Source organism: Engystomops pustulosus, chromosome 10 (genome assembly GCF_040894005.1).
Source record: "Engystomops pustulosus chromosome 10, aEngPut4.maternal, whole genome shotgun sequence".
Lineage (NCBI taxonomy): Eukaryota > Metazoa > Chordata > Amphibia > Anura > Leptodactylidae > Engystomops > Engystomops pustulosus.
Window position 1 is genome coordinate 1095448 of NC_092420.1, and position 144179 is coordinate 1239626.

Here is a 144179-nt window from a genome sequence, read left to right on the forward strand (position 1 = left end):
TACCTGCACCTCCCCGTCACCCCACCTCAGCAGCAGGAGCACCCGTCTACTGACTATTACCCGCACCTCCCCGTCACCTCACCCCAGCAGCAGGAGCACCCGTCTACTGACTATTACCTGCACCTCCCCGTCACCTCACACCAGCAGCAGGAGCACCCGTCTACTGACTATTACCTGCACCTCCCCGTCACCTCACCCCAGCAGCAGGAGCACCCGTCTACTGACTATTACCTGCACCTCCCCGTCACCCCACCCCAGCAGCAGGAGCACCCGTCTACTGACTATTACCTGCACCTCCCCGTCACCACACACCAGCAGCAGGAGCACCCGTCTACTGACTATTACCTGCACCTCCCAGTCACCTCACACCAGCAGCAGGAGCACCCGTCTACTGACTATTACCTGCACCTCCCCGTCACCCCACCTCAGCAGCAGGAGCACCCGTCTACTGACTATTACCTGCACCTCCCCGTCACCTCACACCAGCAGCAGGAGCACCCGTCTACTGACTATTACCTGCACCTCCCCGTCACCCCACACCAGCAGCAGGAGCACCCGTCTACTGACTATTACCTGCACCTCCCCGTCACCTCACCCCAGCAGCAGGAGCACCCGTCTACTGACTATTACCTGCACCTCCCCGTCACCCCACACCAGCAGCAGGAGCACCCGTCTACTGACTATTACCTGCACCTCCCCGTCACCCCACCCCAGCAGCAGGAGCACCCGTCTACTGACTATTACCTGCACCTCCCCGTCACCTCACACCAGCAGCAGGAGCACCCGTCTACTGACTATTACCTGCACCTCCCCGTCACCTCACCCCAGCAGCAGGAGCACCCGTCTACTGACTATTACCTGCACCTCCCCGTCACCTCACACCAGCAGCAGGAGCACCCGTCTACTGACTATTACCTGCACCTCCCCGTCACCCCACCTCAGCAGCAGGAGCACCCGTCTACTGACTATTACCCGCACCTCCCCGTCACCCCACACCAGCAGCAGGAGCACCCGTCTACTGACTATTACCTGCACCTCCCCGTCACCTCACACCAGCAGCAGGAGCACCCGTCTACTGACTATTACCTGCACCTCCCCGTCACTCCACCCCAGCAGCAGGAGCACCCGTCTACTGACTATTACCTGCACCTCCCCGTCACCCCACCTCAGCAGCAGGAGCACCCGTCTACTGACTATTACCTGCACCTCCCCGTCACCCCACCTCAGCAGCAGGAGCACCCGTCTACTGACTATTACCTGCACCTCCCCGTCACCCCACCTCAGCAGCAGGAGTACCCGTCTACTGACTATTAGCTGCGCCGTCATTTCCCTCAGTCCTACAACTAGGAGCCGAGGCGCCTCACATGGAAACACGTATTGGGACAGCGCTATAGTCTGTTCCCCAGACCTGAATCCTTCAGGCTCATCTGGAACATCATGTCTCGTTCCATCCATCACCACCGCTACAGGAGAGGACTGATGTTTCATCAAGGTCTGGGAGGAGATTCCCCATGAAAACATCCACAGCCTCATCAGGATTATGCCGAGGTGTTGTAGGGAGGTCATACAGGCACATGGAGGCCACACATACAACTGAGTTTCATCAGGAGCATGCCCAGGTGTTGTAGGGAGGTCATACAGGCACGTGGAGGCCACACACAATACTGAGCCTCATCAGGAGCATGCCCAGGTGTTGTAGGGAGGTCATACAGGCACATGGAGGCCACACATACAACTGAGTTTCATCAGGAGCATGCCCAGGTGTTGTAGGGAAGTCATACAGGCACGTGGAGGACACACACAGTACTGACCTCATCAGGAGCATGCCCAGGTGTTGTAGGGATGACATACAGGCACGTGGAGGCCACACACAATACTGAGCCTCATCAGGAGCATGCCCAGGTGTTGTAGGGAGGTCATACAGGCACATGGAGGCCACACATACAACTGAGTTTCATCAGGAGCATGCCCAGGTGTTGTAGGGAAGTCATACAGGCACGTGGAGGCCACACACAATACTGAGCCTCATCAGGAGCATGTCCGAGTGTTGTAGTGAGGACATACAGGCACGTGGAGGCCACACACAATACTGAGCCTCATCAGGAGCATGCCCAGGTGTTGTAGGGAAGTCATACAGGCACATGGAGGCCACACAATACTGAGCCTCATCAGGAGCATGCCCAGGTGTTGTAGGGAGGTCATACAGGCACGTGGAGGCCACACACAATACTGAGCCTCATCAGGAGCATGCCCAGGTGTTGTAGGAAGGTCATACAGGCACATGGAGGGCACACACACTACTGAGCCTCATCAGGAGCATGCCCAGGTGTTGTAGGGAGGACATACAGGCACGTGGAGGCCACACACAATACTGAGCCTCATCAGGAGCATGCCCAGGTGTTGTAGGGAGGTCATACAGGCACGTGGAGGCCACACACAATACTGAGCCTCATCAGGAGCATGCCCAGGTGTTGTAGGGAGGTCATACAGGCACATGGAGGCCACACACACTACTAACCTCATCAGGAGCATGCCCAGGTGTTGTAGGGAGGTCATACAGGCACGTGGAGGCCACACACACTACTGAGTCTCATCAGGAGCATGCCCAGGTGTTGTAGGGAGGTCATACAGGCACGTGGAGGCTACACACAATACTGACCTCATCAGGAGCATGCCCAGGTGTTGTAGGGAGGTCATACAGGCACGTGGAGGTCACACACAATACTGAGCCTCATCAGGAGCATGCCCAGGTGTTGTAGGGAGGTCATGCAGGCACGTGGAGGACACACACACTACTGACCTCATCAGGAGCATGCCCAGGTGTTGTAGGGAGGTCATGCAGGCACGTGGAGGACACACACAGTACTGAGCGTCATCAGGAGCATGCCCAGGTGTTGTAGGGAGGTCATACAGGCACGTGGAGGCCACACACAATACTGACCTCATCAGGAGCATGCCCAGGTGTTGTAGGGAGGTCATACAGGCACGTGGAGGCCACACACAATACTGACCTCATCAGGAGCATGCCCAGGTGTTGTAGGGAGGTCATACAGGCACGTGGAGGCCACACACAATACTGACCTCATCAGGAGCATGCCCAGGTGTTGTAGGGAGGTCATACAGGCACGTGGAGGCCACACACAATACTGACCTCATCAGGAGCATGCCCAGGTGTTGTAGGGAGGTCAAATAATATTATCTTCGGGGCCTCAGGTCTTATGCAGCACAGACATCAAGATGTGATCTTCTTCCAGTAGTAGCACACCCGTCCACCATGACTGCAGCATGTGGTGGTGTGAGAGTCCGCGGCACCAGCCACCAGGTAGTGATGGGTTAACCCCATTTATAGCTTTAATAACCTTTTGTGTAGTGTCATATCTGTGTGCAGCGCAGCCTGAGTGCTGATACTACATCTCCATGGCTCCCAGATATTTATAACTCTGTATACACACCACAGACACAGGGGCCCCGAATCCCTAGATCCTGAGATTAACCCCTCGCAGGTCAGCCATGTTTATCACGCAGTGACTCTGCAGGGTGTCTCATGTGGTTCTCGAGGTCATTGCTGCAGCTTGTGACGAACTAAACGCTTTATGAGTTGCAGTACTCCTACCTCTGCTGCTGTATATGCTTCATGTGTATATAGCACTGACCTGCAGTACCTCCTGTAGCCTGCAGTATGGGGGGCGCTGCTGTATATGCTTCATGTGTATATAGCACTGACCTGCAGTACCTCCTGTAGCCTGCAGTATGAGGGGCGCTGCTGTATATGCTTCATGTGTATATAGCACTGACCTGCAGTACCTCCTGTAGCCTGCAGTATGAGGGGCGCTGCTGTATATGCTTCATGTGTATATAGCACTGACCTGCAGTACCTCCTGTAGCCTGCAGTATGGGGGGCGCTGCTGTATATGCTTCATGTGTATATAGCACTGACCTGCAGTACCTCCTGTAGCCTGCAGTATGGGGGGGCTGCTGTATATGCTTCATGTGTATATAGCACTGACCTGCAGTACCTCCTGTAGCCTGCAGTATGGGGGGCGCTGCTGTATATGCTTCATGTGTATATAGCACTGACCTGCAGTACCTCCTGTAGCCTGCAGTATGAGGGGCGCTGCTGTATATGCTTCATGTGTATATAGCACTGACCTGCAGTACCTCCTGTAGCCTGCAGTATGAGGGGCGCTGCTGTATATGCTTCATGTGTATATAGCACTGACCTGCAGTACCTCCTGTAGCCTGCAGTATGGGGGGCGCTGCTGTATATGCTTCATGTGTATATAGCACTGACCTGCAGTACCTCCTGTAGCCTGCAGTATGAGGGGCGCTGCTGTATATGCTTCATGTGTATATAGCACTGACCTGCAGTACCTCCTGTAGCCTGCAGTATGGGGGGCGCTGCTGTATATGCTTCATGTGTATATAGCACTGACCTGCAGTACCTCCTGTAGCCTGCAGTATGGGGGGCGCTGCTGTATATGCTTCATGTGTATATAGCACTGACCTGCAGTACCTCCTGTAGCCTGCAGTATGGGGGGCGCTGCTGTATATGCTTCATGTGTATATAGCACTGACCTGCAGTACCTCCTGTAGCCTGCAGTATGAGGGGCGCTGCTGTATATGCTTCATGTGTATATAGCACTGACCTGCAGTACCTCCTGTAGCCTGCAGTATGGGGGGCGCTGCTGTATATGCTTCATGTGTATATAGCACTGACCTGCAGTACCTCCTGTAGCCTGCAGTATGAGGGGCGCTGCTGTATATGCTTCATGTGTATATAGCACTGACCTGCAGTACCTCCTGTAGCCTGCAGTATGGGGGGCGCTGCTGTATATGCTTCATGTGTATATAGCACTGACCTGCAGTACCTCCTGTAGCCTGCAGTATGGGGGCGCTGCTGTATATGCTTCATGTGTATATAGCACTGACCTGCAGTACCTCCTGTAGCCTGCAGTATGGGGGGCGCTGCTGTATATGCTTCATGTGTATATAGCACTGACCTGCAGTACCTCCTGTAGCCTGCAGTATGGGGGGCGCTGCTGTATATACTTCATGTGTATATAGCACTGACCTGCAGTACCTCCTGTGGCCTGCAGTATGGGGGGCGCTGCTGTATATGCTTCATGTGTATATAACACTGACCTGCAGTACCTCCTGTAGCCTGCAGTATGGGGGGTGCTGCTGTATATACTTCATGTGTATATAGCACTGACCTGCAGTACCTCCTGTAGCCTGCAGTATGGGGGGGCGCTGCTGTATATACTTCATGTGTATATAGCACTGACCTGCAGTACCTCCTGTAGCCTGCAGTATGGGGGGCGCTGCAGTATATGCTTCATGTGTATATAGCACTGACCTGCAGTACCTCCTGTAGCCTGCAGTATGGGGGGGGCGCTGCAGTAAATGCTTCATGTGTATGTAGCTCTGACCTGCAGTACCTCCTGTAGCCTGCAGTATGGGGGGCGCTGCTGTATATGCTTCATGTGTATATAGCACTGACCTGCAGTACCTCCTGTAGCCTGCAGTATGGGGGGGCGTTGCTGTATATGCTTCATGTGTATATAGCACTGACCTGCAGTATCTCCTGTAGCCTGCAGTATGGGCGGGCGCTGCTGTATATACTTCATGTGTATATAGCACTGACCTGCAGTACCTCCTGTAGCCTGCAGTATGGGGGGCGCTGCTGTATATGCTTCATGTGTATATAGCACTGACCTGCAGTAGCTCCTGTAGCCTGCAGTATGGGGGGGCGCTGCTGTATATGCTTCATGTGTATATAGCACTGACCTGCAGTACCTCCTGTAGCCTGCAGTATGGGGGGGGGGGCTGCTGTATATGCTTCATGTGTATATAGCACTGACCTGCAGTACCTCCTGTAGCCTGCAGTATGGGGGGCGCTGCTGTATATGCTTCATGTGTATATAGCACTGACCTGCAGTACCTCCAGTAGCCTGCAGTGTGGGGGGCGCTGCTGTATATACTTCATGTGTATATAGCACTGACCTGCAGTACCTCCTGTAGCCTGCAGTATGGGGGGCGCTGCTGTATATACTTCATGTGTATACAGCACTGACCTGCAGTACCTCCTGTAGCCTGCAGTATGGGGGGCGCTGCTGTATATGCTTCATGTGTATATAGCACTGACCTGCAGTACCTCCTGTGGCCTGCAGTATGGGGGGGAGCGCTGCTGTATATGCTTCATGTGTATATAGCACTGACCTGCAGTACCTCCTGTAGCCTGCAGTATGGGGGGGCTGCTGTATATGCTTCATGTGTATATAGCACTGACCTGCAGTACCTCCTGTAGCCTGCAGTATGGGGGGCGCTGCTGTATATGCTTCATGTGTATATAGCACTGACCTGCAGTACCTCCTGTAGCCTGCAGTATGGGGGGCACTGCAGTATATGCTTCATGTGTTGTATAGCACTGACCTGCAGTACCTCCTGTAGCCTGCAGTATGGGGGGCGCTGCTGTATATGCTTCATGTGTATATAGCACTGACCTGCAGTACCTCCTGTAGCCTGCAGTATGGGGGGCGCTGCAGTATATGCTTCATGTGTATATAGCACTGACCTGCAGTACCTCCTGTGGCCTGCAGTATGGGGGGTGCTGCTGTATATGCTTCATGTGTATATAGCACTGACCTGCAGTACCTCCTGTAGCCTGCAGTATGGGGGGGCGCTGCTGTATATGCTTCATGTGTATATAGCACTGACCTGCAGTACCTCCTGTAGCCTGCAGTATGGGGGGCGTTGCTGTATATGCTTCATGTGTATATAGCACTGACCTGCAGTACCTCTTGTAGCCTGCAGTATGGAGGGCGCTGCTGTATATGCTTCATGTGTATATAGCACTGGCCTGCAGTACCTCCTGTAGCCTGCAGTATGGGGGGGGCGCTGCTGTATATGCTTCATGTGTATATAGCACTGACCTGCAGTACCTCCTGTAGCCTGCAGTATGGGGGGCGCTGCTGTATATGCTTCATGTGTATATAGCACTGACCTGCAGTACCTCCTGTAGCCTGCAGTATGGGGGGCGCTGCTGTATATGCTTCATGTGTATATAGCACTGACCTGCAGTACCTCCTGTAGCCTGCAGTATGGGGGGCGCTGCAGTATATGCTTCATGTGTATATAGCACTGACCTGCAGTACCTCCTGTAGCCTGCAGTATGGGGGGGGGCGCTGTTGTATTGTCCAGGCCCCTCCCTGTTCCGTCTCCCGCAGTGCATTGCAGCAGGACGGTGTGCGACGCTCTGCAGCTAGAAGGAAACAGTCAGCGATGCGACGTGTCATCCTGGCACCAGACTTTATTAGTGCAATGTCACAGCTACACCATATACAGCGGAGCAGGAGGCCTGGGGCTCAGCGGCTCCCCCTGTGGCTCCGGCTCGTCCCATCCTGCCGCACTCGCTCTTGCGCTCACTCACATGCGCTCTGCGGGGGCTCCCGGCTCTCCCGCTCTCAGTCGCCAGTCACACCGCGGACCAGTCGTGCAGTATTCACGCGCTCCGTTCCTTCAGAGGGGCGGCCGCTGCCTCAGCCGGGGGTACGTGACGCCAGCGCCTCCTGCATCTGCTGCCGACAGTGGGCGTAGCGCTGTACAATCTGCCGCATGTGCTCCTCCTCCTCCCGCTGCAGAATCCGCAGGAAGTTCTGCAGCTCCGGCATACTGAAGGCATCCCACTGCACGGAAGAGACAGCCGAGTCAGGGAGAGAGAGAGCCGGCTCAGGGGGGGAGGGAGAGAGAGAGCCGGCTCAGGGGGGGAGGGAGAGAGAGAGCCGGCTCAGGGGGGGAGGGAGAGAGAGAGAGCCGGCTCAGGGGGGGAGGGAGAGAGAGAGAGAGCCGGCTCAGGGGGGGAGGGAGAGAGAAAGAGAGAGCCGGCTCAGGGGGGGGGGGTGAGAGCGCCGGCTCAGGGGGGGGGGGTGAGAGTGCCGGCTCGGTGGGGGGGGGGTGAGTGAGAGAGCCGGCTCAGGGGGGGAGGGAGAGAGAGAGAGAGCCGGCTCAGGGAGAGAGAGAGAGAGCGCCGGCTCAGGGGGGGGGGGGGGTGAGAGCGCCGGCTCAGGGGGGGGGGTGAGAGCGCCGGCTCAGGGGGGGGGGGGTGAGAGCGCCGGCTCAGGGGGGGGTGAGAGCGCCGGCTCGGTGGGGGGGGGGTGAGTGAGAGAGCCGGCTCAGGGTGGGGTGCCGGCTCGGGTGGGGGGGGGAGTGAGAGAGAGCGCCGGCTCAGGGAGGGACTGCACGAATGATGAAGCAGAAATGTAGACACAACTTACATTCACTTCCCCGGTTTCATTCTCCTTCAGGATGAAGCTCAGAGTCTTCTCACACGGTCCACACTCCAGACGCAGCTTCAGCGGCTCCTCATCATCCGAGACTCTCCTCATACACACTGCAAGAGCCAACAGCAAGACATGGCTGATACCAGAGAGTAATAGATTGTATCCCCCCTGTACAGTCTCCTCTCCCCGGGGTGTAATGGCTGATAACAGAGAGTAATAGATTGTATCCCCCCTGTACAGTCTCCTCTCCCCGGGGTGTAATGGCTGATAACAGAGAGTAATAGATTGTATCCCCCCTGTACAGTCTCCTCTCCCCGGGATGTAATGGCTGATAACAGAGAGTAATAGATTGTATCCCCCTGTACAGTCTCCTCTCCCCGGGGTGTAATGGCTGATAACAGAGAGTAATAGATTGTATCCCCCCTGTACAGTCCCCTCTCCCCGGGATGTAATGGCTGATAACAGAGAGTAATAGATTGTATCCCCCCTGTACAGTCCCCTCTCCCCGGGGTGTAATGGCTGATAACAGAGAGTAATGGATTGTATCCCCCCCACCTGTACAGTCTCCTCTCCCCGGGGTGTAATGGCTGATAACAGAGAGTAATAGATTGTATCCCCCCCTGTACAGTCTCCTCTCCCCGGGGTGTAATGGCTGATAACAGAGAGTAATAGATTGTATCCCCCCCTGTACAGTCTCCTCTCCCCGGGATGTAATGGCTGATAACAGAGAGTAATAGATTGTATCCCCCTGTACAGTCTCCTCTCCCCGGGGTGTAATGGCTGATAACAGAGAGTAATAGATTGTATCCCCCCCTGTACAGTCTCCTCCCCCCGGGGTGTAATGGCTGATACCAGAGAGTAATAGATTGTATCCCCCCCTGTACAGTCTCCTCTCCCCGGGATGTAATGGCTGATAACAGAGAGTAATAGTTGGATCCCCCCTGTACAGTCTCCTCTCCCCGGGATGTAATGGCTGATAACAGAGAGTAATAGATTGTATCCCCCCTGTACAGTCTCCTCTCCCCGGGGTGTAATGGCTGATAACAGAGAGTAATAGATTGTATCCCCCCCTGTACAGTCTCCTCTCCCCGGGATGTAATGGCTGATAACAGAGAGTAATAGATTGTATCCCCCCTGTACAGTCTCCTCTCCCCGGGATGTAATGGCTGATAACAGAGAGTAATAGATTGTATCCCCCTGTATAGTCTCCTCTCCCCGGGGTGTAATGGCTGATAACAGAGAGTAATAGATTGTATCCCCCCTGTACAGTCTCCTCTCCCCGGGGTGTAATGGCTGATAACAGAGAGTAATAGATTGTTCTCCCCGGGGTGTAATGGCTGATAACAGAGAGTAATAGATTGTATCCCCTCCTGTACAGTCTCCTCTCCCCGGGATGTAATGGCTGATAACAGAGAGTAATAGATTGTATCCCCCTGTACAGTCTCCTCTCCCCGGGATGAAATGGCTGATAACAGAGAGTAATAGATTGTATCCCCCCCGTACAGTCTCCTCTCCCCGGGGTGTAATGGCTGATAACAGAGAGTAATAGATTGTTCTATCCCCCCCTGTACAGTCTCCTCCCTCTCCCCGGGGTGTAATGGCTGATAACAGAGAGTAATAGATTGTATCCCCCCTGTACAGTCTCCTCTCCCTGGGATGTAATGGCTGATAACAGAGAGTAATAGATTGTATCCCCCCCTGTACAGTCTCCTCTCCCCGGGGTGTAATGGCTGATAACAGAGAGTAATAGATTGTATCCCCCCCTGTACAGTCTCCTCTCCCCGGGGTGTAATGGCTGATAACAGAGAGTAATAGATTGTATCCCCCCTCTGTACAGTCTCCTCTCCCCGGGGATGTAATGGCTGATAACAGAGAGTAATAGATTGTATCCCCCCCTGTACAGTCTCCTCTCCCTGGGATGTAATGGCTGATAACAGAGAGTAATAGATTGTATCCCCCTGTACAGTCTCCTCTCCCCGGGGTGTAATGGCTGATACCAGAGAGTAATAGATTGTACCCCCCCCCCTGTACAGTCTCCTCTCCCCGGGATGTAATGGCTGATAACAGAGAGTAATAGATTGTATCCCCCCTGTACAGTCTCCTCTCCCCGGGGTGTAATGGCTGATAACAGAGAGTAATAGATTGTATCCCCCCCCTGTACAGTCTCCTCTCCCCTGGGTGTAATGGCTGATAACAGAGAGTAATAGATTGTATCCCCCCTGTACAGTCTCCTCTCCCCGGGGTGTAATGGCTGATAACAGAGAGTAATAGATTGTATCCCTCCTGTACAGTCTCCTCTCCCCGGGGTGTAATGGCTGATAACAGAGAGTAATAGATTGTATCCCCCTGTACAGTCTCCTCTCCCCGGGATGTAATGGCTGATAACAGAGAGTAATAGATTGTATCCCCCCTGTACAGTCTCCTCTCCCCGGGATGTAATGGCTGATAACAGAGAGTAATAGATTGTATCCCCCCTGTACAGTCTCCTCTCCCCGGGGTGTAATGGCTGATAACAGAGAGTAATAGATTGTATCCCCCTGTACAGTCTCCTCTCCCCGGGATGTAATGGCTGATAACAGAGAGTAATAGATTGTATCCCCCCTGTACAGTCTCCTCTCCCCGGGATGTAATGGCTGATTACAGAGAGTAATAGATTGTATCCCCCCTGTACAGTCTCCTCTCCCCGGGGTGTAATGGCTGATAACAGAGAGTAATAGATTGTATCCCCCCCTGTACAGTCTCCTCCCCCCGGGATGTAATGGCTGATAACAGAGAGTAATAGATTGTATCCCCCCTGTACAGTTTCCTCTCCCCGGGGTGTAATGGCTGATAACAGAGAGTAATAGATTGTATCCCCCCTGTACAGTCTCCTCTCCCCGGGGTGTAATGGCTGATAACAGAGAGTAATAGATTGTATCCCCCCCTGTACAGTCTCCTCTCCCCGGGATGTAATGGCTGATAACAGAGAGTAATAGATTGTATCCCCCCCTGTACAGTCTCCTCTCCCCGGGATGTAATGGCTGATACCAGAGAGTAATAGATTGTATCCCCCTGTACAGTCTCCTCTCCCCGGGGTGTAATGGCTGATAAAAAAGAAGGTAATAGATTGTATCCCCCCTGTACAGTCTCCTCTCCCCGGGGTGTAATGGCTGATAACAGAGAGTAATAGCCTGTATCCCCCCCCTGTACAGTCTCCTCTCCCCGGGGTGTAATGGCTGATAACAGAGAGTAATAGATTGTATCCCCCCCCTGTACAGTCTCCTCTCCCCGGGATGTAATGGCTGATAACAGAGAGTAATAGATTGTATCCCCCCTGTACAGTCTCCTCTCCCCAGGGTGTAATGGCTGATAACAGAGAGTAATAGATTGTATATCCCCCCTGTACAGTCTCCTCTCCCCGGGGTGTAATGGCTGATAACAGAGAGTAATAGATTGTATCCCCCCCTGTACAGTCTCCTCTCCCCGGGGTGTAATGGCTGATAACAGAGAGTCATAGATTGTATCCCCCCCCTGTACAGTCTCCTCTCCCCGGGGTGTAATGGCTGATAACAGAGAGTAATAGATTGTATCCCCCCCTGTACAGTCTCCTCTCCCCGGCATGTAATGGCTGATAACAGAGAGTAATAGATTGTATCCTCCCTGTACAGTCTCCTCTCCCCGGGGTGTAATGGCTGATAACAGAGAGTAATAGATTGTATCCCCCTGTACAGTCTCCTCTCCCCGGGATGTAATGGCTGATAACAGAGAGTAATAGATTGTATCCCCCTGTACAGTCTCCTCTCCCCGGGGTGTAATGGCTGATAACAGAGAGTAATAGATTGTATCCCCCCTGTACAGTCTCCTCTCCCCGGGGTGTAATGGCTGATAACAGAGAGTAATAGATTGTATCCCCCCCTGTACAGTCTCCTCTCCCCGGGGTGTAATGGCTGATAACAGAGAGTAATAGATTGTATCCCCCCCTGTACAGTCTCCTCTCCCCAGGATGTAATGGCTGATAACAGAGAGTAATAGATTGTATCCCCCCTGTACAGTCTCCTCTCCCCGGGGTGTAATGGCTGATAACAGAGAGTAATAGATTGTATCCCCCCTGTACAGTCTCCTCTCCCCGGGGTGTAATGGCTGATAACAGAGAGTAATAGATTGTATCCCCCCCTGTACAGTCTCCTCTCCCCGGGATGTAATGGCTGATAACAGAGAGTAATAGATTGTATCCCCCCTGTACAGTCTCCTCTCCCCGGGGTGTAATGGCTGATAACAGAGAGTAATAGATTGTATCCTCCCCCTGTACAGTCTCCTCTCCCCGGGATGTGATGGCTGATAACAGAGAGTAATAGATTGTATCCCCCTGTACAGTCTCCTCTCCCCGGGATGTAATGGCTGATAACAGAGAGTAATAGATTGTATCCCCCCTGTACAGTCTCCTCTCCCCGGGGTGTAATGGCTGATAACAGAGAGTAATAGATTGTATCCCCCCCTGTACAGTCTCCTCCCCCCGGGATGTAATGGCTGATAACAGAGAGTAATAGATTGTATCCCCCCCTGTACAGTCTCCTCCCCCCGGGATGTAATGGCTGATAACAGAGAGTAATAGATTGTATCCCCCCCCTGTACAGTCTCCTCCCCCGGGATGTAATGGCTGATAACAGAGAGTAATAGATTGTATCCCCCCCTGTACAGTCTCCTCTCCCCCGGGGTGTAATGGCTGATAACAGAGAGTAATAGATTGTATCCCCCTGTATAGTCTCCTCTCCCCGGGGTGTAATGGCTGATAACAGAGAGTAATAGATTGTATCCCCCTGTATAGTCTCCTCTCCCCGGGGTGTAATGGCTGATAACAGAGAGTAATAGATTGTATCCCCCTGTATAGTCTCCTCCCCCCGGGGTGTAATGGCTGATAACAGAGAGTAATAGATTGTATCCCCCCTGTACAGTCTCCTCTCCCCGGGATGTAATGGCTGATAACAGAGAGTAATAGATTGTATCCCCCCCCCCCCCTGTACAGTCTCCTCTCCCCGGGGTGTAATGGCTGATAACAGAGAGTAATAGATTGTATCCCCCCCTGTACAGTCTCCTCTCCCCGGGGTGTAATGGCTGATAACAGAGAGTAATAGATTGTATCCCCCCTGTACAGTCTCCTCTCCCCGGGGTGTAATGGCTGATAACAGAGAGTAATAGATTGTATCCCCCCCTGTACAGTCTCCTCTCCCCGGGATGTAATGGCTGATAACAGAGAGTAATAGAGTGCACTGCAGCTTTGGCTGTGAGTGGAGGAGATGCTGCGGCTCTCACCTTGTCCGTCTTTCTCCGTCTTCTGGAATAAGGCGAATTTCCGGGGATTGTCCAGCACGGTGAATTTTCGGAGCAGGGCCTGGATGACCTCGCTGGCGGGGGTGCGGGAGCTGAGGTGCAGGTGTTTGGACGCCTCCTTGGGGAGGTAGAAGGATGTTCTGCGCTTCACCGGCTGCGATCTTGCGGCTCCTCTGCGCTCGTGGTTGCAGGTCGTCTTCTTGGCTGCGGGCACGGACACCGGGCGCACGAGCTTCAGCTGCACCTTGATGAATCCGGTGAAGGAGCCGTCCTTATTCTGAAGGAGAGAAAGAACAAAGCGATCACCACCTGACGGCGCGGTGTGTACTGTGTGCGGGGGCGCCGGAATGCCGAATACTGGGGCCCGGTGTGTACTGTGTGCGGGGGCGCCGGAATGCCGAATACTGGGGCGCGGTGTGTACTGTGTGCGGGCGCCGGAGTGCCGAATACTGGGGCGCGGTGTGTACTGTGTGCGGGGGCGCCGGAGTGCCGAATACTAGGGCGCGGTGTGTACTGTGTGCGGGGGCGCCGGAGTGCCGAATACTGGGGCGCGGTGTGTACTGTGTGCGGGGGCGCCGGAGTGCCGAATACTAGGGCGCGGTGTGTACTGTGTGCGGGGGCGCCGGAATGCCGAATACTGGGGCGCGGTGTGTACTGTGTGCGGGCGCCGGAGTGCCGAATACTGGGGCGCGGTGTGTACTGTGTGCGGGGGCGCCGGAGTGCCGAATACTGGGGCCCGGTGTGTACTGTGTGCGGGGGCGCCGGAGTGCCGAATACTGGGGCCCGGTGTGTACTGTGTGCAGGGGCGCCGGAGTGCCGAATACTGGGGCGCGGTGTGTACTGTGTGCAGGGGCGCCGGAGTGCCGAATACTGGGGCGCGGTGTGTACTGTGTGCAGGGGCGCCGGAGTGCCGAATACTGGGGCGCGGTGTGTACTGTGTGCGGGGGCGCCGGAGTGCCGAATACTGGGGCGCGGTGTGTACTGTGTGCGGGGGCGCCGGAGTGCCGAATACTGGGGCGCGGTGTGTACTGTGTGCGGGGGCGCCGGAGTGCCGAATACTGGGGCGCGGTGTGTACTGTGTGCAGGGGCGCCGGAGTGCCGAATACTGGGGCGCGGTGTGTACTGTGTGCGGGGGCGCCGGAGTGCCGAATACTGGGGCGCGGTGTGTACTGTGTGCGGGGGCGCCGGAGTGCCGAATACTGGGGCGCGGTGTGTACTGTGTGCGGGGGCGCCGGAGTGCCGAATACTGGGGCGCGGTGTGTACTGTGTGCAGGGGCGCCGGAGTGCCGAATACTGGGGCGCGGTGTGTACTGTGTGCGGGGGCGCCGGAGTGCCGAATACTGGGGCGCGGTGTGTACTGTGTGCGGGGGCGCCGGAGTGCCGAATACTGGGGCGCGGTGTGTACTGTGTGCGGGGGCGCCGGAGTGCCGAATACTGGGGCGCGGTGTGTACTGTGTGCAGGGGCGCCGGAGTGCCGAATACTGGGGCGCGGTGTGTACTGTGTGCGGGGGCGCCGGAGTGCCGAATACTGGGGCGCGGTGTGTACTGTGTGCGGGGGCGCCGGAGTGCCGAATACTGGGGCGCGGTGTGTACTGTGTGCGGGGGCGCCGGAGTGCCGAATACTGGGGCGCGGTGTGTACTGTGTGCGGGCGCCGGAGTGCCGAATACTGGGGCGCGGTGTGTACTGTGTGCGGGCGCCGGAGTGCCGAATACTGGGGCGCGGTGTGTACTGTGTGCGGGGGCGCTGGAGTGCCGAATACTGGGGCGCGGTGTGTACTGTGTGCGGGGGCGCTGGAGTGCCGAATACTGGGCCGCGGTGTGTACTGTGTGCCGAATACTGGGGCTCGGTGTGTACTGTGTGCGCCGTCTCCATGAATCTGCCGCCCCCTGCACTGCTCCGGATCGGTCACCATTGTTTTTTGCTGCAGAATTGTGGCGCAGTCAGTAATAAATGTGGTGCAGGCTCCGGCTCTGCAGTTACTGCCTCTCTTAGCTGCATGTTTCTCTGTCTTGTCGGACACATCGCAGCCAAAAAACAAAAATGGCGCAGACAGCGTAATAAGTGTGACCCGTTAGTCTGGCGTCTCCCCTTACTGATCAGCTGTGATGTGAGGCTCAGCAGTTGTTGTGGTCTCGCAGGTGTTACGCTTATCGCAGGTGTCGCAGTCTTGCAGGTATTGCGGTCTTGGGGGTGTTGCAGTGTTGTGGTCTCCCGAGTGTCGTGGTCGTCACGGGTGGCGCTCTCGCCGGTGTGAGGGTCTCTCAGCTGTCGCGCTCTCGCCGGTGTGAGGGTCTCTCAGCTGTCGCGCTCTCGCCGGTGTGAGGGTCTCTCCGCTGTCGCGCTCTCGCCGGTGTGAGGGTCTCTCCGCTGTCGCGCTCTCGCAGGAGTCTGGACGCACCATGCTCATGAAGAGGTTGCTCTTGATCTTGGAGTTGTATTCCCGGACCATCTGCTCGATCTCCTTGGGGCTCGGTACCTGCTTCTTCTCGGGCTTCTCATCCTGGAGGGACACAGATTATATGATGTCAGTCAGGGGTGCGGGCGAGCTGGGTGTCATACGTTATAACGCCCAGGGCCCCGGGCGTGTGACTGGTTTCGCCGGTTTTTGTTCTGGACTCATTATGTGAGTGATGTTTCCCGGCAGGTTGGGAGCGTCCTGGGTGCAGCCACGTCCCTGCCCGGGCTCCTGTGCCCCGGCTCCTCTGCCCCTGTGCCCCGTCTCCTCTGCCCCTGTCCCCGCGCTCCGCTGCCCCTGCGCTCCAGCACCACCGCTCCTGTGCCTGCTCTCCGCCGCCCCTGTGCCTACGCTCTTCCGCCCATGTTTCCCTGCCCCTGCGCCCCAGCACCCCCGTTCCTGTTCCTGCGCTCCGCCGCCCCAGCACCACCGCCCCTGTGCCCCAGCAGCACCGCCCCTGTGCCACGGCTCCTGTTCCTGCGCTCCGACGCCCCTGTGCCTGCGCTCTGCCGCCCCTGCGCCCCAGCACCACCGCCCCTGCGCCCCAGCACCACCGCCCCTGCGCCCGCGTGCTGCCATCCGCTATCCTGCTGAATCCCCCTATATACGAGGCCCGGACACCGCTGCTCCCTGCCCCAGGGTAAGGCGTTGGAGATAAATCCACTGGACCCACAGGAAGACCCCGGGGTCCGCGCTTCCCTCCTCCTCCTCTTGCTCTCAGTTGCATCAGTCAGTGCCGGGGACTGTGGGGGCAGGGAGCCATTAGAGCCGCCGGCTCTGGAAACCCCCTCCCACCCTTTACTCTCCGGCTGGAAGTTTATACAAGTCCTGGGAACCACAAACTCCGGAAACCTGAGAGGAAGCGAAACTCAGAACAAATCCACGCAGTATACAGAGGCGTATGAGGCCCCCGTATACAGAGGCGTATGAGGCCCCCGTATACAGAGGCGTATGAGGCCCCCGTATACAGAGGCGTATGAGGCCCCCGTATACAGAGGCGTATGAGGCCCCCGTATACAGAGGCGTATGAGGCCCCCGTATACAGAGGCGTATGAGGCCCCCGTATACAGAGGCGTATGAGGCCCCCGTATACAGAGGCGTATGAGGCCCCCGTATACAGAGGCGTATGAGGCCCCCCTATACAGAGGCGTATGAGGCCCCCGTATACAGAGGCGTATGAGGCCCCCCTATACAGAGGCGTATGAGGCCCCCGTATACAGAGGCGTATGAGGCCCCCGTATACAGAGGCGTATGAGGCCCCCGTATACAGAGGCGTATGAGGCCCCCGTATACAGAGGCGTATGAGGCCCCCGTATACAGAGGCGTATGAGGCCCCCGTATACAGAGGCGTATGAGGCCCCCGTATACAGAGGCGTATGAGGCCCCCGTATACAGAGGCGTATGAGGCCCCCGTATACAGAGGCGTATGAGGCCCCCGTATACAGAGGCGTATGAGGCCCCCGTATACAGAGGCGTATGAGGCCCCCGTATACAGAGGCGTATGAGGCCCCCCTATACAGAGGCGTATGAGGCCCCCGTATACAGAGGCGTATGAGGCCCCCCGTATACAGAGGCGTATGAGGCCCCCGTATACATGTGTCCGGTATATTGAGGTCTATGGACATTTTGGGGTACAGATGATTCGGGGGGGGGGGGCTGTTGATATTTCGGGGCGTGTGATTCTCCCGATGTATTAGTCACAGATGAATAACGTCCTGTACATCCGCTCCGATCATCCCTGCCCCATTATTACCCCCCTGCCCCATTATCACCCCCCTGCCCCATTATTACCCCCTGCTCTCTACTACCCCCCTGCCCCATTATCACCCCCCTGCCCCATTATTACCCCCCTGCCCCATTATCACCCCCCTGCCCCATTATTACCCCCTGCTCTCTACTACCCCCCTGCCCCATTATCACCCCCCTGCCCCATTATTACCCCCTGCTCTCTACTACCCCCCTGCCCCATTATCACCCCCCTGCCCCATTATCACCCCCCTGCCCCATTATCACCCCCCTGCCCCATTATTACCCCCCTGCCCCATTATCACCCCCCTGCCCCATTATCACCCCCCTGCCCCATTATCACCCCCCTGCCCCATTATTACCCCCCTGCCCCATTATCACCCCCCTGCCCCATTATTACCCCCCTGCCCCATTATTACCCCCCTGCCCCATTATTACCCCCCTGCCCCATTATACACCCTGCCCCATTATACACCCTGCCCCATTATCTAAACTCTCCTACCCCCACTTATACCCATCATACCCCCTCCCAACCTGCTCTTGCGCCCCTCCTGCCCCCCTTGTGTCCTTCCTGCCCCCCTTGCGCCCTCCTGCCCCCCTTGTGTCCCACCTGCTCCCCTTGTGTCCTTCCTGCCCCCCTTATACCCCTCCTGCCCCAGGCTGCAGGGTATGTGGGTGCCATGTGTCTGACCTGGGTCCTGGCGGGGGGTCTCCGGGGCACTATGGAGGTCCTGGCGGTGTAGTAGAGCTCGAGCTCTGGGTCGGACTCCTCCTGGCTGCAGTACCCGCTGCTGGTGGTACTGCTCCAGGTCCGCTCCAGGCTGCTGCTGTCTTTATCGCCTTTCCCATTGCTGACACACTGTAACGCAACCTTCTCTCTCCAGCTCTGCAGTTGAATGTATACAGACTAGGCAGAGGCGCTGTGATTGGGACAGGGCAGGGCGGCCATGGGGAGGGGGACGATGACTTCATCCCCCCCATCCTCCACACCCACATCCGCTCCCAGGATTTCATCACAATGTCAGCTCTGCTATTCTGTGCTCCCAGCTCGGCTCTGCTATTCTGTGCTGCCGGCTTGGCTCTGCTATTCTGTGCTGCCGGCCCGGCTCTGCTATTCTGTGCTCCCAGCTCGGCTCTGCTATTCTGTGCTGCCGGCTCGGCTCTGCTATTCTGTGCTGCCGGCTCGGCTCTGCTATTCTGTGCTGCCGGCTCGGCTCTGCTATTCTGTGCTCCCAGCTCGGCTCTGCTATTCTGTGCTCCCAGCTCGGCCCTGCTATTCTGTGCTGCCGGCTCGGCTCTGCTATTCTGTGCTGCCGGCTCGGCTCTGCTATTCTGTGCTGCCGGCTCGGCTCTGCTATTCTGTGCTGCCGGCTCGGCTCTGCTATTCTGTGCTGCCGGCTCGGCTATTCTGTGCTGCCGGCTCGGCTCTGCTATTCTGTGCTGCCGGCTCTGCTATTCTGTGCTGCCCGCTCTGCTATTCTGTGCTGCCGGCTCGGCTATTCTGTGCTGCCGGCTCGGCTCTGCTATTCTGTGCTGCCGGCTCGGCTCTGCTATTCTGTACCATGTGGTGCCGGCTCTGCTATTCTGTGCTGCCGGCTCGGCTCTGCTATTCTGTACCATGTGGTGCCGGCTCTGCTATTCTGTGCTGCCGGCTCGGCTCTGCTATTCTGTGCTGCCGGCTCGGCTCTGCTATTCTGTGCTCCCAGCTCGGCTCTGCTATTCTGTGCTCCCAGCTCGGCCCTGCTATTCTGTGCTGCCGGCTCGGCTCTGCTATTCTGTGCTGCCGGCTCGGCTCTGCTATTCTGTGCTGCCGGCTCGGCTCTGCTATTCTGTGCTGCCGGCTCGGCTCTGCTATTCTGTGCTGCCGGCTCGGCTATTCTGTGCTGCCGGCTCGGCTCTGCTATTCTGTGCTGCCGGCTCTGCTATTCTGTGCTGCCCGCTCTGCTATTCTGTGCTGCCGGCTCGGCTATTCTGTGCTGCCGGCTCGGCTCTGCTATTCTGTGCTGCCGGCTCGGCTCTGCTATTCTGTACCATGTGGTGCCGGCTCTGCTATTCTGTGCTGCCGGCTCGGCTCTGCTATTCTGTACCATGTGGTGCCGGCTCTGCTATTCTGTGCTGCCGGCTCGGCTCTGCTATTCTGTACCCTGCGCTCCCGGCTCTGCTATTCTGTACCCTGTGCTCCCGACTCTCTGTCCTCCCCCCTCCCTCCAGTCTCTGTCCTCCTCCCTCCCTCCAGTCTCTGTCCTCCTCCCCCCTCCCTCCAGTCTCTGTCCTCCTCCCCCCTCCCTCCAGTCTCTGTCCTCCTCTCCCCCCTCCCTCCAGTCTCCCCCCTCCTCCCTCCTCCCTCCGGTCTCCCCCCTCCTCCCCCCTCCCTCCGGTCTCCCCCCTCCTCCCCCCTCCCTCCGGTCTCCCCCCTCCTCCCTCCTCCCTCCGGTCTCCCCCCTCCTCCCCCCCTCCCTCCAGTCTCTGTCCTCCTCCCCCCTCCCTCCGGTCTCCCCCTCCTCCCCTCTGCTCCTCTCTGGTCACTTTGTGTCTATTAGATTTTGGCAGGGAGTCACATGACTGTACTTCCTGATTGGGGGGGGGGGGGTTCCTTCCAGATGTGGGAACTTCCTGCTTTTAATAGATCTCATTGCGCTCTGGGGTCACCACCCGCCGTGCTGTATGGGGGGCACATGACACATGGCTGCGCGTGACTCCCATCTTACACATCGTCATGTGACCACAGAGACCCCTGGAGGCAGCGCGCAAATCTCATACATGAGCCACGAGTATAATCCCAGGGGTTGGGCTCTATTCTCAGGGGTCGGGCTCTATTCTCGGGGTCGGGTTGTCAGGGGTCGGGCTCTATTCTCAGGGTCAGGTTGTCAGGGGTCGGGCTCTATTCTCAGGGGTCAGGTTGTCAGGGGTCGGCCTCTTCTCAGGGTCGGGTTGTCAGGGGTCGGGCTCTATTCTCAGGGGTCGGGCTCTATTCTCAGGGGTCGGGCTCTATTCTCAGGGGTCGGGCTCTATTCTCAGGGGTCGGGCTCTATTCTCAGGGGTCGGGCTCTATTCTCAGGGTCGGGTTGTCAGGGGTCGGGCTCTATTCTCAGGGGTCGGGCTCTATTCTCAGGGTCGGGTTGTCAGGGGTCGGCCTCTATTCTCAGGGTCGGGTTGTCAGGGGTCGGCCTCTATTCTCAGGGTCGGGTTGTCAGGGGTCGGCCTCTATTCTCAGGGGTCGGCCTCTATTCTCAGGGTCGGGTTGTCAGGGGTCGGGCTCTATTCTCAGGGGTCGGGCTCTATTCTCAGGGGTCGGGCTCTATTCTCAGGGGTCGGGCTCTATTCTCAGGGGTCGGGCTCTATTCTCAGGGTCGGGTTGTCAGGGGTCGGGCTCTATTCTCAGGGTCGGGTTGTCAGGGGTCGGGCTCTATTCTCAGGGGTCGGGTTGTCAGGGGTCGGGCTCTATTCTCAGGGGTCAGGTTGTCAGGGGTCGGGCTCTATTCTCAGGGGTCAGGTTGTCAGGGGTCGGGCTCTATTCTCAGGGGTCGGGTTGTCAGGGGTCGGGCTCTATTCTCAGGGGTCGGGTTGTCAGGGGTCGGGCTCTATTCTCAGGGGTCAGGTTGTCAGGGATCGGGCTCTATTCTCAGGGTCGGGTTGTCAGGGGTCGGCCTCTATTATCAGGGTCAGGTTGTCAGGGGTCGGGCTCTATTCTCAGGGGTCGGGTTGTCAGGGGTCGGCCTCTATTCTCAGGGTCGGGTTGTCAGGGGTCGGGCTCTATTCTCAGGGGTCAGGTTGTCAGGGGTCGGCCTCTATTCTCAGGGTCGGGTTGTCAGGGGTCGGGCTCTATTCTCAGGGGTCAGGTTGTCAGGGGTCGGCCTCTATTCTCAGGGTAGGGTTGTCAGGGGTCGGCCTCTATTCTCAGGGTCGGGTTGTCAGGGGTCGGCCTCTATTCTCAGGGGTCGGGCTCTATTCTCAGGGTCGGGTTGTCAGGGGTCGGGCTCTATTCTCAGGGGTCGGGTTGTCAGGGGTCGGGCTCTATTCTCAGGGGTCAGGCTGTCAGGGGTCGGGCTCTATTCTCAGGGGTCAGGTTGTCAGGGGTCAGCCTCTATTCTCAGGGGTCGGGTTGTCAGGGGTCGGGCTCTATTCTCAGGGGTCGGGTTGTCAGGGGTCGGGCTCTATTCTCAGGGGTCAGGTTGTCAGGGGTCGGCCTCTATTCTCAGGGTCGGGTTGTCAGGGGTCGGCCTCTATTCTCAGGGTCGGGTTGTCAGGGGTCGGCCTCTATTCTCAGGGTCGGGTTGTCAGGGGTCGGCCTCTATTCTCAGGGGTCGGGTTGTCAGGGGTCGGGCTCTATTCTCAGGGGTCAGGTTGTCAGGGGTCGGGCTCTATTCTCAGGGGTCAGGTTGTCAGGGGTCGGGCTCTATTCTCAGGGGTCGGGCTCTATTCTCAGGGTCGGGTTGTCGGGGGTCGGCCTCTATTCTCAGGGACGGGTTGTCAGGGGTCGGGCTCTATTCTCAGGGTCGGGTTGTCAGGGGTCGGCCTCTATTCTCAGGGTCGGGTTGTCAGGGGTCGGGCTCTATTCTCAGGGGTCGGGTTGTCAGGGGTCGGGCTCTATTCTCAGGGGTCGGGTTGTCAGGGGTCGGGCTCTATTCTCAGGGGTCGGGCTCTATTCTCAGGGGTCGGGCTCTATTCTCAGGGGTCGGGCTCTATTCTCAGGGGTCGGCCTCTATTCTCAGGGGTCGGCCTCTATTCTCAGGGTCGGGTTGTCAGGGGTCGGCCTCTATTCTCAGGGTCGGGTTGTCAGGGGTCGGCCTCTATTCTCAGGGTCGGGTTGTCAGGGGTCGGCCTCTATTCTCAGGGTCGGGTTGTCAGGGGTCGGCCTCTATTCTCAGGGTCGGGTTGTCAGGGGTCGGCCTCTGTTCTCAGGGTCGGGTTGTCAGGGGTCGGCCTCTATTCTCAGGGGTCGGGTTGTCAGGGGTCGGGCTCTATTCTCAGGGGTCGGGTTGTCAGGGGTCGGGCTCTATTCTCAGGGGTCAGGTTGTCAGGGGTCGGGCTCTATTCTCAGGGTCGGGTTGTCAGGGGTCGGCCTCTATTCTCAGGGTCGGGTTGTCAGGGGTCGGCCTCTATTCTCAGGGGTCGGGTTGTCAGGGGTCGGGCTCTATTCTCAGGGGTCGGGTTGTCAGGGGTCGGGCTCTATTCTCAGGGGTCGGGCTCTATTCTCAGGGGTCGGGTTGTCAGGGGTCGGGCTCTATTCTCAGGGGTCAGGTTGTCAGGGGTCGGGCTCTATTCTCAGGGGTCAGGTTGTCAGGGGTCGGGCTCTATTCTCAGGGGTCAGGTTGTCAGGGGTCGGGCTCTATTCTCAGGGGTCGGGCTCTATTCTCAGGGTCGGGTTGTCAGGGGTCGGGCTCTATTCTCAGGGTCGGGTTGTCAGGGGTCGGCCTCTATTCTCAGGGTCGGGTTGTCAGGGGTCGGCCTCTATTCTCAGGGGTCGGGTTGTCAGGGGTCGGCCTCTATTCTCAGGGTCGGGTTGTCAGGGGTCGGGCTCTATTCTCAGGGTCGGGTTGTCAGGGGTCGGGCTCTATTCTCAGGGGTCAGGTTGTCAGGGGTCGGGCTCTATTCTCAGGGGTCAGGTTGTCAGGGGTCGGGCTCTATTCTCAGGGGTCAGGTTGTCAGGGGTCGGGCTCTATTCTCAGGGGTCAGGTTGTCAGGGGTCGGGCTCTATTCTCAGGGTCGGGTTGTCAGGGGTCGGCCTCTATTCTCAGGGTCGGGTTGTCAGGGGTCGGGCTCTATTCTCAGGGGTCGGGTTGTCAGGGGTCGGGCTCTATTCTCAGGGGTCGGGCTCTATTCTCAGGGGTCGGGTTGTCAGGGGTCGGGCTCTATTCTCAGGGGTCAGGTTGTCAGGGGTCGGGCTCTATTCTCAGGGGTCAGGTTGTCAGGGGTCGGGCTCTATTCTCAGGGGTCAGGTTGTCAGGGGTCGGGCTCTATTCTCAGGGTCGGGTTGTCAGGGGTCGGCCTCTATTCTCAGGGTCGGGTTGTCAGGGGTCGGCCTCTATTCTCAGGGGTCGGGTTGTCAGGGGTCGGCCTCTATTCTCAGGGTCGGGTTGTCAGGGGTCGGGCTCTATTCTCAGGGTCGGGTTGTCAGGGGTCGGGCTCTATTCTCAGGGGTCGGGTTGTCAGGGGTCGGGCTCTATTCTCAGGGGTCAGGTTGTCAGGGGTCGGGCTCTATTCTCAGGGGTCAGGTTGTCAGGGGTCGGGCTCTATTCTCAGGGTCGGGTTGTCAGGGGTCGGCCTCTATTCTCAGGGTCGGGTTGTCAGGGGTCGGGCTCTATTCTCAGGGGTCGGGTTGTCAGGGGTCGGGCTCTATTCTCAGGGTCGGGTTGTCAGGGGTCGGCCTCTATTCTCAGGGGTCGGGTTGTCAGGGGTCGGGCTCTATTCTCAGGGGTCGGGTTGTCAGGGGTCGGGCTCTATTCTCAGGGTCGGGTTGTCAAGGGTCGGCCTCTATTCTCAGGGTCGGGTTGTCAGGGGTCGGCCTCTATTCTCAGGGTCGGGTTGTCAGGGGTCGGCCTCTATTCTCAGGGGTCAGGTTGACAGGGGTCGGGCTCTATTCTCAGGGTCGGGTTGACAGGGGTCGGGCTCTATTCTCAGGGTCGGGTTGTCAGGGGTCGGCCTCTATTCTCAGGGGTCGGGCTCTATTCTCAGGGTCGGGTTGTCAGGGGTCGGGCTCTATTCTCAGAGGTCGGGTTGTCAGGGGTCGGGCTCTATTCTCAGGGGTCAGGCTGTCAGGGGTCGGGCTCTATTCTCAGGGGTCAGGTTGTCAGGGGTCGGCCTCTATTCTCAGGGTCGGGTTGTCAGGGGTCGGCCTCTATTCTCAGGGTCGGGTTGTCAAGGGTCGGCCTCTATTCTCAGGGTCGGGTTGTCAGGGGTCGGCCTCTATTCTCAGGGTCGGGTTGTCAGGGGTCGGCCTCTATTCTCAGGGGTCAGGTTGACAGGGGTCGGGCTCTATTCTCAGGGTCAGGTTGACAGGGGTCGGGCTCTATTCTCAGGGTCAGGTTGTCAGGGGTCGGGCTCTATTCTCAGGGGTTGGGCTCTATTCTCAGGGTCGGGTTGTCAGGGGTCGGCCTCTATTCTCAGGGTCGGGTTGTCAGGGGTCGGCCTCTATTCTCAGGGTCGGGTTGTCAGGGGTCGGCCTCTATTCTCAGGGTCGGGTTGTCAGGGGTCGGCCTCTATTCTCAGGGTCGGGTTGTCAAGGGTCGGCCTCTATTCTCAGGGTCGGGTTGTCAGGGGTCGGCCTCTATTCTCAGGGTCGGGTTGTCAGGGGTCGGCCTCTATTCTCAGGGGTCAGGTTGACAGGGGTCGGGCTCTATTCTCAGGGTCAGGTTGACAGGGGTCGGGCTCTATTCTCAGGGTCAGGTTGTCAGGGGTCGGGCTCTATTCTCAGGGGTTGGGCTCTATTCTCAGGGTCGGGTTGTCAGGGGTCGGCCTCTATTCTCAGGGTCGGGTTGTCAGGGGTCGGCCTCTATTCTCAGGGTCGGGTTGTCAGGGGTCGGGCTCTATTCTCAGGGGTCGGGTTGTCAGGGGTCGGGCTCTATTCTCAGGGTCGGGTTGTCAGGGGTCGGCCTCTATTCTCAGGGTCGGGTTGTCAGGGGTCGGGCTCTATTCTCAGGGGTCGGGTTGTCAGGGGTCGGGCTCTATTCTCAGGGTCGGGTTGTCAGGGGTCGGCCTCTATTCTCAGGGGTCGGGTTGTCAGGGGTCGGGCTCTATTCTCAGGGGTCGGGTTGTCAGGGGTCGGGCTCTATTCTCAGGGTCGGGTTGTCAAGGGTCGGCCTCTATTCTCAGGGTCGGGTTGTCAGGGGTCGGCCTCTATTCTCAGGGTCGGGTTGTCAGGGGTCGGCCTCTATTCTCAGGGGTCAGGTTGACAGGGGTCGGGCTCTATTCTCAGGGTCAGGTTGACAGGGGTCGGGCTCTATTCTCAGGGTCGGGTTGTCAGGGGTCGGCCTCTATTCTCAGGGGTCGGGCTCTATTCTCAGGGTCGGGTTGTCAGGGGTCGGGCTCTATTCTCAGAGGTCGGGTTGTCAGGGGTCGGGCTCTATTCTCAGGGGTCAGGCTGTCAGGGGTCGGGCTCTATTCTCAGGGGTCAGGTTGTCAGGGGTCGGCCTCTATTCTCAGGGTCGGGTTGTCAGGGGTCGGCCTCTATTCTCAGGGTCGGGTTGTCAAGGGTCGGCCTCTATTCTCAGGGTCGGGTTGTCAGGGGTCGGCCTCTATTCTCAGGGTCGGGTTGTCAGGGGTCGGCCTCTATTCTCAGGGGTCAGGTTGACAGGGGTCGGGCTCTATTCTCAGGGTCAGGTTGACAGGGGTCGGGCTCTATTCTCAGGGTCAGGTTGTCAGGGGTCGGGCTCTATTCTCAGGGGTTGGGCTCTATTCTCAGGGTCGGGTTGTCAGGGGTCGGCCTCTATTCTCAGGGTCGGGTTGTCAGGGGTCGGCCTCTATTCTCAGGGTCGGGTTGTCAGGGGTCGGCCTCTATTCTCAGGGTCGGGTTGTCAGGGGTCGGCCTCTATTCTCAGGGTCGGGTTGTCAGGGGTCGGCCTCTATTCTCAGGGTCGGGTTGTCAGGGGTCGGGCTCTATTCTCAGGGTCGGGTTGTCAGGGGTCGGGCTCTATTCTCAGGGGTCGGGTTGTCAGGGGTCGGGCTCTATTCTCAGGGGTCAGGTTGTCAGGGGTCGGGCTCTATTCTCAGGGGTCAGGTTGTCAGGGGTCGGGCTCTATTCTCAGGGTCAGGTTGTCAGGGGTCGGGCTCTATTCTCAGGGGTTGGGCTCTATTCTCAGTTGTCAGGGGTCGGCCTCTATTCTCAGGGGTCGGGTTGTCAGGGGTCGGGCTCTATTCTCAGGGGTCGGGTTGTCAGGGGTCGGGCTCTATTCTCAGGGGTCGGGCTCTATTCTCAGGGGTCAGGTTGTCAGGGGTCGGGCTCTATTCTCAGGGTCAGGTTGTCAGGGGTCGGGCTCTATTCTCAGGGGTTGGGCTCTATTCTCAGGGGTCAGGTTGTCAGGGGTCGGCCTCTATTCTCAGGGTCGGGTTGTCAGGGGTCGGCCTCTATTCTCAGGGTCGGGTTGTCAAGGGTCGGCCTCTATTCTCAGGGTCGGGTTGTCAGGGGTCGGCCTCTATTCTCAGGGTCGGGTTGTCAGGGGTCGGCCTCTATTCTCAGGGGTCAGGTTGTCAGGGGTCGGGCTCTATTCTCAGGGGTCAGGTTGACAGGGGTCAGGCTCTATTCTCAGGGTCAGGTTGTCAGGGGTCGGCCTCTATTCTCAGGGTCGGGTTGTCAGGGGTCGGCCTCTATTCTCAGGGTCGGGTTGTCAGGGGTCGGCCTCTATTCTCAGGGTCGGGTTGTCAGGGGTCGGCCTCTATTCTCAGGGTCGGGTTGTCAGGGGTCGGCCTCTATTCTCAGGGTCGGGTTGTCAGGGGTCGGCCTCTATTCTCAGGGTCGGGTTGTCAGGGGTCGGCCTCTATTCTCAGGGTTCAGGTTGTCAGGGGTCGGCCTCTATTCTCAGGGTCGGGTTGTGAGGGGTCGGCCTCTATTCTCAGGGTCGGGTTGTCAGGGGTCGGCCTCTATTCTCAGGGTCGGGTTGTCAGGGGTCGGGCTCTATTCTCAGGGGTCAGGTTGTCAGGGGTCGGGCTCTATTCTCATGGTCAAGTTGTCAGGGGTCGGGCTCTATTCTCATGGTCAGGTTGTCAGGGGTCGGGCTCTATTCTCATGGTCAGGTTGTCAGGGGTCGGCCTCTATTCTCAGGGGTTGGGCTCTATTCTCAGGGTCAGGTTGTCAGGGTCGGGCTCTATTCTCAGGGGTCGGGCTCTATTCTCAGGGGTCGGCCTCTATTCTCAGGGGTCGGGCTCTATTCTCAGGGGTCGGCCTCTATTCTCAGGGGTCGGGTTGTCAGGGGTCGGGCTCTATTCTCAGGGGTCGGGCTCTATTCTCAAGGGTCGGGCTCTATTCTCAGGGGTCGGGCTCTATTCTCAAGGGTCGGGCTCTATTCTCAGGGGTCGGCCTCTATTCTCAGGGTCGGGTTGTCAGGGTCGGGCTCTATTCTCAGGGGTCGGCCTCTATTCTCAGGGGTCGGGTTGTCAGGGGTCGGGCTCTATTCTCGCGGTCGGGCTTTATTCTCAGGGGTCGGCCTCTATTCTCAGGGGTCGGGCTCTATTCTCAGGGGTCGGGCTCTATTCTCAGGGGTCGGCCTCTATTCTCAGGGGTCGGCCTCTATTCTCAGGGGTCGGCCTCTATTCTCAGGGGTCGGCCTCTATTCTCAGGGGTCGGCCTCTATTCTCAGGGGTCGGCCTCTATTCTCAGGGGTCGGCCTCTATTCTCAGGGGTCGGCCTCTATTCTCAGGGGTCGGCCTCTATTCTCAGGGGTCGGCCTCTATTCTCAGGGGTCGGCCTCTATTCTCAGGGGTCGGCCTCTATTCTCAGGGGTCAGGTTGTCAGGGGTCGGGCTCTATTCTCAGTTGTCAGGGGTCGGCCTCTATTCTCAGGGTCGGGTTGTCAGGGGTCCGGCTCTATTCTCAGGGGTCAGGTTGTCAGGGGTCGGCCTCTATTCTCAGGGGTCGGGTTGTTAGGGGTCGGGCTCTATTCTCAGGGGTCGGGTTGTCAGGGGTCGGGCTCTATTCTCAGGGGTCGGGTTGTCAGGGGTCGGGCTCTATTCTCAGGGTCGGGTTGTCAGGGGTCGGCCTCTATTCTCAGGGGTCGGGTTGTCAGGGGTCGGGCTCTATTCTCAGGGGTCGGGTTGTCAGGGGTCGGCCTCTATTCTCAGGGGTCGGGTTGTCAGGGGTCGGGCTCTATTCTCAGGGGTCGGGTTGTCAGGGGTCGGGCTCTATTCTCAGGGGTCGGGTTGTCAGGGGTCGGCCTCTATTCTCAGGGGTCGGGTTGTCAGGGGTCGGGCTCTATTCTCAGGGGTCAGGTTGTCAGGCGTCGGGCTCTATTCTCAGGGGTCGGCCTCTATTCTCAGGGGTCGGGTTGTCAGGGGTCGGGCTCTATTCTCAGGGGTCGGCCTCTATTCTCAGGGGTCGGGTTGTCAGGGGTCGGCCTCTATTCTCAGGGGTCGGGCTCTATTCTCAGGGGTCGGGCTCTATTCTCAGGGGTCGGGCTCTATTCTCAGGGGTCGGCCTCTATTCTCAGGGGTCGGGCTCTATTCTCAGGGTCGGCCTCTATTCTCAGGGGTCGGGTTGTCAGGGGTCGGGCTCTATTCTCAGGGGTCGGGCTCTATTCTCAAGGGTCGGGCTCTATTCTCAGGGGTCGGCCTCTATTCTCAGGGTCGGGTTGTCAGGGTCGGGCTCTATTCTCAGGGGTCGGGCTCTATTCTCAGGGTCGGGTTGTCAGGGTCGGCCTCTATTCTCAAGGGTCGGGCTCTATTCTCAGGGGTCGGGCTCTATTCTCATGGGTTGGGTTGTCAGGGTCGGGCTCTATTCTCAGGGGTCGGGCTCTATTCTCAAGGGTCGGGCTCTATTCTCAGGGGTCGGCCTCTATTCTCAGGGTCGGGTTGTCAGGGTCGGGCTCTATTCTCAGGGGTCGGGCTCTATTCTCAGGGTCAGGTTGTCAGGGTCGGGCTCTATTCTCAGGGGTCGGGCTCTATTCTCAGGGGTCGGGCTCTATTCTCAGGGGTCGGCCTCTATTCTCAGGGGTCGGGTTGTCAGGGGTCGGGCTCTATTCTCGCGGTCGGGCTTTATTCTCAGGGGTCGGGCTCTATTCTCAGGGGTCGGGCTCTATTCTCAGGGGTCGGCCTCTATTCTCAGGGGTCGGCCTCTATTCTCAGGGGTCGGCCTCTATTCTCAGGGGTCGGCCTCTATTCTCAGGGGTCGGCCTCTATTCTCAGGGGTCGGCCTCTATTCTCAGGGGTCAGGTTGTCAGGGGTCGGGCTCTATTCTCAGTTGTCAGGGGTCGGCCTCTATTCTCAGGGTCGGGTTGTCAGGGGTCCGGCTCTATTCTCAGGGGTCAGGTTGTCAGGGGTCGGCCTCTATTCTCAGAGTCGGGTTGTCAGGGGTCGGCCTCTATTCTCAGGGTCGGGTTGTCAGGGGTCGGGCTCTATTCTCAGGGGTCGGGTTGTCAGGGGTCGGCCTCTATTCTCAGGGGTCGGGTTGTCAGGGGTCGGGCTCTATTCTCAGGGGTCGGGTTGTCAGGGGTCGGGCTCTATTCTCAGGGGTCGGGTTGTCAGGGGTCGGGCTCTATTCTCAGGGGTCGGGTTGTCAGGGGTCGGGCTCTATTCTCAGGGGTCGGGTTGTCAGGGGTCGGGCTCTATTCTCAGGGGTCGGGTTGTCAGGGGTCGGGCTCTATTCTCAGGGGTCAGGTTGTCAGGGGTCGGGCTCTATTCTCAGGGTCAGGTTGTCAGGGGTCGGGCTCTATTCTCAGGGGTCGGGCTCTATTCTCAGGGGTTGGGCTCTATTCTCAGTTGTCAGGGGTCGGCCTCTATTCTCAGGGGTCGGGTTGTCAGGGGTCGGGCTCTATTCTCAGGGGTCGGGTTGTCAGGGGTCGGGCTCTATTCTCAGGGGTCGGGTTGTCAGGGGTCGGGCTCTATTCTCAGGGGTCGGGTTGTCAGGGGTCGGGCTCTATTCTCAGGGGTCGGGTTGTCAGGGGTCGGGCTCTATTCTCAGGGGTCGGGTTGTCAGGGGTCGGGCTCTATTCTCAGGGGTCGGGTTGTCAGGGGTCGGGCTCTATTCTCAGGGGTCGGGTTGTCAGGGGTCGGGCTCTATTCTCAGGGGTCGGGTTGTCAGGGGTCGGGCTCTATTCTCAGGGGTCGGGTTGTCAGGGGTCGGGCTCTATTCTCAGGGGTCAGGTTGTCAGGGGTCGGGCTCTATTCTCAGGGTCAGGTTGTCAGGGGTCGGGCTCTATTCTCAGGGGTCGGGCTCTATTCTCAGGGGTTGGGCTCTATTCTCAGTTGTCAGGGGTCGGCCTCTATTCTCAGGGGTCGGGTTGTCAGGGGTCGGGCTCTATTCTCAGGGGTCGGGTTGTCAGGGGTCGGGCTCTATTCTCAGGGGTCAGGTTGTCAGGGGTCGGCCTCTATTCTCAGGGGTCAGGTTGTCAGGGGTCCGGCTCTATTCTCAGGGGTCGGGCTCTATTCTCAGGGGTCAGGTTGTCAGGGGTCGGGCTCTATTCTCAGGGTCAGGTTGTCAGGGGTCGGGCTCTATTCTCAGGGGTTGGGCTCTATTCTCAGGGTCGGGTTGTCAGGGGTCGGCCTCTATTCTCAGGGTCGGGTTGTCAGGGGTCGGCCTCTATTCTCAGGGTCGGGTTGTCAGGGGTCGGCCTCTATTCTCAGGGGTCATGTTGTCAGGGGTCGGGCTCTATTCTCAGGGGTCAGGTTGTCAGGGGTCGGGCTCTATTCTCAGGGGTCAGGTTGACAGGGGTCGGGCTCTATTCTCAGGGTCAGGTTGTCAGGGGTCGGGCTCTATTCTCAGGGGTCGGCCTCTATTCTCAGGGTCGGTTTGTCAGGGGTCGGCCTCTATTCTCAGGGTCGGGTTGTCAGGGGTCGGCCTCTATTCTCAGGGTCGGGTTGTCAGGGGTCGGCCTCTATTCTCAGGGTCGGGTTGTCAGGGGTCGGCCTCTATTCTCAGGGTCTGGTTGTCAGGGGTCGGCCTCTATTCTCAGGGTCGGGTTGTCAGGGGTCGGCCTCTATTCTCAGGGTCGGGTTGTCAGGGGTCGGCCTCTATTCTCAGGGTCGGGTTGTCAGGGGTCGGCCTCTATTCTCAGGGTCGGGTTGTCAGGGGTCGGCCTCTATTCTCAGGGTCGGGTTGTCAGGGGTCGGCCTCTATTCTCAGGGTCGGGTTGTCAGGGGTCGGCCTCTATTCTCAGGGTCGGGTTGTCAGGGGTCGGCCTCTATTCTCAGGGTCGGGTTGTCAGGGGTCGGCCTCTATTCTCAGGGTCGGGTTGTCAGGGGTCGGCCTCTATTCTCAGGGTCGGGTTGTCAGGGGTCGGCCTCTATTCTCAGGGTCGGGTTGTCAGGGGTCGGCCTCTATTCTCAGGGTCGGGTTGTCAGGGGTCGGCCTCTATTCTCAGGGTCTGGTTGTCAGGGGTCGGCCTCTATTCTCAGGGTCAGGTTGTCAGGGGTCGGCCTCTATTCTCAGGGGTTGGGCTCTATTCTCAGGGTCAGGTTGTCAGGGTCGGGCTCTATTCTCAGGGGTCGGCCTCTATTCTCAGGGGTCAGGTTGTCAGGGGTCGGGCTCTATTCTCAGGGGTCGGGTTGTCAGGGGTCGGGCTCTATTCTCAGGGGTTGGGCTCTATTCTCAGGGTCAGGTTGTCAGGGTCGGGCTCTATTCTCAGGGGTCGGCCTCTATTCTCAGGGGTCAGGTTGTCAGGGGTCGGGCTCTATTCTCAGGGGTCGGGTTGTCAGGGGTCGGGCTCTATTCTCAGGGGTCGGGCTCTATTCTCAGGGGTCGGCCTCTATTCTCAGGGGTCGGCCTCTATTCTCAGGGGTCGGGTTGTCAGGGGTCGGGCTCTATTCTCAGGGGTCGGGCTCTATTCTCAGGGGTCGGGCTCTATTCTCAGGGGTCGGGCTCTATTCTCATGGGTCGGGTTGTCAGGGGTCGGCCTCTATTCTCAGGGGTCGGGTTGTCAGGGGTCGGGCTCTATTCTCAGGGGTCGGGCTCTATTCTCAGGGGTCGGGCTCTATTCTCAGGGGTCGGGCTCTATTCTCATGGGTCGGGTTGTCAGGGGTCGGCCTCTATTCTCAGGGTCGGCCTCTATTCTCAGGGGTCGGGTTGTCAGGGGTCGGGCTCTATTCTCGCGGTCGGGCTCTATTCTCAGGGGTCGGGCTCTATTCTCAGGGGTCGGGTGGTCAGGGGTCGGGCTCTATTCTCAGGGGTCGGGCTCTATTCTCAGGGGTCGGGCTCTATTCTCAGGGGTCGGGCTCTATTCTCAGGGGTCGGGCTCTATTCTCAGGGGTCGGGCTCTATTCTCAGGGGTCGGGCTCTATTCTCAGGGGTCGGGCTCTATTCTCAGGGGTCGGCCTCTATTCTCAGGGGTCGGCCTCTATTCTCAGGGGTCGGCCTCTATTCTCAGGGGTCGGCCTCTATTCTCAGGGGTCGGCCTCTATTCTCAGGGGTCGGCCTCTATTCTCAGGGGTCGGCCTCTATTCTCAGGGGTCGGCCTCTATTCTCAGGGGTCGGGCTCTATTCTCAGGGGTCGGGCTGTCAGGGGTCGGGCTGTCAGGGGTCGGGCTGTCAGGGGTCGGGCTCTATTCTCAGGGGTCGGGCTGTCAGGGGTCGGGCTCTATTCTCAGGGGTCGGGCTCTATTCTCAGGGGTCGGGTTGTCAGGGGTCGGCCTCTATTCTCAGGGGTCGGCCTCTATTCTCAGGGGTCGGCCTCTATTCTCAGGGGTCGGGCTCTATTCTCAGGGGTCGGGTTGTCAGGGGTCGGCCTCTATTCTCAGGGGTCGGCCTCTATTCTCAGGGGTCGGCCTCTATTCTCAGGGGTCGGCCTCTATTCTCAGGGGTCGGCCTCTATTCTCAGGGGTCGGGCTCTATTCTCAGGGGTCGGCCTCTATTCTCAGGGGTCGGGCTCTATTCTCAGGGGTCGGCCTCTATTCTCAGGGGTCGGGTTGTCAGGGGTCGGCCTCTATTCTCAGGGGTCGGCCTCTATTCTCAGGGGTCGGCCTCTATTCTCGCGGTCGGGCTCTATGGCGCCCCCTGTGTCTTCCTACCACATTGGTGTCCTTCTCCCAGGCGGGGTCTTGTGATGCGTCGCTGTCGGGGTCTTCTCTGCTGCAGTCCAGGCGGATGAGGGTCCGACATCGGTAGTGACACGTGAAGCTGCAATCTGCAAGATACAAGAGGGAGACGATTAGTGAGGGGTCGGACCCCCCAGCAGGGGGCGCTGTGTGTCATTCACTGTCTGTGGCCTCATTCACACAATAGACCCTACAGCAGAGGGAAGTGAGGCAGCGGAGAGGAATGTACTGACGCACTGTGACGAAATCCAGCTCTGCAGCAGCTGCATCGCACATGACAGGGTGTGACGCCTGTCTTAGGGTTTTAGAGGGTGCTCACCCAGCTTTCCTAGGCTCCTGCATGACGCCACAGCAGTGTGCAAAACCCAGCACAACTGTGACAAATCCTCTGCTGTGTGGAGGTGGCGGATGTATGCAGCGCTCTGCTGGGTGACTGTGTGAACAGGGTCCTAGAGTCTGGCACCACGTGTGACCCTGGAGCACATCTCACACACATGGGGGGCCACCAGGGGGAATATATATTCGGGGGGCCACCGGGGGGAATATATATTCTGGGGGTCACCGGGGGGAATATATATTCTGGGGGTCACCAGGGGGAATATATATTCTGGGGGCCACCAGGGGGAATATATATTCTGGGGGCCACCAGGGGGAATATATATTCGGGGGGCCACCGGGGGGAATATATATTCTGGGGGCCACCGGGGGGAATATATATTCTGGGGGCCACCGGGGGGAATATATATTCTGGGGGCCACCGGGGGGAATATATATTCTGGGGGCCACCGGGGGGAATATATATTCTGGGGGCCACCGGGGGGAATATATATTCTGGGGGGTCACCGGGGGGAATATATATTCTGGGGGTCACCGGGGGGAATATATATTCTGGGGGTCACCGGGGGGAATATATATTCTGGGGGTCACCGGGGGGAATATATATTCTGGGGGCCACCGGGGGGAATATATATTCTGGGGGCCACCGGGGGGAATATATATTCGGGGGGCCACCGGGGGGAATATATATTCGGGGGGCCACCGGGGGGAATATATATTCTGGGGGGCCACCGGGGGGAATATATATTCTGGGGGTCACCGGGGGGAATATATATTCTGGGGGTCACCGGGGGGAATATATATTCTGGGGGTCACCGGGGGGAATATATATTCTGGGGGTCACCGGGGGGAATATATATTCTGGGGGCCACCGGGGGGAATATATATTCTGGGGGTCACCAGGGGGAATATTAGATGCATAAATAAAGCTGGTAACATTTTGATTTGTGTTTTTCTCGTTGCGTCTATAATGGGGCTCATTCTCTATGGACCTGGCGCCAGTTTTCTGTTGGACTTTGCACAAGTAGAAGAAGCGTCCGGGACACGATTTGTTTGTTCAGTTTCCGCCCTGAAGGGACCGTGCGCCACATTTATCGCGCGGAGTCCAACAGAAGTGTCTCCCGCGCCCCATGGTACAGCAGCACCAAAAAAAAACCAGCTGGCGGCACGTGTGCTCTGCGTACAAGGAGACCTGAAGGCTGCGGCACGTGTGCTCTGCGTACAAGGAGACCTGAAGGCTGCGGCACGTGTGCTCTGCGTACAAGGAGACCTGAAGGCTGCGGCACGTGTGCTCTGCGTACAAGGAGACCTGAAGGCTGCGGCACGTGTGCTCTGCGTACAAGGAGACCTGAAGGCTGCGGCACGTGTGCTCTGCGTACAAGGAGACCTGAAGGCTGCGGCACGTGTGCTCTGCGTACAAGGAGACCTGAAGGCTGCGGCACGTGTGCTCTGCGTACAGGGAGACCTGAAGGCTGCGGCACGTGTTCTCTGCGTACAAGGAGACCTGAAGGCTGCGGCACGTGTGCTCTGCGTACAGGGAGACCTGAAGGCTGCGGCACGTGTGCTCTGCGTACAGGGAGACCTGAAGGCTGCGGCACGTGTGCTCTGCGTACAGGGAGACCTGAAGGCTGCGGCACGTGTGCTCTGCGTACAGGGAGACCTGCAGGCTGCGGCACGTGTGCTCTGCGTACAGGGAGACCTGAAGGCTGCGGCACGTGTGCTCTGCGTACAGGGAGACCTGAAGGCTGCGGCACGTGTGCTCTGCGTACAGGGAGACCTGAAGGCTGCGGCACGTGTGCTCTGCGTACAGGGAGACCTGCAGGCTGCGGCACGTGTGCTCTGCGTACAGGGAGACCTGAAGGCTGCGGCACGTGTGCTCTGCGTACAGGGAGACCTGCAGGCTGCGGCACGTGTGCTCTGCGTACAGGGAGACCTGCAGGCTGCGGCACGTGTGCTCTGCGTACAGGGAGACCTGAAGGCTGCGGCACGTGTGCTCTGCGTACAGGGAGACCTGAAGGCTGCGGCACGTGTGCTCTGCGTACAGGGAGACCTGAAGGCTGCGGCACGTGTGCTCTGCGTACAGGGAGACCTGAAGGCTGCGGCACGTGTGCTCTGCGTACAGGGAGACCTGCAGGCTGCGGCACGTGTGCTCTGCGTACAGGGAGACCTGAAGGCTGCGGCACGTGTGCTCTGCGTACAGGGAGACCTGAAGGCTGCGGCACGTGTGCTCTGCGTACAGGGAGACCTGAAGGCTGCGGCACGTGTGCTCTGCGTACAGGGAGACCTGCAGGCTGCGGCACGTGTGCTCTGCGTACAGGGAGACCTGAAGGCTGCGGCACGTGTGCTCTGCGTACAGGGAGACCTGAAGGCTGCGGCACGTGTGCTCTGCGTACAGGGAGACCTGAAGGCTGCGGCACGTGTGCTCTGCGTACAGGGAGACCTGAAGGCTGCGGCACGTGTGCTCTGCGTACAGGGAGACCTGAAGGCTGCGGCACGTGTGCTCTGCGTACAGGGAGACCTGAAGGCTGCGGCACGTGTGCTCTGCGTACAGGGAGACCTGAAGGCTGCGGCACGTGTGCTCTGCGTACAGGGAGACCTGAAGGCTGCGGCACGTGTGCTCTGCGTACAGGGAGACCTGAAGGCTGCGGCACGTGTGCTCTGCGTACAGGGAGACCTGAAGGCTGCGGCACGTGTGCTCTGCGTACAGGGAGACCTGAAGGCTGCGGCACGTGTGCTCTGCGTACAGGGAGACCTGAAGGCTGCGGCACGTGTGCTCTGCGTACAGGGAGACCTGAAGGCTGCGGCACGTGTGCTCTGCGTACAGGGAGACCTGAAGGCTGCGGCACGTGTGCTCTGCGTACAGGGAGACCTGAAGGCTGCGGCACGTGTGCTCTGCGTACAGGGAGACCTGAAGGCTGCGGCACGTGTGCTCTGCGTACAGGGAGACCTGAAGGCTGCGGCACGTGTGCTCTGCGTACAGGGAGACCTGAAGGCTGCGGCACGTGTGCTCTGCGTACAGGGAGACCTGAAGGCTGCGGCACGTGTGCTCTGCGTACAGGGAGACCTGAAGGCTGCGGCACGTGTGCTCTGCGTACAGGGAGACCTGAAGGCTGCGGCACGTGTGCTCTGCGTACAGGGACACCTGAAGGCTGCGGCACGTGTGCTCTGCGTACAGGGAGACCTGAAGGCTGCGGCACGTGTGCTCTGCGTACAGGGAGACCTGAAGGCTGCGGCACGTGTGCTCTGTGTACAAGGAGACCAGAAGGTTGCGGCACGTGTACTCGCCCTTTATGGGTGTGGATGATAATGGCCGCTGCTTCTCCTACTTTTACTCCATTCCAGGATTGAGAATCAAAAACTGCATCTGAAAAACGGACCTTGTGACGGCACCAGGGCTCATTCACACCGTACGCTGCATGTAATTATATGTGGAGGTTACAGTGGGGGTCATTTACTAAGGGCCCGATTCGCGTTTTCCTGACGTGTTACCCGAATATTTCTGATTTGCTGCGATTTTTCCTGTATTGCCCCGGGATTTTGGCGCATGCGATCGGATTGTGGCGCATCGGCGCTTACATTCACCAGGTATAGGCCGGTGTATTCCAGTGCGTTCCGATGCTCTTCAGCGCAGCAGCGACACCTGGTGGACGTCGGAGGAACGACCTTAGTGAATCGCCGGAAGACCCGAATCCACCGCAGAGAAAGCGCCGCTGGATCGCGAATGGACCGGGTAAGTAAATCTGCCCCAATGTGTTTTAGAAAATGCAGTGGAAACACAATGGGGGTCATTTACTAAGGGCTCCGCGGCCGCACTTTTGTTGGGTTTCCCGACTTTTTTGGTCTCTGCACTCGGGAGAAGTAACGGCCACATGTGGGGGGGTCTCTGCACTCGGGAGAAGTAACGGCCACATGTGGGGGTCTCTGCACTCGGGAGAAGTAACGGCCACATGTGGGGGGTCTCTGCACTCGGGAGAAGTAACGGCCACATGTGGGGGGTCTCTGTACTCGGGAGAAGTAACGGCCACATGTGGGGGGTCTCTGCACTCGGGAGAAGTAACGGCCACATGTGGGGGGGTCTCTGCACTCGGGAGAAGTAACGGCCACATGTGGGGGGTCTCTGCACTCGGGAGAAGTAATGGCCACATGTGGGGGGTCTCTGCACTCGGGAGAAGTAACGGCCACATGTGGGGGGTCTCTGCACTCGGGAGAAGTAACGGCCACATGTGGGGGGTCTCTGTACCCGGGAGAAGTAACGGCCACATGGGGGGTCTCTGCACTCGGGAGAAGTAACGGCCACATGTGGGGGGTTTCTGTACTGGGGAGAAGTAACGGCCACATGTGGGGGGTCTCTGCACTCGGGAGAAGTAATGGCCACATGTGGGGGGTCTCTATACTCGGGAGAAGTAACGGCCACATGTGGGGGGTCTCTGTACTCGGGAGAAGTAACGGCCACACGTGGGGGGTTTCTGTACTGGGGAGAAGTAACGGCCACATGTGGGGGGTCTCTGCACTCGGGAGAAGTAACGGCCACATGTGGGGGGTCTCTGCACTCGGGAGAAGTAACGGACACATGTGGGGGGTCTCTATACTCGGGAGAAGTAACGGCCTCATGTGGGGGGTCTCTGCACTCGGGAGAAGTAACGGCCACACGTGGGGGTCTCTGCACTCGGGAGAAGTAACGGCCACATGTGGGGGGTCTCTGCACTCGGGAGAAGTAACGGCCACATGTGGGGGGTCTCTGCACTCGGGAGAAGTAATGGCCACATGTGGGGGGTCTCTGCACTCGGGAGAAGTAACGGCCACATGTGGGGGGTCTCTGCACTCGGGAGAAGTAACGGCCACATGTGGGGGGGTCTCTGTACTCGGGAGAAGTAACGGCCACATGTGGGGGGGTCTCTGCACTCGGGAGAAGTAACGGCCACATGTGGGGGGTCTCTGCACTCGGGAGAAGTAACGGCCACATGTGGGGGGTCTCTGCACTCGGGAGAAGTAACGGCCACATGTGGGGGGTCTCTGCATTCGGGAGAAGTAACGGCCACATGTGGGGGGTCTCTGCACTCGGGAGAAGTAACGGCCACATGTGGGGGGTCTCTGTACTCGGGAGAAGTAACGGCCACATGTGGGGGGTCTCTGTACTCGGGAGAAGTAACGGCCACATGTGGGGGGTCTCTGTACTCGGGAGAAGTAACGGCCACATGTGGGGGGTCTCTGCACTCGGGAGAAGTAACGGCCACATGTGGGGGGTCTCTGCACTCGGGAGAAGTAACGGCCACATGTGGGGGGTCTCTGCACTCGGGAGAAGTCACGGCCACATGTGGGGGGGGGGTCTCTGCACTCGGGAGAAGTAACGGCCACATGTGGGGGGTCTCTGTACTCGGGAGAAGTAACGGCCACATGTGGGGGGTCTCTGTACTCGGGAGAAGTAACGGCCACATGTGGGGGGTCTCTGCACTCGGGAGAAGTAACGGCCACATGTGGGGGGTCTCTGCACTCGGGAGAAGTAACGGCCACATGTGGGGGGTCTCTGCACTCGGGAGAAGTCACGGCCACATGTGGGGGGGGGGTCTCTGCACTCGGGAGAAGTAACGGCCACATGTGGGGGGTCTCTGTAATTGGGAGAAATTATAGAACAAATTATATGGTGGGTTTTCTCTTTTTATCTTTTGGCAATGTGTAAATTTTAGGGCTAAATGAACGTATAACTGACCATCCTAAGTTTCACCTCCATTTTGATGTAATTACTATGAAGATCTGAAGGGGTTAACAATCTTCCTAAAAACGGTTTCTGATAGCTTGAGGGCGGCAGATGTGATGATGGGTCGGTTATATTGGGGGGTTTTAATGCTAAATATGTAAAATTTCATTTAAAATAGTATTTATCCCCAAAATGGTCAATTCTGAAAATACAGAAAAACGATCATCTATTTGTAAGTCGCGCGACATCAAAGTTTTTCTTTTGTAAATAAACGCAAAACTTATCAGCCAAAATTTACCACTAAAATGAAGTACAACACGTGGGGAAGAAACGTTCTCAGAATCGTTTACATAAGTAACCATATAAATCCAAAAAATGGGGCGGAGTCTTAAGCTACAAAATGGCTGCGTCCTTAAGGGGTTAAAAGGAGGCTGGTGCTTGGCATCATTGTGTCTCTTCTGTTACCCATGGTTATCTCTAAAGAAACACGTGCGGTCATCATTGCTCTGCACAAAACCCCATGTGGGGGGGGGGCGGCTTCTCAGCCAAGGGAATCGCCTAATAACCCCTCCATGGATAAAGACTGGAGCAGAATGTCCTCCAGGAGCCGCTTCTCCCGACCCTCCAGGAGCAGATGGTGATGAGCAGAGCCTCCTCCAGCATGATGGAGCACCGGCCATAAAGGGGAGAACTAAATGGTGCAGGGAACAGAACACAGAGATTCTGGGTCCATGGCCCGGGAACAGAACACAGAGATTCTGGGTCCATGGCCTGGGAACAGAACACAGAGATTCTGGGTCCATGGCTCCGGGAACAGAACACAGAGATTCTGGGTCCATGGCCCGGGAACAGAACACAGAGATTCTGGGTCCATGGCTCCGGGAACAGAACACAGAGATTCTGGGTCCATGGCCCGAGAACAGAACACAGAGATTCTGGCTCCATGGCTCCGGGAACAGAACACAGAGATTCTGGCTCCATGGCCCGGGAACAGAACACAGAGATTCTGGGTCCATGGCTCCGGGAACAGAACACAGAGATTCTGGGTCCATGGCCCGGGAACAGAACACAGAGATTCTGGGTCCATGGCTCCGGGAACAGAACACAGAGATTCTGGGTCCATGGCTCCGGGAACAGAACACAGAGATTCTGGGTCCATGGCCCGGGAACAGAACACAGAGATTCTGGGTCCATGGCCCGGGAACAGAACACAGAGATTCTGGGTCCATGGCCCGGGAACAGAACACAGAGATTCTGGGTCCATGGCCCGGGAACAGAACACAGAGATTCTGGGTCCACGGCCCGGGAACAGAACACAGAGATTCTGGGTCCATGGCCCGGGAACAGAACACAGAGATTCTGGGTCCATGGCCCGGGAACAGAACACAGAGATTCTGGGTCCATGGCCCGAGAACAGAACACAGAGATTCTGGCTCCATGGCTCCGGGAACAGAACACAGAGATTCTGGCTCCATCGCCCGGGAACAGAACACAGAGATTCTGGGTCCATGGCTCCGGGAACAGAACACAGAGATTCTGGGTCCATGGCCCGGGAACAGAACACAGAGATTCTGGGTCCATGGCTCCGGGAACAGAACACAGAGATTCTGGGTCCATGGCTCCGGGAACAGAACACAGAGATTCTGGGTCCATGGCCCGGGAACAGAACACAGAGATTCTGGGTCCATGGCCCGGGAACAGAACACAGAGATTCTGGGTCCATGGCTCCGGGAACAGAACACAGAGATTCTGGGTCCATGGCTCCGGGAACAGAACACAGAGATTCTGGGTCCATGGCTCCGGGAACAGAACACAGAGATTCTGGGTCCATGGCCCGGGAACAGAACACAGAGATTCTGGGTCCATGGCCCGGGAACAGAACACAGAGATTCTGGGTCCATGGCTCCGGGAACAGAACACAGAGATTCTGGGTCCATGGCTCCGGGAACAGAACACAGAGATTCTGGGTCCATGGCTCCGGGAACAGAACACAGAGATTCTGGGTCCATGGCCCGGGAACAGAACACAGAGATTCTGGGTCCATGGCTCCGGGAACAGAACACAGAGATTCTGGGTCCATGGCCCGGGAACAGAACACAGAGATTCTGGGTCCATGGCTCCGGGAACAGAACACAGAGATTCTGGGTCCATGGCCCGGGAACAGAACACAGAGATTCTGGGTCCATGGCCCGGGAACAGAACACAGAGATTCTGGGTCCATGGCCCGGGAACAGAACACAGAGATTCTGGGTCCATGGCCCGGGAACAGAACACAGAGATTCTGGGTCCATGGCTCCGGGAACAGAACACAGAGATTCTGGGTCCATGGCTCCGGGAACAGAACACAGAGATTCTGGGTCCATGGCTCCGGGAACAGAACACAGAGATTCTGGGTCCATGGCCCGGGAACAGAACACAGAGATTCTGGGTCCATGGCCCGGGAACAGAACACAGAGATTCTGGGTCCATGGCTCCGGGAACAGAACACAGAGTTTCTGGGTCCATGGCTCCGGGAACAGAACACAGAGATTCTGGGTCCATGGCCCGGGAACAGAACACAGAGATTCTGGGTCCATGGCCCGGGAACAGAACACAGAGATTCTGGGTCCATGGCTCCGGGAACAGAACACAGAGATTCTGGCTCCATGGCCCGGGAACAGAACACAGAGATTCTGGGTCCATGGCTCCGGGAACAGAACACAGAGATTCTGGGTCCATGGCCCGGGAACAGAACACAGAGATTCTGGGTCCATGGCCCGGAGACTCCCCGGATCTTATCCCATTGAGAACTTGTGGTCAATCATCAGGAGACGGAGGGACAAACAAAACCGACACATTGTGACAGAATGCAGCAGTGATAGTGCAGGAATGGGCGGCGATCAGTCAGGATCTGGTGCAGGAGGTGAGTGAGAGCTGCCAGGGGGAATTGCAGAGGTCCTGAAGAAGAAGGAGAGGTCCTGCAGATACTGACTCGCTGCAGTAACTCCTCCCACCTGACAATAAAAGCTTCTGCTCCCCATAATATGATTGCACTTGTATCTCTGTATGTGATAAACATCTGACAGACCAGAGGGACACATCATGTGACAGGAGGAGATTTGGGTCATTCTCAGGACTTATGGCCAGGACTGTACAGAGCCTTATATACAGGGCCTTATATACAGAGCCTTATATACAGGGCCTTATATACAGAGCCTTATATACAGAGCCTTATATACAGAGCCTTATATACAGGGCGTTATATACAGAGCCTTATATACAGAGCCTTATATACAGAGCCTTATATACAGGGCCTTATATACAGGGCGTTATATACAGGGCCTTATATACAGGGCGTTATATACAGAGCCTTATATACAGGGCCTTATATACAGGGCGTTATATACAGGGCCTTATATACAGGGCGTTATATACAGAGCCTTATATACAGGGCCTTATATACAGTGCCTTATATACAGAGCCTTATATACAGGGCCTTATATACAGGGCGTTATATACAGAGCCTTATATACAGGGCGTTATATACAGAGCCTTATATACAGAGCCTTATATACAGAGCCTTATATACAGAGCCTTATATACAGGGCGTTATATACAGAGCCTTATATACAGGGCCTTATATACAGAGCCTTATATACAGGGCGTTATATACAGAGCCTTATATACAGGGCCTTATATACAGAGCCTTATATACAGAGCCTTATATACAGAGCCTTATATACAGGGCCTTATATACAGGGCGTTATATACAGAGCCTTATATACAGGGCCTTATATACAGTGCCTTATATACAGAGCCTTATATACAGGGCGTTATATACAGAGCCTTATATACAGGGCCTTATATACAGTGCCTTATATACAGGGCGTTATATACAGAGCCTTATATACAGGGCCTTATATACAGTGCCTTATATACAGAGCCTTATATACAGGGCTTTATATACAGAGCCTTATATACAGGGCCTTATATACAGTGCCTTATATACAGGGCCTTATATACAGGGCCTTATATACAGTGCCTTATATACAGAGCCTTATATACAGGGCGTTATATACAGGGCCTTATATACAGGGCCTTATATACAGTGCCTTATATACAGAGCCTTATATACAGGGCGTTATATACAGGGCCTTATATACAGGGCGTTATATACAGAGCCTTATATACAGGGCCTTATATACAGAGCCTTATATACAGGGCCTTATATACAGAGCCTTATATACAGGGCCTTATATACAGAGCCTTATATACAGGGCCTTATATACAGGGCCTTATATACAGGGCGTTATATACAGAGCCTTATATACAGGGCCTTATATACAGGGCCTTATATACAGAGCCTTATATACAGGGCGTTATATACAGAGCCTTATATACAGAGCCTTATATACAGGGCGTTATATACAGAGCCTTATATACAGGGCCTTATATACAGGGCGTTATATACAGAGCCTTATATACAGAGCCTTATATACAGAGCCTTATATACAGGGCGTTATATACAGGGCCTTATATACAGGGCGTTATATACAGGGCCTTATATACAGGGCGTTATATACAGAGCCTTATATACAGGGCCTTATATACAGAGCCTTATATACAGAGCCTTATATACAGAGCCTTATATACAGGGCCTTATATACAGAGCCTTATATACAGGGCCTTATATACAGGGCCTTATATACAGGGCGTTATATACAGAGCCTTATATACAGGGCGTTATATACAGAGCCTTATATACAGGGTGTTATATACAGAGCCTTATATACAGGGCCTTATATACAGGGCCTTATATACAGAGCCTTATATACAGGGCGTTATATACAGAGCCTTATATACAGAGCCTTATATACAGGGCGTTATATATAGAGCCTTATATACAGAGCCTTATATACAGGGCGTTATATATAGAGCCTTATATACAGGGCCTTATATACAGGGCCTTATATACAGAGCCTTATATACAGGGCCTTATATACAGGGCGTTATATACAGAGCATTATATACAGGGCCTTATATACAGGGCGTTATATACAGAGCCTTATATACAGGGCCTTATATACAGGGCGTTATATACAGAGCCTTATATACAGAGCCTTATATACAGAGCCTTATATACAGGGCCTTATATACAGGGCGTTATATACAGAGCCTTATATACAGAGCCTTATATACAGAGCGTTATATACAGAGCCTTATATACAGGGCCTTATATACAGGGCCTTATATACAGGGCCTTATATACAGGGCCTTATATACAGGGCGTTATATACAGAGCCTTATATACAGAGCCTTATATACAGAGCCTTATATACAGGGCCTTATATACAGGGCGTTATATACAGAGCCTTATATACAGAGCCTTATATACAGAGCGTTATATACAGAGCCTTATATACAGAGCCTTATATACAGGGCCTTATATACAGGGCCTTATATACAGGGCCTTATATACAGGGCCTTATATACAGAGCCTTATATACTCTGTAGCTGCAGTCACTTGGGATCTCATGTCTCATCAGTTCTGCACATGGAAAGACTAAAATTCAGACCCCCAGACCACGCCCCTATATTATTATCAGATCCCCCAGACCACGCCCCAATATTATTATCAGATCCCCCAGACCACACCCCTATATTATTATCAGATCCCCCAGACCACGCCCCTATATTATTATCAGATCCCCCAGACCACGCCCCTATATTATTATCAGATCCCCCAGACCACACCCCTATATTATTATCAGATCCCCCAGACCACGCCCCTATATTATTATCAGATCCCCCAGACCACGCCCCTATATTATTATCAGATCCCCCAGACCACACCCCTATATTATTATCAGATCCCCCAGACCACGCCCCTATATTATTATCAGATCCCCCAGACCACGCCCCTATATTATTATCAGATCCCCCAGACCACGCCCCTATATTATTATCAGATCCCCCCAGACCACGCCCCTATATTATTATCAGATCCCCCAGACCACGCCCCAATATTATTATCAGATCCCCCAGACCACGCCCCAATATTATTATCAGATCCCCCAGACCACACCCCTATATTATTATCAGATCCCCCAGACCACGCCCCTATATTATTATCAGATCCCCCAGACCACGCCCCTATATTATTATCAGATCCCCCAGACCACACCCCTATATTATTATCAGATCCCCCAGACCACGCCCCTATATTATTATCAGATCCCCCAGACCACGCCCCTATATTATTATCAGATCCCCCAGACCACACCCCTATATTATTATCAGATCCCCCAGACCACGCCCCTATATTATTATCAGATCCCCCAGACCACGCCCCTATATTATTATCAGATCCCCCAGACCACGCCCCTATATTATTATCAGATCCCCCAGACCACGCCCCTATATTATTATCAGATCCCCCAGACCACGCCCCTATATTATTATCAGATCCCCCAGACCACGCCCCTATATTATTATCAGATCCCCCAGACCACGCCCCTATATTATTATCAGATCCCCCCAGACCACGCCCCTATATTATTATCAGATCCCCCAGACCACGCCCCTATATTATTATCAGATCCCCCAGACCACGCCCCAATATTATTATCAGATCCCCCAGACCACGCCCCAATATTATTATCAGATCCCCCAGACCACGCCCCAATATTATTATCAGATCCCCCAGACCACGCCCCTATATTATTATCAGATCCCCCAGACCACGCCCCTATATTATTATCAGACCCCCCCCAGACCACGCCCCTATATTACTATCAGACCCCCCAGACCACACCCCTATATTATTATCAGATCCCCCAGACCACGCCCCTATATTATTATCAGATCCCCAGACCACACCCCTATATTATTATCAGATCCCCCAGACCACGCCCCTATATTATTATCAGATCCCCCAGACCACGCCCCTATATTATTATCAGACCCCCCCAGACCACGCCCCTATATTATTATCAGATCCCCCAGACCACGCCCCTATATTATTATCAGATCCCCCAGACCACGCCCCAATATTATTATCAGATCCCCCAGACCACGCCCCAATATTATTATCAGATCCCCCAGACCACGCCCCCAATATTATTATCAGATCCCCCAGACCACGCCCCTATATTATTATCAGACCCCCCCCAGACCACGCCCTATATTACTATCAGACCCCCCAGACCACACCCCTATATTATTATCAGATCCCCCAGACCACGCCCCAATATTATTATCAGATCCCCCAGACCACGCCCCAATATTATTATCAGATCCCCCAGACCACGCCCCAATATTATTATCAGATCCCCCAGACCACGCCCCTATATTATTATCAGATCCCCCAGACCACGCCCCTATATTATTATCAGACCCCCCTAGACCACGCCCCTATATTATTATCAGACCCGCCCAGACCACACCCCTATATTACTATCAGACCCCCCAGACCACACCCCTATATTATTATCAGATCCCCAGACCACGCCCCTATATTATTATCAGATCCCCAGACCACACCCCTATATTATTATCAGATCCCCCAGACCACGCCCCTATATTATTATCAGACCCCCCCAGACCACGCCCCTATATTATTATCAGACCCCCAGACCACACCCCTATATTATTATCAGATCCCCAGACCACGCCCCTATATTATTATCAGACCCCCCAGACAACGCCCCTATATTATTATCAGACCCCCAGACCACACCCCTATGTTATTATCAGATCCCCAGACCACACCCCTATATTATTATCAGACCCCCCAGACCACACCCCTATATTATTATCAGATCCCCAGACCACACCCCTATATTATTATCAGACCACGCCCCTATATTATCAGATCCACAGACCACACCCCTATATAATTATCAGACCCCCCAGACCACACCCCTATATTATTATCAGATCCCAGACCACGCCCCTATATTATTATCAGACCCCCCAGACCACACCCCTATATTATTATCAGATCCCCAGACCACACCCCTATATTATTATCAGACCACGCCCCTATATTATCAGATCCCCAGACCACACCCCTATATTATTATCAGACCACGCCCCTATATTATCAGATCCACAGACCACACCCCTATATTATTATCAGACCCCCCAGACAACGCCCCTATATTATTATCAGACCCCCAGACCACACCCCTATGTTATTATCAGATCCCCAGACCACACCCCTATATAATTATCAGACCCCCCAGACCACACCCCTATATTATTATCAGATCCCAGACCACGCCCCTATATTATTATCAGACCCCCCAGACCACACCCCTATATTATTATCAGATCCCCAGACCACACCCCTATATTATTATCAGACCACGCCCCTATATTATCAGATCCACAGACCACACCCCTATATAATTATCAGACCCCCCAGACCACACCCCTATATTATTATCAGATCCCAGACCACGCCCCTATATTATTATCAGACCCCCCAGACCACACCCCTATATTATTATCAGATCCCCAGACCACACCCCTATATTATTATCAGACCACGCCCCTATATTATCAGATCCCCAGACCACACCCCTATATTATTATCAGACCACGCCCCTATATTATCAGATCCACAGACCACACCCCTATATTATTATCAGACCCCCCAGACCACACCCCTATATTACTATCAGACCCCCCCAGACCACACCCCTATATTATTATCAGACACCCCCCAGACCACACCCCTATATTATTATCAGATCCCCAGACCACACCCCTATATTATTATCAGACCACGCCCCTATATTATCAGATCCACAGACCACACCCCTATATTATTATCAGACCCCCCAGACCACACCCCTATATTACTATCAGACCCCCCCAGACCACACCCCTATATTATTATCAGACACCCCCCAGACCACACCCCTATATTATTATCAGATCCCCAGACCACACCCCTATATTATTATCAGACACCCCCCAGACCACACCCCTATATTATTATCAGACCCCCCAGACCACACCCCTATATTATTATCAGACACCCCCCAGACCACACCCCTATATTATTATCAGATCCCCAGACCACACCCCTATATTATTATCAGACCCCCCAGACCACACCTCTATATTATTATCAGTTCCCAGACCACACCCCTATATTACTATCAGACCCCCAGACCACGCCCCTATATTATTATCAGATCCCAGACCACGCCCCTATATTATTATCAGACCCCCCGACCACACCCCTATATTACTATCAGACCCCCCCGACCACACCCCTACATTATTATCAGATCCCAGACCACGCCCCTATATTATTATCAGACCCGCCCAGACCACACCCCTATATTATTATCAGATCCCAGACCACACCCCTATATTACTATCAGACCCCCCAACCACACCCCTATATTATTATCAGATCCCAGACCACGCCCCTATATTATTATCAGACCCGCCCAGACCACACCCCTATATTATTATCAGATCCCCCAGACCACACCCCTATATTATTATTAGACCCCCCAGACCACACCCCTATATTATTATCAGATCCCCAGACCACACCCCTATATTATTATCAGACACCCCCCAGACCACACCCCTATATTATTATCAGATCCCCAGACCACACCCCTATATTATTATCAGACACCCCCCAGACCACACCCCTATATTATTATCAGACCCCCCAGACCTCACCCCTATATTATTATCAGACCCCCCAGACCACACCTCTATATTATTATCAGTTCCCAGACCACACCCCTATATTACTATCAGACCCCCAGACCACGCCCCTATATTATTATCAGATCCCAGACCACGCCCCTATATTATTATCAGACCCCCCGACCACACCCCTATATTACTATCAGACCCCCCCGACCACACCCCTACATTATTATCAGATCCCAGACCACGCCCCTATATTATTATCAGACCCGCCCAGACCACACCCCTATATTATTATCAGATCCCAGACCACGCCCCTATATTATTATCAGACCCGCCCAGACCACACCCCTATATTATTATCAGATCCCCCAGACCACACCCCTATATTATTATTAGACCCCCCAGACCACACCCCTATATTATTATCAGATCCCCAGACCACACCCCTATATTATTATCAGACACCCCCCAGACCACACCCCTATATTATTATCAGATCCCCAGACCACACCCCTATATTATTATCAGACACCCCCCAGACCACACCCCTATATTATTATCAGACCCCCCAGACCTCACCCCTATATTATTATCAGACCCCCCAGACCACACCTCTATATTATTATCAGTTCCCAGACCACACCCCTATATTACTATCAGACCCCCAGACCACGCCCCTATATTATTATCAGATCCCAGACCACGCCCCTATATTATTATCAGACCCCCCGACCACACCCCTATATTACTATCAGACCCCCCCGACCACACCCCTACATTATTATCAGATCCCAGACCACGCCCCTATATTATTATCAGACCCGCCCAGACCACACCCCTATATTATTATCAGATCCCAGACCACACCCCTATATTACTATCAGACCCCCCAACCACACCCCTATATTATTATCAGATCCCAGACCACGCCCCTATATTATTATCAGACCCGCCCAGACCACACCCCTATATTATTATCAGATCCCCCAGACCACACCCCTATATTATTATTAGACCCCCCAGACCACACCCCTATATTATTATCAGATCCCCAGACCACACCCCTATATTATTATCAGACACCCCCCAGACCACACCCCTATATTATTATCAGATCCCCAGACCACACCCCTATATTATTATCAGACACCCCCCAGACCACACCCCTATATTATTATCAGACCCCCCAGACCTCACCCCTATATTATTATCAGACCCCCCAGACCACACCTCTATATTATTATCAGTTCCCAGACCACGCCCCTATATTATTATCAGACCCGCCCAGACCACACCCCTATATTATTATCAGACCCCCAGACCACACCCCTATATTATTATCAGACCCCCCAGACCACACCCCTATATTACTATCAGACCCCCCAGACCACACCCCTATATTATTATCAGACCCCCCAGACCACACCCCTATATTACTATCAGACCCCCCGACCACACCCCTATATTATTATCAGACCCCCCAGACCACACCCCTATATTATTATCAGACCCCCAGACCACACCCCTATATTACTATCAGACCCCCCAGACCACACCCCTATATTATTATCAGACCCCCCCAGACCACACCCCTATATTACTATCAGACCCCCCAGACCACGCCCCTATATTATTATCAGACCCCCAGACCACGCCCCTATATTATTATCAGACCCCCCAGACCACACCTCTATATTATTATCAGATCCCAAGACCACACCCCTATATTATTATCAGACCCCCCAGACCTCACCCCTATATTATTATCAGACCCCCCAGACCACACCCCTATATTATTATCAGATCCCAAGACCACACCCCTATATTATTATCAGTTCCCAGACCACGCCCCTATATTATTATCAGATCCCAAGACCACACCCCTATATTATTATCAGTTCCCAGACCACGCCCCTATATTATTATCATATCCCAAGACCACACCTCTATATTATTATCAGTTCCCAGACCACGCCCCTATATTATTATCAGACCCGCCCAGACCACACCCCTATATTATTATCAGACCCCCAGACCACACCCCTATATTATTATCAGACCCCCCCAGACCACACCCCTATATTATTATCAGACCCCCCAGACCACACCCCTATATTATTATCAGACCCCCCAGACCACACCCCTATATTATTATCAGACCCCCCAGACCACACCCCTATATTATTATCAGACCCCCCAGACCACACCCCTATATTACTATCAGACCCCCCAGACCACACCCCTATATTACTATCAGACCCCCCGACCACACCCCTATATTATTATCAGACCCCCCGACCACACCCCTATATTATTATCAGACCCCCCGACCACACCCCTATATTACTATCAGACCCCCCAGACCACACCCCTATATTATTATCAGACCCCCCAGACCACACCCCTATATTATTATCAGATCCCCTAGACCACGCCCCTATATTATTATCAGACACCCCCCAGACCACACCCCTATATTATTATCAGATCCCCCAGACCACACCCCTATATTACTATCAGACCCCCCAGACCACACCCCTATATTATTATCAGACACCCCCCAGACCACACCCCTATATTACTATCAGACCCCCCAGACCACACCCCTATATTATTATCAGGCACCCCCCAGACCACACCTCTATATTATTATCAGACCCCCAGACCACACCTCTATATTATTATCAGTTCCCAGACCACACCCCTATATTACTATCAGACCCCCCAGACCACACCCCTATATTATTATCAGACCCCCCAGATCACACACCTATATTATTATCAGACCCCCCAGACCACACCCCTATAATATTATCAGACCCCCCCCAGACCACACCCCTATAATATTATCAGACCCCCCCCCCAGACCACACCCCTATATCATTACCAGCCCCGGCAGCAGATCTCCATAGTGATGACATTTCGGCCATGTGCCTGCGGTTCAGGTGAGTGGCGCCCCCCCCAGGTGAGTGCCCCCCCCCCCCCCCCCAGGTGAGTGCCCCCCCCCCCCCAGGTGAGTACTTACAGGCGCAGCGCAGGCTCTTCCTGTAGATGCCCCAGATGAAGTCCCCGCAGAGGTCGCACCAGGTGTACTGGCTGTGGGACGTGGGCTGGAAGTAGTGGCCCCTCCCCACCTTTCCTGGCGCCTGGTCCTGTCCTGAGACCACCCTTGTCCTCAGGCTCCGCTGCAGGATGAGGGGGGCCCTGCCCGGGGGGATCCGCACCGCATTGGTCCGCTCCAGCCGGTGACTTCCTTTTGGGTTCTTGGTCAGGTCCAGCCCGTCCAGAACTTGACACGGACTCAAGGTTTTCAGTTCAATCATCTCATAAGCCGAGTCCTGCATCCCCTAGAGCTGGGGGTGAGGGGTCAGGAGGAAGCGTGACCTCTGACCGTCTCTCTCAGTCCCGGCTTCCTGCCCTCCTCCCCTCGCTCACACTCTTCCGTCGCTCTTTCTTTGCTTTCTTGTAGTTTGAATTTCTCATCCTTGGTGGAGGAGACCTTTCTCCGGGGTCCCTGAGGGTCTCAGTGCTGGGGGTCTCCAGGAAGGGTCTCAGTGCTGGGGGTCTCCAGGAAGGGTCTCAGTGCTGGGGGTCTCCAGGAATCCTCGGATCTCCCCTCAAAGTGTCCAAGTCCAATGTCCTGGTGATCAGTGGGATGGAAGGAAGATCCGGCAGCTCTCAGATCTGGCCATGAAGTGGTTAATGAAGCCAACAGCTGCTGCGGGGGTCCGAGGGGGGACAAGGGGGGACGCAGCTCCAAAACTCCAAAGATCCTGCAGAGTCAGGACAGAGGAAACCAAAAGTAGAGGAGAAGATGTCGCCCAGCGCCACAGTGACCAGGGGAAGGGAGGAGAATCCTGGAGGAGGAGGAGGGGGGGGGCACGGGGGTCCCAGAATCTCCGCTCACTACAAGAGAACAGAAAACGAAGATCCGGAGAGAAAAATGCTGAAATGTCACTTCAACCTGAAGATCCGGCAACAGCCGAGCCTCAGGGGCCCCCACCCCACGCACTAGGTCCTCATACCATCATACACGGGGTAAAAGGAGTGATGTGGGGGCTGGGGTGCGGGGAGTGATACATTGTGGGGTCTGGGGTGCGGGGAGTGATACATTGTGGGGTCTGGGGTGCGGGGAGTGATACATTGTGGGGTCTGGGGTACGGGGAGTGATACATTGTGGGGTCTGGGGTACATGGAGAGATACATTGTGGGGTCTGGGGTACGGGGAGTGATACATTGTGGGGTCTGGGGTACGGAGAGTGATACATTGTGGGGTCTGGGGTACGGGGAGTGATACATTGTGGGGTCTGGGGTACATGGAGTGATACATTGTGGGGTCTGGGGTACGGGGAGTGATGCATTGTGGGGTCTGGGGTTCGGGGAGTGATACATTGTGGGGTCTGGGGTACGGGGAGAGATACATTGTGGGGTCTGGGGTACATGGAGAGATACATTGTGGGGTCTGGGGTACATGGAGAGATACATTGTGGGGTCTGGGGTACGGGGAGTGATACATTGTGGGGTCTGGGGTACGGGGAGTGATACATTGTGGGGTCTGGGGTACATGGAGTGATACATTGTGGGGTCTGGGGTACGGGGAGTGATGCATTGTGGGGTCTGGGGTACGGGGAGAGATACATTGTGGGGTCTGGGGTACGGGGAGAGATACATTGTGGGGTCTGGGGTACATGGAGAGATACATTGTGGGGTCTGGGGTACGGGGAGTGATACATTGTGGGGTCTGGGGTACGGGGAGTGATACATTGTGGGGTCTGGGGTACGGGGAGTGATACATTGTGGGGTCTGGGGTACATGGAGTGATACATTGTGGGGTCTGGGGTACATGGAGTGATACATTGTGGGGTCTGGGGTACGGGGAGTGATACATTGTGGGGTCTGGGGCACATGGAGTGATACATTGTGGGGTCTGGGGTACAGGGAGTGATACATTGTGGGGTCTGGGGTACGAGGAGAGATACATTGTGGGGTCTGGGGTACGGGGAGTGATACATTGTGGGGTCTGGGGTACATGGAGTGATACATTGTGGGGTCTGGGGTACGGGGAGAGATACATTGTGAGGTCTGGGGTACGGGGAGTGATACATTGTGGGGTCTGGGGTACGGGGAGTGATACATTGTGGGGTCTGGGGTACGGGGAGTGATACATTGTGGGGTCTGGGGTACGGGGAGAGATACATTGTGGGGTCTGGGGTACGGGGAGTGATACATTGTGGGGTCTGGGGTACGGGGAGTGATACATTGTGGGGTCTGGGGTACATGGAGTGATACATTGTGGGGTCTGGGGTACGGGGAGTGATACATTGTGGGGTCTGGGGTACATGGAGTGATACATTGTGGGGTCTGAGGTACGGGGAGAGATACATTGTGGGGTCTGGGGTACGGGGAGTGATACATTGTGGGGTCTGGGGTACATGGAGTGATGTGGGGTCTGGGGTACGGGGAGAGATACATTGTGGGGTCTGGGGTACGGGGAGAGATACATTGTGGGGTCTGGGGTACGGGGAGAGATACATTGTGGGGTCTGGGGTACGGGGAGTGATACATTGTGGGGTCTGGGGTACGGGGAGTGATACATTGTGGGGTCTGGGGTACGGGGAGTGATACATTGTGGGGTCTGGGGTACGGGGAGTGATACATTGTGGGGTCTGGGGTACATGGAGTGATACATTGTGAGGTCTGGGGTACGGGGAGTGATACATTGTGGGGTCTGGGGTACGGGGAGTGATACATTGTGGGGTCTGGGGTACGGGGAGTGATACATTGTGGGGTCTGGGGTACGGGGAGTGATACATTGTGGGGTCTGGGGTACGGGGAGTGATACATTGTGGGGTCTGGGGTACGGGGAGAGATACATTGTGGGGTCTGGGGTACGGGGAGTGATACATTGTGGGGTCTGGGGTACATGGAGTGATACATTGTGGGGTCTGGGGTGCGGGGAGTGATACATTGTGGGGTCTGGGGTACGGGGAGAGATACATTGTGGGGTCTGGGGTACGGGGAGAGATACATTGTGGGGTCTGGGGTACGGGGAGTGATACATTGTGGGGTCTGGGGTACGGGGAGTGATACATTGTGGGGTCTGGGGTACGGGGAGTGATACATTGTGGGGTCTGGGGTACGGGAAGAGATACATTGTGGGGTCTGGGGTACGGGAAGAGATACATTGTGGGGTCTGGGGTACGGGGAGTGATACATTGTGGGGTCTGGGGTACATGGAGAGATACATTGTGGGGTCTGGGGTACATGGAGTGATACATTGTGGGGTCTGGGGTACGGGGAGAGATACATTGTGGGGTCTGGGGTACGGGGAGTGATACATTGTGGGGTCTGGGGTACGGGGAGTGATACATTGTGGGGTCTGGGGTACGGGGAGTGATACATTGTGGGGTCTGGGGTACATGGAGTGATACATTGTGGGGTCTGGGGTACATGGAGTGATACATTGTGGGGTCTGGGGTACATGGAGTGATACATTGTGGGGTCTGGGGTACGGAGAGTGATACATTGTGGGGTCTGGGGTACGGAGAGTGATACATTGTGGGGTCTGGGGTACGGAGAGTGATACATTGTGGGGTCTGGGGTACGGGGAGTGATACATTGTGGGGTCTGGGGTACGGGGAGTGATACATTGTGGGGTCTGGGGTACGGGGAGAGATACATTGTGGGGTCTGGGGTACGGGGAGAGATACATTGTGGGGTCTGGGGTACGGGAAGAGATACATTGTGGGGTCTGGGGTACATGGAGTGATACATTGTGGGGTCTGGGGTACGGGGAGTGATACATTGTGGGGTCTGGGGTACGGGGAGTGATACATTGTGGGGTCTGGGGTACGGGGAGTGATACATTGTGGGGTCTGGGGTACGGGGAGAGATACATTGTGGGGTCTGGGGTACGGGGAGAGATACATTGTGGGGTCTGGGGTACATGGAGTGATACATTGTGGGGTCTGGGGTACATGGAGTGATACATTGTGGGGTCTGGGGTACATGGAGTGATACATTGTGGGGTCTGGGGTACGGGGAGTGATACATTGTGGGGTCTGGGGTGCATGGAGTGATACATTGTGGGGTCTGGGGTACGGGGAGAGATACATTGTGGGGTCTGGGGTACGGGGAGAGATACATTGTGGGGTCTGGGGTACGGGGAGAGATACATTGTGGGGTCTGGGGTACGGGGAGTGATACATTGTGGGGTCTGGGGTACGGGGAGTGATACATTGTGGGGTCTGGGGTACGGGGAGTGATACATTGTGGGGTCTTGGGTACGGGGAGTGATACATTGTGGGGTCTGGGGTACGGGGAGAGATACATTGTGGGGTCTGGGGTACATGGAGTGATACATTGTGGGGTCTGGGGTACATGGAGTGATACATTGTGGGGTCTGGGGTACGGGGAGTGATACATTGTGGGGTCTGGGGTACATGGAGTGATACATTGTGGGGTCTGGGGTACATGGAGTGATACATTGTGGGGTCTGGGGTACATGGAGTGATACATTGTGGGGTCTGGGGTACGGGGAGTGATACATTGTGGGGTCTGGGGTACGGGAAGAGATACATTGTGGGGTCTGGGGTACGGGGAGAGATACATTGTGGGGTCTGGGGTACGGGGAGAGATACATTGTGGGGTCTGGGGTACGGGAAGAGATACATTGTGGGGTCTGGGGTACATGGAGTGATACATTGTGGGGTCTGGGGTACGGGGAGAGATACATTGTGGGGTCTGGGGTACATGGAGTGATACATTGTGGGGTCTGGGGTACGGGGAGAGATACATTGTGGGGTCTGGGGTACGGGGAGTGATACATTGTGGGGTCTGGGGTACGGGGAGTGATACATTGTGGGGTCTGGGGCACATGGAGAGATACATTGTGGGGTCTGGGGCGCGGGGAGAGATACATTGTGGGGTCTGGGGCACGGGGAGAGATACATTGTGGGGTCTGGGGTACATGGAGTGATACATTGTGGGGTCTGGGGTACGGGGAGAGATACATTGTGGGGTCTGGGGTACGGGGAGTGATACATTGTGGGGTCTGGGGTACGGGGAGAGATACATTGTGGGGTCTGGGGTACGGGGAGTGATACATTGTGGGGTCTGGGGTACGGGGAGTGATACATTGTGGGGTCTGGGGTACGGGGAGTGATACATTGTGGGGTCTGGGGTACGGGGAGAGATACATTGTGGGGTCTGGGGTACGGGGAGTGATACATTGTGGGGTCTGGGGTACGGGGAGTGATACATTGTGGGGTCTGGGGTACGGGAAGAGATACATTGTGGGGGCTGGGGTACGGGGAGTGATACATTGTGGGGTCTGGGGTACGGGGAGTGATACATTGTGGGGTCTGGGGTACGGGGAGAGATACATTGTGGGGTCTGGGGTACGGGGAGTGATACATTGTGGGGTCTGGGGTACGGGGAGAGATACATTGTGGGGTCTGGGGTGCGGGGAGAGATACATTGTGGGGGCTGGGGTACGGGGAGTGATACATTGTGGGGTCTGGGGTACGGAGAGTGATACATTGTGGGGTCTGGGGTACGGGGAGTGATACATTGTGGGGTCTGGGGTACGGGGAGTGATACATTGTGGGGTCTGGGGTACGGGGAGAGATACATTGTGGGGTCTGGGGTGCGGGGAGAGATACATTGTGGGGTCTGGGGTGCAGGGAGTGATACATTGTGGGGTCTGGGGTACAGGGAGTGATACATTGTGGGGTCTGGGGTACGGGGAGTGATACATTGTGGGGTCTGGGGTACAGGGAGTGATACATTGTGTTATTCCTTGGTCTGGTGTATGGGGGGGGGGGGTATGTGAGGACCCCCAGTCCATGATGTGACCTCCCCCTCCGGAAGCCCCCGCTCTCTCGCTCTTTCCTTTTCTTTGATCTGGATTTCCTGTGGTTTGTGTGATGAGAGCAGCGGCCATTACTAATTACTGAGGGCCCCCCCATCTGCCCCCCCCCCCCCAAAGCCTCATGTCAAACGTCACAAGACACGGGGCGTGGCCACCCAGCTTTCCCAGACTCTGAATGTTCTCTGCTGCAGATGTTGTCGTGCGGCTGCCACATCCTCTCGAGCAGCGGCAGGAAGCCACAATGAGGTGTTCATCGCTCACAGGCCATGATGGGAGTAGTAGTAGTGACACCCTCCTGTCATTGTACATTTACACCCCGTTCCGGTGCGGCCGCGCCATGTCTCCGATATTTCAGCATCAAACTTTAAATATTAACATTAGAACAAACCACAAAATATCCTTTAATGGAGAAAAAACAAAACACGGACAAGATCCACGGATTTACAAGAAATGTACAAGTAGGAGGAGCTGCGGCGCGGGGGCGGAGCTCATGTGCATACAGCACGAGGGAATCATCACCCCCAACATAGAAGCGCCATGGACGTGTCCTCTAAGGATCCGCGAGAACGTAATGTCACAGGGAACTCCTGTCCTTCATCCTCCTCAGAGATTCACTCACCAGATCACAGGACGTCTTATGTCTCTGCCAGTGACCGACCTGACACCTCCTGCAACACAGAGCACACGCACATCAGCTGCACTCACTATTCTGCTGCTGGTGCAGTCACTGTGTACATACATGACATTACTTATCCTGTACTGATCCTGAGTTACATCCTGTATTATACTCCAGAGCTGCACTCACTATTCTGCTGCCGGTGCAGTCACTGTGTACATACATGACATTACTTATCCTGTACTGATCCTGAGTTACATCCTGTATTATACCCCAGAGCTGCACTCACTATTCTGCTGCTGGTGCAGTCACTGTGTACATACATGACATTACTTATCCTGTACTGATCCTGAGTTACATCCTGTATTATACCCCAGAGCTGCACTCACTATTCTGCTGCTGGTGCAGTCACTGTGTACATACATGACATTACTTATCCTGTACTGATCCTGAGTTACATCCTGTATTATACTCCAGAGCTGCACTCACTATTCTGCTGCTGGTGCAGTCACTGTGTACATACATGACATTACTTATCCTGTACTGATCCTGAGTTACATCCTGTATTATACTCCAGAGCTGCACTCACTATTCTGCTGCTGGTGCAGTCACTGTGTACATACATGACATTACTTATCCTGTACTGATCCTGAGTTACATCCTGTATTATACCCCAGAGCTGCACTCACTATTCTGCTGCTGGTGCAGTCACTGTGCACGTACATGACATTACTTATCCTGTACTGATCCTGAGTTACATCCTGTATTATACCCCAGAGCTGCACTCACTATTCTGCTGCTGGTGCAGTCACTGTGTACATACATGACATTACTTATCCTGTACTGATCCTGAGTTACATCCTGTATTATACTCCAGAGCTGCACTCACTATTCTGCTGGTGCAGTCACTGTGTACATACATGACATTACTTATCCTGTACTGTTCCTGAGTTACATCCTGTATTATACTCCAGAGCTGCACTCACTATTCTGCTGCTGGTGCAGTCACTGTGTACATACATGACATTACTTATCCTGTACTGATCCTGAGTTACATCCAGTATTATACCCCAGAGCTGCACTCACTATTCTGCTGCTGGTGCAGTCACTGTACATACATGACATTACTTACCCTGTACTGATCCTGAGTTACATCCTGTATTATACCCCAGAGTTGCACTCACTATTCTGCTGCTGGGGCAGTCACTGTACATACATGACATTACTTACCCTGTACTGATCCTGAGTTACATCCTGTATTATAACCCAGAGTTGCACTCACTATTCTGCTGCTGGTGCAGTCACTGTGTACATACATGACATTACTTACCCTGTACTGATCCTGAGTTACATCCTGTATTATAACCCAGAGCTGCACTCACTATTCTGCTGCTGGTGCAGTCACTGTGTACATACATGACATTACTTATCCTGTACTGATCCTGAGTTACATCCTGTATTATACTCCAGAGCTGCACTCACTATTCTGCTGTTGATCTCTCACTTCTCACCTGTTGCAGTACCATTCGCTCTGGCAGCGGGAGCAGCGTTTTGCGGCCTCTGCTCCACATGATCCACACTTGGGTTTGTCCAGTACCAGCGCCTCCATTACGTCCATGTTATAGGTCTGCGCCCACCTGTGTGTAATGATACGTGTCAGGTGACTGGTCCTGGTCCGGTTGGGGGCACACATGTTCTGTGACCCCGGGGGTTGTCACTCACCTCTGGGCCTGGTGGCGCAGGTCGCTGTCGCTGGGGGAGAAGTTGTGCGTCACCTGATGCTTTGCGATGGCTTTCCATTTCCCAGAATTCTCTCTGATAATGGAGTCCCAGACCTCTGGAAGCTGATAAAGTATTAGAGGGTGAGCAGCGCTGTACAGAGGAGGGACCTCGTGACAGTGTGACAGTAATGTACCTGCTCCAGGACCAGCTCCTTCCTGGGGGGCTCCGGCTCGCTCACTGACAGATGGGCGAGGTACCGCTGCAGCTCCGCCAGGTTTGGCAGCTGATCCACCAGGACGTCGGTAAGGTGGGAGCGGAGCTGTAATGACAGGTAAGTGACAGCGGTGACACACGGAGTGCGGGGAGCCGGAGCGGTCAGGAGGGGGCGCTACCTTGAGCAGTTGTCCTCGGCTGAAGCTGTTGAGGTTGTACTTGTTGTGGCACTCGGGCCGCAGCAGCAGGTTGTACAGGGAGAGCCACACCTGCCCCTCCAGCTTGGTCATCTTCTGCTGCTCGTCGGGGGGCACCGGCAGCCAGCGGCCGCCCTCGTACTTCTGGAGCTGACCTGCAGGGAGGCGACAGTGAGTGATGTGACAGCCGGGGACGGAGGGGCAGTACCTGATGTGTCTGTACCTTTACTCCTCCGGCTCCAGGGGCGGCGGTGCAGCAGCTCCACCAGGACGCAGGGCAGGTTGTGGGTGTTGAGGAGCCGGGTGGTAACGCTCAGGGGGAGGCTGCATGGACAGAATGGGTGTGAGTACCAGGGTGATGCTCTGCAGCCGCAGCTCATCGCCCCCCAGAGCTCCTCACCTGTCTGTGTGGTCAGTGATGTAACGCAGGATGGACAGACACTTCAGGGCGATGTCAAAGTCCAAGGCCTCGGCCTGCTGCTGCACTTCCTGCGGAGGGGAGAATATCACTGCTACAGCTGTAGTGTAGTACACGACTCGGGGGGGGGGGGGCTAAAGATGGGGGCTGCCTCTACCGGGAGATCTCCTTATGGAGACTGCCAAGGCCGCCATGTGTGGACTCTTGTAGCCATGGATGCTCCACTAGGGGGATTCTGGGAAATATCCAGGATGGAAAACTAAAGGGTTAAAGTCCTGAGGGTCTGTATAACGACCCAATCACCGGAAAGTGCCACCGCCTGCTCTGTTTCCATGGATTCTTCACTTAGAGGACATTTACCACCAGGATGAAGGACTGTAAACCAAGCGCTTTCATGCTGGTGTGCGCCCCCTCTGCCAGGATCTGCTCTTCTTTAAGCTTCTTATGACCTGGTCCCCCCCCCCCCCCAAAAAAAGGCATTAAAATTATTCAAATGAACCTGAGGGGCTCTGGGTACCATTAACACTTATGGAGTCCAGAGCCCCTCAATCTCATTTGCATAATTCTAAAAGCCAGAGTATAAGAAGCTGGAAGATGAGTGGCTGCTGCCAGAGGGGCGCACAGCGAGGGCAGTCCTTAAGGGTGGGGGTAGATTTCCTTTAAAGGGATATTCTAGACCAGTGATGGCCAACCTATGACACGCCCAGCCATTCTCAGCGACACGCCCAGCCATTCTCAGCGACACGCCCAGCCATTCTCAGCGACACGCCCAGCCATTCTCAGCGACACGCCCAGCCATTCTCAGCGACACGCCCAGCCATTCTCAGCGACACGCCCAGCCATTCTCAGCGACACGCCCAGCCATTCTCAGCGACACGCCCGGCCATTCTCAGCGACACGCCCGGCCATTCTCAGCGACACGCATAGCCATTCTCAGCGACACGCCCGGCCATTCTCAGCGACACGCCCGGCCATTCTCAGTGACACGCCCAGCCATTCTCAGCGACACGCCCAGCCATTCTCAGCGACACGCCCAGCCATTCTCAGCGACACGCCCAGCCATTCTCAGCGACACGCCCAGCCATTCTCAGCGACACGCATAGCCATTCTCAGCGACACGCCCAGCCATTCTCAGCGACACGCCCAGCCATTCTCAGCGACACGCCCGGCCATTCTCAGCGACACGCCCAGCCATTCTCAGTGACACGCCCAGCCATTCTCAGCGACACGCCCAGCCATTCTCAGCGACACGCCCAGCCATTCTCAGCGACACGCATAGCCATTCTCAGCGACACGCCCAGCCACTCTCAGCGACACGCCCAGCCACTCTCAGCGACACGCCCAGCCATTCTCAGTGACACGCGGCCGCCGTTGAGTTGAGTTTCATCCTGGGCTCCTACACGGCCCGGTGCAGTAGCCGGGAGGCTGAGAGATTGCCCAGCACATTGTAATACACAGATGATGTGGAGAATCCCCATATACCACCAGACTGTAGTACATGGGGATCAATCACACAACCGAGGGTTAAAGTGCCCTAGAAGTGAAATAATTATACAGATTATGTAAACTATAAATATCACTAAATTATGTTTTTTTTGTCAGGGTGACACACCAAGCTGAAAAGGTTTCCCATCATCTCTAGAACCTTCTGTGTATTCCCTACTCACAGGAAGAGGGTTCTGAGGACTGGACCCCCAGCAATCACCAGACCGGGGGTCCTCACCTCATGTTACACGTAGCTGTATGTTATGTCTGTGCCTGAGGGGGCGGCGGGAGAAATGGTCTGCAGTAAAATGACGGCTTTGTGTTGCAGCCCCCCCCCCCCCCCCCAATCTAGCAGCCCCGGCTGTGTCCTGTACCTCCAGGGATGAGCTCTGGCTGGAAGCGCTGGCCTGCAGCCTGTCCTGCCCCGGCGCCTCTCCTGCAGAACATCGCGCCAGCAGAAGCGTCACCTTCCGATGACAATAATCACTGAGGTCCAGCGCCAGGTCCTCCACCGCCTCGCACACCTCCTGCAGACACACAAATCACATCACCGACACTTCTCAGGATCTCTGCTTCCTGACAGCTGATGTGCTGCTACAGTGTAGCGGTCTGATGAGCAGAACCGAGAGCTCACAGGTCCACCGGGCCACGCACTCTCCTGTCACAGGTTCTGTTCTGTATGTAAGTGTCCAGACCCGGAGGTGAGCGCCGCAGTATAGTATATGGGGGCCGGCGCAGCACCAGGTAGTATAGTATACGGGGGCCGGCGCAGCGCCAGGTAGTATAGTGTACGGGGGCCGGCGCAGCGCCAGGTAGTATAGTGTACGGGGGCCGGCGCAGCGCCAGGTAGTATAGTGTACGGGGGCCGGCGCAGCGCCAGGTAGTATAGTGTACGGGGGCCGGCGCAGCGCCAGGTAGTATAGTGTACGGGGGCCGGCGCAGCGCCAGGTAGTATAGTGTACGGGGGCCGGCGCAGCGCCAGGTAGTATAGTGTACGGGGGCCGGCGCAGCGCCAGGTAGTATAGTGTACGGGGGCCGGCGCAGCGCCAGGTAGTATAGTATACGGGGGCCGGCGCAGCGCCAGGTAGTATAGTATACGGGGGCCGGCGCAGCGCCAGGTAGTATAGTATACGGGGGCCGGCGCAGCGCCAGGTAGTATAGTATACGGGGGCCGGCGCAGCGCCAGGTAGTATAGTATACGGGGGCCGGCGCAGCGCCAGGTAGTATAGTATACGGGGGCCGGCGCAGCGCCAGGTAGTATAGTATACGGGGGCCGGCGCAGCGCCAGGTAGTATAGTATACGGGGGCCGGCGCAGCGCCAGGTAGTATAGTATACGGGGGCCGGCGCAGCGCCAGGTAGTATAGTATACGGGGGCCGGCGCAGCGCCAGGTAGTATAGTGTACGGGGGCCGGCGCAGCGCCAGGTAGTATAGTGTACGGGGGCCGGCGCAGCGCCAGGTAGTATAGTGTACGGGGGCCGGCGCAGCGCCAGGTAGTATAGTGTACGGGGGCCGGCGCAGCGCCAGGTAGTATAGTATACGGGGGCCGGCGCAGCGCCAGGTAGTATAGTATACGGGGGCCGGCGCAGCGCCAGGTAGTATAGTATACGGGGGCCGGCGCAGCGCCAGGTAGTATAGTATACGGGGGCCGGCGCAGCGCCAGGTAGTATAGTGTACGGGGGCCGGCGCACCACCAGGTAGTATAGTGTACGGGGGCCGGCGCACCACCAGGTAGTATAGTGTACGGGGGCCGGCGCACCACCAGGTAGTATAGTATACGGGGGCCGGTTGGTCTCACCTTGTGGTAGAATATCGTTTCCAGGAGATTAATGATGGAGGCTTCATGATGAACCTGCAGGAGGAGAGAGATCAGTCCACAGCCAGGGGGCGCCACACACTCACCACCACCGCGTACAGGGGGCGCCGCACACTCACCACCGTGTACAGGGGGCGCCACACACTCACCACCGTGTACAGGGGGCGCCGCACACTCACCACCACGTACAGGGGGCGCCACACACTCACCACCACGTACAGGGGGCGCCACACACTCACCACCACGTACAGGGGGCGCCGCACACTCACCACCACGTACAGGGGGCGCCGCACACTCACCACCACGTAGAGGGGGCGCCGCACACTCACCACCACGTACAGGGGGCGCCACACACTCACCACCACGTACAGGGGGCGCCACACACTCACCACCACGTACAGGGGGCGCCACACACTCACCACCACGTACAGGGGGCGCCACACACTCACCACCACGTACAGGGGGCGCCACACACTCACCACCACGTACAGGGGGCGCCACACACTCACCACCACCACGTACAGGGGGCGCCGCACACTCACCACCACGTACAGGGGGCGCCACACACTCACCACCACGTAGAGGGGGCGCCGCACACTCACCACCACGTACAGGGGGCGCCACACACTCACCACCACGTACAGGGGGCGCCACACACTCACCACCACCATGTACAGGGGACACTACACTCACTTACCACCATGTACAGGAGACACTACACTCACTTACCACCATGTACAGGAGACACTACACTCACTTACCACCATGTACAGGGGACACTACACTCACTTACCACCATGTACAGGAGACACTACACTCACTTACCACCATGTACAGGACACTACACTCACTTACCACCATGTACAGGAGACACTACACTCACTTACCACCATGTACAGGAGACACTACACTCACTTACCACCATGTACAGGAGACACTACACTCACTTACCACCATGTACAGGGGACACTACACTCACTTACCACCATGTACAGGACACTACACTCACTTACCACCATGTACAGGAGACACTACACTCACTTACCACCATGTACAGGAGACACTACACTCACTTACCACCATGTACAGGGGGCACTACACTCACTTACCACCATGTACAGGACACTACACTCACTTACCACCATGTACAGGAGACACTACACTCACTTACCACCATGTACAGGAGACACTACACTCACTTACCACCATGTACAGGAGACACTACACTCACTTACCACCATGTACAGGAGACACTACACTCACTTACCACCATGTACAGGACACTACACTCACTTACCACCATGTACAGGACACTACACTCACTTACCACCATGTACAGGACACTACACTCACTTACCACCATGTACAGGGGACACTACACTCACTTACCACCATGTACAGGAGACACTACACTCACTTACCACCATGTACAGGAGACACTACACTCACTTACCACCATGTACAGGAGACACTACACTCACTTACCACCATGTACAGGAGACACTACACTCACTTACCACCATGTACAGGAGACACTACACTCACTTACCACCATGTACAGGAGACACTACACTCACTTACCACCATGTACAGGACACTACACTCACTTACCACCATGTACAGGAGACACTACACTCACTTACCACCATGTACAGGGGACACTACACTCACTTACCACCATGTACAGGAGACACTACACTCACTTACCACCATGTACAGGAGACACTACACTCACTTACCACCATGTACAGGAGACACTACACTCACTTACCACCATGTACAGGGGGCACTACACTCACTTACCACCATGTACAGGAGACACTACACTCACTTACCACCATGTACAGGACACTACACTCACTTACCACCATGTACAGGAGACACTACACTCACTTACCACCATGTACAGGAGACACTACACTCACTTACCACCATGTACAGGGGACACTACACTCACTTACCACCATGTACAGGAGACACTACACTCACTTACCACCATGTACAGGACACTACACTCACTTACCACCATGTACAGGACACTACACTCACTTACCACCATGTACAGGGGACACTACACTCACTTACCACCATGTACAGGAGACACTACACTCACTTACCACCATGTACAGGGGACACTACACTCACTTACCACCATGTACAGGAGGCACTACACTCACTTACCACCATGTACAGGGGACACTACACTCACTTACCACCATGTACAGGAGGCACTACACTCACTTACCACCATGTACAGGGGGCACTACACTCACTTACCACCATGTACAGGAGACACTACACTCACTTACCACCATGTACAGGAGACACTACACTCACTTACCACCATGTACAGGAGACACTACACTCACTTACCACCATGTACAGGGGACACTACACTCACTTACCACCATGTACAGGGGGCACTACACTCACTTACCACCATGTACAGGAGACACTACACTCACTTACCACCATGTACAGGAGACACTACACTCACTTACCACCATGTACAGGAGACACTACACTCACTTACCACCATGTACAGGGGGCACTACACTCACTTACCACCATGTACAGGGGGCACTACACTCACTTACCACCATGTACAGGAGACACTACACTCACTTACCACCATGTACAGGACACTACACTCACTTACCACCATGTACAGGAGACACTACACTCACTTACCACCATGTACAGGAGGCACTACACTCACTTACCACCATGTACAGGGGACACTACACTCACTTACCACCATGTACAGGACACTACACTCACTTACCACCATGTACAGGAGACACTACACTCACTTACCACCATGTACAGGAGACACTACACTCACTTACCACCATGTACAGGGGGCACTACACTCACTTACCACCATGTACAGGAGACACTACACTCACTTACCACCATGTACAGGACACTACACTCACTTACCACCATGTACAGGAGACACTACACTCACTTACCACCATGTACAGGAGGCACTACACTCACTTACCACCATGTACAGGGGGCACTACACTCACTTACCACCATGTACAGGAGACACTACACTCACTTACCACCATGTACAGGGGGCACTACACTCACTTACCACCATGTACAGGAGACACTACACTCACTTACCACCATGTACAGGAGACACTACACTCACTTACCACCATGTACAGGAGACACTACACTCACTTACCACCATGTACAGGAGACACTACACTCACTTACCACCATGTACAGGGGACACTACACTCACTTACCACCATGTACAAGGGGAAGGTGCTTGTGGGTCGGAAGTCCTGCAGCTGGCGGATGATGGGGAAGACTTTCTGCTTCCAGACCTCCACACTGATCAATTCATGGACCAAGAGCGGAACCTGCGAGAGAAGGATGAGCGCAGGAGTAATGGCCGCCGGGGGTCTGGACCGGATAGTTTTTAACCCCTTAAGCACACAGTCCTTTTTTATTTTTACGGCTCAATCTTTCACTCCCCACCTTCCCAATTCCAGAAGTTTTTTATTTGTCGGTGTCCAGAGCCGCCTGAGCGCTTGTACTGCCCAGCGCTGCTACGTAATGTTCCATCGCCTGGACTGGGAAACTGCAGAGAAAAGCCCAAATCCCGTGAAACTGACGAAAAATACACCTGACCATTTTCTTTTGGGCCCTGATTTTACGGCTTTCGTTGCTAGCGATTTTGGGAACTGATTGACCCTTTAATCACTTTTTATTATAATAATTATCTGTGGCAAATTGAGGGAAAAAATTTGGCGTTTTGGACATTTAGCCGCTAGTTTCCGCTATGGGGTTCGCTAACCGTTTTTATATTTTGATAAATCGGACATTCGGGGACATGGAAAAGGGGCAATTTGAACATATAGGTTTTTATTTAAAAAATCTTTTTTTCTACTTTAAATTTTTTTTTTTTCACTGTGAATTTAGTTTCAACAAAGTTTTACTCAAAAAAAAAAAAAAAAAAAAGAAAGAAAGTGCCTTACAGACGAACGGGCTAAACATAAGCCCCAGGTTTATCACTGTGTATCTAGACCCCCTGGGCTTCCTGCACCCGGCCTAGGGGGTCTGATTGATCCTAACATATACTGCAATACTACTGTATATGGGGAGCAGGACCAAGTGGTGGCACCCATGCGCTGCCAGCGTTTAAAGGTTCCCACAATAGTTTTTCACACCCCTCTTGGGTGGTAGTGGTGGGTGTTTGCTGCATTATCCAGCAGACACCCAGGATGTATGAAGAAGGCTCAGCCCGTGTGTCCTCTTCATGCACCCGCTGCTGCACCATGATGTCAACCCTTTAAGATCTGTCAGCCCGGCTACCCTGTGGTGATAGAATACTGCCCCCTACTGTCCGGGGAGGGTGTGTGGATGATTTCATTCTGCTTAGTTACGTAGTTTCTCTCTAATGTTGTGATGCTGTAACCACCTGGGATAATGCAGTCTGTCCTATAGGCTAGATCCCGGGAACTTTCCAGAGGCTGAGCCCTGGGCACTGGGTCTCTGTCCTGGGATTGCTACAGAACTGACACCACAGCTCCCAACCGTCCCGATTTTGACGGGACTTTCCCGTTTTTCTTACCTCTGCCCCGCGTCAGGGGCAGCTATGAGATTGTCACGGATTCTCCCCCCAGGTCCCGCTGTGTCCCGGCACTGTGTCCCCATAGTAAATACTTTGAAAGTCTGAACTCACAGTACAGAATGGCTTCTACAGACATCGAGCAGGGAATCCTTTTCAGAGAAGTGTCGGGTTAGCGGAGAGCAGGGACCACGTCATCAGCTTCAGATCAGTATCTGTCCATATATGGTCACTGCATCTCCTAGGGTTCCCCAGAGCAGACATCGGGCAGGGAATCCTTTTCAGAGAAGTGTCGGCTTAGCGGAGAGCAGGGACCACGTCATCAGCTTCAGATCAGTATCTGTCCATATATGGTCACTGCATCTCCTAGGGTTCCCCAGAGCAGACATCGGGCAGGGAATCCTTTTCAGAGAAGTGTCGGCTTAGCGGAGAGCAGGGACCACGTCATCAGGCTCAGATCAGCATCTGTCCATATATGGTCACTGCATCTCCTAGGGTTCCCCAGAGCAGACATCGGGAGGGAATCCTTTTCAGAGAAGTGTCGGCTTAGCGGAGAGCAGGGACCACGTCATCAGGTCAGATCAGCATCTGTCCATATATGGTCACTGCATCTCCTAGGGTTCCCCAGAGCAGACATCAGGCAGGGAATCCTTTTCAGAGAAGTGTCGGCTTAGTGGAGAGAGCAGGGACCACGTCATCAGCTTCAGATCAGCATCTGTCCATATATGGTCACTGCATCTCCTAGGGTTCCCCAGAGCAGACATCGGGAGGGAATCCTTTTCAGAGAAGTGTCGGCTTAGCGGAGAGCAGGGACCACGTCATCAGGTCAGATCAGCATCTGTCCATATATGGTCACTGCATCTCCTAGGGTTCCCCAGAGCAGACATCAGGCAGGGAATCCTTTTCAGAGAAGTGTCGGCTTAGTGGAGAGAGCAGGGACCACGTCATCAGCTCAGATCAGCATCTGTCCATATATGGTCTCCAGGGCTTCCCCAGACACAAGCTCTTTATATAATTAAATTACATAAAGTTTTGCCCAGGCTGGAATACGAACCTGGGACCTTGTGCACCAGAGACAGGAGCTTAACTAACTGAGATATAAGCCCAGTGATACAGAGCTGAGGATTTCTGGTAACTAAGACATGTTATCTGCCAGTGTTACACTGTGACACAGACTAATGCACTGATATATAGAGAGGGATCTTCTCAGAGATTATTATTGTAATTATTCAGACTGTTATTATTATTATTATTATAAATTTTATTATTTTTATTATTATGGAGATGATTATTAATAATGGTAAAAATAATAATAATCTCCATAATAATAATAATAATCATCTCCATAATAATAATAATAATCATCTCCATAATAATAATAATAGTCGCAATAATTACAATAATCTGAGAAGATCCCTCCCTATATACCAAAGCATTAAATCTGTATCACAGTGTAACAATAGTCATAATCACAGAGGTTATAGCTCAGTGGGTTGAGGCGCTGTGTTATTAATGTACATGGACACTGCAGGTTCTGGGTTCTAATCCCAATGAGGATAAATTTTTTTTTTTTATGATTTTTATTATTATAATATGGCTAAAATTTGGGGCGTGGCCAGGGAGTGATTGGGGGTGTGGCTTAGGGGGATCGCCGCTGCACTCTACGCGTGCCGCCATTTTGTACCTCTTTCCCTTTCACAAATGTTGGGAGGTATGCTGACACTACTAATGATGCAGCAGAGCCGACGCAGCTCCCAGGAGATTCATCCCGCCCTGCAGGCCCCTGCATAGAGGGAAGTGTATCTGCACTCACAGCCACTTACTGCTACTCACCTGTCTGTGCATCTCCTAATATAGAAACTAAGTCTCTGTATCATCTCTGTTTCCATGTGCGAGTCTAAAGCCGCTACCAGGGGGAGGAAAGGGGGAGGAAAGGGGGAGGAAAGGGGGAGGAAAGGGGGAGGAAAGGGGGAGGAAAGGGGGAGGAAAGGGGGAGGAAAGGGGGAGGAAAGGGGGAGGAAAGGGGGAGGAAAGGGGGAGGAAAGGGGGAGGAAAGGGGGAGGAAAGGGGGAGGAAAGGGGGAGGAAAGGGGGAGGAAAGGGGGAGGAAAGGGGGAGGAAAGGGGGAGGAAAGGGGGACAGCAGAGAGCTCAGGATCAGGTCACAGCAGGGACAGCAGAGAGCTCAGGCGCAGAGCACAGCAGGGACAGCAGAGAGCTCAGGCGCAGAGCACAGCAGGGACAGCAGAGAGCTCAGGAGCACAGCACAGCAGGGACAGCAGAGAGCTCAGGAGCAGAGCACAGCAGGGACAGCAGAGAGCTCAGGAGCAGAGCACAGCAGGGACAGCAGAGAGCTCAGGAGCAGAGCACAGCAGGGACAGCAGAGAGCTCAGGAGCAGAGCACAGCAGGGACAGCAGAGAGCTCAGGAGCAGAGCACAGCAGGGACAGCAGAGAGCTCAGGAGCAGAGCACAGCAGGGACAGCAGAGAGCTCAGGAGCAGAGCACAGCAGGGACAGCAGAGAGCTCAGGAGCAGAGCACAGCAGGGACAGCAGAGAGCTCAGGAGCAGGTCACAGCAGGGACAGCAGAGAGCTCAGGAGCAGGTCACAGCAGGGACAGCAGAGAGCTCAGGAGCAGGTCACAGCAGGGACAGCAGAGAGCTCAGGAGCAGGTCACAGCAGGGACAGCAGAGAGCTCAGGAGCAGAGCACAGCAGGGACAGCAGAGAGCTCAGGAGCAGGTCACAGCAGGGACAGCAGAGAGCTCAGGAGCAGAGCACAGCAGGGACAGCAGAGAGCTCAGGCGCAGAGCACAGCAGGGACAGCAGAGAGCTCAGGAGCAGAGCACAGCAGGGACAGCAGAGAGCTCAGGAGCAGAGCACAGCAGGGACAGCAGAGAGCTCAGGAGCAGGTCACAGCAGGGACAGCAGAGAGCTCAGGCGCAGGTCACAGCAGGGACAGCAGAGAGCTCAGGCGCAGAGCACAGCAGGGACAGCAGAGAGCTCAGGACCACAGCACAGCAGGGACAGCAGAGAGCTCAGGAGCAGAGCACAGCAGGGACAGCAGAGAGCTCAGGAGCAGAGCACAGCAGGGACAGCAGAGAGCTCAGGAGCAGAGCACAGCAGGGACAGCAGAGAGCTCAGGAGCAGAGCACAGCAGGGACAGCAGAGAGCTCAGGAGCAGAGCACAGCAGGGACAGCAGAGAGCTCAGGAGCAGGTCACAGCAGGGACAGCAGAGAGCTCAGGAGCAGAGCACAGCAGGGACAGCAGAGAGCTCAGGCGCAGAGCACAGCAGGGACAGCAGAGAGCTTCAAGAAGGGTCTAGATGCCGTTTTAAACCCAAATAACATTGATGGATTTGTCTTATAGATGTTTCCCCTCGTTCCCTTCCTTGGTTGTACTCGATGGACTTGTGTCTTGTTTCCCCTATAACCGATGTATGAGATGTGTAGGATAACAGATACATAGGAGGGAGCTTCACCTTTCCATGTGTCACCAGCAGCTCCTTGATAACCTCCTCCTGCCCGGCCGATGCCTCCAGGATAGCCTGCATGTTCAGCTTCTCCAGGTACTCGTGCTGCTTCAGCCACCTGACAATTACAGAATGAGCCCCACCCACATGTCACTTATCTACAGTGTAATCTATAGGATGCATCATCCACAGCCAGTCATATACTTTCTGGGGATCCTGGAAATACAAAGCTCTGCCCCCTGCAACAAAATCTCATCAGAAAAGCAAATAGTATCCACAAGTATCTAATGCCTCCATGGACTGCAGTGATCCTCATACTCCAGAGCTGCACTCACTATTCTGCTGCTGGTGCAGTCACTGTGTACATACATGATATTACTTATCCTGTACTGATCCTGAGTTACATCCTGTATTATACTCCAGAGCTGTACTCACTATTCTGCTGCTGGTGCAGTCACTGTGTACATACATGACATTACTTATCCTGTACTGATCCTGAGTTACATCCTGTATTATACCCAGAGCTGCACTCACTATTCTGCTGCTGGTGCAGTCACTGTGTACATACATGACATTACTTATCCTGTACTGATCCCGAGTTACATCCTGTATTATACCCCAGAGCTGCACTCACTATTCTGCAGCTGGTGCAGTCACTGTGTACATACATGACATTACTTATCCTGTACTGATCCTGAGTTACATCCTGTATTATACCCCAGAGCTGCACTCACTATTCTGCTGCTGGTGCAGTCACTGTGTACATACATGACATTACTTATCCTGTACTGATCCTGAGTTACATCCTGTATTATACTCCAGAGCTGCACTCACTATTCTGCTGCTGGTACAGTCACTGTGTACATACATGGCATTACTTATCCTGTACTGATCCTGAGTTACATCCTGTATTATACTCCAGAGCTGCACTCACTATTCTGCTGCTGGTGCAGTCACAGTGTACATACATGACATTACTTATCCTGTACTGATCCTGAGTTACATCCTGTATTATACCCCAGAGCTGCACTCACTATTCTGCTGCTGGTGCAGTCACTGTGTACATACATGACATTACTTATCCTGTACTGATCCTGAGTTACATCCTGTATTATACCCCAGAGCTGCACTCACTATTCTGCTGCTGGTACAGTCACTGTGTACATACATGGCATTACTTATCCTGTACTGATCCTGAGTTACATCCTGTATTATACCCCAGAGCTGCACTCACTATTCTGCTGCTGGTGCAGTCACTGTGTACATACATGACATTACTTATCCTGTACTGATCCTGAGTTACATCCTGTATTATACCCCAGAGCTGCACTCACTATTCTGCTGCTGGTGCAGTCACTGTGTACATACATGACATTACTTATCCTGTACTGATCCTGAGTTACATCCTGTGTTATACCCCAGAGCTGCACTCACTATTCTGCTGCTGGTGCAGTCACTGTGTACATACATGACATTACTTATCCTGTACTGATCCTGAGTTACATCCTGTGTTATACCCCAGAGCTGCACTCACTATTCTGCTGCTGGTGCAGTCACTGTGTACATACATGGCATTACTTATCCTGTACTGATCCTGAGTTACATCCTGTATTATATCCCAGAGCTGCACTCACTATTCTGCTGCTGGTGCAGTCACTGTGTACATACATGACATTACTTATCCTGTACTGATCCTGAGTTACATCCTGTATTATACCCAGAGCTGCACTCACTATTCTGCTGCTGGTGCAGTCACTGTGTACATACATGACATTACTTATCCTGTACTGATCCTGAGTTACATCCTGTATTATACCCAGAGCTGCACTCACTATTCTGCTGCTGGTGCAGTCACTGTGTACATACATGACATTACTTATCCTGTACTGATCCCGAGTTACATCCTGTATTATACTCCAGAGCTGCACTCACTATTCTGCTGCTGGTGCAGTCACTGTGTACATACATGACATTACTTATCCTGTACTGATCCTGAGTTACATCCTGTATTATACCCCAGAGCTGCACTCACTATTCTGCTGCTGGTGCAGTCACTGTGTACATACATGACATTACTTATCCTGTACTGATCCTGAGTTACATCCTGTATTATACACCAGAGCTGCACTCACTATTCTGCTGCTGGTGCAGTCACTGTGTACATACATGACATTACTTATCCTGTACTGATCCCGAGTTACATCCTGTATTATACTCCAGAGCTGCACTCACTATTCTGCTGCTGGTGCAGTCACTGTGTACATACATGACATTACTTATCCTGTACTGATCCTGAGTTACATCCTGTATTATACCCCAGAGCTGCACTCACTATTCTGCTGCTGGTGCAGTCACTGTGTACATACATGACATTACTTATCCTGTACTGATCCTGAGTTACATCCTGTATTATACTCCAGAGCTGCACTCACTATTCTGCTGCTGGTGCAGTCACTGTGTACATACATGACATTACTTATCCTGTACTGATCCTGAGTTACATCCTGTATTATACTCCAGAGCTGCACTCACTATTCTGCTGCTGGTGCAGTCACTGTGTACATACATGACATTACTTATCCTGTACTGATCCCGAGTTACATCCTGTATTATACCCCAGAGCTGCACTCACTATTCTGCTGCTGGTGCAGTCACTGTGTACATACATGACATTACTTATCCTGTACTGATCCTGAGTTACATCCTGTATTATACCCCAGAGCTGCACTCACTATTCTGCTGCTGGTGCAGTCACTGTACATACATGACATTACTTATCCTGTACTGATCCTGAGTTACATCCTGTATTATTCTCCAGAGCTGCACTCACTATTCTGCTGCTGGTGCAGTCACTGTGTACATACATTACTATTATAGCATGATACTATACCCGGGTGATCCGGTGTGGCGCAGGGCGCTCCTCCTCAGGCTCTGTACTATTCCCTCGGCCTCTCCGGGTGTCAGGATGTGATTTGTCTCCATCTTCTCTCCACGTCCACCAACTAACATTACCTGTTACCATAGAAACACAACGCGTCAGTTCTGAGCATGCTCAGCATTTCAGTCACCATAACAATAAGCACTTCCTGTGCGCAGGCGCAGTATTTATTGCTTTGTTCGAACGTTTACGCGTGCGCAGAGACGTTTCCAGAGCCCGTTTTGTGATTAACGTTGTGAGCGGAAGTTGATGATGTCCCCTCTCACCTGTCCGTCCTCTCTGTTGTGTAACCACCGGAAGTGTCTTGGCAGCCATCTTGGCACACCCAGCTTTTCTCTGACTCGTCTTGGCTCTCCCGTTTTCTTTTTCAATAGAAACTACAAAATCTGATGACCTTATTATTAGTTATTACAATGTATAGTTTTCAAACAACATGTAACAGAATACGTATGTTACTGTCTGCTGAGCTGTGTATCTAATCCTATGATGTGTGATACTGACTGCTGAGCTGTGTATCTAATCCTATCCTGTGTGATACTGTCTGCTGAGCTGTGTATCTAATCCTATCCTGTGTGATACTGTCTGCTGTGCTGTGTATCTAATCCTATCCTGTGTGATACTGACTGCTGTGCTGTGTATCTAATCCTATCCTGTGTGATACTGCCTGCTGAGCTGTGTATCTAATCATATCCTGTGTGATACTGTCTGCTGAGCTGTGTATCTAATCCTTTCCTGTGTGATACTGACTGCTGAGCTGTGTATCTAATCCTATCCTGTGTGATACTGTCTGCTGAGCTGTGTATCTAATCCTCTCCTGTGTGATACTGTCTGCTGAGCTGTGTATCTAATCCTATCCTGTGTGATACTGCCTGCTGAGCTGTGTATCTAAACCTATCCTGTGTGATACTGCCTGCTGAGCTGTGTATCTAATCCTATCCTGTGTGATACTGCCTGCTGAGCTGTGTATCTAATCCTATCCTGTGTGATACTGCCTGCTGAGCTGTGTATCTAATCCTATTCTGTGTGATACAGTCTGCTGAGCTGTGTATCTAATCCTATCCTGTGTGATACAGTCTGCTGAGCTGTGTAACTAATCCTATCCTGTGTGATACAGTCTGCTGAGCTGTGTATCTAATCCTATCCTGTGTGATACAGTCTGCTGAGCCGTGTAACTAATCCTCTCCTGTGTGATACTGTCTGCTGAGCCGTGTATCTAATCCTCTCCTGTGTGATACTGTCTGCTGAGCCGTGTATCTAATCCTCTCCTGTGTGATACTGTCTGCTGAGCTGTGTATCTAATCCTCTCCTGTGTGATACTGTCTGCTGAGCCATGTATCTAATCCTCTCCTGTGTGATACTGTCTGCTGAGCTGTGTATCTGATCCTCTCCTGTGTGATACTGTCTGCTGAGCTGTGTATCTAATCCTATCATGTGTGATACTGACTGCTGAGCTGTGTATCTAATCCTCTCCCGTGTGATACTGACTGCTGATCTGTGTATCTGATCCACTCCTGTGTGATACTGTCTGCTGAGCTGTGTATCTAATCCCTTAGGGTACATTCACATGACGTATGCCGGGGCACACATACAGCCGCACGCTGGACATGAGGAGGGTTAGTGTTGCTCATCTCTCCCCTCTCCAGAGAGAAGCGAGCGGCCGGCGCCATAACACAGCAAAATTTATGGCATGTTCTATATTTCGGTGCGTGCGGTCACGGTGCGCTGGGACCGGGTGCCATTGGCTTCAATGGGGACCGATTTGCGGCCGCATATCAGTCTCCATTACATTCGTGTGAATAAGCCCTTAGTCTGGTTCTGTAGGCGACACAATCGTGGAGCCGACTGCTGACTTGACCAATGTCCAGAAGGCAGAGTCACGGACAAGGAGGAGAAGCCACAAAAGGTCATTGGTAAAGAAGCCGATTGCACAGGATATTCATGGAAAGATGAGTGGAAGGTAAAAGTGCGGTAGAAGAAGGTGCGCAAGCAGCGGGAGAAGCCGCAATCAGATCATTAATAAAAGGCTTCACAAGGAGCGGACCCCCCTGGATCCAGGACATGGCGACAAGGGTCTCCTCTGTGTCATCCAGTCTTCAACAAAGAGAAACAAAATGTTCTCAGTGTCAGCCGGGTTTTCTGATGTCCCGGAGTCTGGAGGAAGAGGAGAGGCATAATTCAAGCTCTTGAGGTCAAGTGTGAAGTCTGCACAATCGGTGATGGTTTGGAGTCCATGTCATTTGCTGCTGCAGGTCCAATGGGTTTTATCACCAAACTCTACTAACCTTCCCCCATAGAGACTCTAAGAGAAACAACTTATTTTACATAACACCTGCAGCGCCATCAGCTGATCCCTCTGTGCCATAACACCTCTGCAGCGCCATCAGCTGATCCCTCCGTGCCATAACACCTCTGCAGCGCCATCAGCTAATGCCTCTGTGCCATAGCACCTCTGCAGCGCCATCAGCTGATCCCTCCGTGCCATAACATCTCTGCAGCGCCATCAGCTGATCCCTCCGTGCCATAACACCTCTGCAGCGCCATCAGCTGATCCCTCTGTGCCATAACACCTCTGCAGCGCCATCAGCTGATCCCTCTGTGCCATAACACCTCTGCAGCGCCATCAGCTGATGCCTCTGTGCCATAACACCTCTGCAGCGCCATCAGCTGATCCCTCCGTGCCATAACACCTCTGCAGCGCCATCAGCTGATCCCTCCGTGCCATAACACCTCTGCAGCGCCATCAGCTGATCCCTCCGAGCCATAACACCTCTGCAGCGCCATCAGCTGATCCCTCTGTGCCATAACACCTCTACAGCGCCATCAGCTGATCCCTCCATGCCATAACATCTCTGCAGCGCCATCAGCTGATCCCTCCGTGCCATAACACCTCTGCAGCGCCATCAGCTGATCCCTCCGTGCCATAACACCTCTGCAGCGCCATCAGCTGATCCCTCCATGCCATAACATCTCTGCAGCGCCATCAGCTGATCCCTCTGTGCCATAACACCTCTGCAGCGCAATCAGCTGATCCCTCTGTGCCATAACACCTCTGCAGCGCCATCAGCTGATCCCTCCACACACAGTTGCAGTATTATATATTACACACAGGTGCAGTATTATATATAACACACAGGTGCAGTATTATATATTACACACTGGTGCAGTATTATAAATTACACACAGCAGCAGTATTATATATAACACACGGATGCAGTATTATATATTACAAAGGTACAGTATTATATATTTCACAAAGGTGCAGTATGATTTATAGCATACAGGTGCAGTATTATTTTTTGCATACAGGTGCAGTATTATATATTACACACAAATGCAGTATGATATATTACACACAGGTGCAGTAATATATATTACACAGATTTGCAGTATTATATTTTGCACACAGGTGCAGTATTATATATTACACACAGGAGCAGTATTATATTTTGCACACAGGTGCAGTATTATATATTACAGGTGGAGAATTATATATTACATACAGGTGCATTATTATATATTACACAGGTGCAGTATTATATATTACACACAGGTGCAGTATGATATATTACACACAAGTGCAGCATTATATATATCACACAGATGCAGTATTATATATTACACAGGTGCAGTATTATATATTAGAAACAGGTGAAGAATTATGTTTTGCAAACAGGTGCAGTATTATTTATTGCACACAGGTGCAGTATTATTTATTACACACAGGTGCAGTATTATTTATTACACACAGGTGCAGTATTATATATTACACACAGGTGCAGTATTATATATTACATACAGGTGCAGTATTATTTATTACACACAGGTGCAGTATTATTTATTACACACAGGTGCAGTATTATATATTACACACAAGTGCAGTATTTTATATTACACACAGGTGCAGTATTATATATTACACACAGGTGCAGTATTATATATTACACATGGATGAAGTATTATATATTACACACAGGTGCAGTATTATTTATTACACACAGGAGCAGTATTATATATTACACCCAGGTGCAGTATTATATTTTGCACACAGGTGCAATATTATATATTACACAGGTGCAGCACTACATATTACACACAGGTGCAGTATTATATATTACACACGAATGCAGTATTATATATTACACACAGGTGCAGTATTATATATTACACACGAATGCAGTATTATATATTACACACAGGTGCAGTATTTTTTATTACACACAGTTGCAGTATTATATTTTGCACACAGGTGCAGTATTATATATTACACACAGGTGCAGTGTTATATATTACACACAGGTGCAGTATTATTTATTACACACATGTGCAGTATTATATTTTGCACACAGGTGCAGTATTATATATTACACAGGTACAGAATTATATATTACACACAGGTGCAGTTTTATATTTTGCACACAGGTGCAGTATTATATATTACACAGGTGCAGTATTATATTTTGCACACAGGTGCAGTATTACTTATTACACACAGGTGCAGTATGATATATTACACACAGGTGCAGTATTATTTATTACACAGGTGCAGTATTATATATTACACACAGGTTCAGTATTATTTATTAAACAGGTGCAGTATTATTTGTTACACACAAGTGCAGTATTATATATTACACACAGGTGCAGTATTATATATTACACACAGGTGCAGTATTATATATTACACACTGGTGCAGTATTATATATTACACACAGGTGCAGTATTATATATATATCACACAGGTGCAGTATTTTATATTACATACAGGTGCAGTATTATTTATTAAACACAGGTGCAGTATTATATATTACACACAGGTGCAGTATTATTTATTACACACAGGTGCAGTATTATATATTACACACAGGTGCTGTATTATATATTACACACAGTTGCAGTATTATATATTACACACAGGTGCAGTAATATTTATTACACACAGGTGCAGCATTATACATTACACACAGGCGCAGTATTATATATTACACACAGGTGCAGTATTATTTATTACACACAGGTGCAGTATTATTTATTACACAGGTGCAGTATTATATATTACACACAGGTGCAGTATTATATATTACACACAGGTGCAGTATTATATATTACACACAGGTGCAGTGTTATATATTACACATGGATGAAGTATTATATATTACACACAAGTGCAGTATTATTTATTAAACACAGGTGCAGTATTATTTATTACACAGGTGCAGTATTATATATTACACAAAGGTGCAGTATTATATTTTGCACACAGGTGCAGTATTATATATTACACACAAGTGCAGTTTTATATTTTGCACACAGGTGCAGTATTATATATTACACACAGGTGCAGTTTTATATTTTGCACACAGGTGCAGTATTATATATTACACAGGTGCAGTATTATATTTTGCACACAGGTGCAGTATTATTTATTACACACAGGTGCAGTATTATTTATTACACAGGTGCAGTATTATATATTACACACAGGTGCAGTATTATTTGTTACACACAAGTGCAGTATTATATATTACACACAGGTGCAGTATTATATATTACACACAGGTGCAGTATTATTTATTACACACAGGTGCAGTATTATATATTACACACAGGTGCAGTATTATATATTACACACAGGTGCAGCATTATATATTACACACTGGAGCAGTATTATATATTACACATAGGTGCAGTATGATATATTACACACAAGTGCAGCATTATATATATTACACAGGTGCAGTATTTTATATTACACACAGGTGCAGTATTATTTATTACACACAGGTGCATTATTATATATAACACAGGAGCAGTATTATGTATTACACACAGGTGCAGTATTATATATTACACACAGGTGCAGCATTATATATTACACACAGGTGCAGTATTTTTTATTACACACAGTTGCAGTATTATATTTTGCACACAGGTGCAGTATTATATATTACACACAGGTGCAGTATTATATTTTGCACACAGGTGCAGTGATATATAACACACACAGGTGCAGTATTATTTATTACACACATGTGCAGTATTATATATTACACAGGAGCAGTATTATATATTACACACAGGTGCAGTATTATATATTACACACAGGTGCAGTATTATATATTACACACGGATGAAGTATAATATATTACACACAAGTGCAGTATTATATATTACACACAGGTGCGGTGTTATTTATTACACAGGTGCAGTATGATATATTACACACAGGTGCAGTATTATTTATTACACAGGTGCAGTATTATATATTACACACAGGTGCAGTATTATATATTACACACAGGTGCAGTATTATATATTACACGCAGTATTTGTTACACACAAGTGCATTATTATATATATCACACAGGTGCAGTATTTTATATTACATACAGGTGCAGTATTATTTATTACACACGGTTGCAGTATTATTTATTACACACAGGTGCAGTATTACATATTACACACAGGTGCAGTATTATATATTACACACAGGTGCAGTATTATATATTACACACGGATGAAGTATTATATATTACACACAGGTGCAGTATTATTTATTACACAGGTGCAGTATTATTTATTACACACAGGTGCAGTATTATATATTACACACAGGTGCAGTATTATATATTACACACGGATGAAGTATTATATATTACACACAGGTGCAGTATTATTTATTACACAGGTGCAGTATTATATATTACACACAGGTGCAGTATTACATATTACACACAGGTGCAGTATTATATTTTGCACACAGGTGCAGTATTATATATTTCACAGGTGCAGAATTATATATTACACATAGGTGCAGTATTATATTTTGCACACAGGTGCAGTATTATTTATTACACAGGTGCAGTATTATATATTACACATAGGTGCAGTATTATATATTACACACAGGTGCAGTTTTATATTTTGCACACAGGTGCAGTATTATATATTACACAGGTGCAGTATTATATTTTGCACACAGGTGCAGTATTATTTATTACACACAGGTGCAGTATGATATATTACACACAGGTGCAGTATTATTTATTACACAGGTGCAGTATTATATATTACACACAGGTGCAGTATTATTTATTACACAGGTGCAGTATTATATATTACACACAGGTGCAGTATTATTTATTACACAGGTGCAGTATTATATATTACACACAGGTGCAGTATTATTTGTTACACACAAGTGCAGTATTATATTTTGCACACAGGTGCAGTATTATATATTACACAGGTGCAGTATTATATATTACAGAGGTGCAGTATTATATTTTGCACACAGGTGCAGTATTATTTATTACACACAGGTGCAGTATGATATATTACACACAGGTGCAGTATTATTTATTACACAGGTGCAGTATTATATATTACACATAGGTGCAGTATTATTTATTACACAGGTGCAGTATTATAAATTACACACAGGTGCAGTATTATTTGTTACACACAAGTGCAGTATTATATATTACACACAGGTGCAGTATTATATATTAAAAAAGGTGCAGTATTATTTATTACACACAGGTGCAGTATTTTATATTACATACAGGTGCAGTATTATTTATTACACACAGGTGCAGTATTATATATTACACACAGGTGCAGTATTATTTATTACACACAGGTGCAGTATTATTTATTACACACAGGTGGTGCATTATATATTACACACAGGTGCAGTATTTTATATTACACACGGATGAAGTATTATATATTACACACAGTATTTGTTACACACAAGTGCATTATTATATATTACACACAGATGCAGTATTATTTATTACACACAGGTGCAGTATTATATATTACACACGGATGAAGTATTATATATTACACACAGGTGCAGTATTATTTATTACACAGGTGCAGTATTATATATTACACACAGGTGCAGTATTATTTATTACACACAGGTGCAGTATTATTTATTACACACAGGTGGTGCATTATATATTACACACAGGTGCAGTATTTTATATTACACACGGATGAAGTATTATATATTACACACAGTATTTGTTACACACAAGTGCAGTATTATATATTACACACAGATGCAGTATTATTTATTACACACAGGTGCAGTATTATATATTACACACGGATGAAGTATTATATATTACACACAGGTGCAGTATTATTTATTACACAGGTGCAGTATTATATATTACACACAGGTGCAGTATTATATTTTGCACACAGGTGCAGTATTATTTATTACACAGGTGCAGTATTATATATTACACACAGGTGCAGTATGATATTTTGCACACAGGTGCAGTATTATATATAACACACAGGTGCAGAATTATATATTACACACAGGTGCAGTATTATATATAACACACAGGTCCAGTATTATATATTACACAGGTGCAGTATTATATATTACACACATTTGCAGTATTATATATAACACACAGGTGCAGTATTATATATTACACACAGGTGCAGTATGATATATTACACACAGGTGCATTATTATATATTACACACAGGTGCAGTATTATATATTACACACGGATGAAGTATTATATATTACACACAGGTGCAGTATTATTTATTACACAGGTGCAGTATTATATATTACACACAAGTGCAGTATTATATTTTGCACACAGGTGCAGTATTATATATTACACAGGTGCAGAATTATATATTCCACAGGTGCAGTACGATATTTTGCACACAGGTGCAGTATTATATATTACACAGGTGCAGTATTATATATAACACACAGGTCCAGTATTATATATTACACAGGTGCAGTATTATATATAACACACAGGTGCAGTATTATATATTACACAGGTGCAGTATTATATATAACACACAGGTGCAGTATTATATATTACACAGGTGCAGTATTATATATAACACACAGGTGCAGTATTATATATTACACACAGTTACAGTATTATATATAACACAAAGGTGCAGTATTATATATTACACAGGTGCAGTATTATATATTACACACAGGTGCAGTATTATATATTACACACAGATGCAGTATTATTTATTACACAAAGGTGCAGTATTATATATAACACACAGATGCAGTATTATATATTACACAGGTGCCGTATTAAATATAACACACAGGTGCAGTATTATATATTACACAGGTGCAGTATTATATATTTCACACAGGTGCAATATTATATATTACACACAGGTGCAGTATTATATATTACACAGGAGCAGTATTATATGTTACACAGGTGCAGTATTATATATAACACACAGGTGCAGTATTATATATTACACAGGTGCAGTATTATATATTTCACACAGGTGCAGTATTATATATTACACACAGGTGCAGTATTATTTATTACACACAGGTGGTGCATTATATATTACACACAGGTGCAGTATTTTATTTTACACACTGATGATGTATTATATATTACACACAGTATTTGTTACACACAAGTGCATTATTATATATCACACACATATGCAGTATTATTTATTACACACAGGTGCAGTATTTTTTATTACACACAGTTGCAGTATTATATATTACACACAGGTGCAGTGTTATATATTACACACAGGTGCAGTATTATTTATTACACACATGTGAAGTATTATATTTTGCACACAGGTGCAGTATTATATATTACACAGGTGCAGAATTATATATTACACACAGGTGCAGTTTTATATTTTGCACACAGGTGCAGTATTATATATAACACAGGTGCAGTATTATATTTTGCACACAGGTGCAGTATTATTTATTACACACAGGTGCAGTATGATATATTACACACAGGTGCAGTATTATTTATTACACAGGTGCAGTATTATATATTACACACAGGTTCAGTATTATTTATTAAACAGGTGCAGTATTATTTGTTACACACAAGTGCAGTATTATTTATTACACACAGGTGCAGTATTATATATTACACACAGGTGCAGTATTATATATTACACACTGGTGCAGTATTATATATTACACACAGGTGCAGTATTATATATATATCACACAGGTGCAGTATTTTATATTACATACAGGTGCAGTATTATTTATTAAACACAGGTGCAGTATTATATATTACACACAGGTGCAGTATTATTTATTACACACAGGTGCAGTATTATATATTACACACAGGTGCTGTATTATATATTACACACAGTTGCAGTATTATATATTACACAGGTGCAGTATTATATATTACACAGGTGCAGTATTATATATTACACACAGGTGCTGTATTATATATTACACACAGTTGCAGTATTATATATTACACACAGGTGCAGTAATATTTATTACACACAGGTGCAGCATTATACATTACACACAGGTGCAGTATTATATATTACACACAGGTGCAGTATTATTTATTACACACAGGTGCAGTATTATTTATTACACAGGCGCAGTATTATATATTACACACAGGTGCAGTATTATATATTACACACAGGTGCAGTGTTATATATTACACATGGATGAAGTATTAAATATTACACACAAGTGCAGTATTATTTATTAAACACAGGTGCAGTATTATTTATTACACAGGTGCAGTATTATATATTACACACAGGTGCAGTATTATATTCTGCACACAGGGGCAGTATTATATATTACACAGGTGCAGAATTATATATTACACACAGGTGCAGTTTTATATTTTGCACACAGGTGCAGTATTATTTATTACACACATGTGCAGTATGATATATTACACACAGGTGCAGTATTATTTATTACACAGGTGCAGTATTATATATTACACACAAGTTCAGTATTATTTATTACACAGGTGCAGTATTATATATTACACACAGGTGCAGTATTATTTGTTACACACAAGTGCAGTATTATATATTACACACAGGTGCAGTATTATATATTACACACAGGTGCAGTATTATTTATTACACACAGGTGCAGTATTATATATTACACACAGGTGCAGTATTATATATATCACACAGGTGCAGTATTTTATATTACACACAGGTGCAGTATTATTTATTACACACAGGTGCAGCATTATATATTACACACTGGAGCAGTATTATATATTACACACAGGTGCAGTATGATATATTACACACAGGTGCAGCATTATATATATTACACAGGTGCAGTATTATTTATTACACACAGGTGCATTATTATATATAACACAGGAGCAGTATTATGTATTTCACACAGGTGCAGTATTATATATTACACACAGGTGCAGTATTATATATTACACACAGGTGCATTATTTTTTATTACACACAGTTGCAGTATTATATTTTGCACACAGGTGCAGTATTATATATTACACACAGGTGCAGTATTATATTTTGCACACAGGTGCAGTGATATATAACACACACAGGTGCAGTATTATTTATTACACACATGTGCAGTATTATATATTACACTCAGGTGCAGTATTATTTATTACACACGGATGAAGTATTATATATTACACACAAGTGCAGTATTATATATTACACACAGGTGCGGTGTTATTTATTACACAGGTGCAGTATGATATATTACACACAGGTGCAGTATTATTTATTACACAGGTGCTGTATTATATATTACACACAGTTGCTGTATTATATATTACACACAGGTGCAGTATTATATATTACACACAGGTGCAGTATTATATATTACACACAGGTGCAGTATTATATATTACACACAGTATTTGTTACACACAAGTGCATTATTATATATATCACACAGGTGCAGTATTTTATATTACATACAGGTGCAGTATTATTTATTACACACAGGTGCAGTATTATTTATTACACACAGGTGCAGTATTACATATTACACACAGGTGCAGTATTATATATTACACACAGGTGCAGTATTATATATTACAAACGGATGAAGTATTATATATTACACACAGGTGCAGTATTATTTATTACACAGGTGCAGTATTATTTATTACACACAGGAGCAGTATTATATATTACACACGGATGCAGTATTATATATTACACACAGGTGCAGTATTATATATTACACACAGGTGCAGTATTATATATTACACACGGATGAAGTATTATATATTACACACAGGTGCAGTATTATTTATTACACAGGTGCAGTATTATATATTTCACAGGTGCAGAATTATATATTACACATAGGTGCAGTATTATATTTTGCACACAGGTGCAGTATTATTTATTACACAGGTGCAGTATTATATATTACACATAGGTGCAGTATTATATATTACACACAGGTGCAGTTTTATATTTTGCACACAGGTGCAGTATTATATATTACACAGGTGCAGTATTATATTTTGCACACAGGTGCAGTATTATTTATTACACACAGGTGCAGTATGATATATTACACACAGGTGCAGTATTATTTATTACACAGGTGCAGTATTATATATTACACACAGGTGCAGTATTATTTATTACACAGGTGCAGTATTATATATTACACACAGGTGCAGTATTATTTATTACACAGGTGCAGTATTATTTTTTACACACAAGTGCAGTATTATATTTTGCACACAGGTGCAGTATTATATATTACACAGGTGCAGTATTATATATTACACAGGTGCAGCATTATATTTTGCACACAGGTGCAGTATTATTTATTACACACAGGTGCAGTATGATATATTACACACAGGTGCAGTATTATTTATTACACAGGTGCAGTATTATATATTACACATAGGTGCAGTATTATTTATTACACAGGTGCAGTATTATATATTACACACAGATGCAGTATTATTTATTACACACAGGTGCAGTATTATATATAATACACAGATGCAGTATTATATATTACACAGGTGCCGTATTAAATATAACACACAGGTGCAGTATTATATATTACACAGGTGCAGTATTATATATTACACACAGGTGCAGTATTATATATTACACAGGAGCAGTATTATATGTTACACAGGTGCAGTATTATATATAACACACAGGTGCAGTATTATATATTACACAGGTGCAGTATTATATATTTCACACAGGTGCAGTATTATATATTACACACAGGTGCAGTATTATATATTACACACAGGTGCAGTATTATATATTACACAGGTGCAGTTTTATTTATAAAACACAGGTGCAGTATTATATATTACACAGGTGCACTATTATATATTACACAGGTGCAGTATTATATATTTCACACAGGTGCAGTTTTATATATTACACACAGGTGCAGTATTATTTATTACACAGGAGCAGTATTATATATTACACAGGTGCAGTATTATAAATAAAACACAGGTGCAGTATTATATATTACACACAGGTGCAGTATTATATATAACACACAGGTGCAGTATTATATATTACACAGGTGCAGTATTATATATAAAACACAGGTGCAGTATTATATATTACACAGGAGCAGTATTATATATTACACAGGTGCAGTATTATATATAAAACACAGGTGCAGTATTATATATTACACACAGGAGCAGTATTATATATTACACAGGTGCAGTATTATATATAAAACACAGGTGCAGTATTATATATTACACACAGGAGCAGTATTATATATTACACACAGGTGCAGTATTATTTATTACACACAGGTGCAGTATTATATATTACACAGGTGCAGTATTATATATTACACACAGGTGCAGTATTATAAATTACACAGGAGCAGTATTTTATATTACACAGGAGCAGTATTATATATTACACAGGTGCAGTAATATATATTACACACAGGTGCAGTATTATATATTACACAGGAGCAGTATTATATATTACACAGGTGCAGTATTATATATAACACACAGGTGCAGTATTATATATTACACACAGGTGCAGTATTATATATTACACAGGAGCAGTATTATATATTACACACAGGTGCAGTATTATTTATTACACACAGGTGCAGTATTATATATTACACAGGTGCAGTATTATATATTACACACAGGTGCAGTATTATATATTACACAGGAGCAGTATTATATATTACACAGGTGCAGTATTATATATAACACACAGGTGCAGTATTATATGTTACACAGGTGCAGTATTATATATTTCACACAGGTGCAGTATTATATATTACACACAGGTGCAGTATTATATATTACACAGGAGCACTATTATATATTACACAGGTGCAGTATTATATATAACACTCAGGTGCATTATTATATATTACACAGGTGCAGTATTATATATTTCAGAAAGGTGCAGTATTGTATATTTCACACAGGTGCAGTATTATATATTACACAGGAGCAGTATTATATATTACACAGGTGCAGTATTATATATTTCACAAAGGTGCAGTATTATATATTTCACACAGGTCTAATATTATATATTACACAGGAGCAGTATTATATATTACACAGGTGCAGTATTATATATTTCACAAAGGTGCAGTATTATATATTTCACACAGGTCTAATATTATATTTCACACAGGTGCAGTATTGTATATTACACAGATGCAGTATTATATATTACACACAGGTGCAGTATTATATATTACACAGGAGCAGTATTATATATTACACAGGTGCATTATTATATATAACACACAGGTGCAGTATTATATGTTACACAGGTGCAGTATTATATATTTCACACAGGTGCAGTATTATATATTACACACAGGTGCAGTATTATATATTACACAGGAGCACTATTATATATTACACAGGTGCAGTATTATATATAACACACAGGTGCATTATTATATATTACACATGTGCAGTATTATATATTTCACAAAGGTGCAGTAATGTATATTTCACACAGGTGCAGTATTATATATTACGCAGGAGCAGTATTATATATTAAACAGGTGCAGTATTATATATTTCACAAAGGTGCAGTAGTATATATTTCACACAGGTGCAGTATTATATATTACACAGGAGCACTATTATATATTACACAGGTGCAGTATTATATATTACACAGGAGCAGTATTATATATTACACAGGAGCAGTATTATATATTACACAGGTGTAGTATTATATATAACACACAGGTGCAGTATTATATATTACACACAGGTGCAGTATTATATATTACACACAGGTGCAGGATTATATATTACACAGGAGCAGTATTATATAATACACAGGTGCAGTATTATATATAAAACACAGGTGCAGTATTATATAATACACAGGTGCAGTATTATATATAACACACAGGTGCAGTATTATATATTACACACAGGTGCAGGATTATATATTACACAGGTGCAGTATTATATATAACACACAGATGCAGTATTATATATTACACACAGGTGCAGGATTATATATTACACAGGTGCAGTATTATACATTACACACAGGTGCAGTATTATATATTTCACACAGGTGCAGTATTATATATTACACACAGGTGCAGTATTATATATTACACAGGAGCAGTATTATACATTACACACAGGAGCAGTATTATATATTACACAGGTGCAGTATTATAAATTACACACAGGTGCAGTATTATACATTACACACAGGTGCAGTATTATATATAAAACACAGGTGCAGTATTATATATTACACAGGTGCAGTATTATATATTTCACACAGGTGCAGTATTATATATTACACACAGGTGCAGTATTATATATTTCACACAGGTGCAGTATTATATATTACACACAGGTGCAGTATTATATATTTCACACAAGTGCAGTATTATATATTACACACATGTGCAGTATTATATATTACACAGGAGCACTATTATATATTACACAGGTGCAGTATTATATATTTCACAAAGGTGCAGTATTATATATTACACATGTGCAGTATTATATATTTCACAAAGGTGCAGTATTATATATTTCACAAAGGTGCAGTATTATATATTTCACACAGGTGCAGTATTATATATTACACAGGTGCAGTATTATATATAAAACACAGGGGCAGTATTATATATTACACAGGTGCAGTATTATATATAACACACAGGTGCAGTATTATATATTACACACAGGTGCAGTATGATATATTACACACAGGTGCAGTATTATACATTACATAGGAGCAGTATTATATATTACACAGGTGCAGTATTATATATCACACACAGGTGCAGTATTATATATTACACACAGGTGCAGGATTATATATTACACAGGTGCAGTATTATACATTACACACAGGTGCAGTATTATACATTACACAGGAGCGTGCAGTATTATATATTACACAGGTGCAGTATTATATATAACACACAGGTGCAGTATTATATATTACACACAGGTGCAGGATTATATATTACACAGGTGCAGGATTATACATTACACACAGGTGCAGTATTATACATTACACAGGAGCAGTATTATATATTACACAGGTGCAGTATTACATATTACACACAGGTGCAGTATTATATATTACACACAGGTGCAGTATTATATATTACACAGGTGCAGTTTTATATATTACACAAAGGTGCAGGATTATATATTACACAGGTGAAGGATTATACATTACACACAGGTGCAGTATTATATATAACACAGGAGCAGTATTATACATTACACAGGTGCAGTATTATATATTACACAGGTGCAGTATTATATATTACACAGGTGCAGTATTATATATTACACAGGAGCAGTATTACATATTACACAGGTGCAGTATTACATATTACACACAGGTACAGTATTATATATTACACAGGTGCAGTATTATATATTACACAGGAGCAGTATTATATATTACACAGGAGCAGTATTATATATTACACAGGTGCAGTATTATATATAACACACAGGTGCAGTATTATATATTACACACAGGTGCAGTATTATATATTTCACACAGGTGCAGTATTATATTTTACACAGGAGCAGTATTATACATTACACAGGAGCAGTATTATACATTACACAGGAGCAGTATTTTATATTACACACAGGTGCAGTATTATATATTACACACAGGTACAGTATTATATATTACACAGGAGCAGTATTATATATTTCACACAGGTGCAGTATTATATTTTACACAGGAGCAGTATTATACATTACACAGGAGCAGTATTATATATTACACACAGGAGCAGTATTATACATTACACACAGGTGCAGGATTATATATTACACAGGAGCAGTATTATACATTACACAGGTGCAGTATTATACATTACACAGGAGCAGTATTATACATTACACAGGAGCAGTATTTTATATTTCACACAGGTGCAGTATTATATATTACACACAGGTGCAGTATTATATATTACACAGGAGCAGTATTATTTATCACACACAGGTGCAGTATTATATATTACACAGGAGCAGTATTATACATTACACAGGTGCAGTATTATACATTACACAGGAGCAGTATTATACATTACACAGGAGCAGTATTTTATATTTCACACAGGTGCAGTATTATACATTACACAGGAGCAGTATTATTTATCACACACAGGTGCAGTATTATATATTACACAGGAGCAGTATTATATATTACACAGGTGCAGTATTATACATTACACAGGAGCAGTATTATACATTACACAGGTGCAGTATTATACATTAAACAGGAGCAGTATTATACATTACACAGGAGCAGTATTTTATATTTCACACAGGTGCAGTATTATATATTACACAGGAGCAGTATTATATATTACACAGGAGCAGTATTATACATTACACAGGAGCAGTATTATATATTATACACAGGAGCAGTATTATACATTACACAGGTGCAGTATTATACATTACACAGGTGCAGGATTATATATTACACAGGTGCAGGATTATTATATTACACACAGGTGCAGTATTATATATTATACACAGGTGCAGTATTATATATTACACACAGGTGCAGTATTATATATTACACAGGAGCAGTATTATACATTACACAGGAGCAGTATTATATATTATACACAGGAGCAGTATTATACATTACACAGGTGCAGTATTATACATTACACAGGTGCAGGATTATATATTACACAGGTGCAGGATTATTATATTACACACAGGTGCAGTATTATATATTATACACAGGTGCAGTATTATATATTACACAGGTGCAGTATTATATATTATACACAGGTGCAGTATTATACATTATACACAGGAGCAGTATTATACATTACACAGGTGCAGTATTATACATTACACAGGTGCAGGATTATATATTACACAGGTGCAGGATTATTATATTACACACAGGTGCAGTATTATATATTACACACAGGTGCAGGATTATATATTACACAGGTGCAGTATTATATATTATACACAGGTGCAGTATTATATGTTACACAGGTGCAGTATTATATATTACACAGGTGCAGTATTATATATTATACACAGGTGCAGTATTATATATTACACAGGTGCAGTATTATATATTACACAGGTGCAGTATTATATATTACACAGGTGCAGTATTATATATTATACACAGGTGCAGTATTATATATTATACACAGGTGCAGTATTATATATTACACAGGTGCAGTATTATATATTACACAGGTGCAGTATTATATATTACACAGGTGCAGTATTATATATTACACAGGTGCAGTATTATATATTATACACAGGTGCAGTATTATATATTATACACAGGTGCAGTATTATATATTACACAGGTGCAGTATTATATATTTCACACAGGTGCAGTATTATATATTATACACAGGTGCAGTATTATATATTACACAGGTGCAGTATTATATATTACACAGGTGCAGTATTATATATTACACAGGAGCAGTATTATATATTACACAGGTGCAGTATTATATATTACACAGGTGCAGTATTATATATTATACACAGGTGCAGTATTATATATTACACAGGTGCAGTATTATATATTACACAGGTGCAGTATTATATATTATACACAGGTGCAGTATTATATATTATACACAGGTGCAGTATTATATATTACACAGGTGCAGTATTATATATTACACAGGTGCAGTATTATATATTACACAGGTGCAGTATTATTGTGTTCCTACAGTGTCATTCCCCTGAGGCGGAACCTTTCTTCCAGGTCGGAACGTTGTGTCTCTGGCCCCGTGTTCCCGGCGGGGCGGCGCTGTGCGGACAGGCCTGTAGGGACGGAGCGGAGGCGGGGGAGACTCGGAGAGGCCGGAACAGGAGTCCTGGAGCAGCGGAGCCCGGAGCGGGGGACTGGGCCCAGGGAGAACCGAACCGCACCGCACAAGTGTGAGGTAAGAGCGGGCGGAGAGCGGCCCCGCACGGGGGAGGGACGTCACCTGCACGTGTGTAGTGTGCGGGGGTCCCGGGACAAAGCCCCCAGCCCGGGCTCAGTGTGTAAGAGAGCAGCGGTGTATGGAGGAGGGGGATCAGTGTGTAAGAGAGCAGCGGTGTATGGAGGAGGGGGATCAGTGTGTAAGAGAGCAGCGGTGTATGGAGGAGGGGATCAGTGTGTAAGAGAGCAGCGGTGTATGGAGGAAGGGGATCAGTGTGTAAGAGAGCAGCGGTGTATGGAGGAGGGGGATCAGTGTGTAAGAGAGCAGCGGTGTATGGAGGAGGGGGATCAGTGTGTAAGAGAGCAGCGGTGTATGGAGGAGGGGATCAGTGTGTAAGAGAGCAGCGGTGTATGGAGGAGGGGGATCAGTGTGTAAGAGAGCAGCGGTGTATGGAGGAGGGGATCAGTGTGTAAGAGAGCAGCGGTGTATGGAGGAGGGGGATCAGTGTGTAAGAGAGCAGCGATGTATGGAGGAGGGGGATCAGTGTGTAAGAGAGCAGCGGTGTATGGAGGAAGGGATCAGTGTGTAAGAGCAGCGGTGTATGGAGGAGGGGGATCAGTGTGTAAGAGAGCAGTGGTGTATGGAGGAGGGGATCAGTGTGTAAGAGCAGCGGTGTATGGAGGAGGGGGATCAGTGTGTAAGAGAGCAGCGGTGTATGGAGGAAGGGATCAGTGTGTAAGAGAGCAGCGGTGTATGGAGGAAGGGATCAGTGTGTAAGAGAGCAGCGGTGTATGGAGGAAGGGATCAGTGTGTAAGAGAGCAGCGGTGTATGGAGGAAGGGATCAGTGTGTAAGAGAGCAGCGGTGTATGGAGGAAGGGATCAGTGTGTAAGAGAGCAGCGCTGTATGGAGGAAGGGATCAGTGTGTAAGAGAGCAGCGCTGTATGGAGGAGGGGATCAGTGTGTAAGAGAGCAGCGGTGTATGGAGGAGGGGGATCAGTGTGTAAGAGAGCAGCAGTGTATGGAGGAGGGGATCAGTGTGTAAGAGAGCAGCGGTGTATGGAGGAGGGGATCAGTGTGTAAGAGAGCAGCAGTGTATGGAGGAGGGGATCAGTGTGTAAGAGAGCAGCAGTGTATGGAGGAGGGGATCAGTGTGTAAGAGAGCAGCGGTGTATGGAGGAGGGGGATCAGTGTGTAAGAGAGCAGCAGTGTATGGAGGAGGGGATCAGTGTGTAAGAGAGCAGCGGTGTATGGAGGAGGGGATCAGTGTGTAAGAGAGCAGCAGTGTATGGAGGAGGGGATCAGTGTGTAAGAGAGCAGCGGTGTATGGAGGAGGGGATCAGTGTGTAAGAGAGCAGCAGTGTATGGAGGAGGGGATCAGTGTGTAAGAGAGCAGCGGTGTATGGAGGAGAGGATCAGTGTGTAAGAGAGCAGCGGTGTATGGAGGAGGGGATCAGTGTGTAAGAGAGCAGCGGTGTATGGAGGAGGGGATCAGTGTGTAAGAGAGCAGCAGTGTATGGAGGAGGGGATCAGTGTGTAAGAGAGCAGCGGTGTATGGAGGAGGGGGATCAGTGTGTAAGAGAGCAGCAGTGTATGGAGGAGGGGATCAGTGTGTAAGAGAGCAGCGGTGTATGGAGGAGGGGATCAGTGTGTAAGAGAGCAGCGCTGTATGGAGGAGGGGATCAGTGTGTAAGAGAGCAGCAGTGTATGGAGGAGGGGGATCAGTGTGTAAGAGAGCAGCGGTGTATGGAGGAGGGGATCAGTGTGTAAGAGCAGCGGTGTATAGAGGGGATCAGTGTGTAAGAGAGCAGCGGTGTATGGAGGGGATCAGTGTTTAAGAGCAGCGGTGTATGGAGGAGGGGGATCAGTGTGTAAGAGAGCAGCAGTGTATGGAGGAGGGGATCAGTGTGTAAGAGAGCAGCAGTGTATGGAGGGGATCAGTGTGTAAGAGAGCAGCGGTGTATGGAGGAGGGGATCAGTGTGTAAGAGAGCAGCGGTGTATGGAGGAGGGTGCTCAGTGTGTAAGAGAGCAGCGGTGTATGGAGGAGGGGATCAGTGTGTAAGAGAGCAGCGGTGTATGGAGGAGGGGATCAGTGTGTAAGAGAGCACCGGTGTATGGAGGAGGGGATCAGTGTGAAAGAGAGCAGCGGTGTATGGAGGAGGGGGCTCAGTGTGTAAGAGAGCAGCGGTGTATGGAGGAGGGGGATCAGTGTGTAAGAGAGCAGCAGTGGATGGAGGAAGGGGATCAGTGTGTAAGAGAGCAGCGGTGTATGGAGGGGATCAGTGTGTAAGAGAGCAGCGGTGTATGGAGGAGGGGATCAGTGTGTAAGAGAGCAGCGGTGTATGGAGGAGGGGATCAGTGTGTAAGAGAGCAGCAGTGTATGGAGGAGGGGGATCAGTGTGTAAGAGAGCAGCGGTGTATGGAGGAGGGGATCAGTGTGTAAGAGAGCAGCGGTGTATGGAGGAGGGGGATCAGTGTGTAAGAGAGCAGCGGTGTATGGAGGAGGGGATCAGTGTGTAAGATAGCAGCGGTGTATGGAGGAGGGGATCAGTGTGTAAGAGAGCAGCGGTGTATGGAGGAGGGGATCAGTGTGAAAGAGAGCAGCGGTGTATGGAGGAGGGGGCTCAGTGTGTAAGAGAGCAGCGGTGTATGGAGGAGGGGGATCAGTGTGTAAGAGAGCAGCAGTGGATGGAGGAAGGGGATCAGTGTGTAAGAGAGCAGTGGTGTATGGAGGGGATCAGTGTGTAAGAGAGCAGCGGTGTATGGAGGAGGGGATCAGTGTGTAAGAGAGCAGCGGTGTATGGAGGAGGGGATCAGTGTGTAAGAGAGCAGCAGTGTATGGAGGAGGGGGATCAGTGTGTAAGAGAGCAGCGGTGTATGGAGGAGGGGATCAGTGTGTAAGAGAGCAGCGGTGTATGGAGGAGGGGGATCAGTGTGTAAGAGAGCAGCGGTGTATGGAGGAGGGGATCAGTGTGTAAGATAGCAGCGGTGTATGGAGGAGGGGATCAGTGTGTAAGAGAGCAGCGGTGTATGGAGGAGGGGATCAGTGTGTAAGAGCAGCGGTGTATAGAGGGGATCAGTGTGTAAGAGAGCAGCGGTGTATGGAGGAGGGGATCAGTGTGTAAGAGAGCAGCGGTGTATGGAGGAGGGGATCAGTGTGTAAGAGAGCAGCGGTGTATGGAGGGGGATCAGTGTGTAAGAGAACAGCGGTGTATGGAGGAGGGGGATCTTTGTGTAAGAGAGCAGCGGTGCATGGAGGAGGGGGCTCAGTGTGTAAGAGAGCAGCGGTGTATGGAGGAGGGGATCAGTGTGTAAGAGAGCAGCGGTGTATGGAGGAGGGGATCAGTGTGTAAGAGAGCAGCGGTGTATGGAGGGGATCAGTGTGTAAGAGAGCAGCGGTGCATGGAGGAGGGGGCTCAGTGTGTAAGAGAGCAGCGGTGTATGGAGGGGATCAGTGTGTAAGAGAGCAGCGGTGTATGGAGGAGGGGGATCAGTGTGTAAGAGAGCAGCGGTGTATGGAGGAAGGGGATCAGTGTGAAAGAGAGCAGTGGTGTATGGAGGGGATCAGTGTGTAAGAGAGCAGCGGTGTATGGAGGAGGGGATCAGTGTGTAAGAGAGCAGCGGTGTATGTAGGAGGGGATCAGTGTGTAAGAGAGCAGCAGTGTATGGAGGAGGGGGATCAGTGTGTAAGAGAGCAGCAGTGTATGGAGGAGGGGATCAGTGTGTAAAAGAGCAGCGGTGTATGGAGGAGGGGGATCAGTGTGTAAGAGAACAGCGGTGTATGGAGGGGATCAGTGTGTAAGAGAGCAGCGGTGTATGGAGGAGGGGATCAGTGTGTAAGAGAGCAGCGGTGTATGGAGGAGGGGGATCAGTGTGAAAGAGAGCAGTGGTGTATGGAGGGGATCAGTGTGTAAGAGAGCAGCAGTGTATGGAGGAGGGGATCAGTGTGAAAGAGAGCAGCGGTGTATGGAGGAGGGGATCAGTGTGTAAGAGAGCAGCAGTGTATGGAGGAGGGGATCAGTGTGAAAGAGAGCAGCGGTGTATGGAGGAGGGGATCAGTGTGTAAGAGAGCAGTGGTGTATGGAGGAGGGGATCAGTGTGTAAGAGAGCAGCGGTGTATGGAGGAGGGGATCAGTGTGTAAGAGAGCAGTGGTGTATGGAGGAGGGGATCAGTGTGTAAGAGAGCAGTGGTGTATGGAGGAGGGGATCAGTGTGTAAGAGAGCAGCGGTGTATGGTGGAGGGGATCAGTGTGTAAGAGAGCAGCGGTGTATGGAGGAGGGGATCAGTGTGTAAGAGAGCAGCGGTGTATGGAGGAGGGGATCAGTGTGTAAGAGAGCAGCGGTGTATGGAGGAGGGGATCAGTGTGTAAGAGAGCAGCGGTGTATGGAGGAGGGGATCAGTGTGTAAGAGAGCAGCGCTGTATGGAGGAGGGGATCAGTGTGTAAGAGAGCAGCGGTGTATGGAGGAGGGGATCAGTGTGTAAGAGAGCAGCGGTGTATGGAGGAGGGGGATCAGTGTGTAAGAGAGCTTACAAGAGCTTACAGTCTATGAGGATGAGGGGGGACACAAGAGCTTACAGTCTATGAGGATGAGGGGGTGACACAAGAGCTTACAGTCTATGAGGATGAGGGAGGACACAAGAGCTTACAGTCTATGAGGATGAGGGAGGACACAAGAGCTTACAGTCTATGAGGATGAGGGGGTGACACAAGAGCTTACAGTCTATGAGGATGAGGGGGACACGAGCTTACAGTCTATGAGGATGAGGGGAGGACACAAGAGCTTACAGTCTATGAGGAGGGGACACAAGAGCTTACAGTCTATGAGGATGAGGGGGTGACACAAGAGCTTACAGTCTATGAGGATGAGGGGGACACAAGAGCTTACAGTCTATGAGGATGACGGGGTTACACAAGAGCTTACAGTCTATGAGGATGAGGGGGGACACAAGAGCTTACAGTCTATGAGGATGAGAGGGTGACACAAGAGCTTACAGTCTATGAGGATGAGGAGGGACACAAGAGCTTACAGTCTATGAGGATGAGGGGGGGACACAAGAGCTTACAGTCTATGAGGATGAGGGAGGACACAAGAGCTTACAGTCTATGAGGATGAGGGGGTGACACAAGAGCTTACAGTCTATGAGGATGAGGGGGACACAAGAGCTTACAGTCTATGAGGATGAGGGGAGGACACAAGAGCTTACAGTCTATGAGGAGGGGACACAAGAGCTTACAGTCTATGAGGATGAGGGGAGGACACAAGAGCTTACAGTCTATGAGGATGAGGGGGTGACACAAGAGCTTACAGTCTATGAGGATGAGGGGGACACAAGAGCTTACAGTCTATGAGGATGAGGGGGGGGACACAAGAGCTTACAGTCTATGAGGAAGAGGGGTGACACAAGAGCTTACAGCCTATGAGGATGAGGGGGTGACACAAGAGCTTACAGTCTATGAGGATGAGGGGGACACAAGAGCTTACAGTCTATGAGGATGAGGGGGACACAAGAGCTTACAGTCTATGAGGATGAGGGGAGGACACAAGAGCTTACAGTCTATGAGGATGAGGGGGAGGACACAAGAGCTTACAGTCTATGAGGATGAGGGGAGGACACAAGAGCTTACAGTCTATGAGGATGAGGGGGGACACAAGAGCTTACAGTCTATGAGGATGAGGGGAGGACACAAGAGCTTACAGTCTATGAGGATGAGGGGAGGACACAAGAGCTTACAGTCTATGAGGATGAGGAGGGACACAAGAGCTTACAGTCTATGAGGATGAGGGGGGACACAAGAGCTTACAGTCTATGAGGATGAGGGGGTGACACAAGAGCTTACAGTCTATGAGGATGAGGGGGTGACACAAGAGCTTACAGTCTATGAGGATGAGGGGGACACAAGAGCTTACAGTCTATGAGGATGAGGGGGACACAAGAGCTTACAGTCTATGAGGATGAGGGGAGGACACAAGAGCTTACAGTCTATGAGGATGAGGGGGAGGACACAAGAGCTTACAGTCTATGAGGATGAGGGGAGGACACAAGAGCTTACAGTCTATGAGGATGAGGGGGGACACAAGAGCTTACAGTCTATGAGGATGAGGGGAGGACACAAGAGCTTACAGTCTATGAGGATGAGGGGAGGACACAAGAGCTTACAGTCTATGAGGATGAGGAGGGACACAAGAGCTTACAGTCTATGAGGATGAGGGGGGACACAAGAGCTTACAGTCTATGAGGATGAGGGAGGACACAAGAGCTTACAGTCTATGAGGATGAGGGGGTGACACAAGAGCTTACAGTCTATGAGGATGAGGGGGACACAAGAGCTTACAGTCTATGAGGATGAGGGGAGGACACAAGAGCTTACAGTCTATGAGGAGGGGACACAAGAGCTTACAGTCTATGAGGATGAGGGGGGGACACAAGAGCTTACAGTCTATGAGGATGAGGGGGTGACACAAGAGCTTACAGTTTATGAGGATGAGGGGGTGACACAAGAGCTTAGAGTCTATGAGGATGAGGGGAGGACACAAGAGCTTACAGTCTATGAGGATGAGGGGAGGACACAAGAGCTTACAGTCTATGAGGATGAGGGGGTGACACAAGAGCTTACAGTCTATGAGGATGAGGGGGGACACAAGAGCTTACAGTCTATGAGGATGAGGGGGGACACAAGAGCTTACAGTCTATGAGGATGAGGGGGGGGACACAAGAGCTTACAGTCTATGAGGATGAGGGGAGGACACAAGAGCTTACAGTCTATGAGGATGAGGAGGGACACAAGAGCTTACAGTCTATGAGGATGAGGGGAGGACACAAGAGCTTACAGTCTATGAGGATGAGGGGGGACACAAGAGCTTACAGTCTATGAGGATGATGATGGTATTTTTGTTCTTGCAGCCCCGTCTGTCGGAGCAGGATGTGCGGGTAACGTTCTGCGCTCTGAACACAGCAGTGATGTCGGACGCGTCCATCTCACCCAGCGAGCCAGACCTGGAGCCACAGGAGGAGGAGGAGGAGGACGAGGACGAGGACGACGAAGAAGAGGAGGAGGAGGAAGATGAGGAAGATGATGAGGAAGACGGGATGGATGATGATAATGATGGGGATGACGAAGATGAAGCTCATGACAAGAAGGGTAGGTTACAGGGTCACTACAACATGGGCGAATACTAATGTATTATATTATATAACATCACGGGGGGGGGGTGCGGTGGTCTGTACACGAGGGGGGGGGGGTCGTCTGTATACGGGGGGGTGTGATCTGTACACGAGGGGGGGGCGGTGGTCTGTACACGAGGGGGGGGGATGCGGTGGTCTGTACACGAGGGGGGGGGATGCGGTGGTCTGTACACGAGGGGGGGGGGATGCGGTGGTCTGTACACAAGGGGGGGATGCAGTGGTCTGTACACGAGGGGGGGGGATGCGGTGGTCTGTACACGAGGGGGGGGGGATGCGGTGGTCTGTACACAAGGGGGGGGATGCGGTGGTCTGTACACGAGGGGGGGGGGATGCGGTGGTCTGTACACGAGGGGGGGGATGCGGTGGTCTGTACACAGGGGGGGGATGCGGTGGTCTGTACACAGGGGGGTGGTATACAGAAGTGAGGGCTCTGGGCTATAGATGGCGGCTGGAGGATATGTGCTGGTGAGTATTAGGGTGTCTTTCAGAGCGGGCGTGTGACCCTGTTTTTCTTTCTTCCTTCAGAAAAGTCTCGGAGCACCACATTGGGGGCGGAGAATTCTGAGCGTGGCGAAGGGGGCGAGGACGAATGGAAATGCTCATCTACCTCAGGGCAGAGCGATAAAGGGGATAATGCCACAGCGAATGATGAGGCCACGAAGAAGCGTTCCCAGAAGCCCACCAACATGAGGAGGAACATCAGGTGAGGCTCCACAGCAGGCCACGTGGCAGTGCCGGGATAGAGGCAAAGGGACCCCGTGATGGGGCTGGGGGATCCTCCTGGCGTGGCTGAGGACGGGGGGTTATTGTTGCAAGGCGTAGGGGCCTTGCGGTGGGGCAGAGGGCTGGGTGGGGGGGGGGGCCTTGCGGTGGGGCAGAGGGCTGGGTGGGGGGGCCTTGCGGTGGGGCAGAGGGCTGGGTGGGGGGGGGGGGCCTGGCGGTGGGGCAGAGGGCTGGGTGGGGGGGCCTCGCGGTGGGGCAGAGGGCTGGGTGGGGGGGCCTCGCGGTGGTGCTACCCCCTTCTTGTGTAACCCGTGCGTCTATCCTGCAGGAAGTTGCTCCGCGAGGATCAGCTTGAGGCCGTCACCAAGACCGCACAGCAGGAGGAGCTGGAGAGACGCAAACGCTTGGAGCAGCAGAGGAAGGATTACCCCGTGCCCCTGATCCCTACTCTGCCCGCCGGCCCTCTGGACTTCCTCACTGGTACGGGCATGAGGGGCTGCCCGGGGCGGGGGGCGAGGCGGGCGGCATCACTCATGTCTCCTATTTTACAGAAGAGATAGAACTGCAGACGGCCGACGTGTCACAACTTGTGGGGAGCCAGGAGATCATCTGCCTGGACAGCAGCAGCGGGGACAGTGATGACGAGTCCAAGGCTAGAGCGCTGGGAGCATTGGACGGTAAGAGACCCCCATGTAACACGTCCTGTGATTGTGGGGCACTGCGGAGTCTAACTCCCATCATCTGCCCCGTTACAGAGGTGATCGAGCTGAGCTCCGGGGAGGAGGAGTCGCTGCAGATTGTGGACAGCGGAGATTCCACCAATGAAGTGGATGACGCTGATCTCGGAGGAGAGAATAGCGGATCCCATGTCAATGACACTCTCAACCTGCCCGATGCCTTTGGACAGGTCCTGGTAAATATTAACCATCCGCCCAATGAAAAGGACCTGTTCCTGGCACCACAGCTGGCCCGGGCTGTCAAACCACATCAGGTAGGTACCGCCCCGCACCCACCCCCATCCCCCCTGCTGTGCTTCATATCACCCCACCTCTGTCTCTCCACATCAGATCGGGGGCATCCGCTTTCTCTATGATAACCTGGTGGAGTCGCTGGAGAGGTTTTCCAGCAGCAGCGGCTTTGGCTGTATCCTGGCGCACAGTATGGGATTGGGAAAGACTCTGCAGGTCATCTCGTTCCTGGACGTGCTCTTCCAGCACACCGCGGCCAAGACCGTACTCGCCATCGTACCGGTAAGTGGACCTGTCATGTGACCAGTCACTTGCTCCTTATAGATGGAGACGTTCCCCGGGACGCTGGTGTTTGATGTCTTCTGGGGGAAGCTCCTGGGGGAGAAGGGGGGGACGACAACCAATAGATTCACATATCCATCAAACAAGAGACAGGTCACCACATGTCATAATCGCTCCATTCTTCATATAGTGACTCTATATGTGACGCTGCAGTCTCCTGGCAACCAACATATGTAGGGTACATGAACGGACCCCATTCTCTGCGTACATGACATATGTAGAATATCTGTATGTCTTCTTACCAGGAAGCCTTTAGGCGCCCCTCTATACTGGGGCCCCCTCCATTGCTCACCCCGGACAGCAGGAATCTGCTCTGATGGAAATGAAATAGTCTTATACGCTCTGTATCTGGTGACGGCCTCTGCCCCTGGCCCGGATACTGTCTCCACTACTCTCCATTCCTCCTCCGCCTGATGCACATCTGCCTCCCAAGGGGAATTTACCCTAAGTACAGGAATATATGTCCCCCTTGATGCTGAGGGTCTCACCAGGTTCTCTCCTTTTTTAGGTGAATACCCTACAGAACTGGCTGGCAGAGTTTAACATGTGGCTCCCGGCCCCAGAGACGCTCCCTCCCGACCACAACCCGGAGTTTGTCCGGCCTCGATCCTTCAAGGTTCATACACTAAACGATGAGCACAAGTACGTGTGTCCGCCCTGCGCCTTGTCCCCCGGCAGTCCTGGGGATGTGGGGGCCCCCGGTGTGGCCCCTGATTGTTATTAATGATGTGATATGTCCTGCAGAACGACCGTAGCTCGAGCCAAGGTAGTGAATGACTGGTCAACAGATGGGGGCGTCCTCCTGATGGGGTATGAGATGTACCGACTCCTGTCCCTCAAGAAATCCTTCACTGTGGGCAGGAAGAAGAGGAGCAAGAAAGCGGCCGGGCCAGTGATCATCGACCTGGACGAGGAGGATCGGCAGCAGGAGATGCTAAAAGGTGAGGTCCTCCTAGAGATGACTGGGATGTAAATCTGTCATGCCGAGCACGCTCCTGATTTCTGGTTATTACTGACCTCTCCCGTCTCACAGGGATCGAGAAGGCTCTGTCCCGGCCAGGGCCGGACGTGGTCATCTGTGACGAGGGCCACCGTATTAAGAACTGCCATGCCAGCACCTCACAAGCCCTGAAGAACATTCGCTCTCGGCGGAGGGTGGTCCTGACAGGATACCCACTGCAGAACAACCTCATTGAGTACTGGTGCATGGTGGACTTTGTGCGGCCGGACTTCCTGGGCACGAGGCAAGAGTTCAGCAACATGTTTGAGCGGCCGATCCTGAATGGACAGTGTACAGACAGCACCCCGCAGGACAAGCGCCTCATGAGGTATCGCAGCCACGTGCTCCACAGCCTGCTGGAAGGCTTCGTGCAGAGGTAAGGATGGTCTACAATCATGGCAGCTCGCTGTGTATGGAGGGTGTAGTCACAGAGGGGTCAGAGCGCCCATGCTGACCCCTGACCACTGCTGGCTATGATAGAAAGGTGTCAGGACACACAGGACATGGCAGCTCGCTGTGTATGGGGGGTGTAGTCACAGAGGGGTCAGAGCGCCCATGCTGATCCCTGACCACTGCTGGCTATGATAGAAAGGTGTCAGGACACACAGGACATGGCAGCTCGCTGTGTATGGGGGGTGCAGTCACAGAGTGGTCAGAGCGCCCATGCTGACCCCTGACCACTGCTGGCTATGATAGAAAGGTGTCAGGACACAGGACATGGCAGCTCGCTGTGTATGGGGGTGTAGTCACAGAGTGGTCAGAGCGCCCATGCTGACCCCTGACCACTGTTGGCTATGATAGAAAGGTGTCAGGACACACAGGACATGCCAGCTCGCTGTGTATGGGGGGTGTAGTCACAGAGAGGTCAGAGCACCCATGCTGACCCCTGACCACTGCTGGCTATGATAGAAAGGTGTCAGGACACACAGAACATGGCAGCTCGCTGTGTATGGGGGGTGTAGTCACAGAGGGGTCAGAGCACCCATGCTGACCCCTGACCACTGCTGGCTATGATAGAAAGGTGTCAGGACACACAGGACATGGCAGCTCCCTGTGTATGGGGGGTGTAGTCATAGAGGGGTCAGAGCGCCCATGCTGACCCCTGACCACTGCTGGCTATGATAGAAAGGTGTCAGGACACACAGGACATGGCAGCTCGCTGTGTATGGGGGTGTAGTCACAGAGGGGTCAGAGCGCCCATGCTGACCCCTGACCACTGCTGGCTATGATAGAAAGGTGTCAGGACACAGGACATGGCAGCTCGCTGTGTATGGGGGGTGTAGTCACAGAGGTCAGAGCGCCCATGCTGACCCCTGACCACTGCTGGCTATGATAGAAAGGTGTCAGGACACAGGACATGGCAGCTCGCTGTGTATGGGGGATGTAGTCACAGAGAGGTCAGAGCACCCATGCTGACCCCTGACCACTGCTGGCTATGATAGAAAGGTGTCAGGACACACAGGACATGGCAGCTCCCTGTGTATGGGGGGTGTAGTCACAGAGGGGTCAGAGCGCCCATGCTGACCCCTGACCACTGCTGGCTATGATAGAAAGGTGTCAGGACACACAGGACATGGCAGCTCGCTGTGTATGGGGGGTGTAGTCACAGAGGGGTCAGAGCACCCATGCTGACCCCTGACCACTGCTGGCTATGATAGAAAGGTGTCAGGACACACAGGACATGGCAGCTCGCTGTGTATGGGGGGTTTAGTCACAGAGGGGTCAGAGCGCCCATGCTGACCCCTGACCACTGCTGGCTATGATAGAAAGGTGTCAGGACACACAGGACATGGCAGCTCGCTGTGTATGGGGGTGTAGTCACAGAGGGGTCAGAGCACCCATGCTGACCCCTGACCACTGCTGGCTATGATAGAAAGGTGTCAGGACACACAGGACATGGCAGCTCGCTATGTATGGGGGGTGCAGTCACAGAGGGGTCAGAGCGCACATGCTGACCCCTGACCACTGCTGGCTATGATAGAAAGGTGTCAGGACACAGGACATGGCAGCTCGCTGTGTATGGGGGGTGTAGTCACAGAGGGGTCAGAGCACCCATGCTGACCCCTGACCACTGCTGGCTATGATAGAAAGGTGTCAGGACACACAGGACATGGCAGCTCGCTGTGTATGGAGGTGTAGTCACAGAGGGGTCAGAGCGCCCATGCTGACCCCTGACCACTGCTGGCTATGATAGAAAGGTGTCAGGACACACAGGACATGGCAGCTCGCTGTGTATGGGGGGTGTAGTCACAGAGGGGTCAGAGCGCCCATGCTGACCCCTGACCACTGCTGGCTATGATAGAAAGGTGTCAGGACACACAGGACATGGCAGCTCGCTGTGTATGGGGGGTGTAGTCACAGAGGGGTCAGAGCACCCATGCTGACCCCTGACCACTGCTGGCTATGATAGAAAGGTGTCAGGACACAGGACATGGCAGCTCGCTGTGTATGGGGGGTGTATTCACAGAGGGGTCAGAGCGCCCATGCTGACCCCTGACCACTGCTGGCTATGATAGAAAGGTGTCAGGACACACAGGACATGGCAGCTCGCTGTGTATGGGGGGTGTAGTCACAGAGGGGTCAGAGCCCCCATGCTGACCCCTGACCACTGCTGGCTATGATAGAAAGGTGTCAGGACACACAGGACATGGCAGCTCGCTGTGTATGGGGGATGTAGTCACAGAGGGGTCAGAGCACCCATGCTGACCCCTGACCACTGCTGGCTATGATAGAAAGGTGTCAGGACACAGGACATGGCAGCTCGCTGTGTATGGGGGGTGTAGTCACAGAGGGGTCAGAGCACCCATGCTGACCCCTGACCACTGCTGGCTATGATAGAAAGGTGTCAGGACACACAGGACATGGCAGCTCGCTGTGTATGGGGGGTGTATTCACAGAGGGGTCAGAGCGCCCATGCTGACCCCTGACCACTGCTGGCTATGATAGAAAGGTGTCAGGACACAGGACATGGCAGCTCGCTGTGTATGGGGGGTGTAGTCACAGAGGGGTCAGAGCCCCCATGCTGACCCCTGACCACTGCTGGCTATGATAGAAAGGTGTCAGGACACACAGGACATGGCAGCTCGCTGTGTATGGGGAATGTAGTCACAGAGGGGTCAGAGCCCCCATGCTGACCCCTGACCACTGCTGGCTATGATAGAAAGGTGTCAGGACACAGGACATGGCAGCTCGCTGTGTATGGGGGGTGTAGTCACAGAGGGGTCAGAGCGCCCATGCTGACCCCTGACCACTGCTGGCTATGATAGAAAGGTGTCAGGACACAGGACATGGCAGCTCACTGTGTATGGGGGGTGTAGTCACAGAGGGGTCAGAGCGCCCATGCTGACGCCTGACCACTGCTGGCTGTGATAGAAAGGTGTCAGGACACACAGGACATGGCAGCTCGCTGTGTATGGGGGGTGTAGTCACAGAGGGGTCAGAGCACCCATGCTGACTCCTGACCACTGCTGGCTATGATAGAAAGGTGTCAGGACACACAGGACATGGCAGCTCGCTGTGTATGGGGGGTGTAGTCACAGAGAGGTCAGAGCGCCCATGCTGACCCCTGACCACTGCTGGCTATGATAGAAAGGTGTCAGGACACAGGACATGGCAGCTCGCTGTGTATGGGGGGTGTAGTCACAGAGGGGTCAGAGCACCCATGCTGACCCCTGACCACTGCTGGCTATGATAGAAAGGTGTCAGGACACACAGGACATGGCAGCTCGCTGTGTATGGGGGGTGTAGTCACAGAGGGGTCAGAGCACCCATGCTGACCCCTGACCACTGCTGGCTATGATAGAAAGGTGTCAGGACACAGGACATGGCAGCTCGCTGTGTATGGGGGGTGTATTCACAGAGGGGTCAGAGCGCCCATGCTGACCCCTGACCACTGCTGGCTATGATAGAAAGGTGTCAGGACACACAGGACATGGCAGCTCGCTGTGTATGGGGGGTGTAGTCACAGAGGGGTCAGAGCCCCCATGCTGACCCCTGACCACTGCTGGCTATGATAGAAAGGTGTCAGGACACACAGGACATGGCAGCTCGCTGTGTATGGGGGATGTAGTCACAGAGGGGTCAGAGCCCCCATGCTGACCCCTGACCACTGCTGGCTATGATAGAAAGGTGTCAGGACACAGGACATGGCAGCTCGCTGTGTATGGGGGGTGTAGTCACAGAGGGGTCAGAGCACCCATGCTGACCCCTGACCACTGCTGGCTATGATAGAAAGGTGTCAGGACACACAGGACATGGCAGCTCGCTGTGTATGGGGGGTGTATTCACAGAGGGGTCAGAGCGCCCATGCTGACCCCTGACCACTGCTGGCTATGATAGAAAGGTGTCAGGACACACAGGACATGGCAGCTCGCTGTGTATGGGGGGTGTAGTCACAAAGGGGTCAGAGCCCCCATGCTGACCCCTGACCACTGCTGGCTATGATAGAAAGGTGTCAGGACACACAGGACATGGCAGCTCGCTGTGTATGGGGGATGTAGTCACAGAGGGGTCAGAGCCCCCATGCTGACCCCTGACCACTGCTGGCTATGATAGAAAGGTGTCAGGACACACAGGACATGGCAGCTCGCTGTGTATGGGGGATGTAGTCACAGAGGGGTCAGAGCCCCCATGCTGACCCCTGACCACTGCTGGCTTTGATAGAAAGGTGTCAGGACACACCGGACATGGCAGCTCGCTGTGTATGGGGGGTGTAGTCACAGAGGGGTCAGAGCACCCATGCTGACCCCTGACCACTGCTGGCTATGATAGAAAGGTGTCAGGACACACAGGACATGGCAGCTCGCTGTGTATGGGGGGGTGTAGTCACAGAGAGGTCAGAGCGCCCATGCTGACCCCTGACCACTGCTGGCTATGATAGAAAGGTGTCAGGACACACAGGACATGGCAGCTCGCTGTGTATGGGGGGTGTAGTCACAGAGGGGTCAGAGCACCCGTGCTGACCCCTGACCACTGCTGGCTATGATAGAAAGGTGTCAGGACACACAGGACATGGCAGCTCGCTGTGTATGGGGGGTGTAGTCACAGAGGGGTCAGAGCACCCATGCTGACCCCTTACCACTACTGGCTATGATAGAAAGGTGTCAGGACACACAGGACATGGCAGCTCCCTGTGTATGGGGGGTGTAGTCACAGAGGGGTCAGAACGCCCATGCTGACCCCTGACCACTGCTGGCTATGATAGAAAGGTGTCAGGACACACAGGACATGGCAGCTCGCTGTGTATGGGGGGTGTAGTCACAGAGAGGTCAGAGCACCCATGCTGACCCCTGACCACTGCTGGCTATGATAGAAAGGTGTCAGGACACACAGGACATGGCAGCTCGCTGTGTATGGGGGGTGTAGTCACAGAGGGGTCAGAGCACCCATGCTGACCCCTGACCACTGCTGGCTATGATAGAAAGGTGTCAGGACACAGGACATGGCAGCTCGCTGTGTATGGGGGATGTAGTCACAGAGAGGTCAGAGCACCCATGCTGACCCCTGACCTCTGCTGGCTATGATAGAAAGGTGTCAGGACACACAGGACATGGCAGCTCGCTGTGTATGGGGGAGGAGTCACAGAGGGGTCAGAGCGCCCATGCTGACCCCTGACCACTGCTGGCTATGATAGAAAGGTGTCAGGACACACAGGACATGGCAGCTCGCTGTGTATGGGGGGTGTAGTCACAGAGGGGATAGAGTATCCATGCTGACCCCTGACCACTGCTGGCTATGATAGAAAGGTGTCAGGACACACAGGACATGGCAGCTCGCTGTGTATGGGGGTGTAGTCACAGAGAGGTCAGAGCGCCCATGCTGACCCCTGACCACTGCTGGCTATGATAGAAAGGTGTCAGGACACACAGGACATGGCAGCTCGCTGTGTATGGGGGTGTAGTAACAGAGGGGTCAGAGCACCCATGCTGACCCCTGACCACTGCTGGCTATGATAGAAAGGTGTCAGGACACACAGGACATGGCAGCTCGCTGTGTATGGGGGTGTAGTCACAGAGAGGTCAGAGCACCCATGCTGACCCCTGACCACTGCTGGCTATGATAGAAAGGTGTCAGGACACAGGACATGGCAGTTCGCTGTGTATGGGGGGTGTAGTCACAGAGGGGTCAGAGCACCCATGCTGACCCCTGACCCTTGCTGGCTATGATAGAAAGGTGTCAGGACACACAGGACATGGACGCTGGCTGTGTATGGGGGGTGTAGTCACAGAGGGGTCAGAGCGCCCATGCTGACCCCTGACCACTGCTGGCTATGATAGAAAGGTGTCAGGACACACAGGACATGGCAGCTCGCTGTGTATGGGGGGTGTAGTCACAGAGGGGTCAGAGCACCCATGCTGACCCCTGACCACTGCTGGCTATGATAGACAGGTGTCAGGACACAGGACATGGCAGCTCGCTGTGTATGGGGGGTGTAGTCACAGAGGGGTCAGAGCGCCCATGCTGACCCCTGACCACTGCTGGCTATGATAGAAAGGTGTCAGGACACAGGACATGGCAGCTCGCTGTGTATGGGGGGTGTAGTCACAGAGGGGTCAGAGCGCCCATGCTGACCCCTGACCACTGCTGGCTATGATAGAAAGGTGTCAGGACACAGGACATGGCAGCTCGCTGGGTATGGGGGGTGTAGTCACAGAGGGGTCAGAGCGCCCATGCTGACTCCTGACCACTGCTGGCTATGATAGAAAGGTGTCAGGACACAGGACATGGCAGCTCGCTGTGTATGGGGGTGTAGTCACAGAGGGATCAGAGCGCCCATGCTGACCCCTGACCACTGCTGGCTATGATAGAAAGGTGTCAGGACACACAGGACATGGCAGCTCGCTGTGTATGGGGGGTGTAGTCACAGAGGGGTCAGAGCACCCATGCTGACCCCTGACCACTGCTGGCTATGATAGAAAGGTGTCAGGACACACAGGACATGGCAGCTCGCTGTGTATGGGGGGTGTAGTCACAGAGGGGTCAGAGCACCCATGCTGACCCCTGACCACTGCTGGCTATGATAGAAAGGTGTCAGGACACACAGGACATGGCAGCTAGCTGTGTATGGGGGGTGTAGTCACAGAGGGGTCAGAGCGCCCATGCTGATCCCTGACCACTGCTGGCTATGATAGAAAGGTGTCAGGACACACAGGACATGGCAGCTCGCTGTGTATGGGGGGTGTAGTCACAGAGGGATCAGAGCGCCCATGCTGACCCCTGACCGCTGCTGGCTATGATAGAAAGGTGTCAGGACACACAGGACATGGCAGCTCGCTGTGTATGGGGGGGTGTAGTCACAGAGAGGTCAGAGCGCCCATGCTGACCCCTGACCATTGCTGGCTATGATAGAAAGGTGTCAGGACACACAGGACATGGCAGCTCGCTGTGTATAGGGGGTGTAGTCACAGAGGGGTCAGAGCCCCCATGCTGACCCCAGACCACTGCTGGCTATGATAGAAAGGTGTCAGGACACACAGGACATGGCAGCTCGCTGTGTATGGGGGGTGTAGTCACAGAGGGGTCAGAGCGCCCATGCTGACCCCTGACCACTGCTGGCTATGATAGAAAGGTGTCAGGACACAGGACATGGCAGCTCGCTGTGTATGGGGGGTGTAGTCACAGAGAGGTCAGAGCGCCCATGCTGACCCCTGACCACTGCTGGCTATGATAGAAAGGTGTCAGGACACACAGGACATGGCAGCTCGCTGTGTATGGGGGGTGTAGTCACAGAGGGGTCAGAGCACCCATGCTGACCCCTGACCACTGCTGGCTATGATAGAAAGGTGTCAGGACACACAGGACATGGCAGCTCGCTGTGTATGGGGGGTGTAGTCACAGAGGGGTCAGAGCGCCCATGCTGACCCCTGACCACTGCTGGCTATGATAGAAAGGTGTCAGGACACACAGGACATGGCAGCTCCCTGTGTATGGGGGGTGTAGTCACAGAGGGGTCAGAGCACCCATGCTGACCTCTGACCACTGCTGGCTATGATAGAAAGGTGTCAGGACACACAGGACATGGCAGCTCGCTGTGTATGGGGGGTGTAGTCACAGAGGGGTCAGAGCGCCCATGCTGACCCCTGACCACTGCTGGCTATGATAGAAAGGTGTCAGGACACACAGGACATGGCAGCTCGCTGTGTATGGGGGATGTAGTCACAGAGGGGTCAGAGCGCCCATGCTGACCCCTGACCACTGCTGGCTATGATAGAAAGGTGTCAGGACACAGGACATGGCAGCTCGCAGTGTATGGGGGGTGTAGTCACAGAGGGGTCAGAGTGCCCATGCTGACCCCTGACCACTGCTGGCTATGATAGAAAGGTGTCAGGACACACAGGACATGGCAGCTCGCTGTGTATGGGAGGTGTAGTCACAGAGGGGTCAGAGCGTCCATGCTGACCCCTGACCACTGCTGGCTATGATAGAAAGGTGTCAGGACACACAGGACATGGCAGCTCGCTGTGTATGGGGGGTGTAGTCACAGAGGGGTCAGAGCACCCATGCTGACCCCTGACCACTGCTGGCTATGATAGAAAGGTGTCAGGACACACAGGACATGGCAGCTCGCTGTGTATGGGGGTGTAGTCACAGAGAGGTCAGAGCACCCATGCTGACCCCTGACAACTGCTGGCTATGATAGAAAGGTGTCAGGACACAGGACATGGCAGCTCGCTGTGTATGGGGGGTGTAGTCACAGAGAGGTCAGAGCGCCCATGCTGACCCCTGACCACTGCTGGCTATGATAGAAAGGTGTCAGTACACACAGGACATGGCAGCTCGCTGTGTATGGGGGGTGTAGTCACAGAGGGGTCAGAGCGCCCATGCTGACCCCTGACCACTGCTGGCTATGATAGAAAGGTGTCAGGACACAGGACATGGCAGCTCGCTGTGTATGGTGGGTGTAGTCACAGAGGGGTCAGAGCACCCATGCTGACCCCTGACCACTGCTGGCTATGATAGAAAGGTGTCAGGACACACAGGACATGGCAGCTCGCTGTGTATGGGGGGTGTAGTCACAGAGGGGTCAGAGCGCCCTTGCTGACCCCTGACCACTGCTGGCTATGATAGAAAGGTGTCAGGACACACAGGACATGGCAGCTCGCTGTGTATGGGGGGGTGTAGTCACAGAGAGGTCAGAGCGCCCATGCTGACCCCTGACCACTGCTGGCTATGATAGAAAGGTGTCAGGACACACAGGACATGGCAGCTCGCTGTGTATGGGGGTGTAGTCACAGAGGGGTCAGAGCGCCCATGCTGACCCCTGACCACTGCTGGCTATGATAGAAAGGTGTCAGGACACAGGACATGGCAGCTCACTGTGTATGGGGGGTGTAGTCACAGAGAGGTTAGAGCACCCATGCTGACCCCTGACCACTGCTGGCTATGATAGAAAGGTGTCAGGACACACAGGACATGGCAGCTCGCTGTGTATGGGGGGTGTAGTCACAGAGGGGTCAGAGCGCCCTTGCTGACCCCTGACCACTGCTGGCTATGATAGAAAGGTGTCAGGACACACAGGACATGGCAGCTCGCTGTGTATGGGGGGGTGTAGTCACAGAGAGGTCAGAGCGCCCATGCTGACCCCTGACCACTGCTGGCTATGATAGAAAGGTGTCAGGACACACAGGACATGGCAGCTCGCTGTGTATGGGGGGTGTAGTCACAGAGGGGTCAGAGCACCCATGCTGACCCCTGACCACTGCTGGCTATGATAGAAAGGTGTCAGGACACACAGGACATGGCAGCTCGCTGTGTATGGGGGTGTAGTCACAGAGGGGTCAGAGCGCCCATGCTGACCCCTGACCACTGCTGGCTATGATAGAAAGGTGTCAGGACACACAGGACATGGCAGCTCGCTGTGTATGGGGGTGTAGTCACAGAGCGGTCAGAGCGCCCATGCTGACCCCTGACCACTGCTGGCTATGATAGAAAGGTGTCAGGACACACAGGACATGGCAGCTCGCTGTGTATGGGGGGTGTAGTCACAGAGGGGTCAGAGCGCCCATGCTGACCCCTGACCACTGCTGGCTATGATAGAAAGGTGTCAGGACACACAGGACATGGCAGCTCCCTGTGTATGGGGGGTGTAGTCACAGAGGGGTCAGAGCGCCCATGCTGACCCCTGACCACTGCTGGCTATGATAGAAAGGTGTCAGGACACAGGACATGGCAGCTCGCTGTGTATGGGGGGTGTAGTCACAGAGAGGTCAGAGCGCCCATGCTGACCCCTGACCACTGCTGGCTATGATAGAAAGGTGTCAGGACACAGGACATGGCAGCTCGCTGTGTATGGGGGGGTGTAGTCACAGAGGGGTCAGAGCGCCCATGCTGACCCCTGACCACTGCTGGCTATGATAGAAAGGTGTCAGGACACACAGGACATGGCAGCTCGCTGTGTATGGGGGGTGTAGTCACAGAGGGGTCAGAGCCCCCATGCTGACCCCTGACCACTGCTGGCTATGATAGAAAGGTGTCAGGACACACAGGACATGGCAGCTCGCTGTGTATGGGGGGTGTAGTCACAGAGCGGTCAGAGCGCCCATGCTGACCCCTGACCACTGCTGGCTATGATAGAAAGGTGTCAGGACACAGGACATGGCAGCTCGCTGTGTATGGGGGTGTAGTCACAGAGGGGTCAGAGCGCCCATGCTGACCCCTGACCACTGCTGGCTATGATAGAAAGGTGTCAGGACACACAGGACATGGCAGCTCGCTGTGTATGGGGGTGTAGTCACAGAGGGGTCAGAGCGCCCATGCTGACCCCTGACCACTGCTGGCTATGATAGAAAGGTGTCAGGACACACAGGACATGGCAGCTCGCTGTGTATGGGGGGTGTAGTCACAGAGGGGTCAGAGCACCCATGCTGACCACTGCTGGCTATGATAGAAAGGTGTCAGGACACACAGGACATGGCAGCTCGCTGTGTATGGGGGGTGTAGTCACAGAGGGGTCAGAGCGCCCATGCTGACCCCTGACCACTGCTGGCTATGATAGAAAGGTGTCAGGACACACAGGACATGGCAGCTCGCTGTGTATGGGGGGTGTAGTCACAGAGGGGTCAGAGCACCCATGCTGACCCCTGACCACTGCTGGCTATGATAGAAAGGTGTCAGGACACACAGGACATGGCAGCTCGCTGTGTATGGGGGGTGTAGTCACAGAGGGGTCAGAGCCCCCATGCTGACCCCTGACCGCTGTTGGCTATGATAGAAAGGTGTCAGGACACACAGGACATGGCAGCTCGCTGTGTATGGGGGTGTAGTCACAGAGGGGTCAGAGCGCCCATGCTGACCCCTGACCACTGCTGGCTATGATAGAAAGGTGTCAGGACACACAGGACATGGCAGCTCGCTGTGTATGGGGGGTGTAGTCACAGAGGGGTCAGAGCGCCCATGCTGACCCCTGACCACTGCTGGCTATGATAGAAAGGTGTCAGGACACAGGACATGGCAGCTCGCTGTGTATGGGGGGTGTAGTCACAGAGGGGTCAGAGCGCCCATGCTGACCCCTGACCACTGCTGGCTATGATAGAAAGGTGTCAGGACACAGGACATGGCAGCTCGCTGTGTATGGGGGTGTAGTCACAGAGAGGTCAGAGCGCCCATGCTGACCCCTGACCACTGCTGGCTATGATAGAAAGGTGTCAGGACACAGGACATGGCAGCTCGCTGTGTATGGGGGTGTAGTCACAGAGGGGTCAGAGCGCCCATGCTGACCCCTGACCACTGCTGGCTATGATAGAAAGGTTTCAGGACACACAGGACATGGCAGCTCGCTGTGTATGGGGGGGTGTAGTCACAGAGGGGTCAGAGCGCCCATGCTGACCCCTGACCACTGCTGGCTATGATAGAAAGGTGTCAGGACACAGGACATGGCAGCTCCCTATGTATGGGGGGTGTAGTCACAGAGGGGTCAGAGCGCCCATGCTGACCCCTGACCACTGCTGGCTATGATAGAAAGGTGTCAGGACACACAGGACATGGCAGCTCCCTGTGTATGGGGCGTGTAGTCACAGAGCGGTCAGAGCACCCATGCTGACCCCTGACCACTGCTGGCTATGATAGAAAGGTGTCAGGACACACAGGACATGGCAGCTCGCTGTGTATGGGGGGTGTAGTCACAGAGGGGTCAGAGCGCCCATGCTGACCCCTGACCACTGCTGGCTATGATAGAAAGGTGTCAGGACACAGGACATGGCAGCTCGCTGTGTATGGGGGGTGTAGTCACAGAGGGGTCAGAGCGCCCATGCTGACCCCTGACCACTGCTGGCTATGATAGAAAGGTGTCAGGACACACAGGACATGGCAGCTCGCTGTGTATGGGGGGTGTAGTCACAGAGGGGTCAGAGCACCCATGCTGACCCCTGACCACTGCTGGCTATGATAGAAAGGTGTCAGGACACAGGACATGGCAGCTCGCTGTGTATGGGGGTGTAGTCACAGAGGGGTCAGAGCGCCCATGCTGACCCCTGACCACTGCTGGCTATGATAGAAAGGTGTCAGGACACACAGGACATGGCAGCTCGCTGTGTATGGGGGGGTGTAGTCACAGAGGGGTCAGAGCGCCCATGCTGACCCCTGACCACTGCTGGCTATGATAGAAAGGTGTCAGGACACACAGGACATGGCAGCTCGCTGTGTATGGGGGGTGTAGTCACAGAGGGGTCAGAGCGCCCATGCTGACCCCTGACCACTGCTGGCTATGATAGAAAGGTGTCAGGACACAGGACATGGCAGCTCCCTATGTATGGGGGGTGTAGTCACAGAGGGGTCAGAGCGCCCATGCTGACCCCTGACCACTGCTGGCTATGATAGAAAGGTGTCAGGACACACAGGACATGGCAGCTCGCTGTGTATGGGGGTGTAGTCACAGAGGGGTCAGAGCGCCCATGCTGACCCCTGACCACTGCTGGCTATGATAGAAAGGTGTCAGGACACACAGGACATGGCAGCTCGCTGTGTATGGGGGGTGTAGTCACAGAGGGGTCAGAGCTCCCATGCTGACCCCTGACCACTGCTGGCTATGATAGAAAGGTGTCAGGACACACAGGACATGGCAGCTCGCTGTGTATGGGGGGTGTAGTCACAGAGGGGTCAGAGCACCCATGCTGATCCCTGACCACTGCTGGCTATGATAGAAAGGTGTCAGGACACACAGGACATGGCAGCTCGCTGTGTATGGGGGTGTAGTCACTGAGGGGTCAGAGCGCCCATGCTGACCCCTGACCACTGCTGGCTATGATAGAAAGGTGTCAGGACACACAGGACATGGCAGCTCGCTGTGTATGGGGGGTGTAGTCACAGAGGGGTCAGAGCACCCATGCTGACCCCTGACCACTGCTGGCTATGATAGAAAGGTGTCAGGACACACAGGACATGGCAGCTCGCTGTGTATGGGAGGTGTAGTTACAGAGTGGTCAGAGCACCCATGCTGACCCCTGACCACTGCTGGCTATGATAGAAAGGTGTCAGGACACAGGACATGGCAGCTCGCTGTGTATGGGGGGTGTAGTCACAGAGGGGTCAGAGCACCCATGCTGACCCCTGACCACTGCTGGCTATGATAGAAAGGTGTCAGGACACACAGGACATGGCAGCTCGCTGTGTATGGGAGGTGTAGTCACAGAGGGGTCAGAGCACCCATGCTGACCCCTGACCACTGCTGGCTATGATAGAAAGGTGTCAGGACACACAGGACATGGCAGCTCCCTGTGTATGGGGGGTGTAGTCACAGAGGGGTCAGAGCGCCCATGCTGACCCCTGACCACTGCTGGCTATGATAGAAAGGTGTCAGGACACAGGACATGGCAGCTCGCTGTGTATGGGAGGTGTAGTTACAGAGTGGTCAGAGCACCCATGCTGACCCCTGACCACTGCTGGCTATGATAGAAAGGTGTCAGGACACAGGACATGGCAGCTCGCTGTGTATGGGGGGTGTAGTCACAGAGGGGTCAGAGCACCCATGCTGACCCCTGACCACTGCTGGCTATGATAGAAAGGTGTCAGGACACACAGGACATGGCAGCTCGCTGTGTATGGGGGGTGTAGTCACAGAGCGGTCAGAGCACCCATGCTGACCCCTGACCACTGCTGGCTATGATAGAAAGGTGTCAGGACACACAGGACATGGCAGCTCGCTGTGTATGGGAGGTGTAGTCACAGAGGGGTCAGAGCGCCCATGCTGACCCCTGACCACTGCTGGCTATGATAGAAAGGTGTCAGGACACACAGGACATGGCAGCTCACTGTGTATGGGGGGTGTAGTCACAGAGGGGTCAGAGCACCCATGCTGACCCCTGACCACTGCTGGCTATGATAGAAAGGTGTCAGGACACACAGGACATGGCAGCTCCCTGTGTATGGGGGGTGTAGTCACAGAGGGGTCAGAGCGCCCATGCTGACCCCTGACCACTGCTGGCTATGATAGAAAGGTGTCAGGACACAGGACATGGCAGCTCGCTGTGTATGGGGGTGTAGTCACAGAGGGGTCAGAGCGCCCATGCTGACCCCTGACCACTGCTGGCTATGATAGAAAGGTGTCAGGACACACAGGACATGGCAGCTCGCTGTGTATGGGGGGTGTAGTCACAGAGGGGTCAGAGCGCCCATGCTGACCCCTGACCACTGCTGGCTATGATAGAAAGGTGTCAGGACACACAGGACATGACAGCTCGCTGTGTATGGGGGGTGTAGTCACAGAGGGGTCAGAGCGCCCATGCTGACCCCTGACCACTGCTGGCTATGATAGAAAGGTGTCAGGACACAGGACATGGCAGCTCGCTGTGTATGGGGGTGTAGTCACAGAGGAGGGGTCAGAGCGCCCATGCTGACCCCTGACCACTGCTGGCTATGATAGAAAGGTGTCAGGACACACAGGACATGGCAGCTCGCTGTGTATGGGGGGTGTAGTCACAGAGGGGTCAGAGCACCCATGCTGACCCCTGACCACTGCTGGCTATGATAGAAAGGTGTCAGGACACACAGGACATGGCAGCTCGCTGTGTATGGGGGGTGTAGTCACAGAGGGGTCAGAGCGCCCATGCTGACCCCTGACCACTGCTGGCTATGATAGAAAGGTGTCAGGACACACAGGACATGGCAGCTCGCTGTGTATGGGGGGTGTAGTCACAGAGGGGTCAGAGCGCCCATGCTGACCCCTGACCACTGCTGGCTATGATAGAAAGGTGTCAGGACACACAGGACATGGCAGCTCGCTGTGTATGGGGGGTGTAGTCACAGAGGGGTCAGAGCGCCCATGCTGACCCCTGACCACTGCTGGCTATGATAGGTGTCAGGACACACAGGACATGGCAGCTCGCTGTGTATGGGGGTGTAGTCACAGAGGGGTCAGAGCGCCCATGCTGACCCCTGACCACTGCTGGCTATGATAGAAAGGTGTCAGGACACACAGGACATGGCAGCTCGCTGTGTATGGGGGGTGTAGTCACAGAGGGGTCAGAGCGCCCATGCTGACCCCTGACCACTGCTGGCTGTGATAGAAAGGTGTCAGGACACACAGGACATGGCAGCTCGCTGTGTATGGGGGGTGTAGTCACAGAGGGGTCAGAGCGCCCATGCTGACCCCTGACCACTGCTGCCTATGATAGAAAGGTGTCAGGACACAGGACATGGCAGCTCGCTGTGTTTGGGGGGTGTAGTCACAGAGGGGTCAGAGCGCCCATGCTGACCCCTGACCACTGCTGCCTATGATAGAAAGGTGTCAGGACACAGGACATGGCAGCTCGCTGTGTATGGGGGGTGTAGTCACAGAGGGGTCAGAGCCCCCATGCTGACCCCTGACCACTGCTGGCTATGATAGAAAGGTGTCAGGACACACAGGACATGGCAGCTCGCTGTGTATGGGGGGTGTAGTCACAGAGGGGTCAGAGCGCCCATGCTGACCCCTGACCACTGCTGGCTATGATAGAAAGGTGTCAGGACACACAGGACATGGCAGCTCCCTGTGTATGGGGGGTGTAGTCACAGAGGGGTCAGAGCACCCATGCTGACCCCTGACCACTGCTGGCTATGATAGAATGGTGTCAGGACACACAGGACATGGCAGCTCGCTGTGTATGGGGGGTGTAGTCACAGAGGGGTCAGAGCGCCCATGCTGACCCCTGACCACTGCTGGCTATGATAGAAAGGTGTCAGGACACAGGACATGGCAGCTCGCTGTGTATGGGGGGTGTAGTCACAGAGGAGGGGTCAGAGCGCCCATGCTGACCCCTGACCACTGCTGGCTATGATAGAAAGGTGTCAGGACACAGGACATGGCAGCTCGCTGTGTATAGGGGGTGTAGTCACAGAGGGGTCAGAGCGCCCATGCTGACCCCTGACCACTGCTGGCTATGATAGAAAGGTGTCAGGACACACAGGACATGGCAGCTCACTGTGTATGGGGGGTGTAGTCACAGAGGGGTCAGAGCACCCATGCTGACCCCTGACCACTGCTGGCTATGATAGAAAGGTGTCAGGACACACAGGACATGGCAGCTCCCTGTGTATGGGGGGTGTAGTCACAGAGGGGTCAGAGCGCCCATGCTGACCCCTGACCACTGCTGGCTATGATAGAAAGGTGTCAGGACACAGGACATGGCAGCTCGCTGTGTATGGGGGGTGTAGTCACAGAGGGGTCAGAGCACCCATGCTGACCCCTGACCACTGCTGGCTATGATAGAAAGGTGTCAGGAGACACAGGACATGGCAGCTCGCTGTGTATGGGGGTGTAGTCACAGAGGGGTCAGAGCGCCCATGCTGACCCCTGACCACTGCTGGCTATGATAGAAAGGTGTCAGGACACAGGACATGGCAGCTCGCTGCGTATGGAGGGTGTAGTCACAGAGGGGTCAGAGCACCCATGCTGACCCCTGACCACTGCTGGCTATGATAGAAAGGTGTCAGGACACACAGGACATGGCAGCTCGCTGTGTATGGGGGTGTAGTCACAGAGGGGTCAGAGCACCCATGCTGACCCCTGACCACTGCTGGCTATGATAGAAAGGTGTCAGGACACACAGGACATGGCAGCTCCCTGTGTGTGGGGGGTGTAGTTACAGAGGGGTCAGAGCCCCCATGCTGACCCCTGACCACTGCTGGCTATGATAGAAAGGTGTCAGGACACACAGGACATGGCAGCTCGCTGTGTATGGGGGTGTAGTCACAGAGGGGTCAGAGCACCCATGCTGACCCCTGACCACTGCTGGCTATGATAGAAAGGTGTCAGGACACACAGGACATGGCAGCTCCCTGTGTGTGGGGGGTGTAGTTACAGAGGGGTCAGAGCCCCCATGCTGACCCCTGACCACTGCTGGCTATGATAGAAAGGTGTCAGGACACAGGACATGGCAGCTCGCTGTGTATGGGGGGTGTAGTCACAGAGGGGTCAGAGCCCCCATGCTGACCCCTGACCACTGCTGGCTATGATAGAAAGGTGTCAGGACACACAGGACATGGCAGCTCGCTGTGTATGGGGGGTGTAGTCACAGAGGGGTCACAGCGCCCATGCTGACCTTTCAGCTGTGTGGTTAGAAGTAGATGATGGCGCCTTATATGTCTTGTATGTTGCCGGTGTAGTATAAGCTGTGGTCTCATGCTAGTGCTCTCTGTTTTCACCCCTCTGCTTTAGGCGTGGGCACACAGTACTGAGGGCGCAGCTCCCTTCTAAAGAGGAACATGTGATCTTGGTTCGGTTGTCCCACATCCAGAGGGCGCTGTACACGGAGTTCATGAACAGGTTTCGGGATGCCGGTAATAGTGGATGGCTCGGTCTCAACCCTCTGAAGGCTTTCTGTGTGTGCTGCAAGGTGAGCGCCCCCTCTGGTCTGGTGTTATGGCTGCGCCCCACCCCCACCCCACCACTGCAAATGATCATTTCTTCCAGATCTGGAATCACCCGGACGTCCTGTACGAGGCTCTTCAGAAGGAGAACTTGGCCAATGAGCAGGATCTAGATGTGGATGATATTGGAACCAACACCCGATGCCAGTCCCAGGGTCCAAAAGTCAAAGCGGAACCCGGGGCCCTTATGGCAGAGGCTGCTAACAGCAAGCTCTTACAAGGCATGGGGTTCCATCCCGGCCAGGAGAAGGCCAATCAGGTGGTGACGTATGAATGGGTGAGTAGCCAGACCCCTACATGTGTCACATAATGTGTCTATTACATTGTGACCCCCAACTTATCATCCGCAATCTCTTCTTTAGGCCAAGGAGATTCTTTGTGACTACCAAACCGGCGTCCTGCAAAACTCCCCGAAGATGGTGCTGCTGTTTCATCTGATCGAAGAAAGCATGAAGCTGGGCGACAAGATCCTGGTGTTTAGGTGTGTACTGCTGGGTCACACATGGGTGCTGTGTAGGGATCCTGGGGTGCTGCAGGGTCACACATGGGTGCTGTGTAGTGTTTCTGGGGTGCTGCAGGGTCACACATGGGTGCTGCAGGGTCACACATGGGTGCTGTGTAGGGATCCTGTGGTGCTGCTGGGTCACACATGGGTGCTGTGTAGGGATCCTGGGGTACTGCTGGGTCACACATGGGTGCTGTGTAGGGATCCTGGGGTGCTGCAGGGTCACACATGGGTGCTGCAGGGTCACACATGGGTGCTGTATAGGGGATCCTGGGGTGCTGCTGGGTCACACATGGGTGCTGTGTAGGGATCCTGGGGTGCTGCTGGATCACACATGGGTGCTGTGTAGGGATCTTGGGGTGCTGCAGGGTCACACATGGGTGCTGTGTAGGGATCCTGGGGTGCTGCTGGGTGACACATGGGTGCTGTGTAGGGATTCTGGGGTGCTGCAGGGTCACACATGGGTGCTGTGTAGGGATTCTGGGGTGCGGCTGGGTCACACATGGGTGCTGTGTAGGGATTCTGGGGTGCGGCTGGGTCACACATGGGTGCTGTGTAGGGATTCTGGGGTGCTGCTGGGTCACACATGGGTGCTGTGTAGGGATTCTGGGGTGCGGCTGGGTCACACATGGGTGCTGTGTAGGGATTCTGGGGTGCTGCTGGGTCACACATGGGTGCTGTGTAGGGATTCTGGGGTGCTGCTGGGTCACACATGGGTGCTGTGTAGGGATCCTGGGGTGCTGCAGGGTCACTTATGGGTGCTGTGTAGGGATTCTGGGGTGCTGCTGCGTCACACATGGGTGCTGTGTAGGGATTCTAGGGTGCAGCTGGGTCATAAATGGGTGCTGTGTAGTATTTCTGGGGGGGTGTTATACAGTGGGGGAGGGGACGCTGTTATTACACATATACAGCTCCACAGGCAGCTCCAAGCGTCTCCCTCAGCAGTGGCTGATAGGTGTTGCTGGGTGCCAGGACCCCTGTCCTCGGAGTACAGGCTGCCTCCCGCATTGGTGTCCCCACTGCTTTATGTCATGTGACCGGACCCTGCACTGAGTAGCCGAGCTCCGGTCACATGACCTTCTATCGGGCCGAGAAGAGGCGGCTATTTCAAGGGGTAAAACTGTGACGCTTGTGGAGGCGTTAAAGCGATGTCTGGGACCAGGGTCACGGATTCTCTGTGCTCCTCTTTTCCTACAGTCAGAGTTTGTCTACACTTTCCATTATTGAAGACTTTTTATCGAAGAGACCGATGCCCCTCACACCCGGAAAGGAGAGTCAGGACCGGAGCACCTGGGTCAAGAACGTCAACTACTACAGTGAGTCCGGCCGCTGCGCAGCAAGACTATTGGGTCTCCCCTGAGCGGCTGGGCACTCACTCCTCCTCCCCCCCCCCCTCCCCGGGCGGCTGTGCGCTCACTCCTCCTCCTCCCCCCGAGCGGCTGTGCGCTCACTCCTCCCCCTCCCCCCGAGCGGCTGCGCGCTCACTCCTCCTCCTCCCCCCGAGCGGCTGCGCGCTCACTCCTCCTCCTCCCCCCGAGCGGCTGCGCGCTCACTCCTCCTCACCCCCCCGAGCGGCTGCGCGCTCACTCCTCCCCCCTCCCCCCTCCCCCCGAGCGGCTGCGCGCTCACTCCTCCTTGCCCCCCCCCCCCCCTCTCCCCGAGCGGCTGCGCGCTCACTCCTCCTTCCCCCCCCCCCCCCCCCCCGAGCGGCTGCGCGCTCACTCCTCCTCCTCCCCCTCCCCCCGAGCGGCTGCGCGCTCACTCCTCCTCCTCCCCCCGAGCGGCTGCGCGCTCGCTCATCCTCCTCCCCCTCTCCCCGAGCGGCTGCGCGCTCACTCCTCCTCCTCATCTTAGTCACATGTTGTGTGGCCTCTTCCGCTGCCATCTAGTGGTCGGTACATGAAGTGCACTATTTATTCTTGGCAATCCCATACATCTGTCCCCACGTTGTGGTGCTGCTTCTTCCGCGCTCCTTTCGTCACCTGTTCTTCTCCTTCTCCAGGGTTAGATGGAAGCACGTCGGCCTCAGACCGGGAACGGCTAATAAACCAGTTTAATGACCCCGGTAACGATAATGTCTGGCTGTTCCTGCTGTCCACGCGGTGAGTGGGGGAGGGGCGTGAGGCGCTTTAGATTGTGTTATGTAAGTTTATCTCTGACAGCGGTGGATTTCTTGCAGTGCCGGCTGCTTGGGTGTCAACCTGATCGGTGCGAACCGAGTGGTTGTTTTCGATGCCTCGTGGAACCCGTGTCATGATGCCCAGGCTGTGTGTCGCGTGTACAGATACGGGCAGCGGAAGCCTTGCCATATTTACCGCCTGGTGTCCGACTTCACCTTGGAGAGGAAGATCTACGACCGCCAGATCACCAAGCAGGGAATGTCAGGTGAGCGCGGCGGCTGCTGCCATATATATATATACACTTCATGCATCATGAGGAGCTCCCGCACTATGATCTATATATATATATATATATCTATCTCTCCTTTAACCCCATAGCGCAATAAGACGTACCCTTAAGTCTTGCTGCGCATGGGGGGAGTATGAAGGGGGCTCACGGGCTCATAATGAAGCAAACGCCCGTCGCTAACACGGTGCTTGCACCGATCGCGGGTGTTAACCCTTTGATCGCCGCCGGCAAAGCTGGGCGTGGGCGCCGCCATCTTGGCTGCGATCGTCACTCCCCGTGACGTCACCGAGGCTATCTATTACAATGTGCGATCTGCACATTGTAATAGATGGTGTGCAAAATCCCCATATACTGCCATACTGTAGTATACTGTAGTATGGCAGTGTATGGTAGGATCAATCAGACAACCTAGGGTTAAAGTACCCTAGGGAGTCTGAAAAATAGTAAAAAAAATAAATAAAAAAAGTAAAAAAAAAAATTATATTAAAAAACCATAAAAATTCAAATCACCCCCCTTTCCCTAGAACTGATATAAATATAAATAAACAGTAAAAATCATACGCACATTAGGTATCGCCGCATCCAAAAAAGCCTGATCTATCAAAATATGATAACCGTTTTTCACTGCGTTTTACCCCGTGGCGGAAAATAGCGCCCGAAGTCGCAAATTGCATTTTTTAGCCATTTTGAAAAATAGAAAAAAATATATAAAAAGTGATCAAAAGGTCGCACAGTCCTAAAAATAATATCATTGAAAACATCATCAAAAGTCGTATAAATGACACCACCCACAGCTCCGGGCACTAAAGTATGAAAAAGTTATTAGCGCCAGAACACTGTAAAATGAAGATTTTTTTTTCTGTACAGGAGGTTTTAATTTTTGTAAATATATGAAAACATTATAAAACCTGTACAAATTTGTTATCCCCGTGATCGTACCGACCCAATGAATGAAATAGACCTGTCATTTGGGGCGCACAGTGAAAGCTGTAAAAACCAAGCCCACAAGAAGATGGCGCAAATGTGTTTTTTCATCATTTTCACTGCATTTAGAATTTTTTTTCCCGCTTCCCAGTACACGGCATGGAATATTTAATACCATCACTACGAAGTGCAATTTGTTACGCAGAAAATAAGACATCACACAGCTCTGTACATGGAAAAATAAAAAAGTTATATATTTTTGAAGGTGGGGAGTGAAAAATAAAAACGCAAAAACGAAAAAGGGCCTGGTCCTTAAGGGGTTAATGATGGCTTTACAATTCTGACAATTAAGGCAAGACTTTTCTTTTTTGGTCAAATCTCAGCATTGACCAATGAGCAGCCCCTGCGATACACAAGACGCCGTATAATGCCGAGTGTTTATGGCAAGTTGATTATGACGACAAGATGTTGCCGTGTTCTGTATTGTATGAAGTTTTGTAGAGAGATGCGTACAGAGAGCGCATTGTTGATGACGCGGCAGTGATGTGGCGCCTGGTGCCGTGTCTTCAGATGGTGGAGTAACTTCTGCTGTGTCTCTCCTCAGATCGTGTGGTCGATGATCTCAATCCAGAAGTAAACTTCACCCGGCGAGAGGTGGAAAACCTGCTGCACTTTGTAGAGGAAGAGCCAGACTTGTCCCGCCAGCACCTGGACCCCTCCAATTGCTATGAGACTGTGCTGCAGAGAGCGTGTATGTGTTACCCGCACCTCATCACCAAGGTAAGGCACCCGTGTGCGTGCACCCCTCCCCGTCACCAGCAATCACTGTGTGACCCGGCTTACCGTCACCAGCGATCACTGTGTGACCCGGCTTACCGTCACCAGCGATCACTGTGTGACCCGGCTTACCGTCACCAGCGATCACTGTGTGACCCGGCTTACCGTCCCCAGCGATCACTGTGTGACCCGGCTTACCGTCACCACAATCACTGTGTGACCCGGCTTACCGTCACCAGCGATCACTGTGTGACCCGGCTTACCGTCCCCAGCGATCACTGTGTGACCCGGCTTACCGTCACCAGCGATCACTGTGTGACCCGGCTTACCGTCCCCAGCAATCACTGTGTGACCCGGCTTACCATCACCAGCGATCACTGTGTGACCCGGCTTACCGTCACCAGCGATCACTGTGTGACCCGGCTTACCGTCACCAGCGATCACTGTGTGACCCGGCTTACCGTCACCAGCGATCACTGTGTGACCCGGCTTACCGTCACCAGCGATCACTGTGTGACCCGGCTTACCGTCACCACAATCACTGTGTGACCCGGCTTACCGTCACCAGCGATCACTGTGTGACCCGGCTTACCGTCCCCAGCGATCACTGTGTGACCCGGCTTACCGTCACCAGCGATCACTGTGTGACCCGGCTTACCGTCACCAGCGATCACTGTGTGACCCGGCTTACCGTCACCAGCGATCACTGTGTGACCCGGCTTACCGTCACCAGCAATCACTGTGTGACCCGGCTTACCGTCACCAGCAATCACTGTGTGACCCGGCTCACCGTCACCAGCAATCACTGTGTGACCCGGCTTACCGTCCCCAGCAATCACTGTGTGACCCGGCTTAACGTCACCAGCGATCACTGTGTGACCCGGCTTACCGTCACCAGCGATCACTGTGTGACCCGGCTTACCGTCACCATCCTCACTTCCATCTTTCAGGATCCTTTCCAACATGAATCTCTTCTACTGGATCGTAAGGAACAAAAGCTGACCCTAGCTGAGAAGAAAGCAGCGAAACGCGGATACGAGGAGGAGAAGAGGGCGTCTGTGCCCTACACCCGGCCGTCCTACACCCAGTATTACCCGGCTCCCGACCACAACCTGGCAAACATCCCAGCGTTCAGCCAGAGGAACTGGTGAGGGGTCCGGAGCTGCAGGAGGGGAAGGGGAAGGGGGAGGCGGAGCTGCTGGGAGGTGGCGGGCCCGCTGTGCGGACTCTCCCTTAATTATTCCAATGTCTCTCATCACAGGCGGACGCTGCTGAAGACTGATGAGCGGCCTGTGGCCAGTGTCCGCCCTCTGCAGTCTACACCCATCCCCATGATGCCCCGACACATGCCTGTCGGCCATGCTGGTTCTGCCTCTGGCTCTGTCCCTCCCTTTAACTTCCCAGTAAACTACCTGCAGAGGGCGGGGGTCCTTGTTCAGAAGGTGGTCACCACCACAGGTAGGTACCATGATGGGGGTGCTGCTTGTTGTCTTGTGTTATCAGATCACTCTATAGACGATTGTTCTCCTCCTTGTAGATATCGTTATACCTGGAATGACAACATCCACAGACGTTCAGGCGAGAATTAGTGCGGGCGAGAGCATTCACGTCATCCGGGGAACAAAAGGTGGGATCCCCAAAACATCCTATTGGCTTAGGGAGAGGACAGAGGCTTCTATTACTGATGCTTGTCCATGTACAGTGTAACAACCCCTCCGATGTGTGAGCAGGACCCGGTCAGGAGGGGCTTCAGCCCCCAGCAGGCAGAGACCTTACAGAGCCGTGTGTGTTATATGGTGATGAGCAGACGCCGGCCCTTTAATAATCCTCCCCTGCAGGATCTGTGACCTGGTTTTCCTTGTAATTTCAGGAACGTACATCCGTACCAGTGACGGGCGGATATTCGCCATCCGGTCAAGCAGTAAGCAGAAGAGCTCAGAACCGCGGCGCCCTGCACAATCGGGTAATGTCTACGCTGCGGCTTTCACACCCCCTCTTGCGTTGAGCTTTGTCCTAGTCTCATGTCTGTGTTTCCATCTATAGGTGCCCAGGGACACGGCCCAGCCTCAGGACCATCAGGGCCCTATATGAGTAACGGGCGTCATCCTGCTACCCCCCCTTCCCACGACAGCGAGGAGCCGTCCCGGCCGCTCTCTCCTGACAGCCCGGAGATCCTGAGCGAGCTGCAGCAGTACACGGACGCAGCGGGATCTCGCAGCGCACACGGAAACGCTTCACTACCCAACATCCATCCTCAAGGTCTGATGCAGGCCCCAAAACCACAATCCAGGAAGCGCAAGGAGCCACCGGACCCGTCGGGTCAGTGGTCGTCCAGTAAGCGCCACCTCTACAGCCAGCTGCCTTTCCCTGGTCTGCCTGGCTTTGGCGTCAACCCCTCCTCGCTGAACCACAGCCTATCCAGGGCGGCAAACTCTGTGTATATGGGGGCAGGCGGTGGAGCTTCCCACTTCCAGCTGCCATCTTTGCTGTCGGACCCTCAGTTAGGCCTCCCCATGGTTCCTGACTCTCTACTGACCCCCACCTCGGGCACCTCCTCAGCTCCATCCAGTGTGCCCCCTTACCTTCTGCCCCCTTCCTTCCCCATGCCCTTCTCACAGCCATTGCCGGCTCAGACACGAATGTTTGCTCCGTTTCCATCTTCAATGCTGAACCGAGGACTCCCCACCAACAGCGCAGCCTCCACCTTCCCCGGCTACCTCTCCTCCCAGCCCGGCTACCAACCTCCAGCTGCCGGGAATGCAGGCCGCCCCCTTCCAGCGGGAGAGCGGGAATCTAGTGAGGAGGACGGGAAAGACGATGATGTGGTGGAGGTGACGGGGAAGTGAGAGGACTGTGCCCTCCTGCCCTGCTCCACGCCGGGGTAACAAGCACAGATTCATCATTGTCATTCCACAGGGGGGGGGTCGCTGCCCCCTCTACAACTTGTGACTCCCCCTGATAAAAACCAGTTTTCCAGATAAACTTTCCTTCCTGAACGTGTTGCTGCAGCCAGGGGGGCGCGGCGCCTGGTGCCTGTCCTGTACGGCCGGGGGGTGCGCAGTGCCTGTCCTGTACATCCGGGGGTGCAGCTCCTGTACGGCCGGGGGGTGCGCAGTGCCTGTCCTGTACATCCGGGGGTGCAGCTCCTGTACGGCCGGGGGGTGCGCAGTGCCTGTCCTGTACATCCGGGGGTGCAGCTCCTGTACGGCCGGGGGGTGCGCAGTGCCTGTCCTGTACATCCGGGGGTGCAGCTCCTGTACGGCCGGGGGGTGCGCAGTGCCTGTCCTGTACATCCGGGGGTGCAGCTCCTGTACGGCCGGGGGGTGCGCAGTGCCTGTCCTGTACATCCGGGGGTGCAGCGCCTGTACGACCGGGGTGTGCGTGTCCTGTACGGTCAGGGGTGCCTGGCGCCTGTCCTGTATGGTCGGGGGGGGGGGAGGGCGCAGCGCCTGTCCTGTACAGCGGGGGGCAGCACTGAGGAGGTGGGGGTTGTGCGCCCGGATTCCTCTGCAGACATCGCGCCCGTTACCTGTGTGTGTAGGAAGCGTCTCCTCTCGTCTTAGCAGGAAGTCATTTCTAGGAAAGGTGTTTTTTTGTTTTTACTTTGAGTCAAAGTTTCCAAAAGATGTTGGGACGTTTTCTATCCAGCAGTCAAGGAGTTAATGGGCTCCGCCCCTGAAAGGATTTTACTGAATTTAATTAATTATTTTTTTTAATCTCATCGTTTTTTGTTTTGTTTTTTGTTTTTTTTTAATATTTCTACCATTTTGGATAACTGGTCACTGTACTGAATGTATTACTACGACAGGGTCAGTCACAGCGCCCCCAGCTGCACCTCCTGGGTGTGTCCCCACCCCATAAAGGCTGCTTGGCCAATCAGTGACTGAGGCGGGTCACTGCTCCCGGCTGTGATTGGCTGAGCGGCCTCGTAAGGAGACACCCGGGAGGAGCGGTGCAGTTATGAACTAAGACTCCTCTTCAGCTGCTCAGGGTGTCTTTCATCCCCTGGGAAAGTTGGGTGACCCCCACCGTGGCCTCGGGAGGACTTCTCACCCAGCTTTCCTGTGTGTCAGAATGTTTGCTGCGTTCCAGCGGCCGTGGTGGTCTTCAGCTGTCCTGATGCGCCCCCATATTTACTGTATTACCCCATTGGTTGTATATGTGGCCCCTGGTCTGTCCCGGTGGTGGGGGGAGGGGTTGTCCGTGTCATGGCGTCTCGTCTGCGCTGCCCAGTGAATAGACTCCCTTGAAGTTAACCCTCTCACTGCTGCCGCTCTGTATCGGGTCCGTAGTTGCTCAGGATTATCCCACAGCGAGGTATCAGATGTTACGGGGCTCCGGGTCGCGCTGCGCACATTTGCCAAATTCAATGTCTGCACAGGGATAAAGGGACGGAGCGGGGGCGCGACCCCTGTGCGGGGGGGGGGGGGGGGTCCGGCGGTCAGCGGGCGCGCCTCTCTGTATAGATATCTATTTATTTCTATGGTCTTGTGCCCCATGTCATTTTTTATTTTAAACTTATATATGGAGGAAACGGAACAGCGACTGAGGGTCACGTGGTCTGTCATGTGACCCTCGCACCCCGGGGTCATCACTACCTGCCTTTATGGGGTTCATTTTTTTTGTAAAATAAATGTTAAATCTTAAAAGAAAAAAAAAAAGTAAAAAAAAAAAAAGAAATTGTTCTGTGTTATTAAAGGGAAATAACCCAAAAATATCACAAAGACAACAAGAACCCGTCCACCATGTCTACAGCAAGAACCAGGAACACTGCTCCGGGGGGAGAGGAGGATCACCAACCTACAGGGAACCAGAGCAAAGGAGGAGTCATGGAAGATTACAGCTCTGGAGCATAATACAGCATAAGTAATGTCATGTATGTACACAGTGACTGCACCAGCAGCAGAATAGTGAGTGCAGCTCTGGAGTATAATACAGGATGTAACTCAGGATCAGTACAGGATAAGTAATGTCATGTATGTACACAGTGACTGCACCAGCAGCAGAATAGTGAGTGCAGCTCTGGGGTATAATACAGGATGTAACTCAGGATCAGTACAGGATAAGTAATGTCATGTATGTACACAGTGACTGCACCAGCAGCAGGATAGTGAGTGCAGCTCTGGGGTATAATACAGGATGTAACTCAGGATCAGTACAGGATAAGTAATGTCATGTATGTACAGTGACTGCACCAGCAGCAGAATAGTGAGTGCAGCTCTGGAGTATAATACAGGATGTAACTCAGGATCAGTACAGGATAAGTAATGTCATGTATGTACACAGTGACTGCACCAGCAGCAGAATAGTGAGTGCAGCTCTGGAGTATAATACAGGATGTAACTCAGGATCAGTACAGGATAAGTAATGTCATGTATGTACACAGTGACTGCACCAGCAGCAGAATAGTGAGTGCAGCTCTGGGGTATAATACAGGATGTAACTCAGGATCAGTACAGCATAAGTAATGTCATGTATGTACACAGTGACTGCACCAGCAGCAGAATAGTGAGTGCAGCTCTGGGGTATAATACAGGATGTAACTCAGGATCAGTACAGGATAAGTAATGTCATGTATGTACACAGTGACTGCACCAGCAGCAGAATAGTGAGTGCAGCTCTGGGGTATAATACAGGATGTAACTCAGGATCAGTACAGGATAAGTAATGTCATGTATGTACACAGTGACTGCACCAGCAGCAGAATAGTGAGTGCAGCTCTGGGGTATAATACAGGATGTAACTCAGGATCAGTACAGGATAAGTAATGTCATGTATGTACACAGTGACTGCACCAGCAGCAGAATAGTGAGTGCAGCTCTGGAGTATAATACAGGATGTAACTCAGGATCAGTACAGGATAAGTAATGTCATGTATGTACAGTGACTGCACCAGCAGCAGAATAGTGAGTGCAGCTCTGGGGTATAATACAGGATAAGTAATGTCATGTATGTACACAGTGACTGCACCAGCCGCAGAATAGTGAGTGCAGCTCTGGAGTATAATACAGGATGTAACTCAGGATAAGTAATGTCATGTATGTACACAGTGACTGCACCAGCAGCAGAATAGTGAGTGCAGCTCTGGAGTATAATACAGGATGTAACACAGGATCAGTACAGGATAAGTAATGTCATGTATGTACACAGTGACTGCACCAGCAGCAGAATAGTGAGTGCAGCTCTGGAGTATAATACAGGATGTAACTCAGGATCAGTACAGGATAAGTAATGTCATGTATGTACACAGTGACTGCACCAGCAGCAGAATAGTGAGTGCAGCTCTGGGGTATAATACAGGATGTAACTCAGGATCAGTACAGGATAAGTAATGTCATGTATGTACACAGTGACTGCACCAGCAGCAGAATAGTGAGTGCAGCTCTGGGGTATAATACAGGATGTAACTCAGGATCAGTACAGGATAAGTAATGTCATGTATGTACACAGTGACTGCACCAGCAGCAGAATAGTGAGTGCAGCTCTGGGGTATATTACAGGGTGTAACTCAGGATCAGTACAGGATAAGTAATGCCATGTATGTACACAGTGACTGCACCAGCAGCAGAATAGTGAGTGCAGCTCTGGGTATAATACAGGATGTAACTCAGGATCAGTACAGGATAAGTAATGTCATGTATGTACAGTGACTGCACCAGCAGCAGAATAGTGAGTGCAGCTCTGGAGTATAATACAGGATGTAACTCAGGATCAGTACAGGATAAGTAATGTCATGTATGTACACAGTGACTGCACCAGCAGCAGAATAGTGAGTGCAGCTCTGGAGTATAATACAGGATGTAACTCAGGATAAGTAATGTCATGTATGTACACAGTGACTGCACTAGCAGCAGAATAGTGAGTGCAGCTCTGGAGTATAATACAGGATGTAACTCAGGATCAGTACAGGATCAGTAATGTCATGTATGTACACAGTGACTGCACCAGCAGCAGAATAGTGAGTGCAGCTCTGGGTATAATACAGGATGTAACTCAGGATCAGTACAGGATAAGTAATGTCATGTATGTACAGTGACTGCACCAGCAGCAGAATAGTGAGTGCAGCTCTGGAGTATAATACAGGATGTAACTCAGGATCAGTACAGGATAAGTAATGTCATGTATGTACACAGTGACTGCACCAGCAGCAGAATAGTGAGTGCAGCTCTGGAGTATAATACAGGATGTAACTCAGGATCAGTACAGGATAAGTAATGTCATGTTTGTACAGTGACTGCACCAGCAGCAGAATAGTGAGTGCAGCTCTGGGGTATAATACAGGATAAGTAATGTCATGTATGTACACAGTGACTGCACCAGCCGCAGAATAGTGAGTGCAGCTCTGGAGTATAATACAGGATGTAACTCAGGATAAGTAATGTCATGTATGTACACAGTGACTGCACTAGCAGCAGAATAGTGAGTGCAGCTCTGGAGTATAATACAGGATGTAACTCAGGATCAGTACAGGATCAGTAATGTCATGTATGTACACAGTGACTGCACCAGCAGCAGAATAGTGAGTGCAGCTCTGGAGTATAATACAGGATGTAACTTAGGATCAGTACAGGATAAGTAATGTCATGTATGTACACAGTGACTGCACCAGCAGCAGAATAGTGAGTGCAGCTCTGGAGTATAATACAGGATGTAACTCAGGATAAGTAATGTCATGTATGTACACAGTGACTGCACCAGCAGCAGAATAGTGAGTGCGGCTCTGGGGTATAATACAGGATGTAACTCAGGATCAGTACAGGATAAGTAATGTCATGTATGTACACAGTGACTGCACCAGCAGCAGAATAGTGAGTGCAGCTCTGGAGTATAATACAGGATGTAACTCAGGATCAGTACAGGATAAGTAATGTCATGTATGTACACAGTGACTGCACCAGCAGCAGAATAGTGAGTGCAGCTCTGGAGTATAATACAGGATGTAACTCAGGATCAGTACAGGATAAGTAATGTCATGTATGTACAGTGACTGCACCAGCAGCAGAATAGTGAGTGCAGCTCTGGGGTATAATACAGGATGTAACTCAGGATCAGTACAGGATAAGTAATGTCATGTATGTACACAGTGACTGCACCAGCAGCAGAATAGTGAGTGCAGCTCTGGGGTATAATACAGGATGTAACTCAGGATCAGTACAGGATAAGTAATGTCATGTATGTACACAGTGACTGCACCAGCAGCAGAATAGTGAGTGCAGCTCTGGAGTATAATACAGGATGTAACTCAGGATCAGTACAGGATAAGTAATGTCATATATGTACACAGTGACTGCACCAGCAGCAGAATAGTGAGTGCAGCTCTGGGGTATAATACAGGATGTAACTCAGGATCAGTACAGGATAAGTAATGTCATGTATGTACACAGTGACTGCACCAGCAGCAGAATAGTGAGTGCAGCTCTGGAGTATAATACAGGATGTAACTCAGGATAAGTAATGTCATGTATGTACACAGTGACTGCACTAGCAGCAGAATAGTGAGTGCAGCTCTGGAGTATAATACAGGATGTAACTCAGGATCAGTACAGGATCAGTAATGTCATGTATGTACACAGTGACTGCACCAGCAGCAGAATAGTGAGTGCAGCTCTGGAGTATAATACAGGATGTAACTTAGGATCAGTACAGGATAAGTAATGTCATGTATGTACACAGTGACTGCACCAGCAGCAGAATAGTGAGTGCAGCTCTGGAGTATAATACAGGATGTAACTCAGGATAAGTAATGTCATGTATGTACACAGTGACTGCACCAGCAGCAGAATAGTGAGTGCAGCTCTGGAGTATAATACAGGATGTAACTCAGGATCAGTACAGGATAAGTAATGTCATGTATGTACAGTGACTGCACCAGCAGCAGAATAGTGAGTGCAGCTCTGGGGTATAATACAGGATGTAACTCAGGATCAGTACAGGATAAGTAATGTCATGTATGTACACAGTGACTGCACCAGCAGCAGAATAGTGAGTGCAGCTCTGGGGTATAATACAGGATGTAACTCAGGATCAGTACAGGATAAGTAATGTCATGTATGTACACAGTGACTGCACCAGCAGCAGAATAGTGAGTGCAGCTCTGGAGTATAATACAGGATGTAACTCAGGATCAGTACAGGATAAGTATTGTCATGTATGTACACAGTGACTGCACCAGCAGCAGAATAGTGAGTGCAGCTCTGGGGTATAATACAGGATGTAACTCAGGATCCGTACAGGATAAATAATGTCATGTATGTACACAGTGACTGCACCAGCAGCAGAATAGTGAGTGCAGCTCTGGGGTATAATACAGGATGTAACTCAGGATCAGTATAGGATAAGTAATGTCATGTATGTACACAGTGACTGCACCAGCAGCAGAATAGTGAGTGCAGCTCTGGGGTATAATACAGGATGTAACTCAGGATCAGTACAGGATAAGTAATGTCATGTATGTGCACAGTGACTGCACCAGCAGCAGAATAGTGAGTGCAGCTCTGGAGTATAATACAGGATGTAACTCAGGATCAGTACAGGATAAGTAATGTCATGTATGTACACAGTGACTGCACCAGCAGCAGAATAGTGAGTGCAGCTCTGGGGTATAATACAGGATGTAACTCAGGATCAGTACAGGATAAGTAATGTCATGTATGTACACAGTGACTGCACCAGCAGCAGAATAGTGAGTGCAGCTCTGGGGTATAATACAGGATGTAACTCAGGATCAGTACAGGATAAGTAATGTCATGTATGTACACAGTGACTGCACCAGCAGCAGAATAGTGAGTGTAGCTCTGGGGTATAATACAGGATGTAACTCAGGATCAGTACAGGATAAGTAATGTCATGTATGTACACAGTGACTGCACCAGCAGCAGAATAGTGAGTGCAGCTCTGGGGTATAATACAGGCTGTAACTCAGGATCAGTACAGGATAAGTAATGTCATGTATATACACAGTGACTGCACCAGCAGCAGAATAGTGAGTGCAGCTCTGGGGTATAATACAGGATGTAACTCAGGATCAGTACAGGATAAGTAATGTCATATATGTACACAGTGACTGCACCAGCAGCAGAATAGTGAGTGCAGCTCTGGGGTATAATACAGGATGTAACTCAGGATCAGTACAGGATAAGTAATGTCATGTATGTACACAGTGATTGCACCAGCAGCAGAATAGTGAGTGCAGCTCTGGGGTATAATACAGGATGTAACTCAGGATCAGTACAGGATAAGTAATGTCATGTATATACACAGTGACTGCACCAGCAGCAGAATAGTGAGTGCAGCTCTGGAGTATAATACAGGATGTAACTCAGGATCAGTACAGGATAAGTAATGTCATGTATGTACACAGTGACTGCACCAGCAGCAGAATAGTGAGTGCAGCTCTGGGGTATAATACAGGATGTAACTCAGGATCAGTACAGGATAAGTAATGTCATGTATGTACACAGTGACTGCACCAGCAGCAGAATAGTGAGTGCAGCTCTGGAGTATAATACAGGATGTAACTCAGGATCAGTACAGGATAAGTAATGTCATGTATGTACAGTGACTGCACCAGCAGCAGAATAGTGAGTGCAGCTCTGGGGTATAATACAGGATGTAACTCAGGATCAGTACAGGATAAGTAATGTCATGTATGTACACAGTGACTGCACCAGCAGCAGAATAGTGAGTGCAGCTCTGGAGTATAATACAGGATGTAACTCAGGATCAGTACAGGATAAGTAATGTCATGTATGTACACAGTGACTGCACCAGCAGCAGAATAGTGAGTGCAGCTCTGGGGTATAATACAGGATGTAACTCAGGATCAGTACAGGATAAGTAATGTCATGTATGTACACAGTGACTGCACCAGCAGCAGAATAGTGAGTGCAGCTCTGGGGTATAATACAGGATGTAACTCAGGACCAGTACAGGATAAGTAATGTCATGTATGTACACAGTGACTGCACCAGCAGCAGAATAGTGAGTGCAGCTCTGGAGTATAATACAGGATGTAACTCAGGATCAGTGCAGGATAAGTAATGTCATGTATGTACACAGTGACTGCACCAGCAGCAGAATAGTGAGTGCAGCTCTGGAGTATAATACAGGATGTAACTCAGGATCAGTACAGGATAAGTAATGTCATGTATGTACACAGTGACTGCACCAGCAGCAGAATAGTGAGTGCAGCTCTGGAGTATAATACAGGATGTAACTCAGGATAAGTAATGTCATGTATGTACACAGTGACTGCACTAGCAGCAGAATAGTGAGTGCAGCTCTGGAGTATAATACAGGATGTAACTCAGGATCAGTACAGGATCAGTAATGTCATGTATGTACACAGTGACTGCACCAGCAGCAGAATAGTGAGTGCAGCTCTGGGTATAATACAGGATGTAACTCAGGATCAGTACAGGATAAGTAATGTCATGTATGTACAGTGACTGCACCAGCAGCAGAATAGTGAGTGCAGCTCTGGAGTATAATACAGGATGTAACTCAGGATCAGTACAGGATAAGTAATGTCATGTATGTACACAGTGACTGCACCAGCAGCAGAATAGTGAGTGCAGCTCTGGAGTATAATACAGGATGTAACTCAGGATCAGTACAGGATAAGTAATGTCATGTATGTACAGTGACTGCACCAGCAGCAGAATAGTGAGTGCAGCTCTGGGGTATAATACAGGATAAGTAATGTCATGTATGTACACAGTGACTGCACCAGCCGCAGAATAGTGAGTGCAGCTCTGGAGTATAATACAGGATGTAACTCAGGATAAGTAATGTCATGTATGTACACAGTGACTGCACTAGCAGCAGAATAGTGAGTGCAGCTCTGGAGTATAATACAGGATGTAACTCAGGATCAGTACAGGATCAGTAATGTCATGTATGTACACAGTGACTGCACCAGCAGCAGAATAGTGAGTGCAGCTCTGGAGTATAATACAGGATGTAACTTAGGATCAGTACAGGATAAGTAATGTCATGTATGTACACAGTGACTGCACCAGCAGCAGAATAGTGAGTGCAGCTCTGGAGTATAATACAGGATGTAACTCAGGATAAGTAATGTCATGTATGTACACAGTGACTGCACCAGCAGCAGAATAGTGAGTGCGGCTCTGGGGTATAATACAGGATGTAACTCAGGATCAGTACAGGATAAGTAATGTCATGTATGTACACAGTGACTGCACCAGCAGCAGAATAGTGAGTGCAGCTCTGGAGTATAATACAGGATGTAACTCAGGATCAGTACAGGATAAGTAATGTCATGTATGTACACAGTGACTGCACCAGCAGCAGAATAGTGAGTGCAGCTCTGGAGTATAATACAGGATGTAACTCAGGATCAGTACAGGATAAGTAATGTCATGTATGTACAGTGACTGCACCAGCAGCAGAATAGTGAGTGCAGCTCTGGGGTATAATACAGGATGTAACTCAGGATCAGTACAGGATAAGTAATGTCATGTATGTACACAGTGACTGCACCAGCAGCAGAATAGTGAGTGCAGCTCTGGGGTATAATACAGGATGTAACTCAGGATCAGTACAGGATAAGTAATGTCATGTATGTACACAGTGACTGCACCAGCAGCAGAATAGTGAGTGCAGCTCTGGAGTATAATACAGGATGTAACTCAGGATCAGTACAGGATAAGTAATGTCATATATGTACACAGTGACTGCACCAGCAGCAGAATAGTGAGTGCAGCTCTGGGGTATAATACAGGATGTAACTCAGGATCAGTACAGGATAAGTAATGTCATGTATGTACACAGTGACTGCACCAGCAGCAGAATAGTGAGTGCAGCTCTGGAGTATAATACAGGATGTAACTCAGGATAAGTAATGTCATGTATGTACACAGTGACTGCACTAGCAGCAGAATAGTGAGTGCAGCTCTGGAGTATAATACAGGATGTAACTCAGGATCAGTACAGGATCAGTAATGTCATGTATGTACACAGTGACTGCACCAGCAGCAGAATAGTGAGTGCAGCTCTGGAGTATAATACAGGATGTAACTTAGGATCAGTACAGGATAAGTAATGTCATGTATGTACACAGTGACTGCACCAGCAGCAGAATAGTGAGTGCAGCTCTGGAGTATAATACAGGATGTAACTCAGGATAAGTAATGTCATGTATGTACACAGTGACTGCACCAGCAGCAGAATAGTGAGTGCAGCTCTGGAGTATAATACAGGATGTAACTCAGGATCAGTACAGGATAAGTAATGTCATGTATGTACAGTGACTGCACCAGCAGCAGAATAGTGAGTGCAGCTCTGGGGTATAATACAGGATGTAACTCAGGATCAGTACAGGATAAGTAATGTCATGTATGTACACAGTGACTGCACCAGCAGCAGAATAGTGAGTGCAGCTCTGGGGTATAATACAGGATGTAACTCAGGATCAGTACAGGATAAGTAATGTCATGTATGTACACAGTGACTGCACCAGCAGCAGAATAGTGAGTGCAGCTCTGGAGTATAATACAGGATGTAACTCAGGATCAGTACAGGATAAGTATTGTCATGTATGTACACAGTGACTGCACCAGCAGCAGAATAGTGAGTGCAGCTCTGGGGTATAATACAGGATGTAACTCAGGATCCGTACAGGATAAATAATGTCATGTATGTACACAGTGACTGCACCAGCAGCAGAATAGTGAGTGCAGCTCTGGGGTATAATACAGGATGTAACTCAGGATCAGTATAGGATAAGTAATGTCATGTATGTACACAGTGACTGCACCAGCAGCAGAATAGTGAGTGCAGCTCTGGGGTATAATACAGGATGTAACTCAGGATCAGTACAGGATAAGTAATGTCATGTATGTGCACAGTGACTGCACCAGCAGCAGAATAGTGAGTGCAGCTCTGGAGTATAATACAGGATGTAACTCAGGATCAGTACAGGATAAGTAATGTCATGTATGTACACAGTGACTGCACCAGCAGCAGAATAGTGAGTGCAGCTCTGGGGTATAATACAGGATGTAACTCAGGATCAGTACAGGATAAGTAATGTCATGTATGTACACAGTGACTGCACCAGCAGCAGAATAGTGAGTGCAGCTCTGGGGTATAATACAGGATGTAACTCAGGATCAGTACAGGATAAGTAATGTCATGTATGTACACAGTGACTGCACCAGCAGCAGAATAGTGAGTGTAGCTCTGGGGTATAATACAGGATGTAACTCAGGATCAGTACAGGATAAGTAATGTCATGTATGTACACAGTGACTGCACCAGCAGCAGAATAGTGAGTGCAGCTCTGGGGTATAATACAGGCTGTAACTCAGGATCAGTACAGGATAAGTAATGTCATGTATATACACAGTGACTGCACCAGCAGCAGAATAGTGAGTGCAGCTCTGGGGTATAATACAGGATGTAACTCAGGATCAGTACAGGATAAGTAATGTCATATATGTACACAGTGACTGCACCAGCAGCAGAATAGTGAGTGCAGCTCTGGGGTATAATACAGGATGTAACTCAGGATCAGTACAGGATAAGTAATGTCATGTATGTACACAGTGATTGCACCAGCAGCAGAATAGTGAGTGCAGCTCTGGGGTATAATACAGGATGTAACTCAGGATCAGTACAGGATAAGTAATGTCATGTATATACACAGTGACTGCACCAGCAGCAGAATAGTGAGTGCAGCTCTGGAGTATAATACAGGATGTAACTCAGGATCAGTACAGGATAAGTAATGTCATGTATGTACACAGTGACTGCACCAGCAGCAGAATAGTGAGTGCAGCTCTGGGGTATAATACAGGATGTAACTCAGGATCAGTACAGGATAAGTAATGTCATGTATGTACACAGTGACTGCACCAGCAGCAGAATAGTGAGTGCAGCTCTGGAGTATAATACAGGATGTAACTCAGGATCAGTACAGGATAAGTAATGTCATGTATGTACAGTGACTGCACCAGCAGCAGAATAGTGAGTGCAGCTCTGGGGTATAATACAGGATGTAACTCAGGATCAGTACAGGATAAGTAATGTCATGTATGTACACAGTGACTGCACCAGCAGCAGAATAGTGAGTGCAGCTCTGGAGTATAATACAGGATGTAACTCAGGATCAGTACAGGATAAGTAATGTCATGTATGTACACAGTGACTGCACCAGCAGCAGAATAGTGAGTGCAGCTCTGGGGTATAATACAGGATGTAACTCAGGATCAGTACAGGATAAGTAATGTCATGTATGTACACAGTGACTGCACCAGCAGCAGAATAGTGAGTGCAGCTCTGGGGTATAATACAGGATGTAACTCAGGACCAGTACAGGATAAGTAATGTCATGTATGTACACAGTGACTGCACCAGCAGCAGAATAGTGAGTGCAGCTCTGGAGTATAATACAGGATGTAACTCAGGATCAGTGCAGGATAAGTAATGTCATGTATGTACACAGTGACTGCACCAGCAGCAGAATAGTGAGTGCAGCTCTGGAGTATAATACAGGATGTAACTCAGGATCAGTACAGGATAAGTAATGTCATGTATGTACACAGTGACTGCACCAGCAGCAGAATAGTGAGTGCAGCTCTGGAGTATAATACAGGATGTAACTCAGGATCAGTACAGGATAAGTAATGTCATGTATATACACAGTGACTGCACCAGCAGCAGAATAGTGAGTGCAGCTCTGGAGTATAATACAGGATGTAACTCAGGATCAGTACAGGGTAAGTAATGTCATGTATGTACACAGTGACTGCACCAGCAGAATAGTGAGTGCAGCTCTGGGGTATAATACAGGATGTAACTCAGGATCAGTACAGGGTAAGTAATGTCATGTATGTACACAGTGACTGCACCAGCAGCAGAATAGTGAGTGCAGCTCTGGGGTATAATACAGGATGTAACTCAGGATCAGTACAGGATAAGTAATGTCATGTATGTACACAGTGACTGCACCAGCAGCAGAATAGTGAGTGCAGCTCTGGGGTATAATACAGGATGTAACTCAGGACCAGTACAGGATAAGTAATGTCATGTATGTACACAGTGACTGCACCAGCAGCAGAATAGTGAGTGCAGCTCTGGAGTATAATACAGGATGTAACTCAGGATCAGTACAGGGTAAGTAATGTCATGTATGTACACAGTGACTGCACCAGCAGAATAGTGAGTGCAGCTCTGGGGTATAATACAGGATGTAACTCAGGATCAGTACAGGGTAAGTAATGTCATGTATGTACATAGTGACTGCACCAGCAGAATAGTGAGTGCAGCTCTGGGGTATACACTGCACGGGGGTATTTTGCAGCAGTGGGGCAGCTACCTGTCAGGGTGACATCAGGTAAGTGATCCCCTGACCTCTGTATATCTCACATTTCTATAGACAAAAATATGTCTTTTCAGTCAACCACAACATGAACCTCCTACCCCCAGCGCCGCCAGTCACAATATGGCCGCCGTGCGCTTCTAGCGTTACAGCAGGACTACACCTCCCACAATCCTGTGCGGCCGGGCGGTCTGTGGAGGGAAAGAGAAGGCGCGCAGCTCGGTGACGTGTGAACGGTGCGACACAGGAGGCGAGAGCGTGACAGACGGAGGCCGAGAGGTGAGCGGCACCGGGGCCTGGGCGGAGGGAAGAGACAGCGCAGGGTAACGGACAGATACAGAGGAAGAGACAGCGCAGGGTAACGGACAGATACAGAGGAAGAGACAGCGCAGGGTAACGGACAGGTACAGAGGAAGAGAC

General features: G+C 51.7%; 4 protein-coding genes across 5 annotated transcripts in view; 2 read left to right on the forward strand and 2 right to left on the reverse strand.

The window, feature by feature from the left end:
* Nucleotides 1-7291: 7291 nt before the first annotated feature.
* On the reverse strand, nt 7292-53003 carry RASSF1 (Ras association domain family member 1). 2 transcript variants are annotated; one of them, XM_072127211.1, is made up of 6 exons: nt 52185-53003; nt 33436-33551; nt 15986-16087; nt 13569-13863; nt 8274-8389; nt 7292-7685 (listed from the first exon to the last, which is right to left on the reverse strand). In XM_072127211.1, exons 1-6 carry the CDS (start codon nt 52501-52503, stop codon nt 7539-7541), a joined length of 1095 nt encoding a protein of 364 aa, XP_071983312.1. In that variant the 5' UTR covers nt 52504-53003; the 3' UTR covers nt 7292-7538. The 2 variants fall into 2 exon arrangements, with proteins under 2 accessions (XP_071983312.1, XP_071983313.1); XM_072127212.1 differs by lacking the exons at nt 33436-33551; nt 52185-53003 and adding an exon at nt 18480-18899.
* Nucleotides 53004-58424: 5421 nt separating this feature from the next.
* ZMYND10 (zinc finger MYND-type containing 10) lies at nt 58425-75691 on the reverse strand. The gene is made up of 12 exons (XM_072127751.1): nt 75447-75691; nt 72566-72674; nt 67761-67877; nt 64480-64533; nt 63057-63209; nt 61180-61268; nt 61003-61103; nt 60762-60934; nt 60563-60688; nt 60370-60491; nt 60159-60284; nt 58425-58699 (listed from the first exon to the last, which is right to left on the reverse strand). The coding sequence occupies exons 1-12, from the start codon at nt 75563-75565 to the stop codon at nt 58606-58608; spliced, it is 1383 nt and encodes a 460-aa protein (XP_071983852.1). The 5' UTR covers nt 75566-75691; the 3' UTR covers nt 58425-58605.
* An 18903-nt stretch (nt 75692-94594) lies between these two features.
* RAD54L2 (RAD54 like 2) lies at nt 94595-130841 on the forward strand. Its single transcript, XM_072129095.1, has 22 exons — nt 94595-94759; nt 101647-101884; nt 102454-102631; nt 102980-103131; nt 103203-103328; nt 103407-103642; nt 103719-103901; nt 104470-104603; nt 104706-104902; nt 104995-105337; nt 122588-122765; nt 122843-123076; nt 123162-123280; nt 124502-124620; nt 125307-125406; nt 125484-125689; nt 127242-127417; nt 128365-128561; nt 128676-128872; nt 128952-129041; nt 129285-129377; nt 129458-130841. Exons 2-22 carry the CDS (start codon nt 101704-101706, stop codon nt 130258-130260), a joined length of 4242 nt encoding a protein of 1413 aa, XP_071985196.1. The 5' UTR covers nt 94595-94759; nt 101647-101703; the 3' UTR covers nt 130261-130841.
* Nucleotides 130842-143893: 13052 nt separating this feature from the next.
* Nucleotides 143894-144179, forward strand: part of DCAF1 (DDB1 and CUL4 associated factor 1) — a 29029-nt gene continuing 28743 nt past the window's right edge. The window contains 1 exon segment of the mRNA XM_072129145.1: nt 143894-144038. The gene's annotated coding sequence lies outside the window, so the exon portion shown is untranslated.

Coding starts and splice junctions, on each gene's coding strand:
- RAD54L2 (XM_072129095.1), top strand. CDS start 101,704: ATGTCGGACGCGTCCATCTCACCCAGCGAGCCAGACCTGGAGCCACAG. Junction 102,632..102,979: donor AACATGAGGAGGAACATCAG/GTGAGGCTCCAC, acceptor TCTATCCTGCAG/GAAGTTGCTCCGCGAGGATC. Junction 123,281..124,501: donor GACAAGATCCTGGTGTTTAG/GTGTGTACTGCT, acceptor CTTTTCCTACAG/TCAGAGTTTGTCTACACTTT.
- ZMYND10 (XM_072127751.1), bottom strand. CDS start 75,565: ATGTTAGTTGGTGGACGTGGAGAGAAGATGGAGACAAATCACATCCTG. Junction 72,675..75,446: donor CGCCACACCGGATCACCCGG/GTATAGTATCAT, acceptor TGTAATTGTCAG/GTGGCTGAAGCAGCACGAGT. Junction 61,104..61,179: donor ATCACTGACCACACAGACAG/GTGAGGAGCTCT, acceptor CTGTCCATGCAG/CCTCCCCCTGAGCGTTACCA.
- RASSF1 (XM_072127211.1), bottom strand. CDS start 52,503: ATGCAGGACTCGGCTTATGAGATGATTGAACTGAAAACCTTGAGTCCG. Junction 16,088..33,435: donor GGGAGAAGGACACCAATGTG/GTAGGAAGACAC, acceptor GTGTCCCTCCAG/GATGAGAAGCCCGAGAAGAA. Junction 13,864..15,985: donor GCAACCTCTTCATGAGCATG/GTGCGTCCAGAC, acceptor TCTCTCCTTCAG/AATAAGGACGGCTCCTTCAC.